At 38.0% G+C, this 144,179-nt stretch overlaps 3 protein-coding genes and 1 long non-coding RNA gene across 9 annotated transcripts; 2 read left to right on the top strand and 2 right to left on the bottom strand.

Moving 5' to 3' along the window:
* Positions 1 to 35,121: 35,121 nt before the first annotated feature.
* On the bottom strand, positions 35,122 to 90,591 carry CEMIP2 (cell migration inducing hyaluronidase 2). Of its 3 annotated transcripts, none has more exons than XM_068666220.1 (25): positions 90,475 to 90,591; positions 85,449 to 85,577; positions 73,168 to 73,504; positions 68,154 to 68,294; positions 66,799 to 67,360; positions 63,849 to 64,018; positions 62,375 to 62,563; positions 59,311 to 59,480; positions 56,609 to 56,818; positions 56,020 to 56,225; positions 55,380 to 55,449; positions 52,641 to 52,769; positions 50,928 to 51,016; positions 48,168 to 48,299; positions 47,612 to 47,647; positions 46,743 to 46,898; positions 44,305 to 44,482; positions 43,620 to 43,835; positions 42,624 to 42,832; positions 41,899 to 42,084; positions 40,395 to 40,614; positions 39,666 to 39,764; positions 38,395 to 38,543; positions 37,548 to 37,654; positions 35,122 to 36,900 (listed from the first exon to the last, which is right to left on the bottom strand). In XM_068666220.1, exons 3-25 carry the CDS (start codon positions 73,490 to 73,492, stop codon positions 36,704 to 36,706), a joined length of 4,146 nt encoding a protein of 1,381 aa, XP_068522321.1. In that variant the 5' UTR covers positions 73,493 to 73,504; positions 85,449 to 85,577; positions 90,475 to 90,591; the 3' UTR covers positions 35,122 to 36,703. The 3 variants fall into 3 exon arrangements, with proteins under 3 accessions (XP_068522321.1, XP_068522320.1, XP_068522319.1); XM_068666219.1 differs by lacking the exon at positions 90,475 to 90,591 and adding an exon at positions 85,206 to 85,271 and having other exon boundaries at positions 85,449 to 85,569; XM_068666218.1 differs by lacking the exons at positions 85,449 to 85,577; positions 90,475 to 90,591 and adding an exon at positions 84,531 to 84,700.
* LOC137847756 (uncharacterized) lies at positions 84,824 to 86,402 on the top strand. Its single transcript, XR_011091060.1, has 2 exons — positions 84,824 to 84,994; positions 85,362 to 86,402. It is a non-coding gene; the product is annotated as an uncharacterized lncRNA (long non-coding RNA).
* Positions 90,592 to 106,001: 15,410 nt separating the features above from the next.
* ABHD17B (abhydrolase domain containing 17B, depalmitoylase) lies at positions 106,002 to 123,222 on the bottom strand. 4 transcript variants are annotated; one of them, XM_068666809.1, is made up of 5 exons: positions 122,933 to 123,222; positions 121,843 to 121,915; positions 117,057 to 117,531; positions 108,430 to 108,609; positions 106,002 to 107,555 (listed from the first exon to the last, which is right to left on the bottom strand). In XM_068666809.1, exons 3-5 carry the CDS (start codon positions 117,521 to 117,523, stop codon positions 107,336 to 107,338), a joined length of 867 nt encoding a protein of 288 aa, XP_068522910.1. In that variant the 5' UTR covers positions 117,524 to 117,531; positions 121,843 to 121,915; positions 122,933 to 123,222; the 3' UTR covers positions 106,002 to 107,335. The 4 variants fall into 4 exon arrangements, with proteins under 4 accessions (XP_068522910.1, XP_068522908.1, XP_068522907.1 ...); XM_068666807.1 differs by lacking the exon at positions 121,843 to 121,915 and adding an exon at positions 119,495 to 119,699; XM_068666806.1 differs by lacking the exon at positions 121,843 to 121,915 and having other exon boundaries at positions 122,933 to 123,221.
* A 176-nt stretch (positions 123,223 to 123,398) lies between these two features.
* CZH9orf85 (chromosome Z C9orf85 homolog) lies at positions 123,399 to 138,150 on the top strand. Its single transcript, XM_068667019.1, has 4 exons — positions 123,399 to 123,557; positions 132,485 to 132,591; positions 135,582 to 135,695; positions 136,469 to 138,150. The coding sequence occupies exons 1-4, from the start codon at positions 123,456 to 123,458 to the stop codon at positions 136,641 to 136,643; spliced, it is 498 nt and encodes a 165-aa protein (XP_068523120.1). The 5' UTR covers positions 123,399 to 123,455; the 3' UTR covers positions 136,644 to 138,150.
* The last annotated feature ends 6,029 nt before the right edge of the window (positions 138,151 to 144,179 follow it).

Genomic DNA, 144,179 nt, shown 5'->3' with positions numbered 1-144,179 from the left:
GGGGGCTGAGAAGATGCTGTTTTCTAATATCCTGAGGGTCACGGGCTACCAGACAAAGCACCCCTACAGACTGAGCTCTGCTTTCAAGAATTGCTTATTGCTGTCAAAAGCAACATGCTCATCAGATCATTTCACCTCTTTGTAAGCAGACCAAGGAGATTTAAGAAAATTCAAGTCACCTTTAGCAGAAGGAAAACAAAATCACATTGTATTACTGAAGCTTGTCTCAATGCAACTTTGCACAAGGCTCAGAAAATTGAACAACTTATTAGAGAAGTAAAAAATAATACCATGACCAGAAACAAACATAAGGAGGAGATATTTTTATTTTAATCATATGTGATTTTATTTAATTTTAGTTTATCAAATATGGAAATGTTTATTTTGGCCTAAAAGTCTTCTAGAGAATGGGAAGCTACAAGAACCTCAGATTTTGTTTATAGGCCTGACTGTAATATTCAACTAGAAGTTCTTCTATTTCAGTTTCTTTAGCATTTGCCTCTGTTACAAAAATTATATGGCAGACGATATATAGACATATTTTTGCAAGATCTTTGACTGTTCAGAGCATGCTGGTGAATGCTGCTTTCTTTTGTAACAGTAGTTGAGCTCTAGCAAGGAGAAGGATAATGCTATCAGTTCACAGGGTCACCTGTTACATGAAAAAGTCATATTCAGGTGCTTTCTCTGTTCCAGAGGACCTAAGATTTTTCTACCATCTCAAAGCAGAGTTCCCTGGCAGCTTGAGTCAGAAGTCATGTTGGACTTCTGAAAGACACCCCATTGCTGCAGGGAGACCGGGTGTCCTAGAAAACATCCATATATTAATGGTTGTTATAGTACTTAAGCACCACAGATATTATGAATCCCAGACTAACAGATCTTGGAAAAAGAACCAGAATTCTCTCCTTGCAGGAGAAAGCCCCATAGCCCACTCACAAGGTAAGATTTGTTCTTGCAAACTTCCCTGGTCCCATTCGACCACTACATTTTCTGATGCCAGTCCAAGTAGAGATGTAAGGCTCTCAGCAACTTTCAGCCATCCTTTGCAGGTAGGTGCATACATACACCTACCACTGGTCTGCACCAGAATGGACATTGGCAGTATCTGTTTGTACCCATGTGGATTTCCAAGTGTGGACCTCCACAGCAAAGAAAGGACCAGTCCTTTCCATTTCTAAGGAAATTCTAGCCACTATTACACAAAGTGAGACCCAAGTACAACTTTCTGCACCTGTAAGTTAGCCTTAGTTGTTGTTGGTGGTGGTGGTAGTGTTTTGTTTTGTTTTTCCTTTTATAAAACAGGATATCCATACTAGATCCATTCAAGAGTTTCTTCCAGAGCATGTGCACCTACTGCAGTCTTGGTTACAATATTCGAACATTTGGAGGCTGTAATGACTGTTTCTTTTAATGTTTAAGAATGTTAAATTCATTATTTGTTTATTTGTAGAAACTTCTTACAGTAAAACGTATAAAATTCTAAATCATATTGAACAGGAAAAGGAAAAAAGGAAAGAAATATATTATCTTTCTTTCTATGAGTCTTGATCCTCCTCATCTCACTCATCTTATTTGCTTCCAATGAAGGTTTTGACAGCTAAGGTAACGTGGATAAAACAGCAGGTGTGAGTCAGACCTTTCTCCAGATTTTATCCTGGAGAGAAGAACAACTGCTATCTAGTTTATTTTAAAACAAAAGACAGGAGGATTGGTGAGAAAAACTGAATAATTTTTCATTGAAATGTAAAGCTACAGTACAAACTTAAAAGCTTAGAATACTCCTACCACTTTAAATATATTTAAAATTAATGAATGGTAAGAATTTAATTCTTTGGTCAAAGCATATGCTCTTTATAACTTATAGTCTTCTACATTTTGGCAACAAAAGATAATTAATTTTATTATTTCTGATGTTATTTTCTTCCTGTTATACAGAAATATCTGGTGTTTCAAAATTTTGGGAACATGCTACTATTTAATAGCAATAGTTTTCACTTGTGTAAAATATGTACTACAGTGAAAAAATTGAAAACATTTTAAGGTTTTTAAATGGTTGTGTTTGCCCTTCATTTTTACTATTATTATTATTATTGCCACTATTATCGTGGGCTGACTTAAATTGCCTGTTTTGTACCATTAAGGATATAATAATAATGAGCAGCATTATTATTAGCACTGCATTGTGGCCACTGAAATTTAATATGGAAGAAAGTGACATGGCACCTCCAGAAACAAAGAATCATAGATCTCTATTAGCTGCTCTTTGTATCTAAATTATAACATCATAATGGAATAAATACTCACTCTTGTGTAGAATTCAAAATGATTTTTTTTCCTGAGTGGGTGGTTCCTTCTTTGAAAGCAACAGGACAACCTCACCTGTACATCAGAAGCCATGCTAAAATCTTTTCCTGATGCTGTCTTAATAGTGACATGCAATAGCAGAATAACATAACAGAGGTAACACATAATGATATGTAAAATGTCTCCCTCCATACTTTTGTTTTGTTTTGTTTAATAACAGTAAAATTCATGATACTTTTCTTTGTGAAGACTTTGCTATTATTTTCATGTTTGCTGTGATGAGCACAGACAGTTTGGACTGAGCAAGACAAGAGACATACAGAAATATATTACAAGCTTCTTTGCACTATCATCTTCATAAACCTATGCTGTTTTTGTGTTGTACAATATAGCTTAAAACTCTGTTTGATGTATACATTGCACACATGCATTCAAGTCTACTACACTTTCTCTTGAGAATTTCACCAGCTAAAAACCTTTGAGTCACCACAGTAAAGAGTGCAAAAGCTTTAAACAATATTATTAGATACTCAACTACAGTCAGAAGCTTTTGATTGACTGAGAAACAGCCATAGACAGGTTGAGAGTTTATGACGTAAATATAAGGACTAGACCAATTAAGAAAAACTTATAAAGGGTTCTACTACTGGGCATCTGATCAGGAGGCCTGTTGATGAGGCCTTCTTCCTTCAGTTACAAGAAGCATCACATTCGCATGCTCTCATCCTGATGGAGGACTTCAACCACTCAGATGTCTGCTGGAAAAGCTACACAGCAGGCTGTAAACAATACAGAAGACTTTTGGACTGCATCAAGAATAAGCTCCTGGACTGGGTATTAGACAAATCAACCTGAGGTGTAACAGTACTGGACCTGGCTTTCACCAATACAGTTGAACTCATTAAAGAGGTGAAGGTTGGAGGGAGTCTTAGTTGGCAGCTCTTTAAGGATACTTATCTCAGTACACAAGAGCTCTCTATCCCCATGTACAAGAAAGCAAGCAGGAAAGGCTGAAAACTAGGATGGCCAAGCAGACTTGTTGGTCAAACTGAGGCACCAGAAGGAAATGCACAGGCAGAGGAAGCAGGGACATGTGGTCTAGAAAGAGTACAGGGATGCTGTTCAGATGTGCAGGGATGGCATCAGGAACGCAGATGGAACTGAGCTTGGCAAGGGATGCAAAGAAAAGCAAGAAGGGATTATATAGGCACATTGGCCAGAAAAGACAGGCCAAAGAGAGAGTACCCCTACTGATAAATAAGAAGGGATAAACAGACATGGAGAAGGCTGAGGTACTCAATAACATCTTTGGGTCAATCTTCACTGCCTGTCAGGCTTCCTATGTCTCTCATTTGCCTGAACCTGTAGTTGAGGGATGGGAGAGCAAAGTCCCTCCCACTGTAAGTAAAGAGAAAGTTCAATGCCACCTGATGAAACTAAGAGACACACGTTTATGGGCCCTGATGACTGTGGTGGTTTTACCATGCTGGGCAGCTAAACACCACAACAGCTCTCTCACTCCCCCTCCTTAGATGAGGAGGGGAAGAAGTAAAGCAAAGAACAACTCACAGGTTGAGAAAGGATAATTTAGTTGGATAGGTATAAAAGCTGGAGAGGTATAGATTTGAAGAGTGGACAATTCAGTGGATAAGTAATTGGCTTGAAGGTTACTCCCAGACAGGGTTGGTCAATGGCTCTATATCCAGGTGGAGGACAGTGACGAGTGGTATCCTTCAAGGGTCTGTACAAGGGACCCATACTGTTTAATGTTTTTATCAGTGGATAAAAACATAAACAGTGGAATTGAGTGCATGTTCAGCAAGGTTGCAGATGACACCAAGGTAATTGGTATCATTGATACAACAGAAGGAATGGACACCATCCAAAGGGACCTGGACAAACCTAAAAAGTGGGCCATATGAACCTAATGTAGCTCAACAAGTCCAAGTGCAAGGTGCTGCACCTGGGACAGGGAAATCCCCCAGACAGGAGTACAGACTAGGAGAAGAACTCATTGAGAGCAGCACTGCAGTGAAGGACTAGGACATAAAAAGTGGTGGACAAAAAATTTGACATGAGCCAGCAGGGCATGCTTTCAGTCCCGAAAGTCAACTGCATTCTGGGCTGCATCAACAAAAGGATGGCCAGCAGGTCAAGGGAGGTGATTGTGCCCCTCTGCTCTGACCCTGTGAGGCCCCACCTGGAGTGCTGTGTCCAGTTCTGGGGCCCCCAGCACAGGATGGATGTGGGGCTGTTAGAGTGGGTCCAGGCCACAAAGACGATCAAAGGGCTGGAACACCTCTCCTATGAAGACAGGCTGGGAGAGCTGGGGCTTTTCAGCCTGGAGTAAAGAAGGCTCAGGGGAAACCTCATTGTGGCCTTTCAGTAATTAAAGGGGACTTACAAAAAAGATCGAGAGCAACATTTATTTGAGCAGATAATGATCATGGGGGAATGGTTTTAAGAAATTAAGTGGAAATTCTTTACTATGAGTGTAGTGAGGCACTGAAACATGTTGTCCAGAGAGGCTGAGGCTACAGATCCCTAGACGTGTTCAAGGCCAGGTTGGATGGGTTTTTGAGCAACATGATCTAGCGGTAGGTGTCCTTGTCCATAGCAGTGGGGTTGGAACTGAATGATCTTTAAGGTTCATTCCAACCCAAACCATTCTATGAGTCTATGATTCTATGATTTAAAGCAAACATATTCAGACTTGTTTAGTTTTATATTTCCAAAATCATATATTAGTCTTGGATCTACAAACACACATTTTTGCTTAATTCCCATGTTCTCAAAGAATCAACTATCATAATTGCATAACTAATATATGTGTAACTAGGATGAATAACTGACCTTCATTGACTCCAAAAGAACAAGTTTGTTTTTCTTGTCATAGCTTGTACAATTGCTGTCAATAACAAGTAGCTTTGAAGATGGTTTGCTAGATTTTTTTTTTTATTTATTTTAAACATTGTAGAAATTGAAATGGATCATCTCACCTGAAGTAAGAGTTTGAAAGTAAAATACTATTATTATTATTATTATTATTATTGTTTAGTTACCAGCCACCCAATGATTTTTATTGATTCCATAATAGTGATATTTTTTTTCCACAGAAGCAAAAAAAAACCAATAAGGTCAAATAGAAAAAGTTAGCATGACGAGCTGAAAGTCTTTTACATTACATTAAATCCTTTTCTTAAAACAATAGATCTGAGAGACATCTGAGACCAGTTGCTATAGTAATACAGTTTGAGAAAGCCCTGTGTTGATGTTGTGCATATGGGGTAGAAATGCAGAGAGGAAATGAGCCAGTTTGTTTTTCCATGCACAGAAGAGCCAGCCTGCACAACTGTAATAAATGAGCAAAAAATGTCACAGATTGGTAGCCAGTTGGATGTGGGTGGAGGGGGAGGTGAGTAGAGAAGAAACAGGTCAGATCTACACAACAAAGTTGGAGGAGGGTGTAAATAATGTCTATATATATTGTAATTATCTCATCACCTAACAGGGAAAATATCAATAAGATAAGTGGTGGTTTACATCTGTAATTGGACCAAGCCTCTTGCTTTCTCCACTCACCTCCTCAGCCCAGCATTAACCTGACTATCGAGTTCAAAGCTTCCACAGCCAAACTTCACTAGCTGCAGAGAGTGTTTTGGTTTGTTTGAGACAATAAGCTGGCATGCAGTAAAAAGTTTTCTTAGTTCCTGTGAATATATTTTTTTCCCCTTCTGTCTATTTCCCCCACTCAGAGTTTTAATACTTTCAAAGGTTCAATTTGTTGCTCTTACTGGCCAACAAACATTGCCACTGGCACCTCTCTTACTATGAGGGAAAGAAAAAAAAGTGAAAAGTATGCAATGACATTGCAATGACATTAAGGGTCTCTTCCTGTACTGCTAAGGACTTCTGTTTGATGCAGTAGGTCCTCAAATTTGCTTTGGTCACACTGTAAACTTCTCATCTTTAACTGCTCCCACACAATATCATTCATGCAAGCTGTGACTATGCAGACTCACACTTTTTAAAAACTCCTACTGAAGTGAAGCTCAGGAAAACAGGACAGGTGGAGCTGCAAGAAAAATTGGTGTTCAAAACAATGAATACTAATATCTAATGATTATTGATATATAATAATATTAGATATTGATATATAATGATATTAGATATTAGTATTGCTCTTATAACCTAAGAAGACATAATAAATTGAGAAAGAAAAATAGTTTCCTAATACAATCTCTTGTTTAATTACAAGGCTGATTGTAAAAGAAAACTCATTTAAAAGTGCAGGGGAAAAAAGGAGAGAAACTAACAATCTGCACCTTGGAGAAGAAACTTCATGTAGGACTGGGGAGCATAGACTCCACAGAGAATTCAGACCCATGTCCAAGTCCGTTGGAGGAACTCAGATAAGCAAAATATTTGTAGGAGCCTATGTGGTTTTCCAAAATATTTGAATTTATTTTAAGTTAATAAGTGCATTTGATGTTTGTGTTTCAGCCTGAAGATGCATACCCCATGCATCTTTATGTGCCTGAAGAATTAACTTTAAACCAACAACACTTGCAAGATTTTGGCTTACAAAAGGAGTTCTAATATAGGAAGTTCCTATGGTATCAGTACTGGCCCTGTGGACTGAACTCTTGGGAAATTACTCTTGATCTGCTGTAGTTTATGGTATAGTAGATAAAAGCAGTCAACACGGGCTGTGAAGTGTCCCAGAAGTGAAACCCTGGACTGGGAAGAAGACGATAGTTTTTGCTGTTTTGGTTTCTAGCCATTGATGGGAGATCACTACTTAGTTTTATTTGGCTAGTCAGCTCCATTGAAGGCTCAGCTGCCTACTGGCTAAGACTGTTTTCTTCTCTCTCTTTTCTTCTCATGTTCCACACTTTTTAGCAACAGTTGGCTGCCTAAATGATGTTAGTCTGGTCTCTTGTGTCATGGAGACACTTTCGTGTTCACCCATTAGAAAAGAGGCTGACAGGAAGACCACATATCTTTGACCTTGCTTCATCAGTTCAGAGGCACCACTGTGGATTGTCATAAGAGGCAGCTCTGAAGTGGGCTGCAACATTCAGGACGTAAAAGAAAAGATCAAATAGGTATAACAGCTTTATGGATTAGATTTTAAAAAGCTTAAAAGCAATAGTTTGTTTGGTTTTAGATCTGGTTTAGAATCACTGTTTCAAGTTACATCACAGTTTAACAAAAGTGACTTGATTATGCTTCCTGCTACAAGCTGTACAGATAAACAAGTCAGTAAGAAGAGGGAAATCAATTATGTAAACCCTTGTTCAGGGCTAAGGCTGCTACATAGAAATGTCTTTAGCTTCTTGTCTGTGTGTGCAACATTGTTTTAGCAATACAAATAACTGTAACTGAGAATTATTTTAATAGTTTTATTGTCTGTTCCTTAGACCAGTGCTACTAAACTCAATCTGTTTCCATCATATAATGCCAATGATAAGTTAAGAAATGAATAGAGCATGAAGAATTAATTGCCAGGGCTTCTCAGAAGCAGCTATGTAAAGATTACCAAACGATAATGAAACGGAGATAATCTTTTTATGCAAAATTATGGACACTCATTTTATTTGGAAAAGAATAGTCATTCAAGTGAGAATGAGATACAGGCCATACTTACACAGGCTACAGGGGAATAGATCTATCACTAGACCTAGGCTTCCCATATCAAAGATGCTACTTAAATGAGTCTAGATGTGTTGGGTATCTAGCAGTCCCCAGGCTCATTCTAAACTTATTTGTATTTCTGCACACCCCAGCTTTAGGATAATTTAAAGAAATAACATCATTTTAGAAGAAGTTTTGAGCTCAGTATATGGAAAATAAGGAAAATGCAAGTGGATTTATATAAACAATTTTTTGGACTGTTCATTTTTTTGTCCAATACCAACCCCTAAGGAACAAATAGGGTGAGATTTGAAAGCAGCGCTTACTGTTAAGTAACCCGTACATCCCAATAGCTCTAAATAGATACAAAAATATGTAGTCACCCCTTCACTCACATAATGTATATAAATTAGCAATCAGTTGGCGACTGCTAATGGAGAAAATAGTTTAGCATCTCAAATCCCACCAGAAGTTCATCTTTTGACTCTTTGAGGGAAAAAAGGTATCAAAAAAGAGAAGGACCAATGAAATAACCAGGAAGTTCTTACTAGCAAGAAGACTTCAGCCACCCCCTACCCCCCCAGTAGTGAATACAAATGAATGTTACTTAAGTATTATGTGTAGACAGGAAACAATCTTCCTGCCTGTTGTGATCTTTCAAGACTTTCAAAAAATTCTGTCCCAAATTCATACAAGACATTGATTTCTGGTTGTTATCAGAATGGCTTAACAATTGCCCTGAATGTTTTGTCTAGATTTCAGGTCAATTTATATAATTATTTGATATTTTCAAGATGAAATATTTTCTCAGTTCTTGTCAATAGGGTTGTACCAGTCTCAGAACTCTTTATTTGAAGTATTCTCTCAATGCCAAGGAATTTCTTTAAGCCAACATGTTCAGAAATGTTTCATCTTTGACCACTAATATTTCCTAACAAACTGTTGATAAACTCTCAGACATCTCCAAATCACAGCCTGAAGAGCACAAGCTGTGAATTTTATTTGTAAGTATTCCAAGGATATAAGGGTATGAAATAAACATTGAAAAACAGATCAAGAAAACCTTTGAGTATTTCACAGCATTAGTGATTCACTAGGACAATGTAGGAGGTCTGGATCATCACGTCTTTAAGGGGTATCAGCACTGTTAACCAATCTGATTTCCTACAGATAATGCCTACAGATAATGAAGTAAGCAGTGCAAGTAGATCTGTAGTAACAATGAAATGTTTCAGTTGACAGCTGTTTCTGTAGTACTTTCTTTTACTTTATTTAATTGGTTTAATTATCTTGATTAGGAAAAAAAAGAGAGAGAGAGAGAACACCACCACCACCAACAACAAAAACATTCACTCAGGTTTCTTTGCAGATCCCAGATCTTCCTTCTTTATTTACCCAAAATAAACCCAGTAACTTTTTTATGATGTTGGAAGGATCCCTGGTCCCTGTAACTCCCATCTTCACTTGTTGTTTGCCAGATATTTTTTGTTCAACGTAGTCTGTGGTGTGTGCCTTTGGATATGGACTAAAAATCTTCTGATGGTAGTAAAGTTTAATTCTGTGCCATACCTCTTGTTTCTAATGCACTTTGCAGTCTGTCTGTCTCATTTCATGTGCCCACACACAAACACAGAGCATCAGCCATCTCTGGTGGGAGGGTGACAGCCACACAAGCCAACTGGTAGCTCGCCAATGTGCTTCACAGAAGAAGGAAAATGGAATGTTGGCCAAGGACACCACATCAAACCTTCCTCTTCCACACTGTGCCATGGGATTTTCATTATCCACAAGGGGTCTTTAGTTTGTGATTATTAAAGACTAGGAGCATGCCAAGAACATGAGTTAGCTGAGAGAAGGGCAATGTAAGCTCATCAAGGGTCTGGACTAACAGTCTTCTGAAAGAGCAACAAGGCAAATATGTGGAACATAAAATCCTTTACTTTTGGCCTTGATGTACAATCTAAGAGGAACAAAGATACAGTGAAGCCACCACCAAAGTGTACAGGAGATAGGCAGCTTTACAGCTTATCTGAGGGTGTTTAAGCAGCAGGTTCCCCATGCCCCAGAATTCAAAATCTGCTTCAAAAAACTAACTTTGAAACAACCACAGATAGGACCAATATATGCAACCAACTCTAACGTGCCTCAGGACTGGATTTCATGATTCTGCACGGCTGACATTAAGCAGCTGGCCTATACTGTATGCTAGCATGCTGTGAGTGTTCCCAGCAGAGGGTCTGGTCCTCCATGGTAACGCTCCTCAGGGAGCTCTGGAAATGTTTTAATTATTAAAATGAATAATTCCTACCAACACATTTAATTGGAAAATATTACATGTTTAAATGTGCACTAATGGAAGAGTTCTGAAAATCTAACAATATAATCGAGTATGCTGTTTGAAGTGAATTCTAGCAATATTTTTTCAGCCAATAACACCATGCATTATTTATCCTATCTCCTTTTAATCCTATCTGATAGTTTGTATGAAGGAGGAATCACTGGAACCTCAGAGATAAAATGCAAATATGTGAATCACCCCCTGCAAGCTTTAACTGCCACCCTTACCTCATCCGCTTTCCTTGTTTCCTGACCCCTAGTTTCCAAGGAAATGGCTCAATGAATTTATTGTTGTGGTATAAACTAATCCCCTTGTTTCTTTCTCAGCATCAGGAAGACTGCAGGCTGACCAATTACAGGAACACTTGTTACCCAGATGTGTTACCACATTCTGACAGAGACTGGGCACATCTGAAGGCAAGAAAAGGCCAGTGAGGGAGCCACAGGCTAGTGGCAGTAACAGAGTGAGAGGGCTTTGTGACGCAAACATAAACCAGCCAGAGAAAGCAAGTATAGGTGTGAACAGAGATACCCAAAGGGGTCAGAAAACCCACCAGGGAGGAATCATAGGTGCTCACCACATGTTGAAGCAGTGTTATAGAAAATCCTATTTTTAGCTGACACGTCTCTTTCAGATTAAGTGGCAAATAGAGTTTTGCAATTGGAGGTGTCTAAACAAGTGAAGTTACATACAGTCTTGGGAAAGGGGGGCAGATGAAGGATTTATGCCTCCGGATTAAGTTCTGCCAAGGTTAAAGAACATAGTGAGCATTTTCAATGGGAGAGAATAACTGGACAAATAACAGCCTTGTGAAGTGATTGCGCTGGCAGGGTTTTCTTAATCTTGTCTAAAGAGATTATACTAATACCATGCTTTCTATTGCTTTGTACATTTTTTTTTCATCCCCAGAGGAAAAATGTGTTACCTTCTGGATATCTGGACAGTGGAAAAATCAAGAAACTGCCTTCTTCTGAAAACTATAACCTTTCCCACGAAGTCTAGTGGAAACATGAAGTAGGAAAGGAGCATTCAAGAGAGTTTTTGTAAGATACAAGGTCAACAGAAGAGGAAAAGTCAAAGGATATTTTGAAAAATAATATTTTTGCATTGAAAATGACCTTTATTATTTTAACTAATGCTGAGCAGAACATGTAGGTGACAATGTAAACCCATTTTTTTCTGACTGCTTTCTTAAATAAGTGACCACGATCTTTTTTGAGCACTTTCTTCTCATGTCAAAATGGACCACTAGTTTGCTACATAGTTCTGCATTAATACAACCGTGTTGTGGAGATTTCCTTATATATACCAAATATAATGCTTGTCAGCTTTGATTTTCTGTCATTTTTTTTCTCTCCGTACATATTTATTTGCTACAGGAACAACTTGAGAGTAACAAGTTTTCCCATAAAAATTTCACACTTCTGGATTTTAAAAAGAGAAGTTTTGTAGCTTTCTTCTCTGCCCAGAAGATCAGAGTATAGTGTAGCAAGCTGGGATAGGAGCCAGCAAACCTTCATGTGCCCCAGACATGTGCCTATTTGGGAGTTTAATATTCCTTGGTATCACACTGTTCACAATGATTACTCCACTATACTGAATAGATGAAATTCAAGTATGCCCAGAGCTCTGATATTAGCACAAGTACATATGTTCCCTCAAAACTCATTCTGCTGTTAGTAGAGTATCTTGTCCACAAAAATAATTCCTATTAAAAGCTTGCTTTGATTATATACTTTCTGCCTAACTTCTTTATTTAACATTTAAGCGTGTTGTATTTATTTTTTAAGCACATTAAACACATTTAAGCAATTGCTTGTGTTTCAGAACCTCTTGTGACTATTTGTGTTTAGTCAAACATCAAAATTCACCTCTCTGAAAGGAGTCTTAATTCTATTTACACAAGAATGTATTTAAAATTTCTGACCCATAGGTGTGATTTGCAGCTCTGAGTAATTTAAAAATTATAACCAATTATACGCCTACTCTCAACACTTAAAAAAAAATAAATAAATAAATAAAAAGGAAAAGAAAAGAAGAAAATAAGAACATGAGGAAAAAGAAGGGGAAAAGGGAAAAGGAAAAGAGAAAAGGGAAAAAGGGAAAGGGAAGAGGGAAAAGGGAAAAAGAGGAAAAGGAAAAGGGGAAAAAGAGAAAGGGAAAAAGGAAAAGAGGGAAAAAGGGAAAAGGGAAAATGGAAAGGAAAAAGAGTAAAGCAAAGATATTTGCCAGCTAAGGAATATAAGCAGCATTTTAAAAAATTGGCTCCTGTTTGAAAAGAGCAAATTGTCTACAAATAATTCATGTTTGCAGGCTCATGGACAGAACAGAAACTTGAGGCGCAGTTAACAACCACAATGACTTCAGGACTCATTTGGTTGCTGGAAACAACACATAGGTTAAGAGAAGTACTAAAATAAGTAGTTTGTTGCTTATTCACATCATAGTTTCCTGTCCACATGGTGAACTGTCTTGATTATTCTGGAAAAACAAGTTTTCCTTCAGGCATACAGAACAAGGCAAGGGTTTTGGTCTATGCTTGTTAGTCTTGGAGTTCTTTAAGACATGTTTCACTTATTCCACCATAAATCAGGGTCCTGAGGTTCATCTGATGTAGCACAAGACTGAGAGTCATGCATTGCAGCCCTGTCACAACTGAATTGGGTCAAACTTTTTTTAGGAAACTTCAAATCCAACAGAACTTTTCACATGACTGTGACTGGTCTAGGAACACTCACAAATGTTAAAAGAGACAAAAGAAATGTAAGATTAGACTAACACAGTCATTTGATGCTGCATAAAGTGTTATTTTATACAGAAAGTGTTTCTTATAAGTTAAATGTTAAAGAGATATTTGATAATTTCAACTATTACTGAAAATAATGAAGACAAGTTTTGATGTTACAGGTTAAACAAATAACTACATTTCATTTAAGACAGTTTTCAGATGTGGATTAGGCCCTTTTTCTGCCCTTGTATTACTTTTGTATTGTCTTTAATATTAAATCCCTGTTTCTAACAGACAAAACTATCTAAAACATTAAAACTGGTATGTTGTTCATATATATAATGAAAAACAAATAGCAAAACCACTGTCACATGAGACAACAACAAATAAATTATCCATCAACAAAGCAGAAATTAATTTAATTGTGATGAACACCTTCCTCTCTTATCTTTTTTCTGAAAGTCATTAAGTCTTGCAGGAGAGGTCTGGCTGGACTTTGAGCTGAAAGATACCATCTGCTGACATCTACAGCCTGATGGAAAAGGTAACTATCAAATAACCAAGTTGAAATTCATCTTATTTCCAAATATAAAATTATTACATTAACTCCAGCTGTGCAGTCAAAGTAACCACAGTAACAAATGTGGCTCAGTGTTCACATAAGAATCTCAGTTGTACACAAGAAAGGCTTCCCCAGACTCTTAAAAGAGGAAAAAGAGGAAGTGACAATAGAACAGGCTTTTACAGGAAAAATAAATAAATAAAATAAAATAAAATAATAAAATAAAATAAAATAAAATAAAATAAAATAAAATAAAATAAAATAAAATAAAATAAAATAAAATAAAATAAAATAAAATAAAATAAAATAGCTGAGCAGAGCCCTGAGTTGCAACTGAGTTTTGGAGAGGTTCAAAATCAAACATGAGTTATCCTCATTTTTAATATTGCATGAATACAAGCAGCAGATTGTTTTTTTTTTTGTTTGTTTGTTTTTGTTTCTTTGTTTGTTCAAATTTTATTTTTTTTTAAGTAACAGAGTTTCATAAAAAGACCCACTAGTCTTCCTGGTTGCAATGGTGTTGGTGATATTGACAGAAGTGTGAGAAGAATTTATGAGTTTTTTTCTTACACTAAGTTTGCATCCCAGGTTAGTGGTTTAATTTCTCAAGCTCAAAGGAAATCATATCACTATTCATCACATTTCCCCATCCCTGAGTTCCCTGGCTTCAAGTTGCCAGGCCACTTCAGCATGCCATCTTACAATCTTTGCCTAGGATTCACCCTTAACTGGGAAGGAAATGTCTCTCTATCCTACCCTGAACACCTTGAGATTAGAAGAAGAGAAAATCATAGAATCATAGTGTGTAACAGATATTCTGAAACATCAGGGCTTTATTACGATTTTAAAAAACAACATCGTTTTCTTGACATTCAGCTGTTTTGCCTGCCCTGCAGGTGGAAATCTGGGGAATGCTGGTAATTTTGAGTCAGCTTTAAGTTTTGCCAATTTTCTTATCTACCCAACCAACAAAATCTTAGCATTTGCATTAAACTGCAAGTTCTCCTTGTGAAAAACAAATAAATAAATAAATAATGTATATAGGCATAAGGCAAAAAAAAAAGTGGTGTTTTTTTTTGTTTGTTTGTTTGGTTGGTTGTTTTTTCTGACATCCACAGGAGAAACTGGTAGATTGAATAAATGTAGAGTGCTTCTTCCACACACAGCCTTACACTTACTTTTCCTCAACACTGGCTTGCACCTGTGTTAGATTCAGTGAAAACTCCAGGCAGCTACCCTGCCCCTCCCTTTCCTTAAGGCTAGTGAAAATATTCCAGCTGAGATTTACTTTAAAGGTGTGTCCTTTTTCATAAAAAGTTGCAGAAATCTTAGGCAAACAGAAGAACAGCAGGCAGGAGGAATTCTTCAGCTAGCCAATGTTCCATATTTTATTTTCCAACAGAGTATCTTAACAATCACCCATTGCGTTGGAAAGCCACATGATGATAATATAAATTCACTGATGCAAGCCAAAGAACTACAAACCTTTCTAAATCAACATAAACATATCCCCAAAGCTGTGTGTAGACCCGCCGACATGCATTGCCTCTGTTTTCCTGGGAGCCTTGCCCAAGGCTGGTTGTGCTCAGATCCACGGGTGAGTGTGAAAGATCACAGAAGAGCTGGGGTTCATGGCTGCACAGTACTAACCACCCTCTGCAGCCAGAGTCTTCTTCCTTAGCTAATGTCAACTGAACCATTTCTCCAAAGATACTTTCACACTGGCATATGGAAAGGGAATTCCATCTGTACATGTTGTGTGGATACACAACACAGAGTTTATGGTGGATTCTTCAGAAACTGCTAATCCTGTTCTCAGAGATATTCTGGTCTGTGAATTTCTATCATTGCAGAAGGACTTCTCTGGAGACACAACCATGTGTGCTGCTGACAAGCACCCAGGGCTTTGGGATTCAGAAGTCCAGCCTTGGGTCTGTGATAAACCTAAATTCATGCTGTACTGAGAAAGTCATTGTACGCTTTTCTGCTTCCACATCTTGATCAGTTAAGTGGAGGAGTTAACAAAGGTGGCTATATATATTTATGGATATTAATAATTAGTTATTCAGGCAAAGAATATTAAATATGGGGTGTGATTTGTATGTCCTAAATATTGTTTTGTTTGGTATATTTGTAAACATGCAGCACAGAGTACCCATATTATAAAAACTAAACCACTCAATGCACTTCAACTTCATTTCATGTGCTTAAGTATTTTTATGAAAGTGCTCTTACAGCACATCCTGTTCCCTATGGAAATAAGAGAGCTAAACCAATTATCTATATAACATGCATAGCCATCATTTGCATTCTGTATCCCACTTTCTTCTTTAAACTCTACTTCCCTATCACAAAAGGTTGTCTGAACAATAGCTGTTTTGATATTATCAGAGAAAGTAAGCAAATAAGCAATCAAATTAGGTAATAAAAAGGATCAACATGGTAGTTTTGTAGATGACCCATAACACAACACATTTTTCAGAAAAAAGAGACTGAAAATATTTGGTGTCTTGAGCTGGATTCATAAAAAAAATGGTTGATTCCTTTTTATATTGGGTATTACATCTTGTATGAAAGGAATCCAGGAATTATAATTTTAATTCATTTTTTAAAATGCAGGATTTTCTTGAGACAGGTCTGAATTTTGCTAAAGCTAATACTTTTCCTAAAGACAGAGCTTTCTTAAATTCTCCATGCTTTCAGACAGAGAAGAGATGTAAAAAACTAAGATTACACTAAGAACTCTACTGCTGTCACCTTGTGTTACTAGAGGAACATTTTTTTTTTTCCAGAACTAACATGGGAGTATCGTTTCTTCATAAAATCCTTTTGAATCCTCCAAACGAAATGTGTATGTTAAAAGATTAAAAACAAAATTTCTAGTGTCAGCCAGGAAAACTTATCTGGGTTGCTCTCTCATTTAACCCTGGGGAGTTAAATTCTGTTATCACTTGTGAACCGAACCAGACCTTTGAATCATGCTTTTTTTTTTTTTTTTTACCCCCATAATGAATTAAATAAAATACCACAGATAGGCAACATGAGTCACCCTCAACAATTCATTTTTATTCCTTATTTTTTAAATAAGAAATTAATTTTCAAGGCACTTCTCAAGTCAGCTGGCCACAATGGAATGAAAGCAGCCTGTACAAAGATTTAAGATAAATAAACAATGTCAGGTGAAATGTGTTTTATTGGCACTCACTTAGAGACTTCTTTATCCAGACCTTCGTAAAGTAACACTTTCTACAGACTGTTGTTCAGTAGCAAGAGAATGCTGCTGTACATGGCTGAGACAAGCAGGGATGCTGTCCCAACCCACCACCACCATGCAGAATGGCTGATACTAGGTGGGGGGCATCCCTCAGGAAATGCCAGAGTGAAGATGCCTTTTTGTTTTTCTCTTCTCAAGGCAATGGTCAGAGAGGATATTTTACTGCCATAATATTAATGAATTATTTTTTTCATTTACACTTCAAATTAATATGTAGTGACAGAACAACCTAATGCAATAATTAACAAATTAAACTGCTGCTCAGTCTAGGCAAACATTTAATAAGAGAATGAGTTCTATATTTATGAGCATCTGAAAAATAATTCTGTATACTAACTGCAGGTATTTACCTGTTCCTGTATAAACTGCTTTTGTGTGTTTTTAAGAACCTGCCCTTCCATTGTAGAAATATTTTGTGGCCATGGAAGACATGGAAAAGACAAGTTTCTGGTCGAGCAAATGGCATCTGATTCACTCTGCATATGTGGTAATAAAGTTTATTGAGATTATTTTTGTGTATTTAACAGTGTGTCAGAATTTGTGGCCTTAATTAGTTCCATGCTATATTTCTGTTTCATCTTTAATAATCAAAATCTTATAATAAAATATCATGATGAGAGAGCAACTGTGTCATGTCCATGCTAGGCATATAAATATTTACACCATTTTGTTTATATTTGTGGATTCTTCTTATTAAATGATTGAAGAGGAATGAGGTCTAATTACAGTTTGAAAATGGTATGGCCTTCAGCTTCAGTGGAGCCTAGTAACAGCCTAGAGGATGCTTTTGGCACTGTAGTTAATGTTTAATGAAACCCAAAAAAGAGAAAAATAGATGGTGCTGATGAAAATACAGGTGTTCTGCATCAAAAATCTTTTGACAGAAGAGGACAAACAGTTGTATTGGCAACAGGAATCCACCACAGAATATTCTGTGTAAAAATACTGTAAATCTGGAAGTGTTTTATTGCACAGAAACATATCTGACATTTCTCCTAAGGTGTTTCTATTTTGTACACTATTTATTTTCAAACTACCCCTACCCCCCTTTTTGCCTCAGTAACCCTAGATCTTTTCGCGTGCCATTCCTAAAATGACTTAGGACGGCTAATGTAACATCAAAAGAGAGCTAAAAATGTTGGAGCGATGACAGTTGCTAGGTGTGCCAGATGGAAAGGTCAGACTAGTAAGCTCAACCAAACATCTCAAGCCACTCAGAAAACTAGCCATCACTAGAAGGTGTGAGCAAAGTGACCAGAGGCAAGTGGTACATCATGAAGAGAAGGATTTTGTGTGAGCACACTGTGCCAGAAAGGTCTCCATTTCTCTAGAGGAGACACATTGTAGACATGGAGGGTCTGGGGCTGTGTCCCCATGCAAGGGCAGGCAGGATGGGAGCAGGGTCCAGCTCAGCAGGGACACAGACCAGGAGTGATGTCCAGGAAGACCACTGATGGTTCCTTCTCTAGCTAGGAGAAAGAGTGCAAGAGCTGAACCAAATGGAGAAATAAGAAAATGTAGTATCAGGTGGGGACAGAATGATGAGCAGATAGAAAAGTCCCCCATGAAGGTGCCAAATAGGAAAGATTATCTGCTTCAGACCTAAAGTGAGCTAGCTCATAGCTTGAGACAAAGGAAGAGCAAAATGGCTAGCAATAGAAGTCAAATTATAGTAAAATAATAATAACAGTAATAATAATAATAATAACAAAAACAATAATAATATTAATAAACACGATTAAATTAAAAATAAAAATGAAAACAACAACAACAACAACACAGAGAGACTAGAAAAACGCTATTTAAAACCATTGTAGCCTGGACAGAATTTAGCACATAGCAAAACACAGGGGGCGCTGTTTGCCAAAGTACAAATGAAACTACATACTTGTTCAAAGAGCACCTCTGCAAGAAGGGACCTTTCATTCCATGGGTAACCAGAGCTTTTCTAGAGGAGAGCAAGCAGCTTTTCACTCTCACATTGTCTCAGGTAGGGCTGTGCTCTCCTTCCAACAGTATACACCAATCTCTCCAAGCTTTGCTTTACTCACTGACTTAGACTACCAAGGCTACACCATTTTTGCTGTTTACTTTCTTTGATATTTTCAGGAAACATAACCTTTTTGTGTATGAGGAAGCTATCATCAGTGCATTACAGTGAAATTAAAATGAGAGTGGATGCTAATTGTAAAATAGTGCATGCAGTTTTCTGAATTGAATGAAATTTCTTCTAGAGATAGAAAAACGAACCAAACTACATGAATAAATTTATTGATTGAGGAATGGACTGCTAATACAATTCTGATTTCATGTTTAGACTTCAACTCTATATTATGCACTTGAGGTTTGGGTCCACTTAAGAGTTAATTATACCTATAAACTCCACTTTATGATTTTCATTCAGAGGAATGTTCTAAAAGTCATGTGAGAGATAACAATTCTTGCCATTTATAACCTGTTTAAAAATAAATTTGCAAAATTTGAATTCCATCCTTGCATATCTGCTCATACTCTTTATGCTGAGGCAAAGTTTTAAACCCAGTTTAATGTTAGGCCAATGGGACCATGAATATGCTGCACTACTGTCTTCACACATCTCAAACCATATTATGAAATCTTTTTAAATGAGACTGAGCCAGAAGACTGAGTTAAGCTGTATAGTTTAAGTGTTCTGCAATATAAACATGTTCATATTATCCACAATAAAGGCTCAATAATTTCAGTAAAAGGAGCCAAGTTCTCAAAGGGTTTCCATAGCTGCACCTGCAATATTTTAAGACATATGTTTGTACTTGGGGTAAAAAGCCTGAACAGTCAGACATATATGTGTCTGTGTGTGTGTGAAAGTATACTTTCATTTACATAAAAACAGCAGGTTGTTATACTCCCACCAAGAAAATTAAAGTGAACATTTCAAAATTTAAACCAGAATTATTCCTTTTATTATTAAATAGCAGAGGGTTTTACTAGTATGAATAAGAGCACTGGAGAATTTGCGTACTGACATCTATGTGGTACTGGGACATCCATAATTACAGAAACTGGGAGGCTGTGGGAGGGGAGCAGAGAGGTCTCTGGTCCAACATTCTGCTCAGCCAGACGTGTTTCCTGCAGCTTCACAGGTGGAGATACCATAAACTGCCCACACAGCTTGTCCCCAGACCACCATCATGGAAAGAAGGATTTCCCTAATATATGACAATAATTTCTCCCACCGGGCCATTAAATGATTGTGGAGAGCTCTAATAACTCTCCTTATCCTTCACTTCTTAAAGCTGAGAAGACTTCAGTGGGGTCTAGTAGCATAGAAACAGGACTGGAGATCTCTCTTATTCTAAATTTTTCTGTCTTTCTAACATGATAATATGACCTTGGAAAAAGCTAAAAGTCCCAAAGTCAGGCATGAACTTCTCCTGTGGAAACCTTCTGCACCAGTTGCCATCTGCATGGCAACCCCATCACAACCCCACATGCAACTTTTTACCATCTATGTGAGTATGACCTTTATCAACCAAAAGATAATTTATTTTTTCATAACTAAGATAGTGATGAAAGACATGCATCTCCACTAATATTTTTGCACTTAATATCAAATGTTCTTTCTTACAAGAGTCTGGCATGCACCATTACAGAACATCTTGAAGTTCATTAGCTAGTGTTTTTTTTAAAGTCTGATTTAAAAATGTGTGATATGCCAACATAAAGGAAAAATATAGTGCCAAAACAGGCTTCAGAATGGAGGAAAAGGTTTACAGAGAGTACAGTTTTATTTATTGAATGTAATGAGGAGACAGAAGAGCCAAATATGACCAGAGAAAGCCATAGTGAAAGGCAGAAAGGAAAATCTCTATTTTCAGTGAAGCACTTGAAAAGCCATATAATGTCCTTGTTCCTTCATCACTAAAGCACTCTAAGAGGTAGACAGGAACACAAAGAAGGGAGTAAAATAGCTGTACTTGTGGTCCCTGGTAGGACAGAGAGCAGAAGCATTACCATAAGACTGACCTGTTAAATCTAGCCATGGGTAGGAACAGCCCAGAATGTCATTTAATTAGATAACATGTGAGTCTGACAGCCTTCTGATGGGTGCGGCTTACTTTGTCTTAAAAACCTTGATTCTTTTCCCAGGTTCAGGACTGCTAGGCATGTTGCACAAATACAGTACATATATTAATTCTTAACAATTTTAATTGAACCCTCTAATAATACCACTCCTGACAGCAGTTCTCAGCAGTGGGAGAAATCTGCTGTGCAAAAAGTGTTGAGACGTATTCACATGTATGCAGATGTGCTGGCAGGTTATGTAGCTGATGGATGGCATGCATCAGCTGTAATGGCCGGAGCTTCTTACAGGCAAAAAATAAACAAAAGAGGAGACATCTGTCTCAGACAGACATAAACAAAAGTGATGGGTGTGTCCTCAGAATAACATCCCCCAGGGTACAGTTGATCCCCCTCAAAGTACATGCCTATATTAACACCACAGTTTTCCATCAGGACCTGCGTGAAGTCGCCGCAAGTTGTGTCACTCTAGGCTGCTGTTACTGGTGACAGAAGCACACACTGCTGGGGCCAGGTACTGCATGCCTGGCGGTCTGTGCAGCTTTGTGTGGGCACAGTACTGAGTCTCATCAGATCTGCGACCGCAGGGCTGGGAAAGGGGGGGAGTGGAAGGGCGAATCTCATGCCAGCAGCAGTTGCTTCCCATGAGAACCTGCGTTAACAGCACAGGGGTGGGCACATGCAAAGCCATGCGATCAGCAGCACAGGCACAGCAGTGTGGGAACAACAAAAGAAAAATACCCTGGCAGAAGCCCTGGGAAACACTGCCCCACAGCCTCAGTGAAAGTGGCTGGAGCTGTGAGAAGAAAGCAGCCGTGAGCTGGCAGGTAAGCAGCCCGTAGCATTGCAAAACCCATGGCAGTGTGCAGCAAAGTAGCATCAGTGTTAGAGGGAAGGGGAGTTGGTTATGGCATAAAAACCCACATCTGTCTCTTTCTGGCACACAGGGAACTCAGTGAGGACCAAAGGGTCCTGAGCCCATAAACTGCTTCTGGCTTGAGCCTCATCGTTTTTCTGTTTTAATTCAAATATCACAGCAGTGGTTTCCTTTGTTCCATCAGATTAGATTATCTGATTAGCAGAATGTCAGTACATAGGGACTACAGATACCACTCCACAGTAATGCTATCCACAGCCTGCAATCCTGGACTCTTATTTGTAGGCTGTGTTAAGCATCTAATGTACCTTGCTGTACAAGTCTGTTCTGGGTCTAGGTCATTTCTGGAAAAAAAAAAAGGAGAAAGGAACAACAACAAAAACAAAAGATAAATACTGTGGACACAACAATCAAAAAAAAAAAAAAAAAAAAGACAGAGGAAAGAAGGAAAAATGATTTGCTGTGTATATCCCCCAGAACAGAACCATGAAACCATGATAAGAAAAATTAATTAATTCCATGATCTAACATAAACAGGGAAAGCTGAATAGTGACATGCATGGCTAACCTGAATAGCTGGAAGCTATTTGGTGAGAAAATAAAACTTGCTTCAAAACATTTCCCCCCCAAATCTCCGTCGTACTTACTTGAAGCCAAGGTATGTGTGACAGAAAAAAAAAATAAAATAAAAGATAAATAAATAAATAAATAAATAATTCAAGAGAGGCAGTTAATCAATATCAGGGACACATGATAAATGAGAGTTGAACTGATCAGAGAAAAGTTTCCTGCATCAACACAGAGATGAAATCAGGGATACCAAAGGTTTCATGTTTGGCAGCTAGTTTCATGAATCTGATGATACTTCAATCTGAGAAAATGAGGCCCCAAAAGAGCAGGTGCAGTTCATGCTGCATGCAAGCACTGAAAGCCAAAGTTACAACCAGTATCCTGCAGCCTTGAAAGGAAAGCAGAGAGACTGAGAGAAAGATAAGGGGTGCTGGATCCTGCCAGGAGTGGGTCTGGTCAGTACTTATCACACTACAGCGGGATAAGGTAATAAAAAGTAGCCCAAAAAGTAAAAAGGTTAAAATGTACTGGGGGCTTTCAGGGATCAGATTTATGAGTGCTAAGCAAAGGTGTAGGAGGGCCAAAAGTATTCTTAGAATAGAATTTATATCACAAGACACACAGGCATATGATGGACTAAGTATTTGTGTCTTTGGAAATCTACCAAACTGCATCAATTTTTGCTCTGTCTTGTGGGCAGTATCTTAGTATTTGAATAGTACATCTTGTCTGCAGAAAAGAACACATTTTAAAATGTTTATATAGTAATGACTACCTGTCTGACAGTTCTCTCCTGGTTAAAGCAACCATCAAAATTGCTGCTGCAACAAATAGATATCCAGTAGTTGAAAAGCAAAAATATAGAATTTGCAAATTGAGAAGTTACAAAGCAACGCATGCCAAAAAAATGTCCTTCTCATATGAAGGTTTCTTTGAAAATGCTGTCGCTTTTCAGGTTCTGGTAGTGCTAAACACATGAATTTGCCTGGAGATCTCCAGGCCACCAGCATTGCAGGGCAGCAAAGCTAGGTCTTGAGGTAAACATGGTCTGCTGCTCTTGGCTCTAGACTATGTTTGAGAGCATTTATAATACAGTGTTGCCTGCTGGGTTAAACATGTGCTTAGATTGTGAAGTAATGGGTTTGAAGGACGTACTTTTGTAAGCAGCTGCTGTCAAGCTGACTCAAGATTTTTCTCTCCTTACTGTGCCACTCTTTTCAGGTCAAAGTTTCCAGGACTCAGCATGGAGAAGTCTCTTATTTTTAAACAGAGTCTGTGTTCAACAAATTTTCATATAGCTTTGACTGTCTTGTGTCCTATTAAGAGAGGCAAGCCTCCACTCAGAGCACTGTCACATGAAATTGCAATGTCCAGGGTCTGTAAATATTTGCTAGTGCCTCAGCATTAAGAAAACAGGTATGCAATCTTCAGCTGTCTCCTTTTATGTTACACAATGCAATATATGTGTTGTTATCCAGGGGGTTTCTAATAGCCAGACTCAGTGTGTACACACAGCAGCAGATGCTACAATAATCTGTTATGGAAAATATGAGTGTGCTAACCAAAAATCTGCAAATCTGTATTAAAGACAGGAAGAAGGAGAAGAGAGAGATGAGAAAGAAATCAAGAATTGGTAGATTTGTTCACAGATTACAAAGAGGAACCGCAGGTGGTGCAAGTGTTAGGGGAATTGCCTTCACAGCTATCAAACCTGACTCATGCACAAGCGATTACAAAATAAATAATGACAACCACCCAACAGCATCCTTTTGCCATTTTTTAAGGCAACATCCAGCCATGATCTCAATGTGCAATCTTTGCAAAGGGAAGCTCATCAAACCCTGAAGGACTCACTTAATAAGGACTGACGGATTAAATGAATTAGTGTATCCAGAGGCAGCCAAGTAATTAGCACAATTGATAGGGCTGCTGCTGCTGCTGTGGGAGGAGCAGCCTGGTGGCCGGTTGTGCAGGCTGGTTTTGGAAGGACCTTATTGCCCATGAGCCCAGGGCAGTAGGATGTCTCCCCAGGCACCAGGGGAAGGTGCCTGGATGTTGAGCCGCCCCATTGTGAGCTGCCTGCTGCCACCGCCAGCCCTTCTTGCCTCTGTGGGGGCCCCCACAGAGCCACCACCATATTTGGGACCCTGACACCACCTCCTGGACCCCAACACTGCCCCTGGGACCCTGTCACTTTCCCTGGGACCCCAGCACCGCCTTGCCCTCATCTCCGCTCCCATGGCTCTGATTTGTGACTTGCCTGCAAGAAGTGTGAGGTGATGATCTTTTACATGACCAAAATGCTGTTTGCACTGGCAGAATGAAATGCTAAGCCATTTAAATCTTCCTTAAAAAGTTAGACATCTAACCTTATTTTGCATGCCTCCCTTTTTATACAGACCTGTGGGTGGCAAAGAAGCCAAAATCCGATAGGTATGATTTCTTTGCATTTTTTCACAGGGCAAAAGCAATTAAAAGACTAAGTGTGAGCTATATTGAACATGTTAGTTGTACAGAGGTGAGACTTAGGAACCAGCACTGACCACAGACTCACAGCAGAACATGACAGAGGCTTTCAAGCATCACTGAAAGCCAAGAAGCAATGCTAGGGTCAAGATGGTTATGAATTTGATTTTGACATCCTGGCCCTGCTGGCCACAGAAGATATTGATGGGGGCAAGAGAGGGCTTTGCCAGGGCCATGAAGCCACATGGCGAAACCTGTCAATCTTCTGAAAGCAACAAGGATCAAAGCAAGAACAGAATTGAAAAAGATAATATTCTCACACCGTCACAGAGTACCCATCCCTGTTTGCATCAGCTGTCGTGTTCATCAAAATCAAAGACATAGAAAAGGTCAGGGAAACAGAACGGTTGCAACTCTTCCTGTGGGTATGGTGGGTGGCACAGTAACAATAATTATCTAGAGGTCACTGCTATGTGGCTTGTGGTTTTTATGTGCAGGTAGACCAGCTATTTAAGGCACCATGAAAAAAATACTTGCCTGTTTAGAGGAATCCTATTCACAACAGCTAGTAGGACAGCCTGTCAACTAGGTGGTGGGTAATCTTGCCATAAATTTTTGACTATAAACAGTACATAGCTATTGTTATTGTCAGGTATTTTACATGTCCATGGGGCTGGAAATAACTGTTGTATTAGTTGTTTCCAGCACTGGCATCAGATGCCTGTAAACCGCAACGAGCCTCACACTCCCAGAAGCATCACAACCAACACCAGCTGGTCAGATATATGGAACAGGTCTCAGGTACCTCAAATTAAAAATAATAGGCATAGAGCATTATAGCACCCCTTGGTAATCATTTTATGGTCCTGCGGCCTAATGCACACGTAAGTGGTGCCCATGTTGCTGCTTTGTAACAACAGCATATTTAATCCCAGAAAGGAAGGGAAAGGAGAGGGTCATTCTTGGAAGACAGACTGGTTTTCTTCAGAGATACCTGCAGCTATCAAAAACAAGTGAAGATATCTTAAATAAGCTTTCTTAACTGCAAAGCTCCAAGTAACCATTTTACTGGCTTCTGAGTTATGCATGATCCCTGAGGAATACAAATACCTCCTTTGGATAAAATGGCAGCTGAGAGGTTTGAAAATAATCCACTCAGTACGGAAAAAGGATGGTGTTAGTAGCCTACATTATTATCTTTTCTGTATCCTTACCTCACTTTTTTTTGTTGTTGTTGTTTTTCATTATTAATAGCTACCTCTATACACAGATACACCTGGGAGAATTAATGATTTATCCTTTAGGGAATAATACAAGCAATTTAAGCTGCTTCACACGCAATGTCTCTTTCTACCCTTTGACTGTCACATTCCAAGTAGGAGCTGAATGAGTGGAATTAACACAGGGCAGCTAGCAACAGCAGCTCTGCTTCCCACTGTGACAGGAGCTGCTCAGCTCACATCAGCTGGCAGAGGTGCCTGACCTGGCCACTGGCCAGACTTGTGGTGGTCAGTGTACCTTCAGGGCTAGAGACACTTCCAGCAGCTGTCCTGCCAGCACTATAGATACCCCCTCTTCTCAAATGGAAGCCAAAAGGAAGCCAAGCCTGGCTGAGGCTCACTGCATGGGCTCGGCTCCTGGTGGACAGTGAGGACGGGACACCCGTCTGTCCAGGCCTTCTTCAGGTTTAATTGCAGTAGAAATGGGTTCGATGCTTTTGCCCTGTGTGGGTGTTGAGGCACAAAGCAGCAGGTTGTGTTTTCAGTGGTTTGCATGCATCACTGAGGTCTGGAAGTTTTGAAGAGGGTTTTGTGTTATTTTCTGACAGAGCAGCTGCTGTAAAGTTTTTGTTAAAACGCCTGCACCAGGGATTGTACTGCAGAAAATTACATTACCCAGAGGAAAAGAGCCTGAGACTCTATTTAGCAATTTTTCCCCTATTAGAAAAGGAAGGAGATGCTGCTTTTTGTATTTTTTTTTTTTTTTTAGAAGTATTAATTCCATGAAGTGTTTTTTCTTATTGGCATCCAGTCACTTAGCCATGATGATGAAGTAGTGATTAAAATGGAGAATAAGTCATTCCTGCATATATAAACCTGTGGCTTGTAGACAGATGCTCAGGGAAAATGGTATACTTTTTTTTCCATCCTCAAGTGGCCCAATTAACAGATAGAGTTCTCAGTAAGGTCACAGTGCCCTCTACTGAAATATAAAGTCCCAAGTGAAAAAAAAATAAACGACTTCAGAAAAGAAAAAAAAAAAAAAAAGTAACAATAATATTATATATATGTGTGTGTGTATTAAATACATATATATTTTTAAATGTAATTTGGGGTCTTAGGCCTTCCCTTTACCGTAATTACAGTAATTTAGTTGGGAACCATTTTGATGCCAACCTTGTTGTTCTGCTATGTAAATTGTGAATCATTGCTCTCAATAAAAACCTCAGAAAGCATTGCTCACATTACTGATGCAGACATTAATGGTGGAAATAAGGAAATGTGTTTTTCTTTTACAGATATAGTAAAGAAACTGTAAACAGGTGGCAGTCTTTCAAAATAGGCAATAGAAGTTATGAAAACTTGATTTTTATCTGTTTTCTCTATATCTGTGGTGTGTTAAGGTTTAACTTTGTCTTTGCATTGGCAGAAGAATGGTTAATAATACGAATCATTTTGCTGACTGCCTTTTTTCTTAATGGGTGTGGGAAACCACAATGACTAAGAAGAGGAGAGAGAAGAACATCTAATGGATGTTTAGGACTGAACTGCTGTTGACTAATGAACTTTAGATATTTGACATCTGGAGAAAAACTAGTCTGGGAGGAAGAATACTGGAGCAGGCGAGGAAGAAAGAGCTCACGTGACAGAGATGCGAACACTTCCTTCTGATGTGCAGTGCCAGGAAACGCATGGGGCCTTAGACCCTATGCAGTATGTAGAGACATAGGCATTGATTTAGGAATAAACCACCCTGCAGGCAGAGGCCAAGGGTCAGCTACAACTCAATTACTACTGCAATTATCATTTGGCACAAAATATCCCAGCGCATTTACTGTCCTATGTTTCTATCTGTACTTTTCAGGCTGGCATTGAGAGACTAAAGCTGTCTCCATTACCACGCAGATATGTTATTTAGAGTCCACAAACTAATAGCTGCTGCTCTGGTGGAAGCATAACTTAAATATATATATATATGTATTTATATAATAATAATAATAATAATTTAAAAAAGAGTTCTGCTTCCCAATCAAGTTCAGTCTCTCCTAGTCTCCAATACATTGTTGCCATAGCTTATCTAGGAGGCAGGAGCTTCTGAGGTTTTGCTGTTGTGTTTTTAATTACTGTGTAAAATGGCAGGAGAGAGATGGCAGAGCTATCTGAAAATGCCTTTGCTGGTTGATTAAATGACAGTTCTCAACTGTTCTGAGAAACACTATGGCTTAGCTTCTGATTTTATTCCATAGCTCCAGGTTTTTGTTTGAAGATGGACATATGTTGGAGATTTTCAGTGGAGAACATCTGGAACAATACTCAAGACAGAGTAGGAGCTAAGAAACAAGAAAAATCTCTTCTTCTTAAATTCCTGTTGTCTCTTCTAATCCTTTCTTTTTTTCTCCAGTGCTCCCACCCAAGATACTCTTTTCATCTGTGTGCACAACAACCCACGCTTTACATTTCTTTATGCAAAGCTAGGCAGATAGCTCCAACTAAGTTCACCCAGAGGTTATTCTAATTCCCTCCAACAGGATTTCAATTTAGAGGCTCACATTAACCCGTTAATTAAAGTGACCCCCTTTTTATTATAGCAACTTCACCTTAATCAGTTAAAGTGATGGCAAGACGTTCTTTGTTGCTTTGCCCGGCAGGGAGACCTTTTCAAGAGGCTGCAGTATCTGCTGGAAAGGTGCCAAGCAGTAAAGCAATACGAGATCCCTGCCTCTCTGTGTCCCAGCACACTGGAGTTGCAAACACCGTGGCAGTGCTGGCTCCTCCCAGGCTGGATTCTTTCACTCTCTGCTGCAGGTTTTAGCCCAAGCTCACAAAAAAAAAAAAAAAAAAAAAAAAAAAAAAAAAAAAAATCTTTTTGATAATGAGCACAAACCTGACATACCATGTGGAAATTAATGTTCTGAAAGGGCTCAAGAAAAGTTATGTTTCAGGAAGCTGAACTCCAAAATGCTCCACTTCAAAAAGATTTGGCTACAGACTCTCTTACTTCTGAGCTTTTCAGCCATGTCTTTTTCTCACTGACTCCTGGTTTGCAGGTGTGACACCTCTGCTTTGCCTGTGGGTGCTAGTGAATGTGACCTCTCTGTGTGATATGAGCTTGCAGGCTTTTTCTACATCTGTTGATAGGGCTTGCAAAATCAGTAAGGGTAGGTTTTGGTTTTGCACATCATAGCACTTCTTGCTTCATGAACTGGAGGTACAAAAATGTAACTTCCTTCAATTGAAACACTCTATAGCCGCATGCTAATCTTTTCTTGAACAATTTCCTTAATAAGATAACTTCCCTTTTCTGATAATTTCTGAAGGAAATTTATTTTGATAACAAATATATTCAGCTGCCTGCATTTGTTTTTCCATAGCTGGTACTTTTTGATCTGAGTATCTGTTAGGATGAGAACATGCATTGCTCAGAGGTGACAGCCATGTTGAAAGCTGGAGTAATTGCTTCTCTGCAGCTCTGCAATAAATTATGCTGCGGCACGACAGAGGAAGGAAATCAGTAGCCTCAGTACTAGTTTTGTTTGCTCTGCCACTGCCTTGGCCTAATACACTCTGTTCCCTGTCTCCTTTTACGGAAGAGCTGTTTCCTGCATGGGAACCCACTCCTGTTTGTGACATACTTTGTCTGAAAAAGAAAAATCACACCAGTACTTATAGATATTTCTTTCTTAAATCTGTCCTCTTTTATGATGAGACGGCTCTTTCTACATGGTCTGTGATCCCTGCACATACTTTGGTACAGCCTCTATATACCATAGGATGTGGGTACCTCATTCCTAACACATGATGTATGTACATGTGGACTACATTTTTTCTCCTGAAGAAAAAAAAAAAAAAAAAGCTGTACAATTGTATCCATACCAGTTTATCCACCAAATGAATAAGCCAGCAAATATATCAATGATAGGAAAGATACAGGCGAATCTGCAAAAGAAGCGGTGAACATTCACAAAACCCACACCCTTCATTATCCCCTGTTACACTGGAAGAGAGAGAGTGGGTTTTTTTTGTTTGTTTGTTTGTTTTGTCTGGAAAATCTCGATGTTTCTTTTGCATGTAAACTGGTTCATTGCTTTTATAAAGGGAATGATGAAATACAATAATTTGGTTTGCCAGAAGTAGAAGTCAAAGCCAAAGTTAACAGACCACAAAGAGAAAAGCAGAATTAAACACTCACTGAAGGTATGTATTGCTAAATTAATTCTGCTAAAGTCTCAAGAAAAACAAAACAAAAAACCCACCTGGTAGACATATTCAAACACTACTTAAGCTCATGTAGGTGATTAAGGTTAAATATTTATAGAATTATAAGTCTAAAAACATGTGGATATGTCAATCTTGTAGTGACTTTCTTCAGAGCCCAAGGATTTGCTTGTACATATGTTATCGTGTCTCTGACTAATGAGAAATATCATTTCACTTCAAATTTTTAGTTTGAAGGTATATTCTAGCAAACAGCAGGTCACTGATCTGACCAAATTCAATATTTCTTGACAGCATTTCTAAGATTTCTTAATGTTTACAATCAACACTCAAAGTGTTTGAGTGTCCTTTAGGTGTCTGGTCAGAATTTGGTTAATGATAGATACAGATTCACCTCTTGGTTTTAGTTATTATGGGTTCCACCTGTGAGAGGGAATACATGATTTCGACTCAAGTTTACAACACATTGCAGTCTATAATAGAGCATCTGCTTCCCTATTAAGCTCTGCACTGAGACTTCTGTCCTGGGACTCTCTAACAACAACATTCCTTAACAACTTCAGTATAGGTTCCTGACAATTTGTGATGTCATTTACTTTTTCATAGATCCTGAACATCAGGCAAATAAAGAAACCATTTGCACACACAAACACAGTATTTTTGCAGCTCTAAGATCTATTTTTGGAAATGCATTTAATAATTATTTACAGATTCACATGTTATGCTAATATAGAAACTTTGCATTTGACTGAAGATCCTATTTTCCTCCTTGCATAAGCAGTAACTGCTGGGTATATGCTTGTTAGTGTGAACCTAATTTGACTTTTTAGAAACTGGCTTGTATGCCACTATTAACAATGATGTCATGGAGTCTGTGTAGAACTGCCCTAGGGGAAAAAATAAGAGTACACAATGACTTAAGTGTGAAGTAATGAAACTGAAATATAATTAAAAATGAAAAATATACACCAAAAATCAGATAATTATTCCTATGAAGAGTGGATATGAACATTTTTAAGTTTCATATCGGTACTTGTAATAGTAAATAATATACTGAACCAAAAAGCATTTAAGCAGGCTTATTCAACACAATACCTACAGAAGAACCTAAGTGCACCCGGACTTCCATTTCTGTTTGATACTCAGCAAGTAGCACCATACACAAAAACAGCAGTGGAGATCAACATTTTTACGGAAGATTATGCCTCAGTTTGACATGAGGAGTGTCAACCTGAAGCTTGTTTGCAAAAGCAATTTCCATGCATCTGTCCAAAGTCAAACATGTTGCTAAACAGCAAAATTGAAAGAAAAGTTTATTTTGAATAACGGTTCTGTTAAAAAGAATAAGATTTCACTTTGAAACTCAAGTGAGGCTGGATAGACTAAAAGGGTAGGAAAACAGGACAGGTATGAACTGCTGCCCAAGATGCTTTGGAAACAGAACTATTGGAGAAAAATAATGAATGATTACTTAGAAAAATCAACAGATGGAAAAACATTGGAAATATCAAAAATGGAATTTTTTAAAGGAATAAGATAATTAACCAGAGCAGCATCCCAAGCATAATGGCCTGAAAGGGAAGGAATAAGGAGAACCCTGTAGAAGATTTACAGTAGACTATTAAAAAGAACATTAAAAGCAGACATGTGCAGTGTGTACTATTCAGTGACATTCATCATAGAATCATTTCTCAGAAATAGAAATAATGAGACCACAAAAACTGTGTTGTCTGCTATTACTGAAAACATGTGCCACAGTCATCAGTTGCATCAGAGATGGAAGAAAGTTATTAGGTCATAGTTCACAGCCTGCAGATCGAGTACAACTATCTTCTGCGGAAGAACCTCATAGATAGTAAGAAGATGACATCACTGCCTGAGACCAATCTCTGAAAGCTACTGATTTATAATATTATAAAACATATACAGAGATAATCCTAGTTTATCCATTTAAAATATTACTGGAAATATGGCACAAGTGAGAGTTATATTTCTGTTTCTGGCTCAGCATTATTACTTGTAAACTTCCAAACACAAAAATAATCCTGAAATATCACTACATTTTTATGTTCCATTTAGAATAAATCATATATGAAGATATATGTGTTCTAAGAACAGTTCGTCAAGAAAAAAAAATAGAAAAAAAATAGGAAAAAAAGATCTGACTAAGGTAACTTCTACTAGTACACCACATGTGATAACCATGAACATTTCAAGAAAACTGTGAGCCTCTCTCTGAATCTTTTGAGCATGGGCTGAGGGAAGTACACAAGAACAGACAGGATATCATACCAAAAAAGGCTAGGCAGATCTTGGGAGTTTCCCAGATTACTCTATCTCTATACTCTATTTTATTTAAAGAGCAACTTTTTCAGAATTTCCTCACAAAATCTTCACAATAAATAAATAATAATAATAATAAATAAGTAAATAGGTATACAGGAGAGGGACTTCTATGAATTTTCAGTCTCATCATTCCCAGTCATGTAAGTCAACTTCCACACAACCTTTTTTTTCCTTTTTTTTCTTTTTTTAGGAAGTTATAATTGCTATGGAAAACTGTAGTACTCCCAGGCCAGATAATTATAAACCTTTTAAATTTTTTCAAACCAAAGATAGCCTTACATATTTTAACACTGTGTACTGTTTTATGTTTAACCAACAAAAAAAAAAAAAAAAAAAAAAAAAAAGACAACAGTAAAGAAGAACCTGCGAACCTGCTTGTGAAGAAGCACCAGAACCTTCCCAATGCATATGACCAGAGGAGGTGAAAAAGTAATTACTAGAAAAAGCTCATATGTATGCAATTTTGAAGTTAGACAATTACTGCTTCTCTTTGCACTTGTTACATGTTTGGACACTGGAATACATACGTTAAAGCTTCACGTCAAACAATATAGCTGTGACACGCATTTGATACACATCACAGCAGGGACACATCACTGTCACTGACCACTGTATATGATCCAGTCATCATCAAACTTGGTGGACTGAGCTCTTCAGCCAGAGCTGTATGACTGTCTTCAGATGTACCTCTATCCTACATAATGTGAAAAGTTGAGTGGAAGTAGAGGAAATCACCTAATAAGGTTTGCTCCAAACAGGAAAACTTGTCCTGACTCAGAAGTTATTTGGAACCACAGCTGCCACTTCACTCCTACGATATGCAGAACTAAGTTGACCTTTTCCTAACGCCCAAGTCCTTGACATCATTCCAATGCTTTAGGATCTACAGCCCTTCATGTGGTGGCCAGAGGGAATGTTTTACTGATAGCATACTTACTCGGATCCCTTCTCCAAGTTTATTTTTATGGTTGATGTTGTTTGTTTCTGTTTGTTTTTGAAACCTTAGAACAATTACAAGATAAAATGCAGAAAATAGCCTGCAGAGCAAGAACATGCATCTTAAGATTTAACACATTAAGTTTGAGCTTTAAACTATCCTTCCTTTCAAGGACTGGTGATTTTTTATTTATTTATTTATTTTACTGCATAAAGATACCATTTTAGTAAGGAATAGCAATATTCAAAAGGAATTCAATCCCTATACAAATCTTTAGCCTGGAGAAGCGATTCCAATGCCTTTAGACCAAGTCCGAGGCAAAGTTGCCTAATTCTCTATGACTTTCAGGCATGAGATGAAAATAGTGCAGCTCAGTCCTTGCAGGTTGTGGTAACTGGTACATTCGGAAAATAGAAGACATTGGTAATTTTGACTGTATAATGCTTCAGCACTGCCCAACCAGCCACTTCTGGAGACAGCCTAGTCCAATACATGGCTCAAAGTAAGGTCCGTCACAGCTGTTCTTCTACACATGAAGACTCCACAGCTTCTCTGGCAATTCCTATCAGTGGTTGACCACGCTTCACAATAAATGTTTTTTGTTTTTTTTTTCTTTTGTTTATATGGAATTTCCTGTACATCCATATTTGCCCGTTGCCTCATCTTGTCACTGGGCACCATAAGAAGAGCCTGAGCCTGGCTCCATCTTTTCTCCCTCAACAGCTAATTATACACATGGTGAAGATGCCCCTCAGCCTTCCCTCCTCCTGTAGGCTAGCATGGGTAACAACACTGCAGTGTGTTATTCAGTTCAGAGGATCTACTCTGAAAAGACTACACAAAGCAGATGAGACAGACTTTAAGCCCACAAACTTTGGAGACAGGCAAATAGGTTCAGTCACCACTAGCAGCTCCTTTCTGAGTATTCCCAACTACTCTCTAAATGAAGGATAGAAACACAGAAACCACACGTTCTGTCAGTGTTTGCCATAAAACAGTTCACAGCGCTCACACAATGCACATTACATAACATTACTCGATACAAGAACAGAAGAGACCCAGGATTTTAATGTCTTGTCAGATGTAAAAATTTATTTATGCTACTTATCAAATGTTTTAAATTACACAAAAGCTGACACTTCAACTTCAGGTCCAATTGTCCATCAATATGCTTTACATTGGAATAGCCTCAACATTTCCAAGTATAATTTTTACAAGATGTTTTAGAACAGCAGAATCTCATAAATAATGGCCAACTTCACAAGCCTGAAGGTCACTGTCTGATCAGTATATCTTTGCTGAGCATTATCCGCAGATCAGAACAGTGGAAGTCTTAAGACCATTGTAATCCCCAAACACTACCACTACTGCACTCAGAGCACATAAATCATGTTGTCCTGCATTAGTAATACCAACCATTATAGCTAGTCTTAAAAATTTACCACATATATCCCTAACAAAACATTTTTTAAAAAACATTTTTTTTAAAACAGTATGACAGAACCATGCATCAAAACAACTGTGAAATACATAATCGTTCATTTGGCTTGGTTTTACAATAAAAACAAAAATCAGTCATCTGTTTGTTAACTTCATCTCTTGTGTTGTGCTCCTTTCGCCTCCACTCTTACTTAGAAAAAAAAAAAAAAAAAAGATTAGACCAGGCAGTTTAATTGTAGCACTGAGGTAGCATATTTTAATTGAACAGAATAATAGGTGTGTTACAGTGCCTGCTCTCCATTAAAGCACACAACACACACACACAAAAAGAAAATCCCCAGTTGTTTTTCAACTTCTTTGGAAAAGACAAGTGAAGAGTTAATTTCCAACATCTATCCCATTATAAATTCAAAGCACAAAGTATCTCTGGATGGTAGATACATTATACCAGGTAGAATGAATGAGAACACATATGATGAGAAAGAATTATGTCAGTTTTATTAGAACTATAGTAACATTTCAGCTCCACAGCACATATTGTTCCCTATTATGAAATGCATCTTTTTGAAATTAAATTTCAAAGACTAGGATCCTGAAAATGGGCATCTGTGTCTCAGTTCTTCTAAATGATTTTCAGACCCTCTGCAGAAAGGGTCCGATAATTGCAACAAAACCAAAAGAGATCAAACAGACCTAATACAAAATCAATAGGATTTATAAAAATGATTACATTAAAAAAATCAAAGTTAAGGGAAAACATATTGCATGACTGAATGAACTGAGAACACTTTCCACTCACTCAAAATTTAGAGTTGGAATAGCCTTAGAAATCATGTCAGGAGTAGAAGCATAGCTTCAGAACAAACCATGAGTAACAAAATTTCTCAGCTTTGTCCTTCTGGTTAAAAGCTTTAAAAGAAAAAGCTGAAATCACACTGTACCCAGCCTTAATAGCCAGATGATCTGATGAAGTAACTCTTAACAGACTCCTGTACATGTTGGGGTGAATAGTTAGCAGTGATCCCAAAGAATGGTAATCATTTTCTGCTCTCTGTCATGCTTCTACATACACATAGCCTTGTTAAACTCTGTTGCACAGTACACAATCCCCACCCAGCCCCAGGCTGGATCTCCGAATCCCCCCCCTCCACCTTTTGAATAGCAAATCAAAAATTTTACTGCAGTTAAGACTCAAATTCAGCTGCATGCATAAGAGGAATTGTTTTTGTTTTTTTAAACATTTTGGAAAGCAATTTGAGAATGTAGCTGAGCTTACTGATAAATAAACTCTCAGGAAAACATGTATACAGTAGAGGGAAAATGCAAATAAACTAAGTTATAATGACCAATTCAAGCTGTTTAGGGAGACAAACATTAATCTTTCAAGTAATCCAAGATGCATTCCCAACACCTGCTATCAAAAGTTTAAGGCTTTTATGAACACCCTCTTAAATACAAAAGGAGTATTAAACATAAGAAACCTGTTTACAGTAAATACAAACATCTGAAAAATCTCTGAAACCTGTTTATACAAATACTAATAAATTCTTTCATATTTTGTACAACTAGAAGGTGCACAGACTGGCATTCAAGCGGTCAATGCTGGCAAATGTCTGTCAGACAATAACATGATTTACTTGGATAACAATATAGTTTAAAATGCCATAAATTAAAAATAAGTTAGTTCACATTTTCTTCCTCAGTTTTTATGTACATCTTAGTCTTTAATGAGCTCTTGTAGCCTTCTTCAGCAGCTCGAGGTCTTTCCGTCGGCTCTTGATTGCTCTGGCACAGCCATACTCTTCCAGTTGCAAAGGGATATACTTCTCTATTTGAACTAGCCCATGCCCAGCAGGACCGGTAAACAGCTTAATCCAGGATGGCTTAAAGGTGCCTCTGAAACCCAGAAAGGCCAAGCTTCCTGTGACAAAAACAGCTCAGTGTTACAAAAACAGCTCAAGCGCAACACATATCCGGACAGGAGGGGAACAACACTCTCCTCCAAAATCCTCCCCTTGCCAATTACTCAGTATATTAAACCAGCCTCAGCATCACAAGCACCTAACAGGGAAAGATTATTGTAATTTTTTTTTAATTGTTGTTCAGTATTATTTTTATAAAATATCAGTATCTATGATACTGCTCTCTCACAGAGGACTTGTGTCACAGCTCTGAAGGGATGAGAGCTGCCCCATGGTGTTTGTAGAAAGTATCATCCCTCAAAATACCAACAGCTTTTCATCTTTACCTTCACATTTTGTTACAACAGAAAATACTAGACTAGCACAAGGGATTGTTTAAAAATAGAATGCAATTCTCCCACGTTTGCTGTGAGAGACAAAATAAAGGCTTTGGGGGAGAAAAAAAAAAAAAAAAAAAAAAGGCTGCAGCTTTCCCTGTCATACAGGTACAAAGAACAGTCACTTTCCTGCTTGCAATAAACTTTGCACAGTGCCCTCTGGGCAATGAGAGGTGACTTCTGCCCCCATGAGAAACCCATTAGGGAAACAAACGTAGACCAAGGAGATGCTACTTAGTGCCAAAGAAACATGCAAAGATTTCACCAACCGTTGCTCTGAAGATAAGGTGGTTTAGCTGTCCCCAGGGACATTAAGACTTCTGATAAGTTATTAGGAATTTCTACATCGCCTCTTGTGCTCAGTAGAACTATAGACCTGCATCAGAAACAGTACAGAGACAGCAGTGGTTATAACCATAAAAGTTTTTCCACGTACTTTATAGCTAGCTGGCCTTACAGTCTACTTGCTTGAGAGTTCTCATGGCAAGGCTGTACATAGAAATAGACAAAATTCTCTGAAAGGTAGTACCTATAAAAACATCCACTAGGAAAAAATAAATAAATATATATATATATATAAAACTCATATATTTAACTCAAAATCCTTTAAATAACAATTTCCAATTATTTTTTTTTTATGAAAAAAAGTGAAGCTATCAACCCCAAACTGAAATATTAGAAACTAGATTTTTTTTTTCCTGACACTAGCTTTTTATAGGTTTGTTTTTTTTAAAATGCTAAATAATTTTCACCCTGGATAGGGAGAAAACTCATTCCCAACTAGTTTGATATCTTATCATACAATTTGTGTCAGTAGTGATAAGCAACCTTATTAAAACAGAAGTTCTTCCTGTTTTAAGCAAAGAGGTGTTACAACATGATGTTTACTTTCTTTTTGAACTGGAAGACAGGCAACACTGGGAAATCTAAAGAGCTTCTTCGTTTTCTCAGTTGAATTTGTCTGTTAAATTACTCCTGTATTTCTCCTTTTTCCTCAGCTTTGATACATGTTTTGTTCACTTTCAGCATTACTATGTAACTATCATCAGTTAAATCCTTGCTAGAGAGAACTACATCTTGCAGAACATATCAGAAGTAAATGCTCATCACACGTACCTTTGTGGAATTCCAGATTTTAAATATCCACCTACATGCTTAATGTCCGCTCCAGAAAATAATTTATTTCCTGACACTGTGCCAACACAAGCATCAACTACAACAATAAGTACACCATTATCCTTGAAGGAAAACGTAGTGTCATTAACCTGAATGGGAGAAGAGACAGGAGAGAAAAAATGTTTTTCTTAAATTTACTATAAGTTCATCAGCTGTTATACTGCAGCGTTAACCTACATCAGGTTTAGCCACAACCGTGTTCTAAATAGAAATGCTCTCCTCCCACTAGCAGTTCTCCATTTTTCCCCCACAAGGGAAAATTTTCAGCGGGACTTCTGAAATTGTATGGAAACCAGTTTTTACATGGAGATCAGTCAAATTTCAAGTGATTTACTACCTGCTTCAGGAAGGTACCATTCAGATACCAAACCATCCACACTTACTAGCAGTAGTGCAGTTAACTAGTCTCAGTGTCTGCATGGTTTTAGTGGTCTGTCCTTCCGTGCTGCATTCTTACTGCTCTGGATATAGCGAACACATTCCTGTACAAGTCTGCAGCTGATAGGATTGTACTACTCGTGACATTCAGCTATCTAAAGAACTCAAGAATTCCACTGTTTCAACCAAGCTAGTGCACTGATGTTGCAGAATTTCAGTCACAAATAAATTTAAAGCTTTGTGGTGTAAGCCTATCTACAAACACTATCTTCAATCACATGCAAGTTTCCTTCAGCATCTGAACAGAAAAATCAAAGTGGGTATTTTATACAATTCGACATTACTAGGTATACCAGGACTATATCAGAACAAATACCAAAATATTCAAAATGTTAATTACTAAGGAATTCATAGGAGTTTAGCAAAACTACTTAAGGACTTGAATGTCTCATCCTATTAAACTACCAATATGTCAAGAATAAATTTGACAATGAGGATTTAACTAACACTTGGTTTTTTTTTGTTTGTTTGTTTGTTTTTTCTAGAAGTGCCAACAATAAATGTATAGCCATCCAGGTTTCTGCATGAATCTGAGCATTTAAAGTTTTTTACTACCAGTACAATTTCTCTACTGCTGCAAAGGATTTGAATACACAAAGGAGGACCTTGTAGCTTCCTTTTCTAAGGTTAAAACACAAGTTTTCTGATTGTTTTCCAGACCATGAACCAACATTTTTTATTCAGGTGAAGAAAAATGAGCTCAGCATTATGCAAGGCTGAACTGTTGTAATAAAAGCTGCTACAGAGAAAGAAAGAAAGAAAAAAATACTCACAGAAATAAATGCTTGCTGACCTCTACTTAAATCTTTTTTACCAGATGAATTAATCTGCACAAGGAGGTAGTTTTTGTGAGGATCACTGGTGAATACCATCTAGATATCAAACAAAACACTTCGATTACCCATATGCATATGTCATCAACACTTTATCATGATATGCATTTTGCAAGACAGCTCATGCTCCAAAGCAGTGTGACAGTATTTGTGTTAATACTAATGCTTACAAATACTGTGTTAATACTAATGCTTACAAATACTGTGTTATACAAATAGTGTAATTTATTTTATTCTTTACTTTCAGTATTTTTTCTCAGCTTGCACAGAGAAAATGGATAATGCAATTTTCACATTTTTGCTAATAAGCAAAATCCCCTCAAAAAGAGAAGGTTGGCAAATGGTATGCCTTGAACTTCAGGTCTCTACAGCAAAGCTTTCCTACATGGGAGCACAGATGATACAGTAGCTCAAGATATCAGATCTGCCCATGCCATGGAGACCCTTCTCTGAAGCACACAGAGCAAAACACAATTAAGCTGCAGCATTTTTCAAACAGCAAAAATTGAAAACTCCATGCTACAGAGTCTCCCTGCCTTCTAGTGTACAGTAGATAAACAATGTGACCACTGCAAATTCTGTGCTGAAAAACTGAAACTCTGCTTTAACATGAATAGAACATAACACCAACTATATGGACAATGCAAGTTTTTGCCTATTTTATTTTACCTGAGTTGTGCCACACTTTGTACACGGTACAGTAGTTTTTACTGGCATCTGCTTTATGACAGTTGGTCCTTGGTAGTACTTTGGGTAAGCTTTTGCCATGCAGTTACTGACTCCTTTTGCTGGATCTTTGGTCACAATTTTGATCCTTTCACATCCCTGAGATGAGCAATAACTGTGACCATCCCTATTGTATTTGGCTTGAAGAAATAAAAACAGTAACCTACACAAAAAAAAGGTAGGGGAGAGGGAAGAATATAGAAAAATTACTGGAAAGATTTATGTTAAATCTTAGCAGCTATATTTCATGGTTTTGAGAAGCAGAAAAACTACAGTATTTACTTCTGTACCATTGTTCAAACTTTTTCAAAATATTTTGAAAATATTACTAGAATAGAATAGTAGACTAGAATATTATTTTGAAAAGCTCACTAGAGTTAAGAAGTCCCCACAGACATATGTGAAATCCCCAGCAATTAAAAGAGATATTACTATGGATGTGTATGTTCTGAAAAGAACATACCTGAAAAGAACATACCTGAAAAGAACATTCCTCAAAGTAGAGTCTTTCAGGAAACAAAATCAAAAGACAAACAAAAAACAGAACAGAAAACAACCTATAGAGCATAAATGTTTTCCTTGATCATTGATGTTTACAGATACCACTGGTAATTGTTTGGATATTCATCTTTATCCACCAGAAATGGATAATATAATTAGACTGTTGCATGCTGTGAATGTCTAGAAATGCAATTTAGTGTAGCAGTCATAAATGCTACCACTGCAAAGAAACTGTTAATTCTTTTATATATTTAACTGTTATCACTGTAGCTGGAAGCATACGTGTCTTTCAAAAAAGCTACATTCATCTGCCCATTTACCATAGATAATGGAACAAAGTCTTGTATTAATCATTTGCTTATATATTAAGGATAAAAAATTTCAAACACACAAATGGTGTATGTAGGACTTATTTTGGAAAATGTTGACCATATCCTTAAGCCTGTCAGAAGGATCTCAGTACATTCCTGACAGAAATAATTTCAAAAGAGACTAGGAATTTTAAATACTATTCACAAAGCTGTAATGAGATTTCCAGAAATACATATTTTTCAAAACATTCTTGGAACAGAAAACGTCTCAGAAGTTGAGCAAGAACATATGAATTTTCTTTAAAGACTTAGAAGTTACTTGCTGCAAGATACTTTTCTGCAGCCCCATTGATACCATGTTTTCTGCTGATGTGGGATAGGAAGTATCTGTGGAATTATGGTGCTCTTGGGAAAGTACTCCAGTGACAGCCATCTCTATTTTGGAGATAATCCAGTGACAGCCATCTCTATTTTGGAGATTCAAAGTCACAATGTATTCTTTAAAAGAAGCTTTGTGTTCCTTTCTAAAAGCTTTTCTCTAATATAGGTGTCTCAACTAGTTGCTATCACTGATGTCAAACTGATCACTTCCAACATTAAGCATATTCCACTAGGGTCAAGTTATAAGGTGTTACCCAGTACTGTTGTCAAAATAAAACTTCTTGTCTGATCGATTCTTTTCAAGCTCCACAATTGAAGATACTGGCACATAGCGCTCTATCTTGCTTGACAAAGCAGATGACTTCCTTTGAAAGGTTTCCAATACTATAATAAAATCTGTATTTGGTTGGTAACAAAGACCAACACGAATCCAGTCATTCCTGAAACAAAATAAATATGTAATTCACCACAGGAGCAGTTCACACCACTATGTGCAGCATGTAGATCACTCAAAAAAACAAGTAACAAGAACACAAAAAGCTCCTAGACCCCCAACCAGAACATCTTTCTTCCCTCCTCTACTTAAAGTGTTCCACTGAAATATTATAGTGACTTGGAAACCTGTAGGAAATATTTGATTTTATTATTTAAACATTTAATTACTTTATCTGACATCAAGAGCAAGTATCCCTAACTATTCAGCTTCAGTTCTGCTGAACTTCACTATCTGATATATTTTCTCCTCCAAAGGATTTTCCTTAAAGACACCATATTGGGTGTATTTTTAACTTTAGGCGCAGGTCTATTGCTTAATCTCCCGATTTTAATACTTTAATATTTGTAACACAAAAAAAAAAAAAAAAAAAAAAAATCAAGATCCAGTCTGACTGATAGTTACAAACTCTCATCATGCTAATTCTGCAGGACATTTCTTAATTGTTGCCTTATGGTTCAATGATATTAAAGAATGGAAACATACTTGTTGAAATTGATGAGATACAGGTAAGTGACATTTGGAGCTTTTCCATTCCAATGTATTGTGTAGCCCTTTTGGAGCATCACTACTGGCTGGTATTGCTGAAAGACAGCTCTTTGATTAATACCTCTAAGAACCATGGGATTGGATGGGTACTCATCTCGTACAATAGTCATGGAAAGATTCTGTCCATTCCATGTTTGGACATAGACCTATATCATATTAAAGAGAAGGAAAAAAAAGAGGAAAGGTTTGGATGCATTTTTTTTAATCAGTACAAGAAGAAATTAAATAAAATAGCAAAATCTGTATATTATTGCAGCAGAACTCCTGCACTGTGAGGTTCTGAGCTATGCAATAAGCAAATATTTCTCAAAAGAAATATTTATTTTCCCCCAGAAGAGCCTTATTTGAAAAAAATATACTGAGGATTTTTACAGACTTTAACAAAAAAAAAGAAAAAAAAAAGAAAAAAAGGGGAAAAAAAAGTAGAGAACAACAACAGCAGCAACAAAAATAAACAGTATTTTTGTAGTACTACAGTACTTGGTCAAACTCATATAGAACAGGAACCAGACCTGTTCTTTATGTTCAGGAGGTGGTATTTAAGATCTTCATTAAAAAAGAAACAATGAAAAATAATCAGCAAACCACAGGAATCTCCAGCAGAAGAAAACACCTCCAATACAAAGATATTTTAATAGATAGGACTTCAACAAGGAACTCTTGGCATGCATACTCACAACATATGCATTTGCTTTTACCCTGCAACATCTAATATTGTACTCTCAGTTTACATGCTGAAGGGAACATGGTATACAAAACTAGCCAAAAATTGTAATGTGCTTTTTTTTTTTTTTTTAACTTAAAAGAATTTTAAAGATTTTTCTTTTCTTTAAACCCAAAGATGAGGAATTTGCACTTCTTACACCTCACGTCTCCCTAACAGCTTGTGCATAGTGTAGATTTGTCTCAAACAGAAGCCAGAGTAATACTAGCCTGTGCATAGGTCCCACTGCAAATCACTCCATTCCATTCCGTATTATTAATGCACTTGGGGTGTTGAATCAGGTAGTTATCCATTCTGCCCACATAGGTATCCTTGTAACCAGTCACTGAACCATCTACATCATGGAATATTGAGTTCTTGTCACCATCCAGATCTCCTTCTTCAAACCAGGGACCAGGTTTTCCAAAAAAGGCTTTTAAAGAAACCTGGTAAAAAGAATTAAAATATATTTTTCCTTTTTCCCAGGTGAAGCACAGATTAACACTTACATGCTTGCAAAAACACAGGAATTTGACAAAGTTGATTAAGTTTTCAGTCAAGAGCAATGCAATTTTAGTAGGCTGAGGCCATCTCTTGCTTCTGAACTGTGTTAGTAGTTACAACTGAAAATTCATTACTAAAGATACACCAGACCTTACAAAACTTATTTTCAGCTTCACCATTAGCTATAAAAGAGATCATTAATGCAAACCATCCTACATATTCCTTGGTATTACATTTTTTGTCTGGGAGACAAAAGACACATTGGATGACCACCAATCAAGAGATACTCTGGAGTAGGAATATAAGGAAGAGTTGGACATCTTTTCCACATGTTGGATGTTTATTTTAAATACAGCAAGAAGAAAATATAATCCATCTAAAAAAAGTAAAAGAAAATTTGTATAAACTTACATTTGGACCAAACTTCACAAGAGATATGTTGTTTTTTGGTGTCATCTGCCAAGGGTTTTTCATCAAGAAACCAATTGCACTGGTAAACCTGTCTGGAGTTGGCACAAAGTTTTTGAATGTGCACTTGCTAAGGTGAATGGGTCCATCATAAATTTGAAAACCTCGAATTGGAAATGTCCTGTTAATAAAAATAAATATTTACAGCATCCTCTAACAAAACCATGACAAGCCTTTTTACTCATTCACAAGAACCAAGAATGCAACATTAATATAATGACCTGCAGGTTATATCCCGGTAAAGGAAATCTTTCTGCATTTATCTAATGAGCCTAGAATTCCCATGCCCTTTTGAATTTTCCTGTTAGAAGAGAACAGCTATTGTTGTCCATTTGCAAATGTACTCTCTCCCCAGTGTGGGAAACAAAGCAGCATTATATCATCATCTCTTTAGTCAATCATGATAACTGGAATGAGTGCCTGAATACTGGAGGAAAGAAAATATCACTCCTGTCTTTAAGCAGGGCAAGGAGGAAGATCCAGGGAACTACAAGCTGGTCAGCCTCACCTCCATCCCTGGGTGAGTGATGGAGGAACTAATCCTAGATACCATTTCCAGGCATGTGAAGAACAAAGTGACCATGAGTGGTCACAATGCATTAACCAAGGGAAAGGCATGTTTGACCAACTTGAAAGCCTACTACAATGAAGTAACAGGTTTGGTAAATGGGTGGGGAGGAAGGGAGTTGGGCAGTGGATACAGTCTACCCACATTTCTGAAAGACTGTTAACACTCTTCCATAAAATCACCACAGAGAAGGTGACGAAGAATTGGCTGGATGTACAGACAGTAAGGAGAACTGAAAACCACCTGAACAGCTGGGCCCAGAGGGTGGCAATCAGTAGAACCAAGTCTAGTTGGAGACCAGTAACCAGTGGTGTACCCCAGGAGTTAATACTGGGTCCAGTACTGTTTTACATTTTCATTAATGATCTAGATGACAGGAGTAGAGTGCCTCAGCCAGTCTGCAGGCTGGGAGACTGTTGCTCATACTCTGGAGGATTATATTGCCATTCAGAGAGACCTCAGCAGACTGAAGAAATGGCTTGACAGGAACCACATGAAGTTCAACAATAGCAACAGTGAAGTACTGCACCTGGAGTACAGTACTACAGTACTGCACTTGGTTGTAGTACTACAGTACTACAACCCCATGCACCACTGCACTCTGCTTTGCTGAAGAGGCCCAGGGGATTCTAATGGACACCAGGCTGAACACGAGCCACAAATGTGCCATTGCAGCAAAGAAGGTTAATGGTGCATTAGGCAAAATGTTGCCAGCATGCTGAGGGAGGTGATTCTTCCCCTCTATTCAGCATTGGTAAGGCCACACCTGGAGTACTAGGTCAAGATCTGGGCTCAGTACAAGGGAGACATCTCAGAGGCACTGGACAAGGAAGGGCCAAAAAGATGATGAAGGGACTGGAGCACCACCCCCTGTAAGGAAAGACTCAGATGGCTCTGATTGTTTAGTTTAGAGGAGACAAGAGTCATGGCAGGACCTCACTCATGTCTACAAACAACTGAAAGGAGGGTAAAAGATGGAGCCAGGTTCTTTTTGTTGGTGCCTAGTGACAGGACAAGGGACAGTGGGAACAAACTGAAACACAGGAGATTCCTTCTGAACATCAGGAAGCATTTCTTTACTGTGTAGGTGACTGAGCACTGGCACAGGTTGTCCAGAGAGGCTGTGGAGTCTGCCTTTTTGGAGATCTTCAAAAGCTGTCTAGACATTGTCCTGGACAACCTGCTGTATATGGCTCTGCTTGAGCAAGGTGGTTGAACCAGATGACCTCCAGAGCTCCCTTCACCATTTTGTAAGCCTGCCCAGCTACAACAAACTATCTGAAGTATCACTACCACATTCAGCTGTTTGCTTTCAATGGCTAAATGACACAAAAACAGGATGCCTGGGATCTAGTTCTCTTGTCTTTCACGTTCTGCAATAAGGACAGGACCTGGCACCATTTTTAACAAGCATTCCAGCAAGCCATAGAGAGAAGGAAAGGATCACTGTCACACATTTGTATTTGTTATGGATAGACTGTAGTCAGTAGTTCCAAGTTGAGCCTAGAATTCCCTTTACCTGAAAACTTTCTCTCTTCCAGGCCCAAATATTCACACATTAATGATGATAAACTAAGGTTTTATTAAAGCAGAATAATTTAAATTGCTAAGGAAAATTAATCTGCAGCAGCAGAAAATGAAAACTGCCCGAGGAAAAAAGGTAAGACAACTGTCATTCAAAGTATTCAAAACAAAAGGGGAGTATCACCTTCAATAGTGTCTTCATGCCCTGCATTTCAAGTAAGAAGGGTGTTTATAACTGATACAAACAACACTTCTGGTATATTGTTTCCTTCACTCATGACATACTTACCGATTTCGAGGCAGAGTGCGTCCCTTATTGTCTATTCCTCCAGACCCTGTATATTTATTTTGACCACCATGAAACCCATAGTTCTTGCTCTCCCCTATGAACAGAGACTCAGATACCTCTTGGCTGGCACCTTCATCATTTGGGAAGCTCCCATCACTATCAAAGCAACATCAGAGATAAGAGATAGTCTTTTAGCCAAGACTTTCCAGCAGATGAAAACACAAAGGCATACTCCTACTTTTGTAATAGTCTTCATAAAGCAAAGCAGTCTATACCTTATTTGTAATACATAGAGCAATACATTTAACCATTAATGGTATTACAGTCTACTACAGTTTGAAAGTCTAAAAACACCTGTACAGAGCTGAGCATTACATTTTCTGTCTCTCTTCGCAGCACTCTGTTACAGCCCATTTCCACAACTCTGGAAACAGCTTGTCACAACCGAAATGGCAGCAGTTTCGGCTTTTTACCCAAGGTACTTGATTCCCTTTCATTAAAATGAGACTCTGTTCACTCTAACACTCATCGCTTCTTTTCCTTTACTCATCTTGAATTTTTCAGGAGGAAAAAAAATAAAGTAAAAAATCAAAACAGCCTAGGGCATCATACCACACCAAAAAGACCTAAATAAACATAACCCTCTTGATGAGGAGTGGTGTAAAGCACACAGATTGAAAAAAGTGCAAAGTTTGGCAGCTGTGTCAATTTACAGCTTTAATAACATCTTCCATACCACTGGAAATGGGCACCAAACTGAAACTCTATCCTTATGAAAGTATACCCATTACCTTTAATTGATTTATCTATGTTACTTTTCTCAACTTTTAAGAAAGAAAACACAGAAGAGATGAAGCTTAAGTACTCACCTAGCAAATGTCAAACCAATTCCATTGTCCGCAAACCTAAAAGAAAGTTCATAAAATCAAGCTTCAGTTACATCTTCTGAACTATCCTACAACAAAATGCTGTAAGAACACATCCTGCTAGGTACTGAAGAAAGCCTGAGTTTTTGCATTTTAGAATTTAGAGAACACCAATACTTACAAATAATTCTTCTAAAAATGCTGATTAAAAACAAAACAAAACCAAAACAAATTTCTATATATTTTAAGTAGAAACCTGAAAGCCTCAGAGAAACCACAGGCATATCAGTATAAATGTATGGTTTCAATCAACTTTTAGACTTCTGTTATAGATATAGTTTCATTTTTCCATTAAGATAGGTTCTCATCTAATCATGTAAAACCTTGCTTCTTTTAAAGCAGTGGATTGTTGTGATTGTTGTGAAAGCACTGGAAGATATCAAGCAGTTCCCAGATAAAAGCGTCAATCTTCTATCATAACCCTGCAGTACGATTTCATAAAAACAGCTTCAGAGGAAACTTCTTAACAACATGCAGCTGTTTGCTTCTGGATACATACCCAGAGTTTTGAATAAGGATATCTCCTCCCCTGACCCAGGCCCCATGATCATTGTTTTTGAAAGAGATTAATCTGTCAATCAGGGCAGCAACTCGGGGTTTTTCAGGGTCTGCATCTTGATGAGGTCGAAACCTGTGACAGATAAAAACCCAAACACTCAATATAAAAATACTGTTTGTTTTATACAGGTCAAATATGTTGAACTGAGAAACCTTGAAAGACAAACCCCCACTTTTATCTGACAGGTAAAATCAACTCAGCTCCATGCTAGGACTGACAGAAGCCAAAACCATGTGCATCTGTAGCTATCCATATCCAGAAAAGCCTCTTTGGTGTGCCATGAAGAGGGAACATAAAACTTTTTTTTCCCCCCCAATAACTTTCACAGGCTTTTGCTCAATATTGCCAAGTTTTTCACACTGCATCTCGTGTATTCCACTGCCTTTTCTCTCTGCCCTCCCTAAAGTATCCTCTCCCACTTCTGTTGCAGCACTAATGTGAGAATTTAATGAAGGGAATTAAAGTTCCTTGAGGGATACGCATGGTGGCTGTGCACTAGACAGAAAAGGCTGGAGGTCTGTCTAAATGTTCATTATTTATGATAGAATATTTCAGTTGGAAGGGACCTTCAAAGATCATCTAGACCATCTGCCTGATCTCTTCAGGGCTAACTATAAGTTAGAGCATATTAACAGTAGCATTGTCCTAATGCTTCTTGAACACTGACAGGCGTGGGACATTAACTACTTCTCTGGGAAGCCTGTACCACCCTCACAGTAAATAAATTTTTCCTAAGATCCAATCTGAATGTCCCCTGGTGCAGCTTTCTACCATTCCCAGGCATCCTGTCATCAGTGGCCAGGAGCAAAGACCTGTCTCTCCACTTCCCCTTCTCAGAAGCTGCAGAGAGCAATAAGGTCACCTCTTGATCTCTTCTCTAGACTGGACAACTCAAGTGTCCTCATAAGACATACCTTCCAGACCTCTTACCAGTTGTGTTGCCCTTCTCTGATTCTTTCAAGGACCTTAACATTGTTTTTATACTGTAGAGCCCAGAAGAGCACGCAACACTCAAGGTAAGGCTGCACCGATACTGAATATAGTGGGAGAATCATCCTTCTTGCATGATGGCTATACTGTGTTTAACACACACCCCATTGAAGTGTGCACTCCTTGCTGCCAGGGCACACTGTTGGCTCATGTTGAGTCCACTGTCAAGCAGCACTCCAGATTTTTTGCTGAGCTGCTCTCCTACCACTCATCTCCTTGTCTAATTTGAGCATACATGAGATAATTTTTCTATTTTAATGTGGATACTCTGTATTGTAATCAAGATGGCCTCATATGGTAATTTATAGCCAGTATCAATTTTAGCCAATAGAAAGAAACAGCCTTATTAAAGACTCATGGAAGCTGTCAGAAAATAAGCACAGAATATCACATGAGATGTAACATGTTAAAATATATATGTATCTTTATAAGAATGCAGTTTGAGCAAATACATGCCCTTTACCATAGTCACCTTCTACCCTAGTTTCTGGAGTTGGCTTTTGGAAGTTTTGGTGTAGGGTTTTTTTGGTATTTTTCTTTTTGGAGGGCAAAGGAGAAAGGGAGAAGGGGTGAATTTTGTTTTGTTTTGTTTTTCTGACAGCATCGAGCTGCTAAATTAACACTGTAACTCCTCCAGTTTGTCACATGATTAGTGGTCTAATACAGTTACAGGGAGCCTCATAAATTCTTTGGCTATTGTGAAAGATGAACCACATCTTAAACTCAATTTTTTGCATCCCCTCTTGATGACCTGTCAACCCGCTACAGGCTCTGACATGGCATGTCACTTCCCTTAAATTCTTCTTGACTACCTGTTCAGACCAACAGTAATCCAAGGGTATTACATGGGATTTCACTTACAACTTAACAACTAAACTTAACCACCTCTTAGTTGGCAAGGCAGCAAGCATCAAGTACCACCAAACTCTGGAACTTTCCTCTTTGAATCTGCAATTATCACTTAATTATCCCCATCCTAAACAAAGCTCTGTCAGAAATAAAGATAATCTTATGAACTATGTTTTCAGTCTTAATGCTTTTTTATCATAATAAAATGCTGATGGATACTGTTATCCAATATTTTCCTGTTCATTTGATATATGACCACTTACCCAGGCTATTTTATTTGAAGCACAGGACAAGACCAACCATAGGATAACCTAAATCTTTCTCTCCACTATTTTCTCTTACTTAGTATAATCAACCATATAGTCTTTAGCTTAAAATCTCAACAAATAACCTTCAGTAAAACTATACCACTGAATGACAATCTCTAAGTCTAGAAGGCACGGCAGAAAGCATTCAGCAGTAGGAAAGGCAAATAGATGTATTACTTACCACTAGTATGCCTTTTTCTAAAAATTATTTAGAACTAAGCCATAAATCTGAAGCAGATTTTAAAACAAGGCTTTACTTTTAATAGCAATTCCAGAACATATGTTAAGCATGTCAGCAGAGCGTGGTTAAACCTACAAGTTCTAAGGGGCTAAAAACTACCTTTGCCAAGGTCTTAGAAAGAAAAGCCAACTCTTTAAGGTACAACATGTTTTGTTGCTCCCAAACAGACACACAGATGAGGAAAAAAAAACAACAAAAAAAAACACATATGAACTTATTGCTCATTTATTATAGCGTTTTTCCTCATGTGAATGTACAAACAATCTCAGAACTTTACCATTTTTCACTCACTTGGAAGACAATATCCTTTACCTTGCATTGTTGTCCAAACAAAGATATTCTCTGGGATCATCAGCGCTAGCATTAGTTGTTTTAACACCCTTATCAATGAACAAACCAGCCTTAAAAAAAAAAAAAAAAAAAGGGGGGGAAATTTCATACTGGACAACACTAAAGAGACAGTAAACATTAGAGTTCTAAAACTTAAAAGTTACATTTCATTCAATACACTTTACTACAGACTCTTAGATCTTTCAGCTTGGACTTAACTGGCATATTGTCTAAGGGAAAAAGCACTGTCTACCTATGCAAATTTTGAAAAGTAATTGAAAATCCCAAGAAAAGAACCTCCTGGGGTTAAAAAAAAAAAAAAAAAGTGACAGAAAATTGTTAAAGTTCATTTCATTTTTTTTTTTCACATCAGACTATTTGAAGTTTTACACTTACTTCCAGATGCTGTTCTGGAAAATTTGGAAGCCAATCTTGTAGTGAATACAAAATATTCTCACGAATGCCACTAATGGAAAAAAAAATGCTGCTGTGCAAAAATGCTTTGTATTTTAGTTTAAAACTCAACTATCTTCACCACTAAAGCTGTTTTTTGCCCAGGCATCAACTTGAAACTCAATAATCCAGTATGAAATAATTTACTTGAGAAAGTAAAAAAGAAAAAGGAAACATTTGTGTTGCTTAACCTGAATTACATATAGAAGTAGCAGCAGCCACCTTGATCTGTGATCCAAATTACCACTAGAATTACATGAGTAGATCCTCAGATCTGCTCCTGGAGTCAACTCTGTTGACATGGAATTTCAGCACACAAACTGCTATCTATGTTTAAAGATAGTGAACCACATAGCTGAAACGCTTCTCTTTACATTTTTGTATTCAGTATTTTTCAATTCCAGTCTGAATAAGAGCCCTAAAGTTCCAGACACACTCTTTACATAACCGCTATGAAGCAATGCATCACTTCTTACTATTCTGATTGTACACTTATCAAGCAAAATCAGTTTCATTAGGTTAAATCAGTCAAACTAATAGACCTATATTGATACTTCCTCCCCAGCTATACAGATATGTAGAAAGCTAATAAAAATATACATGGCATTTTCTACGGACAGCAACTAAATTCCAAGATTCCAAAAGTATCAGTTTAAGGATTTCAGCTAACTTCGCTTAGCAGAATGTAGAATCAAGTCCCATTAGTAAACAGATACTGAATGACCGTATCTGGACTGAGAACTCTATAACAAAGGGGTGCTGCTGGGCTCCTGATGGCAACAGGAAGCTTAACCTCTGTTCAGAAACTGCAGACACCTGAGTTACTGCACATTAGAGTCTCAGGAAAGCAAGTCTCAGGCATTCCACAAATTGATGAGATGAATCACAGCTATAATAAGCCTCAGTATTTCAAGGATCAGCTTTCTCCACAGCAAGGCCATCAATAACAGAGTAGCATATGAAATGCTACTTGGGAGAAAAAATATATATGTTTCTCTCACACTATTAATTGATTTTAGTTGTATGTACCTCAAGAGGACATTAAACACAGTAAACGCTTCAGATAAGGCAAGAATCTATGGACATGATGATTACACACTCCTCTGCAATACCTACATAGAATCATGTGGTTCTAACACTGCATGAATCCATCATCACTTAGCCACCTCAAAATTTAAGCAAACAACTCCCGGTATAAAATATGTACAAATTAAGAACTGTTTTTGTGAGACAGTACATTACCTTAAAATTAGAATGAACCCTGTTGTTATAGAAGATTCCTAGTGGTGTGAGCTCTGACTTGGTTTCAATGGCTAAACTATGAGAGTCTCCTGTAGCAATCCTGTGGAACAAATACCATATTCCAGCATCCTGCAAATAAGGAGTGAATGACATAAGCTATGAGACTGATACTACTAAATGTAAACAAATCAGAACTTACAAATCACAAATTAAGTGTATGTTAAGAAGAACTTGGATTTTTAATGAAGCAAATAAGAACATACTCCAAACTGCTCACAATATAACATACTTATCAAAATAAAGTCTCCAAACTACTGTCCAGTGAAAAAGTAGAAGTTTGCAGATAAGGCTATATTCTAGTGAAGAACATGCATTAAAAGTGCTTGCTTCACCGTGAAATCATTTAATACCACCACACCTTTAAGGTTCTGTAATATTTCAAGCCATTAAGTGTCTCTTTCTCCTCCTCCCCATCATCTCTGTATTTCAATTTATTTCTACAGATACTTGATTTTCTTTTATTTGTAAATCATACTATATACAGTAAAATACTCAAAAGCACTCCCCTCCTCCTTACTGATGCAGTCTGACTAAGGTTTATTTATCTCTGCACACATCAGAATTTAATGACAGCCAAAAAGAACCACAAGAGATTTCAGGAAAAGGGAATAAAGTACATCAAGAAGCCTGGCCAATTCAGAGCACTGTGCCAATAACATGCAGTAATAATTTCAGCATCTGTTCGTTTTCTCCACTTATTCAACTTCCCAGCTCTTCAAGAAGCTGGATTTATCTTCTAAAGGAAATTCTGTGGGCCTCCTTTCCTAACCACATCTGAGTCCACAAGGGGTGGCATAACAAAAGCACCTGCAGAGCAGATACAAACAAATACAAAAATTTTTGCTTCCTTCTCTGTGCCCTTATTAAAAGAAAAAAAAAATCATAAGGAGCATTAAAGGGTTAAACAGCAGTAAAAGAAATACTGCAGACTATGTGCTCTGTATCATGAAAAATAGTCTTTACTCTCCTGTTCAGGAAACATGGATAAAGCCAATTCATTTTGGCTTAAAAGATTTCATACACTTCACTCTGAGAATATACTCATTTTCCAAACAGCCCTGGAAATTCTGCTTCTGAGTAACATATTCCCATCTGTAATGACGACACATTTTGACATTTCTGGTGATTAACAATTCCAAAGCAAATGTGGATGTTCCATTAATAAAATACCAAAATCTTACTTCACATATAATTAAGTACAGTTCTGCACTTGGCAGAATCAAACAAGTTTTATCCAAAACACATCTTCATGCTCAAAAGAAAAAGTTAAATAAATGTAAAAGCTCCTTAAGCACTTACAAGTATTCAGAAAATAATAAGAGCTGTTTTTTTCCCTCTCCCATAGCTCGAACTAAAGAACCATTACTGCTGATACACCCTTACAGTAGACTTCATTGTATATCAAAGGAGTTGGAGAAGGCAATGGAATGATTTATTTGCTCATGAATTGGTATAGTTTATACCAGAAAAAGCTCTACACTGCAGTGTTTATATCAAGACAGTTGAAGTAATTTGTTTCTGAAACATAAGCTATAGCCCTCATACCAATATGATTTTATACATACAAAAGAATATATATTAAAATGGCAAAACTTCATAACCTATAAAAATGCTCTCTGAGGATGCACAGTATAACAGAAGAAAGTAAAATTCACTGGGATACAGAGGCAGAAAAAGATCTTGGAAGGTTTAAGCATCAGGTCAAGCAACATGTTTCGTTTAACTTAACCTGCAATGCTAAAAACAGGCAAAGGAATGTTATCTAAAGTAGACAAAATGGAAAGACACTGTGCTATGAAAAGAAAAACTGGTTTGGTTCAGTAAAGTATGGCCAGGTCCTTCGTAGTGGTAGGCAGTCAACCACAACAAAAATGATGATTTAAAAAAAAGCATAATAATTTTATATTTTTCTATATTACAGATATTACAAATTAAAGATTTTGATTTTTGCCTTATTAACAATTTGTTACATATTCTACACCTAAGAATACACTAACATACTCATATTCTACTTCCAGCATCAGACTTTCCTTTTTGTATTGCCACTGATCTATTCAGAAAAATCAACTCAGAAACACTGTCTCAGCATCTGATCTGATTTAAAAGTAGAATAGATTCGAGCCCCTACTCCACAACCTGCATCCAGTAGTTCAGCTTCACTTTTCAAGTGGCTGAACTGAAAAAGGTCTGCAAACATCTAAGGTTCACAATAAGTAAAAACATATCAGCAATCACTGCTCAGAAAGAAGTAACTAAACACAAAGCCAATGAAAGTTTTTTGTTTGTTTGTTTTTTTACACTTCCTTATACAATCAACTATTTTTCATTCCAATGACTAAAAGGAATAAAAACACAATTTTTCAGAGCAGTCAAACAGTAAACTCATGTTAGAAATTACAGAAAATACAAAAGCCTTAGTGTTAATATCTAATTCTTTGAAAAAAAAGCGGTATATTTTTACATTTACATACTGGCCCCACTGACAGATCTATTAAATTACGAAGAGGAGTAGATCTAATCCACCCTTTGACAAAAACTACACTTGTAATGGCAATATGCTGCCAAACATATAACATATTCACGCATTAAAAAAATATGCATTTAAACATTGGAAATATTACTTGTTTTGTGAGTAAGTGTCACAAATAGTTTGTGTGGAACTACATTCATATGCCTCACCTGTGAACCTGCTGCTGCATTACTTATCAGATGATTGTTGGGATGAGAAATCCAGAATGTTGAAACTGCCCTGAAATATTATTCAGAAACAAGTTAGAATGGAAAAAATCTCTAGTCCCTACAGAAATACCTCTGATGTAATCACTACAAGGGTGAAAAAGGGCTAAACTGATTTCTGAAGTCACATACACAAAACATACACACAAAAAACACACACCCTCAAAAATTCTTTTTTGTTTTACTTAAATGCAAAATGTCAGTTCATGAAATGATAGTTCAGACACTCAGTGCAATTATAAACTGTTTTAATAAGCTTCTTCAAAAGATAATTGCTACACAGAAAAAACTTGGTGACAACTTAAGGATGTTGGTGCCTTACCACAGAAATAAGGATGCATCCTTAAAATCTACTGAACAAGTATTTCAAGGAACAACAAATCTCTTTACAAAACAACTTGTGTTTTCTCTTTAATAAAAGACTTTCTTTTTTAACAGCATGATCATGTGGATTACTTTTATGGTAGGTGTCTGTATTCACTAGATGATACAAAACAATTGTTTCATCTGTATAATGTCAGGAGATCATCAGTTTAACTACTGCAGCTGGTTTGGTTTTACTTTTTCATCATGAAATACTCACATGCAGTCTGTGGCTGGTACTGGGACATAGCTTCCATACACTTTGTCCCTGATGCCAACACACATGCTGCTGTTTCTGTCCGTAGGAAGAATAGTGCCTGGTTTCGTGACTAGTCCAAGGTTGTGGAAGAGAGTATTCCTCTGCTCAATGCCATCCTCTATGAAGAAACAGTGACCCAGTGTGTCATAGCCAATGGTGTCCTTTATCTGCAGAAACACAAGTTCATTATGTCAGTAGCAATAGCATTTACTGAGATTTCTTTGACAAGTGCCATTTAGTTTTTACTATCTTGGCACAGCTGCAGAGTGAAGCTTCACTATCAGTGGTTCAGATGATTCAAACATGGAGTTTTGTTTATCCCTTACAAACACACTACTATGTTTGGAGAGCTTAGCTGCCTGCAAGAATCTGAAAAAACAGAAGGGCAAGCTCTGTTAAAGTAAGTTACTTAAAAATAAGCACTTGTTTATTTATTCATTGAAATAAACACATTGCTGAGAATTAAATTTGATGGGATGGGAATATTTTTGCTCTAAATGTCCTTTTAAACATTTATTTCAACACTTTATTTTATTTTCCTGGCACCTACCAGCAAGCCATTAGTTGCATGGATAGTGACACATCTGGAGAAACAGTGATGAATGGAAAGACCTTCGATGTATGTCTTAAAACTATAACCTCCTTTTTCATCCACATCCCCACAAAGGTGAAAGTGAACAGGGTAACTTCCTATCTGCTGCTGTCCCATTTGCTTCAATTCCACGTAGGAGAGATGAACAGATGTAAAATTCTTCAAAATCTAGAAAGATGAGAAGTCCAGAATGAGTAACCAACTACTTGGTTTCTAACCATTAAAGTTAATAAATCATCTATATCAGATGTACAGAAGTCAGATATACAATCATCATAAGCCAACACTATGAAGGCTAGGACAGCCGTTACTACCTTGTTCTATATCCTGCCTTACAAAACAATATCATTTGTAAACAAGAATAAAAGCTGTATCTCCATGTGGCTAAAATGGAGCAGATTTCACCAGACACTATATCATCACACTTCACTTTTTGTTCTTTAGCAGTAGGCAAGTTAAATATTCTTTCTGTACAACCACATACCATCCAAGTAAAGAGAAGTCACTCTGTCCTGCCTATGCTGAAGCTGTACCTGTGTCATCCATCTGGGATGGAGTTTAGTAAAATTACATAATAATAAAGGGTCAAAGGAACCTCCTGAGAAAACTGCTCTGATTGCCAGCTCAACACAGGACCAACTTTAACATGGCTGCTCAGCACATTGACCAAACAATACCTCCAACTACAGAGATGCTCGTATGATAGCAACTGTTTTCCCCTTTTTATTTACCTGTTATCTACCTAGCACTTGCCCTGTTGCAACTTGGTCCCCATGTCTCTTGCCCTACCAGTGCATGCCTCCAAGAAGTCTTCTGGCACATTCTCTGAACCCTCCCTGGGTCCCTGAAAAACACATCCAGATCCTTCCTCTACACCTTCCCCACACTGAGTAAGCCCTATACTCTCAGCTCTTCCTCAGGCACACCACCTTCAATAGACACACTCCAGTGAAGAATCAGCATCTTTGCAATGAGGAACCAAAAACAGGTTAAAGCTACGCAACTTTACCGTAACAGTATGTAATATACAGTACAGAAATACCAAACACCAGAGACATTATAATGGGGCTGTAAAAGTCACAGGGAAAAGCAAAAGTATTTTCTTCCACCTACCCTGACCTGAAAAATAGAAACCAAGGGCAGCAGATGAACTATGAGGTGCTAAAATGTAAGGAGCTGAATGGGAGTAAGGGAGCTTTTTTTGTTATTCCATTAACCTACCATTACTGGCTATTTAACCAAAATAATATAGTTTTCATGTGCACAGTTTTGTCCTCAAGCAAAATAAGTAAAACACTGATAGACCATTTAGCGTGTCTTGGTCTTCTGTTTTCTTCAATTAAACCACTAAGGTTTGTGTGCTTAAAATACTAAAGGATGACTGAAAACAGGCATTCCTGAGTTCTCACTCTCAGCACTTAAAAACACTAATGCAGAGGAAATACAAGTGAGTGCCTCTCCTTGCTATCACTGAGCCTCCTTCGTGCACTATCCAGGCAACCAGCTGAATTCCCAGGCTGATCAAACCCCCTGAGGCAATTAACATTTGCTAACACCCAGGCTCCCTCCTCTTTAGCATGTATGATTAACATAAGGCAAAATTGCTTTTAGTGCTGAAGTCTAGGTTTGGCAACAGACACTGTTCCCAGTCTCCTGGGAACAGTTTAACAACTTTGATGACTCAAAATGTTTGTTTTCTGCTCTATCTGCGAGAGGCATCTGAGGGGCCTTGCTGTACTCGCTCAGTTGTGGTAATCAAGGTCACGCTTTGCAAGATTCACAGCTTGTCATTTATCTTCTTTCCTTACATTATCTCAAACACAAAAGAACACTGAGCCCATCAATTTCTCTTCCACCAAACAAAAGCTGACACACAGTAGGGAATAGGCGCGTTTTCTTTCCCACCATTATGTCCACCACTATAAAACTGAAGTCTGCATCCAAACATTTTGGAAAAGGAGGCTTACACTGTGACCAACACATAATAAGTTTGTATTTAAAATGCAAGGCCTCAAACTTCTCCAGCATCACTGAAGAGCTGACATATTGCTGCTCAATCTTTTTGCTGAAAACTAAAATGAATATGAGTTTCAATATTAGTTTCTGCAATACTGCTTTTACTCCACTTTCTTTAGGTTTATGGTGATATAAGAAATTAGCATCAGTTTGCTTTATATAACCTTAGTACATTCAGTTAAAATGAATAAATAAAAATCCACCATGGCCCAACTCAGTCGCTTTCCTCTCTGTGACTCTCTACTGTCTGATTTTGGACACTTCCAGGACATGAGGCAGATCTAATGTGCTCATCACTTGGGCAGGAAGAAAGGCAGGGAAAAAAGGGAAGACAAAGAAAGGAAGATCAAGCTTTATAATGGTACAGGCTGAACATGCAGATACACCACTTTTAAGGTTTAATCACTGCCACACAACGCTGCAATATATGGTGGATTCTTCCACAATTCATTGATATAATTTGCTCCAATGCTGCAGACAAAGTCTTGGTGAGCTAATTTGGTGAAAGTGGAGACCAAAGTCTTTTCTACACCAAGCTGGTGTATGAATTTATGTTTAATTTTCAAAGCCCGCCAAGTTTAACATCCTTTTGTCTTCAATATACCTTTAGATGACAGAAAGCTACTTAAAAATGTTTTTCAAACCTTGATATGTCCACCAAATGTATCATAATTGAAAAACTGACACTCTTTTTCACGATAGCAGGTTTTTTCAGTCTCTCCCTTGATTAAGATGTTCCTCGTAAGAACTCCAACTTCTGCCCTCATGTCCACTCCATCAATAACTTCTCCTACATGGGGAAACTGAGGTTTTTCTGTCAAAAAAAAAAAAAGAGTAAGTGTTGTCATTGATCAAACACAAAGCTAATAAGCTAATTTGTAAGTAAACTAATTGTACCCCTAAAAACATGCTACTTTAACACGATACCTTAAACTTATTGTTCTACTACCTTTCTTAGGTTAACATGCAAAAAAAGAATTTGACAGATGACAAACGTTAATCTAGCAAACATCAAACTCCTCCTTCCAGACCATGCTCAATTCATTGCTAACTGCACACCTTGCAGAACAGGATATCAAATATGCTTTTGTATGTTTAGTGCCAAAACAAGTTGTCTTAAATATTTTTCACATTAGTAAAATAACTAAACCTAAAACAAACCCCACATTTTATTTGTAGGTGCATCTTAAGTTTAATCTAATAGTTTTTGAACAGAATGGATTAAAATGGAAAAGAATTTTTTTAAAAACCTTGAGTACAATGCATTAGAAAGGCTTTGATGAAACAAACAAATGCAGATTTGCTTTAAAAGAAAAAAGCAGTAGCTGCCTAACCTGCTCCAAAAATATATATATACATACATGCACACACATATATATACGCACACACAGTACTCATCATCTTCAAAAACAAATACTATTATGTTTCCCAGCTATGTTTGCTTTTCCCCAAAATAGCTATTCTGAGAACAAACTAAAATTAAGAAAACAAAATTTGTATTTTTACAGCAAACTTCCAAAGAAACAATCAGTTTATTTTCTTATACAAACTGCAAAAATGATCTGTAAACTTAAATATATATATTGTTTTTCCCTAATTTTTCACTCCTCTTCCTCAAAACTTACAGAAGGATATAAACTAAACTGGTAATGACCAGTATGTGAAGCAGACCTACACCAGTATTGCTTTTGTTCCTGCTGTTTAAAGGCAATAGAGGTCTGTAAATGGGATTGCACTCCTATAACTTGAAGACCTGCCTATTGTTTGTTGTATTCCCTTATGTTTAACTATCACGTATATATCAAGTGAGGAGGGAGCATCTGGGCTTCCTATAAAACAATACTTTTCTTTCTACTACAAAAGGGGCAATACAAGAAAATTTTAGGCAATTAATTCTTCAGCATGTCAAATTTGTTGTTCCACTGAAATTAATTCTCTGCAGAGTAAAACGTATAGGATGTTGTTTGTTAAAAACAGAACAACTTTCCTGTGACAATGGAAATTTCATATTGGGGGGGGGGAGGGGAAGAAACAGAGATTGAACAGTTAATCTCCTTTAGCATCTTTTAAAGATCTATATACAAATCCAATAGCATTTATTTGCAAAAAAGAAAAAAAAATATTGTATTTTATGACATACTGCAAATCCTGTAAATCTGGTTTTGTTTGCTTGTTTTTAGAAGAAAAAGATATATATGTATTTCATATATATATAAAATATATAATATATATATTATATATATAATTTTATATAATAAATTGTTTTATTTAATTGTAATATTTATAATATTACTTATATATATAATATATATAATATATATATGTAATATATATATTTAATAGATGCTTTTTCTCTTTAGAAAGGAAAGAGTTTGCACATACTCTATTCAGTGGCAACAAAAAACTTTAAACTTCATACTGCAGCCTTCAAGTAGCTTGAACCTTAAAACACTGAGTTAAATAATGCATATGGAGTATGCAAAGAAACTTAAGAACAAAAACCAGGAAATGTCACGTACAATGGCACTCAGTTCTGCAGCTCCATTCACCCTGGTATTCTCTGATATATAATAAGGAAAAAGCTTAGATATCTAAGTTCACCTTATCTGGGACTTCACAATGCAGGAAAACATATCATAGCCAAACCAGTGAATGCTGTGGGATCCAAACAATACTGCAAAGCCAAAATACAAATTTGTCTTTCCCAGCCAAATAGGGAAACAGGAAAGTTTGAGGGCGTACAAAGAAAACTTCTGAGAAACTAGAAAGAGGAGATAAGAGTTGTTTGAAGAAGAGGAAGTCGCACAGTACAGAGCTGAATGGGACAAAACCAGATCTTGAAGAGCACCAATCAGCTGCTACAAAAGGCAAGAGCTGAGCTGCAAACCAATCCTACAGCCCACCAGAAAACAAGAAGAGAAAAACTCAAGATTGAGGGACTGTCAGAGAAGGAGGGCGTTGGCACAGAGGGGGCACAGAGTGGTAGAAGAAAAACACAGATGTCTGCAGAGTAAAGGAGTCAATCCCACGGGAGGCTCTCATGAAGTCAAACAGAGTGAGTCAGATAATAAAATAGGAAGCAGTCAACAACATGCATAACCATTCTGAGTGCATCACACCCAAAGGAAAAACAGATTGCAACTAGTTAGGGATATCCTGTGTAAGCAGATGCTTGGAAGTGCCATTTGTTTCATAACCGTTTTACTGATGGGGGTGGAGAGGGAACTGATAAAAAAAATATTGCCACTTTCTTCTTTTTCCTTGTGCAATCTTTGAATAACAGAAAGAAAAATTAATAATAAAACTCCAGAAGATGGGAAGGGCAGTAAAAGCAACAGTAATTGTAACAACTACAGCAGCCATTCTGCCTCATAGGGAGAGAACTAGTGAGAAAAAACAGAAAGGAGTCAAGAAAGAAGAACAAGCATAAGCCAATCCTGGAAGAAAAGTATAGCATTCAATAAGCCTGGGAAGAAAGGTGGAAAAAAAAATAGTATGGGGTAAGCTTTAGAAGTCAGAGGCAGATCTGGCATTTTACAGAGCAATTTTACAGTAAGGGCAAGTATACACTCCTGTACGTAGCAAACAAGCAACACTGAGAGATAACAGGGTGCTGTTTACTGCTCTCACTGAAAGGTCTCATCTAGGGCGTACTCCTATTAATAGCTATTTCAAACAAGATTCTTCATATGGTGACCATTTTCATACCTTTGACTTTGACCTGATGCTTGGTACACTCTGGGCAAGGAAGGAGGGTGAACTCCTCTGTCTGATACATTGAATAGTCTGTGCTTGCAACCACAATCCGGTCTCCAGGCTCCCAACTACTAACATCATCCAGAAGATTCAATATCACTCCATCTATGGGTTCTACCTGGAAGCCGGAAATCGGGACCCCTAGTATTTAAAAAATACAAAAGTAAAAATAAAATAAGGATTATAAAGATTATATTCACCTTTATATGAAAATATCTCCAAAAAAACAGTAAGAAGTGCATGAGATTTCACAAACTTCTGTACCCTCTAAGCACAGTTCTGTTCTGAAACACGTTAGTGAGATGTGCTATTACAGCCTGCTTGTTTGACGAATCTCCAATAAAACAAAAGGTAGAGATGGAAATAACATTGACTGTAATTACCTATGAAATTAAAAGAAAAAAACACTAATACATCAAATATATCATGTAGCAAAAATTTGTAGGTCCAGAAAGTTCTACTTGTCCCAAGTGATATTTTTCTGCTGTGTAAAACTTAATACATACAACCAAAGACTTGGAAAAGGAAATCTTTTCTTTCTAAGAACAGCTAATAAAACAGTTTGGCAGGCTAAATTACACAAGCATTTCATTGCCTTTAAATTCAGCCACTCTCACTGTATTTAACATCCTCCTATTTTATTTAATTTTCTATTTAATGAGTAGGAAGAATGGAATCAGTGTCTGGTTTAGTCATTGACTCCAAGCCTACAGTACCAGCAAGTCAACGGTACATTTTTGTGGAGACTTTTTTTTTTTTTAATTTGAGTTAAGAGAGTTTCATAGGGCCTTAATGAACAGTGAAGGGGTAACATCAAATAGCTCAATTACTTAACAAATCAGTACCTGCCTACCTAAAAAATTCTTCTGAGGCAAATGTAATATTGATAGTAACTCTACAAGCAGAAAAAGACTGCCCATAAAACCATAAAAGCAGAACTCATGATACAGAGCTCTCAAATACAAAAAAAAAAGAAAAGTTGCCTTTGATGGGAGAACCAAAGTTCAGCATCAAATAACAACTTAAGACTGTAACAGGAATAAAATATTTCTTTTGGCTCCTACTCAGTTTCTTTTTAGCCTCATAACCAATGTCTCAGGAAGCTTAGATTAAAAATATACATGACTGAAAGAAGAAAAGATAACTGAACAACAACAAAGAATCTGTTTCAACATATTGATAAGAACACTTATGTTGTTCACATACTCTATATATTTAGATCAAAATCGTGATTGGGAAAATAAGTTGGACTGAAAAAGAACTGCATCCTTGTACTTCATCCAATAGTCTGGCCACATGGATAGCAAAAATGAAAACTAACAGCAGCATTCAGAGATTTAAACTGCAACAAACAGTTTAAACAGAAAAAGTATATACAGTATCTACTTTTTCCCTACCCACAGGGTTTCTCAAAATGCTTTCCTACCATCATTCCATTCACTGTAAGCTCTCACAACAAACTTCTGACCATCCACCGTGAAAAATTCTTTCTGAGCAAGAGCTTTCCCACCGGTGCTGTGATTTTCATAGTCTCGCACTGATTCATTACAGGAAGAATTCCCACCGCCTATCACACCAACAAAAGCCCAGGCTTGCCTGCAAAAAATAAAATTATGTGTTTAAATATAATTGCCATTACATTCTTCACAAACAGGCACAGGATAAGACAAGGAGCGTAGAGGTTACCCGTTTGCCTGACGTCTGAAGTTCATTTTAGAATGTAATTTCAAAATACAGAAGAAAATAGGCATACATCGCTGGAAAGGTGCATAGTTCAAAATGACTGGATGTTCTATAAATGAATCGGCAAATATGACTGCTCTTAATTGAGAAGACATTCTGATACATTTTTGGTACAACATCTAACAACGTATGTTTTTTTTTTTTTTTATTAATTTAAAAAGAACACTGCTAGCAACGAGTGCCAGAAATGATGCAGTATTCTGCTCATAAGCATGCTTACGGGAGCACAGGAAGATGACGAGCCGGTGCTGACGCTTGTGGCACGGCATGCTCCCAGTATGGGGATGCGGTCAGCACGCAGCGTCTGTGCAGAGAAGGCGAAGAGCCCCAGGAGACGGAGTTTGCATCAGGATGGACACTGCCAGCAGCAGCTGATGATGATCAGTGCTCCTGACAGGCAATACTTCTTGAGTCTTTCAAGACACTCAGACACAAAAAATAGAAGTACTGGATACCATTGCACAACGTTCACACGAGGAATCACTGGTGCTTCCGAAGGCCAAGTACAAGAGCTTTGGCCTCTTCCCCCTGACTAGTCCTTCCCTCAGCTGGACACTTATCTTGGCTGAGTGCCTGTGGGGAGCAGGAAACTGTCCTGGATGTATTTCCACTTCCTATAGCTCTGCTCAATGAATCCAAGTTTTTGGAAATGAAAAACAAACCACACACTACAGAAAGCTGCCACCAAGTTTAAAAAAACAAAAAGAATATTTGTTGTCCTTTACTGCTCTGTAATGCTGTAATTATGTGATGAGGAAGTAATCATCTAGTAAAAGGCTGAACAAAATTGCATCATTAAGGTTGAATCATTCACCCCAAATGAAAACAGTAACAGCTAGCTGGACTGCAGTCCAGTGATACTGATTGATTCAAAGACACGTATCAAAACCACCTTCAATCCAGTTGCTTTTGTTTCAGTCTCTTCTTAATGATTGTGTTTAAAAGGCCAAACAAAACTGTTCAGCGTTAATCTGCTCACAGCATAGTATATACCTGGTCAGCTTTTCAGGAGCACCAACAAACAAGATGTGTGTTTCACACAACAACAATTAAGCTAAATATCAGGTATTTTAAAACATATTAATCTGCATGGGGAGACAGAAGCAGACAAGGATGCAATGGACTGTCCACCTCCATAGTGAAATCCCTTCCACCAGTTTTAACAAACCAACCCTGCTTTTAACCTCAGTGAGCACTCAGAATTGAATTTTTCACTCGTCTTCTACAGCAGAAGGGATAAGAAAAGTTTACGTGCTTACAGAGTCTCTTATCGACCAGTGAAAATAGACAGGAACCAGTTCAGCATGGAAGGAATAAAAGGTGCTTCCTATACCCAGCTGCGGTTTAAAGAATATCCTCACTTTGGTCCTACTGGCATGGAGGCTACCAGTGGCAATGAACACAAGAAACCATCAGCTCCTCGTCAGATGGAGGCTGGCTGCACAGGGCCCTCACCAACCACCGCATGGCCTTCACCTTGCAAGAAGACAGTAGTTACTACAGGACACACAGGTCTCAGCACCTCTGATGAAACTGTTTCAGGGGCAGACTCACATGAATTCTCCAGAGGACCCCGTAACTAGACACTTACGCAGGGGCTGCCACAAACATGACCCTGGAGGGAAGCAAGGTCAGAACATGCCATCCTGACTCACGTTCCAGCCCAGCTCTGCCAAAGCAAAGGGTGGGGAGCAACTGGAGCCCAGATGTCAGGGAATAGCATGGGTAAGAACTGAACAGAAAAAAAAAAAAGCAACTGATTTCCTGGAAAACACACAAAAAAATAAAACCAGGTTATATGAAGCCATTTTAACAGTATGTGAAGACTGTCAGTTTTTTGTTGTTTGTTTGTTGTTGTTTTTTTTTTTTTTAATGTGAAGAGTGTCAGGTTTTTAACAGTCAGTAAAAAAGCATTTGGTGTCCCTTCAACACTTACTGCTAACCCTGCACAATACAAAGGTAGGGTCAGAACATGCAGGAGGTCATTTGCAACAACTAAATGAACAGTGCAGAAGTTTAACCTCTCTGCTGCACAGTAGCATTTACTAAATCTCTTCTACCGACCCACTGTTTCATCTGCAAGCAACTGAAAAAAAACATTCAAAAGATACAAACACAACTGACAAGTATGCTTCAGCCATAAAATATTTTTACAAATCAATTCCCCTGCAGCATCAGCAAAAGGATAACGTACTTTCATTTCACCAATCTGTAGGGATGAGTAAAATGTTGTTTGAAATAGAAGATTAGCACCCCTTCTCTGTATCCAGTTTATCGTTTGGCATTCCTTCCTCCCCCAAACAGAAAACAATTTCTATGTTGTTACAACTGTGTGCGTGAATGGGTAAAAAAACAAACAAACAAACAACTTTGCTGTACCCACTTTTAGTTTCTGTAGAGAACAGTGAAAGTGCAATTATGAATAAGTAATGAAATTAATCGCAGATACCTGTAACTAGATGTCTCTACACTATTAAAACATCACATACTGTAGTAGTAGTGCTATTCTTCTTCTACAAAGAATTGTCGGTATTGTACAAGCAGATATTGTCCAAGTTTAACAAAACTACCCAAAGAAGGCAAAATCTGTATATCATATTTACTCAACACAAAAGAGAGAATTAATTATTTACCTGTAACTCAATCCTCTGACAAACTTGCTTCCCAGAAGATTTTGAATAGTTATTCTAGTTTCCTCCAGTAGGTTTTTAGCAGCTGAATCTCCTACAGCAATAGCAATAATGCGACCAGGACTTCTATTTTTCAGTAAATTCTGGAGCTTCAAGCTTTCTTCTGAAAAATCATGAGTATCAAATTTCAACACTTCCAAAACACTCGCTGTATCCTGATCGATCACTCTCACATTTAGTCCTCGGGAAAAATTCTTTTTAAATGAATAATGACCACAGGCCAGCCCTGAGAAATTCACAGACTTTGACAGAAGAGTCCATGATAACTTCTGGTGCCCATGCAATTCCAACGTTCCTTCAGGACCCACACCAATAAATTTTTTGCCAAATTCTGGCACATCAGCATCTTCGTTTGACTTCCCATACAAAATAATAGTTGCTTTGGATTTATAGCGGCATTTCTCTGCTCCAACATGAAGCATTCCACCATCCTTTATCAGGATAAAACGAGTTCTCAAAGTAATATTTTTAGAACCTTCCTTATCATCACCAAAAACAAGTAACCCTAAAGAAAAAAAAAATAAAATATGTGAGTCAAAGCAATATTAAGATAGACTCAAAGAATCAAGATCACAAGAAGAGCAACAAAAAGATAAGAGATTTGTTTTCCACACCCAGAACATACTATGTTCACCATAAGAAGACAATCAGATCCCATGCCTAGAAAGCTAATGGACAAGTTTTTTTTTTTGTTTGTTTTTGTTTTTTTTACTGTTTTACAGAAAACCATGTCACTGCTCCAATTACAGACTTCATAGTGTTCATTTATCTTTTTAACATTTGGTATTTCTGGCCTAAAAAGTAAAAGCAAAGGAACAGGTCAATACCAAAATTCCAATGTAATTTTCCACTAATCACAAAAGTAAAAGCCATGCAGGCTAACAGATTTGGGATTGTTCAACCTGGGGAAGAAAAGACTCTGGGGAGACTTTCCAATACCTAAAGGGAGCCTACAAGAAAAATTGAGAGCATCCTTCTATGTCAGTAGGTGTAGTGAGAGGACAAGGGGGAATGGCTTTAAACTGAAAGGGGAGATTTAGGTTAGATAGAAGGAAGAAACTCTTTATTCTCAGGGTGGTGAGGCACTGGCACACGTCGCCCAGAGAAGCTGTGGTTGCCCCATCCATGGAGGTGTTCAAGGCCAGGTTGGATGGGGCTTTGGGCAACAAAATATAGCAGAAGGTGTCCCTGCCTGTTAAAGGAGGGTTGGAATTAGATGATCTTTAAAGTCCCTTCCAACTCAAACCATTCTATGATTCTATGAATTGAAGCATGTTTTTCATCTTTTGATTTCATACCTCCATCCTGTATGACTATAGAATGTACTGTAGCATCTGAGTTCAGACGAAACAAATCCCCCTTTTTGATAATAACTCTCTTTTCAGGATCTTTTCCAGGGTTCCAGTTTGTAAGACGAGGATTCTGATCAGGACAATTTTCTGCAATATGAAGTGAAATATATTATTCGTTTATTTTTAAATAAGCATCACCAACAGGACTACAGCAATCAGGGCTGCATGAAGATGAATACTAAATAAGGCAGAGTCAGGCACCTACAAAGGATTCCCACCTCCTTCTGTGTTCACAGTACTGCAGCTACTAGTTCTAATGTTTAAATTCACACAGCCAAAAAGATACCTGAATCAGGACTAAGTTTCCAAAGATGAAAACTCATCATGTACCAAAATTAAATCACTGAAGACCACAAGTAGACTGAACTGTCAACATATACTGTACTTTCAAGCCCCCCTATAGGCATCTAGTTTTTGTTATTATTTGTTTAAGGGTTGGTTTGGCTTTTTTTTTTTTTTTTTTTTTTTTTTTTTTGAGATTTTCTACATCATCTACAGTAGATGAGGAGAGGTCAGTGGCAAGCAACTCCACAGCAGTTGCCCTGAGCCCAGGTTATCCTAAGCCAGCTACATGAAATACTAACATGGTGGTAAGGTATCTAAATATCTCACCTCCCTCAAGGTCATAGAAACCTGTGCGAGAAAGGCCAATCCATCCCCTCTTGCTTTTGAGCATTCCAATCACTTCTTCCAGTATAGGTTTGCAGATACGGGAAAAAGGTGGACAGGACGACCATAATATATTTAGGATTACGCTTCACTGGTTAGAGCAGTGTCCAGGAAGCAAAGCATCTGGATCCAAACTCATGGTTTGTGCTTCTAAGATACCTTAAACACTAGTCTCTGAACCACGCTATGGAAGTGATACATGCAATCCTCCTCAAAACTCAGTTAAAGATTTGGTACTACTGAGGCAGTAACACCATATTATAAGGCCAGAGAAGGAGAAGCAGCAGACAGAAGTGAAAGGGTTGTGTGATTTCAGATGACCTTACAGCAATGTGGTACTTAAAACACACCCATTTTTAGAATATTGAGCAGCTGATTAATGCAGGAGCCTAGAGGAACTATGAAAACAGAAACTGAAAGTATGTCTTGAATTTTTGATTTTCTTATAAAAAACACAGACTACAAACATTTTTATTGAGAAAAAAAAAAAAAACACAACCTAAAAGATGTCAGAATAAACACATTAGAAGCCCAACTGAAAGTAACAGCCTTTTCATATCTTATCTTCTGGAAAAAAAATGCCCTATGCTCTGACATTCTGTGGGCAAAAAGCTACCTGCAATTTTTCCGTAAGACAAAGAAAGAGAAGCCTACCCACAGATTTAACACAAGCCATCCTTAGTTCTGCTGACAAAATTGTTTTCCTTCACTGTTATGCTCCACATTTCAAATCCTTTCCAACTCAGGAAACCCACAGAAACCAAGATTTGCCTGCCAGTGGGAAAAAATTAGCAGAACTGCACAAAGCCAAAAGGCATCTAAGTAGCAATATAAAAATAAAAACAAAAGAAAATTTTGGGGGGAAGAAAATAGCATTTTAAAAAATTAAATTAAACATGAGGGAAAGCCAAAAAGCAAACACTGCTATCTGCAAGACTGCTGAGCAGTCACTGACAAAATGCAGTTCTATTGCCTGACTCATGTACAGTCACCGAGCCCCTTTCCCCAGACACTACACACAGAGTCTCTGTGAAGAAACACACATTTCCTGGCTAGTAGCAAAGGGCAGTGTGAGGAAACCATGAGTCAGCAACCCGGTAATTTCTACATGGTGTGATTCATGGAGGAAAAAGATGTAATAACTGCACAAGTTTTTCTGTTGAGTTTTAAAGAATAGGTACAGCACAACAAGTACAAAACCACACCAAACCAAACACAACAACCCCACTGAATCTACTGTACATTATGTTTGAGCAAGGAAGCCATTGGAATCAGAAATACGCACTCCTGTAACATGATCATGCTTCTGAAGCACGGTGGATCAACTTTTGGCAGGCAAATCAGATGTGCTCAGCAGAAGTATTTTGAAATTCTTCCTTAGTAATTGCAGCAGGGTGCAGGGAAACATCAAATATTTAGTACTTCACCATATGTTACCTTCAAAATTACTGATTGGATTTTACAGACCACAGTCATTGCCTCAACAGTTAAGGTTAAATAGAAACAGAAGCATAAACCAGAAAATGTTAGGTAGTTATAGCCCTGCCAAATTTAACCACTCATGCTGAAAATTTTTCAAGTCAGGCCTCTGCTTCAGTGCATATTTGTAAAAATGGGTCAGCTGTCCATACGGTTTAGTTGCTTCTAGTAAGGTGATGGTGGTGGGGAAGTGATATTTTTGCATGTGGTGTGGAAAAAAAAGAAAAAGAAAACACACACACACACACACCACCCTGCCAAAAAAATAAAATTCTAGAACCTTCCATGTGTTGGAGAAAGGATATGAAATTTGGCAGGAGAAAAGGCAGGAAACAGTTCTCAAAATGTAGTTAAATAGTTGCTTTCTACCTGCTTAGCCACCGAGTCTGGAGTTTTTAAGGCCTCTGGGAAAAAATTATCAGTGTTATATTATGCTCAGCAGAAGTTTATCACAGTTTGGCAGCTAAATTTTCTGAGGATCCTGTTTACCCTGGGCAAGCTCCAGCAGAGAACTGCAAAGGCCAAAGAGAACTTTTCCCTGACAACCTCCCCTGCTTGTCTTCCTGACCCTGTAGCAAAAGCCCCTGGAAATGAGGAAGGAAATTGCATTTCCAGCACTGTACGTGATCTCCAGTGCTAAGGACTCTAGAAAAAAGGATGATGACAGGAAGATAAAAGCAAGGAGGAAAAAGAAAACCAGCTGATGGGCAGGAACAGAAATGCAGACAAGCATCATTTTCCCTGTGGGGAAGGTATGCCGGAGGTTTAGGATTTACACACAATTACTACTAAGTCTCACGTTCCCTTCACTGCCTTTTAAACAGCCATTAAAAGCACTGATGATATAGATTTCCAATTAGCCCTCTGCAAGAGCACACCTAGCTGGAATTGCAGTGGCTGGCTTAAGTACCACATGTGCGAGGATGGAGCAGAGGGTATTAACATTTCAACCTGTCAAGAATCCTTGGGGAGCTGCTGCAGCAACACTGCCACAAAATTAAAATTTCAGTCAGCCAGATTTTCCTTTGTGCCCTCATGGAGTTTCTCTTGTGTGAGGGCTTCCAATAGATTTTACATGTGCATGATTTTTCTTGTAAAAGGTAATGGAGGGAAACTTCTGAAAGACACAGTTCAACAGTCAATATTGAAAGCTGGCTGGACTTTCATAGAGGAGCAATGGGACATTGAAGGAAAGCGATTACATCCTTTGATTGTTCCTTAACTTCCATGTAAGTCACTACAGCAGACAAAGATAAAAAAGGTCTACTGCAGCATCCTCAGTGTCTTTGGTGATCCATAAACTAACTACATGTTGACCACACATGCAGTATAATAAAATCTACAAAACCTAGTGCCTCTAGAATGAACTACTACAGAGGAAAAAACAATATTACTTATTAAAATCTTAATACTCCAAGAACATTTCCATTCTAAAAGTGGCAAACCCATCTCCTTCACATTACTAACTTTTAAAGCGTGAGAAGACTATTATTTTACATAGTCCATGCAGTACAGCCTCATCTCTACTAAAACAACCATTAAAACCTATAGCTTTTAGTTAAATGTTTTAGAGTCTTGGTATCAAAGTGGAAAGGCTTTCCTTGTTTGTTTTGGGGTGTGTTTTTACTACTATCGTTGTTGTTACTGCTGTTTTTCCCCTCAAGTACTTCTTAGAATCAACATGCTAGATCACCCTTCAGCTTTGTCTTCACCTTGAAGAACTAGAGTCCTTACTGCATGTCTCTATGCCCATATTACCAATGATTTAGTTTACAATATAGTAGTCATTTTCTATTTACTACTTCTTTAGTGTTTGTTCTCTGCTGTTTTCCTTCATAATTATTAGGAAAACTCAGCAACTTCACCCAAGAGATCTCTGCAACCCACCATGAACTGTGCCCCAGTTAAGATGAATGAATCCATTTTACACTGTCACCTAAAATCTTCAATGGATTATTCAATTTGTTCAGCACGTGCTGCATTGTCTCTAGAAACAGAAACTTCTAGATTACTGCTCCAAAAGCCACCATGGAGTCTAAGCTTGTAGTGTTACAATAGGTACCAGCTTCAATTCCAAAAATCATTCTGAAAGCTTGCAGAAACCCAATTTCTTCCTTAGGTAAACAAAACAGAGCCCATGCTCCAAAAGATACTACAAACCTTTACTAACTGGGTCTCATAATAAGCATTTGGCCAGAGGGCTCTCTAATGACTAACAGTTAATTGCTCCACCTCTTTGTGCTTTATAAACAGTCACATTTCAGAGGTTTTCCAAATTCCATTAAAGTTGCCCAGTTTTCTAAGACAAATTGAAATAATCATGGCTAAGTGGTCAAAGGACTCCCTGCTCAATTTGTTTACAAATAAAACAAATAAATTGCTGGTATAAATTCCTAGACTTTCAAATGTTTTACCTGAATGCTCCTTTCTACCTTCCCTAGTCACTGCTTACACAGACAGTATTTCATTTTGCCTGTACTTTGTGAACAGGCAACTTCTATGTACACATGATAATCACACATGTAATGCAGATACAATATTCTCACTTCTTACCCCCTCACCAGTCATCTTTATTTACTGCTATGCCTTTTTTCTTCATGTAAATAAATAGTTCACAGTAAAAACATAGAAAGTGACACTGATAATAGCAAAAAGAACCAAACCTCCGAACACAGCTTCCTTCCACATTAAAATTACAGTAAGCATCCTATTTTTGCACTGAACTTTTAACACTACTTCCGATGCAGAATTATTGCAGTATGTTCTCAGGGACCTTAACGTCTAGTATGATTTTGTTCATGTAAGAACTTACCATCTGGAGCATATTTTGAAGCTATTCCCAAAAAAATTCCCAGTGCAAGAAAAAGTGACAAGCTAGAAATGGCAAAGCAAATGAGAGTGTTTTTATGTTTGTTGGCTCCTGCCTGGGGGTGGTTCTGTCCAGATGGTAAGGATGCAAACGTCGCCCGGGCTTCTTGTCTTGCAGAGGTAAATTCGGCTGAAGCGTGGCTCTGTGAAGGTGGTGGGGGTCGAAGAGGGGCAATTCTCCCCGGGACATACCCAGCAGACCTGTGACTGCTCCCATTCTGAGGCCGAAGGAAAGCAGGGGAACTCCCCCTGACATCAGTGTCTTGCATGTTACAAAGTCACTGCAAAAGGCACACACAGAGAAAACAAAATAAAAGATAAGAGACAGGCTTTCAGAATACAGAGTACAGTACATTAAACAAACAAACAAAAAAAGCAATTCTAAGACACATGCCTCCCCCTTAATGTAACTATTTCTATAGTATCATTCACACTGTTGATACTAGTCATTTGCCACGTTGTAACAGTTTGCAACAATAGCAAATGCCTCCAACACAAACTGGAAAGAATCTGGTATGGGAACACTACAGCACAAACCACTTCTGTTAGGTATTTTCACAGAGGGTTTTCACAGTTGACTTGCATTGTGTGATTAAGAAACAAGCTGAACAATGAGAAAGCTAGCAACCCCTTCTTCCCCACAGTTATGCGAAAAATGCCTAATGTATTTCTTCTGCATGCAGAAACCCGACAAGCTCCTCATTGTTTTCCTTTGTGGAAAAGAAGCTGAAGAAGACATGCCTTCATTCCGCACTGGAAGCAGCAAGAAGCATTTAAATTGAATACATAAAAACAATTTTATTTATATTCATGCTGATGTGACTTAGTCAACACTTTTTTTTTATCCAAGGAATGTGAATCCTGCAAACTTAACCCGCTTGCAGCAGGATGCAATTGCTAGTGAAGGTACATCAGGAACGATCCTGTAAGGAAAGTCTTGTTCCACAAACCTCAGGGTTTGTCTCATTGCTGAGATGTTTGGGTTTGGACACAAATCCTGGAAACAACACGGCTGCTCCAGATTTCTGTACCTACCACCAAGAACTGAGCACTACTTTTATTTCAGTTACTCATGTTATTTCTATCTTTTCCTGAAGCAGCCAGAGAGAAAATCCACTAAAAATATTTTTCCCTGACCCACTCTAGCCGATGGTTCTAAACCACTGCACTTTTCTGTGCCTTAAGAGATCCCAAACTGCATTCAACTGGTTTCTTAAGCCTTCTGGTTAACTGTGCTGTATGGTAAGGAGTATTCACAAAGCTGGCACTTTTATTATTTTTTTTATTATTAACATTTCTAAGGGTTAATGGATTTTTTGAGAAAGCTGCTCAAGTTTCAGTTAACTGAAACCTAACCTTCTAAACCAAATGCTGAAGGGGTTTTGAGCATAAGCCACATGCATTAAATCACAAAATGAATTATGAAAATAAAAACAAAAATAATAATGAAAACAAAAACTACCAAATGCATAAAGATCCTCTTTCTCTTCCATTAACAAAAGGAAGTCTAAGCTATGCTCTGAAGTGCCAGGCACACTGGTGAAGAAGAAATACGACAACTGTAATCTTGTTCTGAGACATAGCAAAGGAGTCTTTTGTCTGACATGCTGAAAAATCTGATACTCCACTGTTTCAAGGCAAGAGAGTTGGTACTATTGAGCAGACTGGATTACCCTTTCATGGGAGACAATGCACCTCCAGATGTATGCAAAACAACGATAAAGGCACTGAAACATTAACTGGAGTAGCCATCCCAGAGAGCAAAAATTACGCCAAATCCTCCAGCAGTGTTTCTTGCACCTGTTTGCTGCAGTAAATTGATTTTCACCATTCTCTTCTTTGAGAAACTGTTTCCCATACCCAATCCTCTGCTCTCAAAATTCATTGCCCACTGCTTTATGACCATTGTGGAACAGCCTTCCCTCACCACATGCTTTTAAACTCAACTAGACATCTTTCAACAGTAAAATCTCAATCATTTCTGTGTTTTACAAGTAGTGTTAACAGCTTAGTACAGAACAAGATTTTCAACTAGTTCAAAGGCAGCATTTACGTCTAACCAAAACAAATGCCGAACCATCTTTTTGTTAAAAATAAAGAAGATTCTGGCCAAAGTTTTCAGAAATGGTGTTTATGTACCTCACCAACAAACTGACTATACAGTGTTCATTACAATGTCAAACATATATAGTTAACAGCTCTTTTAATTGCTCAGTTATGCTGACTAAATCCAGAACACTTATGCAAAGCTTTACTTTTACAACATAATTTTACCACAATTCTGTCTACTACAGCCTATTTAGACTGCTACCACTCTAAAGAAAAAAAAGTCACTCATTGCAACACACTGAAAACATTTGTGTTATATTTCAAACATATTTTGTCTTACATGTTACAAAGCATTCAGCTGTATTTGCAACCCCCATTTTCCAAGCTGTAAAAATTTTCTAACTACTCCATTCAAGTGGTAACACTGGTCACCCCCAAGGATGGGTGGAAAATAGACAGCAAAGACACTTTTTTCCCCATTACAAAATAAAAATAATGAAAACAGCCATAATGAGATATTTAGCACAACCAAAAGTTTTACCATATAATGTTCCATTACAAGAGGAGTAACCATTTCAACACTTCCTTCCCTCTTCTTGTGTCATTTGAAGTTCTCTAGCTGAATTTTATCCTGCAGAGCAGCTACTGACTTTTCTTTTAAATTAAGACACACTGATAACCTGATTCAAATTGCTGGCTTATTTCCACTGTGGAAGTTTTCAGATAGCATCACACAAATGCAAGTGAAGTAGACAGCTATACAGTCAGTAGTGCCCTAAAGAGGGAGGCTATTTGGTTGTACAGATACAGTTTGATTAAAATGCAGGAGCTGTGGGAAAGAAAAAAACAAAGTTTGAACTATTTAAAAGCACATTTTCTTTAAAGTCCCCAATCACCTGAGTTTTTCTACATAGCACTTTTTCTTTCTTCACCTACAACTAAGGTTTTCCATTTCCCTTTGACCCATGTCTCTGTGATGCTCCTTTTAAAAACGGAAAAAAAAAAAAAAAAAAAAAAAAAAAAGGTTGGGATCAAAGGAGCCCCCATGCAATCAAAGATACCAAAGCACACTGGCCTATCTCCAGGACCTCCCAGTCCCACAGAAGCACAAATCCTCACAAGGAGCTCCATGATTTAGGCATCTCCCCTTGATAGCACAGCCTTGTACAAGAAAGCTACCACTTTTACAATCCTATGGTGGTGAGTTGTGTCACTTCCATGACATGGAATTTTGTTTTGCAGCTTGCTACAGTGATTTCATTAAAAGTTAATTTTTTTACACAATACACGGCTGGTTGTACAGAATGTGATCTGCACAAAGCTGCTGTTGGCCATGCCATTCAGGTGGGCTGCTGTTTTAGCATTTTCAAACTTCTTAGACTTTAGAGTACCACTACACAGTATCGTCAAATCCATTTTTCACCACAGCTTTTACTCGGGGACATAAGTATGTGCTTCCAGTTAACTAATCCCAGTGAAACTTCAAATATGCTGATTCAGCTGAAAGATGACAGCCGCTTCAGCCCACCATGTTCTCATTACCACCTCTGTGCTAGGAAGCTAGACACATTCGCATGCCATCCTTCTGCAAGACCAACAATACTCCACACAACCCAGGATTCTGCTCATGCACCCCTTCCCACTACATCAGCAAGCAAATATTTCTTGTATTCATCAGGCCAGCCAATCTAGCTTAAACCACTCTTAAAGAATACAAAGCAAAACCATTTTATTTTGCACAGAAGCTCAACAGAAGCAGCAATTACCTGCACGCTTGTTTCTATCAACAGCGCACCTGAGCTGTGCTGCCAGCAAACCCCAAAGTGCCACCAAGCAGGCTGCAACATCTCTGGTCTCCTCACATGTTCTTTCACCCCTTTCAACTTGTGCCACTACTATATACCTAAATGAACCTACATTATCCCATACTGGCAAAAAATAGAAATGTATTCACTGTACAAATCACAGGATAACATCTGACACTCTTGAAGCCAGAAGAGAGTGGTGTGCTTATCTGTTACTCAGGAGGGGGCTGGTTTCCTGAATAGGAACTGGATTATTCTACACCTTTCACAAGACAGTTCAAAACATCATCTGAAACCACCCAAAAAGTGTGAAATACACCTAGACATTTCACACATTTGTTGTGAAATGCGTAGCATAGCAACACATATCAGATGTGCTATAAAACTCCTTCACCATTGCATCTTCTCAAAACTTTGTAAGTAAGCAAGCTTACTTCTACATAGTGGAAAGAAATTAATGCTTCCTTTCAAGTATATTTTAGGGGTGCATAGTTCACAGGTCATAAGTATTCTTAAATAGAAAAGAAGCTAGAAGAAACCCCAAACTTTTGTTGCTCTTGGCTACCAAACACTAGCAGTTGCATGCTGACCTATTAACACAGCACTTAATCTCAGAGTATTTAATTGTCATTAAGAAAAAGACCAGGAAAGGGTGGGAGAAATCCACACACATCAAGAATAGTATTTCCCTTTGTAACAAAGTGCCACATTGGTCACTGCTGCCTTCTTGGCAAAGGGGCTTTTCTGGTGTGAAGTGCTCGAGAGGGGCAAGAAGTCTGTATAGCTACTCTACTGAGTAGCTATAATTCCTGAACAGAACGTGGTATAAACTACTGAAGTACAATGAGCACGGCCTTCACAAGCTTCCAGGTTGGCCATTAACTGCTAGGGATACCAATTTCAGGAAAATGTTTCAAATGACTCAGAAGTCCCCAGCTCAACAAATCTTAAGCTGTCCCTTAAGAAAAAAGAACCCCAATAGGCACATGGGGGCATCCACATGCTCTGCCCTGTTGGTTCACATTTTATTCCACTGCCTTGTTTTGAAATTATGCCTATTCATTGTTATAACAGGCAGAATGTTTATAGGAAACTACTTTTCCATCACAAAGTGCAAAAGCTGGAAGGAATATTTGCACAGTAAAACTAACAGAGTTAGGTAGCTGTGGGAAATCACGATGTTTGCAAAATCCCAACTAAATAAACTGCAAAAGCAGTAGATGACTTCATATACTACTTGCTGCACACCGCCACTGAGTCTTCTCCCTTGCCCACCAGTTTCAGAAGAAAATCAGAGGAATAAAAGCAATGGCAAATGAGAAACAAATACAAATATATTACATGGTAATAATTATAAAAAACTTTGTCCAAAATGAATCACATTGACCCAGCTTTTCTGAATTCACTACGTAGTGACTTAATTGTACTGCTTTTTTTGTTTCTTTGTTTGGTGCATTTTCTGCGTGTCAAACAAACAAACAAAAAAAAAAACAACACAAGATCAGATTGGTGCACAAGCACTAATCAAGCTGAGGAACACATTTTCAAAAATGAAGTCTTTCTAAAGTATCATGGATCAAGACACAGAAGTACAAGCATGAATAATATCTATAGTGTAAGCCAAGGTCCATATATAAAAGCCATCTTTAATACTTGCTCTAATAAAATCTTTTGAGCATACAAGTCCTCTGGTTCAGATGCAGAAGTGAATTTCAAAGTGGTATACAAGTAGGAGACAGTTATATATGTTTCTGGTGATATGCAAAACAACTCATATCCATGGATTAGAAAGGATGTTGGGGCAGAAGAAGGGGATGGTAGAGAAGCTTGGTTCCCAAGGGAAGGAGACAGGTAATTTGTAGTCTGTGAAATATGCGTTTGACTGTGGGAATTAATATGAAATTATGGCATGTCAGCTGAAACCACTCTCATGTTTATGGCTTACAACATAGACGAGAGCCATGAATTTAGTTCCTGGCTTCTTCTGAAGGTGTTTGGTATACCACCCTTAAGGTTGAGGGCTGAAAAATCAGAGGTGAAGTGTCTTTTTTTTTTTTTTAACCTCTACAAGAAGCATTTCCTCTCTCCAGTGATAATTGGGCACACTTTTGTCTCTTAGCTGTTTTTGTGAATGAGCTCTGCATTAGTCACTTGGTTTCTCTCACATAATTGCCAGGAGAGCACTTGACACAGCAGATGAAACATCAGCTTTCTGAAAAGTTAGATATACAAAGATCAGGGATCCTCATGGTTTTGAGACTGCAGGGATACCTCTGCCTTCTCTGATTCCTGGATACCAAACACTCTCCCATAAGCACTCACCTGTTCCTAACAGATGTCAAGACACAGTTATTTTTGGTTTGCTATAATACATTTGTAACATCTTTAGATCTTGCCTTTTGAGATAAGAAAACAATAGCCAGAAGCTGTGGCACTGAAATGGTGGTCCATATAGTTAAAACTATGCCATAACACTTTCAGCAACTTCAATTTTGTTCCCTTTGCTTCTGTTTGACATGGTTAATCTTTATAAATTATTTACACATTAGGGAACTCGGTTCTGTTTTCTATTCATTGTTTAGACAATAGAATGTTTGGGTGGAGGAAATTTTTCAGAAACCATTTTTTAAATTTGTATCCAAGTGAATCTACCAATGTCTCTACTACAAAGGATCCCACTCGGTGCACCAGGAAACTTCACACCTGCTGAAACAGACTACACAAAGGGAATCATTTTTACTGTGTTTCTCATTCTCTGAAAGGAAAGCTTTAATAATTTGCACAAGGATCAAAAGTGAAGACTCGCATTTTAATCATGCATCTGTCATTAGCTTGCTGCATGAGTCACAGCTCATTTAGGCCCCAAGCCTGTAACATGAGGAAAAACGGTCACAGGGACATTGTGAGGCTTAGTTTACAGAACACTTTGGTCCCTCAGAGCTCAGCAATGCATCGCAGTACAAGCCTACTTCTAAGCAAATAAATAGCTCCATGTAAGTCAACAGCATCCATGTGAAAGTAACTGATTCACAGCATTCACCTGAAGATGATGGTAGGGGAAAAAAAGGGGGGGGGGGGGGGGGGGGGAGAAAAAAAAACACTACTACTTATCATATTGATGATAAGAAGCTGTATTTGCAAATATTTGCAAGATATCTTTTTACCTGGAAGAACACAGATCCAATCAAATCCACTACATCTTAGGGCTTCAGAAAAAAAATAATCCATGTAATAGTAATATGCTTTCAGAGAAGTGAGGTCCAGCTCTGGCACTACCACGAATAACTGATACAGCTTTTTAAATAGGTTTTTGGCCTTCCAGAGGAGGAGGGCCAAATATCTAGTTTCTTCCAGTCCAGTATTATGGCTGAAAAGCCCTTAAAAAAACATTATAAATAAATATGACAGCACAGAATGTAGAAGGCAATTCTCTTCCACAACAGCATACACATTTCTTTCTTTCTCCTCCTTGTTCTTTGTACTTACATGTACATGTATGCTGGTTTCCTTTTCTGCTAAAGCTCCAAGGTCTGTGCATCAGCTACAAAGTAGACAATGCTGGTTGAGAAGTTGCCATCCATAGGATGCATTGGTGTAGCTGCACACCCACATTCTTTCAGAGTTGCCTTGAATTTCCATGAGCCAAGGAGTTTATATTAAGAGATGATTTTAAGCTAAGAATTCCAAATTGCATCCACTGAGCAAGCAGATCTGACATAAGCACCTCTTAGCTGTTTGATCCCCAAAGGATCATTCATCCTGTAAAAAGATCACTAAGAGGCTGCATAACAGAGGTCCATGCAGTCAGCAGCAGCACAGAGAATACAAGTGACTTCATAAGTATTCTAAGGTGGGTGGAGAGGGGGAGGGAAGCAGACAAGAGGTTTTTGAACCTGAATCAGTACTGGATGTTTTGGACTTTAAGAATTTATATAGTTTCAGGAAGCAACAGAATTACAGATGAGAAGCCAGTCAAGGACTGTTACACCAAGAATAGCTTAGGAAGTCCTCGAGATGCAAGTTGATACTACTGCTTCCAGCCTCCAACATTATGCAATATCTTTACCAGACATCTATTACTCACCACTGTCAGACATCAGGTAATTGTCTGGATGGACACTTTTTCTGCCATGATAGGGCCATTCTACTACTACGCTTTAAAATCTCATTTAACCATCCTGTGCTCCTACTTCTCCAAAAATCACCTCTTGCTCTAAGGGCAAAAAAAACCCGTAACTCAACCACTGTAATTGTCCATTGATATCAAAAGCACAACATATAACTACCTGATGTCCTAAATTAACGTGTCATACTGCTACATGGCAGCTGAAGCATGGGAACAGCTTAAATACTGCTACAGGATCAGTGGCCTCCAGCAGAAGGGCGGGGCAAATACCAGATAAATATGTGACATCCCAAAACTTCACAACTAACAGTCTTGCTCCTGGTACAGGCTGAAACGGGTTTTCACAGCCAAATTAATGCATGGTAACCTGAATACATCTGGGTGCCAGCTTTTTAAGGTATCACAGGAGTCACGCAAATGCATGAGCTGGGAGCCTGGTGAATAACGTACAGTAATTTAAATTACCTGACGTAAAGCTTTTGTGAGGAACAATTTTAGAGAAGAAAAACATTCTCTATCACTTCCCATCTGTAAGAATCACAAGCAGAAATGGGATGTCAAATGGGTTGTGTCAGAACAGAAGCAAGTCTCCAAAATGCAAAACAAAGACTTCTAAGCCACCATTAAGTATGCACTCTGCTGAGCTGCGCTCATATTTGGGATTACTGTGGTAAATTCCTTTCTAGAGAACTGCAAGAACTTTGCACCCAGCAGCCAAGCTTTGCAATGTGCTGCTAGGTACAGCTAGTCATTTCACATGACTACTCTACCTTTTATTTTTTTTCAGTCTCATGTGCCAAAAAAAGATAGATGAGCTACTAGTATGTTCTCTTGTTAAAGGATTTCACAACAAAGGAAGAAAATCAGATACAGGTCTTAAAGCATGCATTCTCTAACGCCTTCAGTATTTCCTCTCCATATTGGCAAATTCAGCACTTTTTCTCCCTCACATCTTTCTTCAAGGTATATAGTTCTCTACTCCCTCTTTATTTCCTTTCCCAGTATTGCTGTTCCAGGAAAATACTTCTGTGGATTTCTGAATCCACATCTACAAACAATTCATTCCCATTTGTCTTGCCAAAAACATCTCCACTAAATCAACACTGAAATCCTTTTTTGTAAAAATGAGCTCAGAATAGCTTAGAATCAGAATGACTTAGAATCAAGTCTAAGCATGACTTGATTCGAAACAAGAAACTGTAATTTATATGTTACAGATTTTAATCTTGTTTTGATGTACATTTCAGACAATTTCAAAGAATTGCCTTGCCAATGCAGAGGATGAACTTTGCTAGTGTGCTTCCGACACACAGGTTTTGGCTATGCAGACACAGAGACTGGCCAGTTGATAAGGCTCTCTCTGACTGCTGCCAACAGTTTTTGGGTCACAGATGGGAGCAGGCAGGAGCTGAGGAGCAGGAGACCCCCAGCAGAGCTCCGGGGTATGGCTCTTCATGCCCATCATCTCCCGTGCGAGGCCAAACAATGCAGAGGCCCAGAGTAGTGGCAAGGCAAGGCCCAGCATTTCCCATCTTCCACAGGTACATCTGGCTGCGCTGAGCCACTGAACAACATCCTCAACATTCCCAGTGCCCGTCCTTCCTCCCTCATCTAGAAGAAAAACAACATTGCTTCAACACCAAGGAGAGGCACTGACTTCTAGTCCAAATTTTCTTCGGTATGTGGACATCCTTCATGGTAAGGATGTTATGACCAAGAGTCTAAATCAGATTGGCCCCATATTTTTTTCTTCAAGCTGCTAGGATTAGCAGATCTCAATCTGCCTCACCTATTTTTATAATCACACCTTAAAGGAAAAAATAACCTTCTTGTTCCTCTGCCCCGTGACCTGGTTTGTCAACCGGAAAGAAGTGTGATATGTGCCACCAAATGGTAACTGTTCCAGTCATGGGACCAGTTACAGCTGAGAAACCTCTGGAGGATATAACAGGACCTGATTTAAAAAAAGAATACATTTTTCCTACATTGGGGTCACCAACATCTCCTGTTTAGTGTGTCCACCCTCCAACAATTAACCTGTTCATCAGACTTACTGATGAGAGCTTCCCACCAACCCTAGCCACTGTTAGAGTAATGACATTCCTAATTAAAATAAACCTTATAGTCTGCCACCTACAAAATACCTACCTCTAGCAGCACTCACCACATCTAACCTTCAGATCAAACACTAGGTTTCAGAAGGCACTTTGGCAACCTTGCTTTATCAAGGACCTCACAACAACCTTCTGTTTTCTGTTTCGTTGTAGTTGCTTCCCTCTTTCTCACTCTCCCCTTTCTTTTTTTTCCTCCTCCTCCTTTTTCCTTCATGAATCCCATTCATAGCTGGGGGTACTGCCTGTGCTTTACACAAAACTTACTCTTCTGGGCACTTTGCCCACAACACGCTCTCTGCTGGATGCTGAACTAGCAGGGAGAGGGCAAGAAAAACAAGCTAAATATTGCTCCCAACAAGCTCGACCTGGCAGAAGACTTCACGTTGCCAGAGGCAGCGTGCAGGATCCCTGCAGACAAAGCAGCCACACGCTCTGTACGAACAAAGATGATCCTCTCCTGCTCCTCCCTGCTGCTATCCACGGGCCGTTTCACACCAGTAACGTAGGCACCACACTCACAAATCTTTTGCCCTGCTGCATCAAAACCGGACTGATGCTACCCCAAAATTTCAAGTGCCATTTTACCCACCTCAATGAATTGTCTTTGTAGCTCGGGACGCTATTTCATTGTTTTAACTGCTAAGGGATATAAAGTCTCTAAGGTTTTAAAGAGACTCTGCACCACCACTTCAGCCTTCAAAACATAAGCGAGGACGGCATCTCCGACACACAGCCCCGACCAAGCCGTGATGTAGCACAATTGTCACCGCACGCTCGCTTTCATTAGGAGGGCTGAGAGATGCGGCCCCCATTGTTGTTGCGGGGTGGGTTTTTTGTTTCTCCTTCCCCTCTCCCCCACAGCCTTCGGGCAACGAGCCGGCCGGGCAGCCCCTAACCCACGGGGGGGCACACGACCCCTGCCCTGCCGCTGGCCGGAGGGGGAGCGGCGCGGGTCCCCGCACCACCTGCCGCCCTGCCCACACCTGCCGCCGGCCGCACGGCCCCGGCACGGGGGGCACCGGGGCCGAGCCGAGCCGAGCCGTGCCGCTCCCTTTCCCTCCCCTTCCTCCTTTTCCCTTCCCTTCCCTCCCCGCTGCCGGGAACAAAAGAGGCCGGTGCGGGGCGGCCGCCGGGCAGCGCGGCGCTCTCCCCACGCTCCCTCTCCCCAGCCCAGGTGCCGGTGCCGGTGCCGGTGCCTCCCCCCGGCTCTCACCTGGGCCCGTCGCGTCGCGGCGGCGCGCTCAGGGCGGCGGCATGGCGCTCCCCGCCCCGGACACGGCGGGCGAGCGGCCGCACGGCTGCTCGGCACCCCCCGCGGCTCCCCGCCCCGGCTGCCGCCCTTACGCAACTGGCAGCGGCCGCCGACGGCGCAACCCCCCCGGGGGAGACGCTTCCCGGCCCCGAAAGGAGGCGGCTGCGCCCCTCCGCCGCCTCCTCCTCCTCCTCCTCCTCCGTCCCGTCCCGTCCCGCCCCCGTCCCACCGCACCGCCCCGGCACGGGGAGGAGCGGGGCCGAGCCGCCCGCCCCTCGCCCCGCCCGGCGCCGCGGGGGTGCCCTCGGGTTGGGGGGCTCGGCGCCGCGACCCCCGGGCCGGCAGCGAGGCGGTGGGGAGGGTGTGGGAGGGGAGAGAGGTGCAGCGGGGTGCCCGAGCCCCCAAAACGCGGTGCAAAGGCGCAGGTGCTGTGTGTGTGGGGGGGGAGGGTCGTAGTGGTGGTGGGGGTCTCTGCCGGGTGTGAGCAGCGCCAGCGAGGGGAGGCACAAACCCGCAGCAAGGGAGGGCGGCGAGAAGCAGGCGGGTACCGGCTGGTTATCGTTCCGTTCAGGCTTAGGGAAGATAGAGAATAAAGTTATTCACGCGTTTGGGCTTAAAGAAAATAAAGGTACTTACGTGAGCCGGTGCCCGGACAGCCTCCGACCTGATAAAAGAGCTGGCTGGAAAATCTGGCTCTGGTTTCTGCATGTATACATAAACCTACATAAATATATGGTCTGATTTGGACTACTATCAAATCAAATCAAACCCCCAAATATTCTCGATTTTAAGGAACCGGTGCCCGCAGCTGTTCCCTAGCATAGCACATCATCGGTCTGATGTAGAAACGTGGAGGAACTGAGGAGCTCCAGCACTTACCTTCGCTGGAGACCCGGAGCTCCAGGGCAGCCGCCCAGGTTGCTGGCTTTGATGTAGATCTGACAACGGGCTGCTCTTAAGTTTGGGACCTCCCACCGTTTCCAGTGCACTGAGGTTGGGCCAAACTCGCTACAAATCGGAAAGAAAAAAAAAAAAAAAAAGGAAAAAGAAAAGAAAAAAAAAAAAAAAGCCCTGATCAGATTCAAAATGCTTTGAATGAAACGGTTCTGGAAATACAGCCAACATTTTCCAACTTAATTATTTCCTTGGGAAAATTCCAGACAGCTGGGAACCAAGTGATAACTCATGCATATTCCTATAAACGCTGCCCTGTAACTTCTCTTCTAGCCATTTCTTCTTTGTTTACCGCTGAGCGCAGCCGGCCCGTGTTCGCGTGCAGCCCGAGGAGACATCTAGTGACTGAACCCTCAAACTGCAAATCCAATCAGCCCGAAACCTTGGAGGTCGCCCTCTTTTCGGGGCCGAGAGGCGAAGGCTCCAGGACACCGTCCAGTGGCCACCATCCTCAGTGGGTGGTGGAGGCCGATTTCAGGCCGACCCCTTCGTGACCGAGGTCTGAAGCAGTGCTGGACAGATTTGTCGGCAGAGGCGCGGGACGGGCTGGGGCAATTCCTAACTTGCAGTAAACCACGGCGAAGGAAGCCCTTGGGTATAAGGGCTTATAAGGCGTTTTCATCTCCCTTTGATCGTGCCTTTGTCTTCTTCAGCTTAACTTTTTTTTTAATGCCCGGGAGCACAATCCTTTTAACACGTGCGACTGTAAATCTTTGCCTCATTTCAACAAATGCACACACAATCTGAGTATTTGCCAGTGACTTTAGTTTTGAAGACCAAGCCAAACTGACGGCAGCTAATCTTTGTTTAACGTGAAGTTCAAATATTTCAGCTGGAAAGCAAATGTCCATCTTAAAATAAAACAAAACAAAATCTGCACTGCACTGGACATCCATTTTACACATGTGCTACTGTGCTTGCCCATGAAACACACATCCTCAATTATTAATTCAGTTGTCTCTTTGGACAGACAATTGTGTTCATACACAGTGAAACTGTAGCAAATTAATAGTTGGTGTACTCTTTTTACTGAATGGACTTTTTTTTGTTATATTTTTTTTTTTTATCATGTGTCTGACATCCTGAAAACCACTTTTACATCAAAACCCTCCTTCAGTTATCTTTCTTCATATATTCCTGAACTATTCCTTGAGAATGCCAAATGAAACAGAATGTTCATGCAATTTAATTTGTGGAAATCTCATGAAATATTTAGAGTTAAGCTTTCTTTCCCTTTGAGAAATTATTTTCACTTAACATATTACTCCCACAGAAAATGTATGTAAAGATGATTTTGCCAGATGGATAGGTTTTCTGGTCCCATTAAATAATAGAACTAGCCTCTTAAAATGTGTTATTCTTAACTGTTTTTTTTTTTAAACAATGCTTTTTTTTTTTTTTTTTTTTTTTTCCTCCCATTCACACACAGCACTGCTTATCCATTGGAAAGATATGGGTCTAAGACCAGAAAGAAGCATTTACTTCTAAAACATTTCTTCAGACTGCTGATCAACATTCCCAGTTTGAGATGCACAAAGATCTCGTTTCAGAGATATATGGGTAGATGTTTGTTGGTACTGTATGGGGGCAAAAAGTAGAAACACTTCTACGTAGATGAAGTAGTCCGAAGCTAAATACATTGTTATATATACATGTATTTTAAATGTCACACACACACATGCCTCTCATTAATCTGACTCAAATCACAAATACCTGCCAACTGTGAAAACAGCAGATCAGTTACAGAACGGAATTATCACCCAGAAGCTACAATTTCCAAATGTGATGGTTACATGTGGACGTAACAGTAACTTAAACCCCTAAGTATGTGGAAGGTCGGACTGCAAGATTACCTGACTGTTTGAAATCTCGATATCAAACCCAAATGGTGCACTGAAGCATTGCATCTACATCTGGCACGACTTCTTCCCTCACACTTCTTTGGGTTTAAGCAGACAAATCCTTGTGCTTGATGTATATCACAAACCTCAAAAGCAGCAAAAGACAGATTTGAAAGAGAACACTGATGTGGTGACCATGGTCTGATGATTTCAAAATTAGTAAGAAGGAAGCCACCTTTTGTATTTCTAATCAAAAGTAAGTGCGTCCAGTTACTATTCAAGATCAGGGCCTAACTCTGAATTCCTATCCAGGTCCTTGTGATTCAGAAAATTTTGCTTTTGTTGGTGTATTGCAGATAAGAGAGCAAACATACATATTTCTTTCCTTGTTTCTTTGCCTTTTCTGGCATTCATCCCGGGTACTCTGTGGTAATACCTTTTCCATATAGTAGCTGTGTTTTAAATTATCATACTAAACACATGTATTTTTAATTACCTCTCTGGGAGTTTAACATACTGTGTGGCAAAGAAAAGTGAGATTCCTGAAATAAAACAAAGGCTGCCTGGGCTGAAGAGGTTTGCTGTTGGTAAACTCCTGCTCCTACATTGAAACACGGTGCTTCAACTAAAACTAGCAGCAGTTAACAAGATGTAATGACAGCTTAAAGTAGAAGCATTTAAATTGCACACTAGAGGAATGCTTAGATCTGTAACCAGGTTTTAGGACAGAGTAGTTTCAGTGTGTCTTCTTGTGTCATAGTGTATTACAACTCCTCTCCGACATTTGCACCTTGAAGTCTTCCCCTGCCCACTGAACGACTGTGCCTTTTTTGTTAATTCATGTCAGAACAAAGCCACTTAGCACTCAAGTTTCTTTTTGCAGGTCTATGAGAAAGTATGAAGAAAGTCACTGGAGACTTCATTTACTACTACTGAAATCAGTAGCACTAAACACAGACAGCAAAAGCCTGTGTTATGTGGCAAACATAACAAGACTGCAGACTGCTCTGGGTTCTTCAAGGATTTCACAGACCTCCTTAAAGCTTCCCCTAATCAATCCACTAAGTTCTATCAGAGCCCATCTATTCATTCTCCCTCTTCACTTCAGATGTTACCAGCAATTTTACATCAGAGAAACACATTGGAATTTCAAGATTCTGGGTCATATAGAGATTAGAAAGTGTTGAAAGCCAAAAAGAAAAAGTGAGGGTTTTTTTTTTTTTTTTGGTCTTTTAAATGTTATTCTCTGTAAGCAGACACTGACAGTGAACCAGCAAAATCATTTCAAAACTCCTGTTAATGAAGGGAGCGCAGGCTGCAGTGAAGGTTAAAGGACGATTTGTGAACTAGGATTTTCAAAGAAAGGTTGAATATAACTATGAGGACCAAATGAGAATAGGCTGAGTAGACAGACATATATAGCAGAAAAACATAGAGGCAAAGTGAGGGAAGTTGAGGGGAGGCGAGGCGAGGCGAGGCGAGGCGAAGGAAGGGAAGGGAGATAAGGATGTATTTTGTCTTCCATAATTCTGTAAAGTACAGTTTGGAAAATACACAATGCAAACTCATATAGCATTAATTTTTAATATTGTCTCAGTAAAAGTCACAATTCTCACCAAAGCTATCCATATGCTGAGTCGTCTCACACCAAGAAATAATTATAATATTTTTTTTCCACTGTGTTTGGATTTTAGTTCAATGTGACTTAAAACATTTAAACTGATTGTCTTCTGTATTTAAATATTTTTCCATGGGAAGGCTTTTCTTTGAAGGAGTCCACCTTCCAAGTCAGTTCAATATTTATTTCAATGTGATTGGTGTTGATATGTAACACCAAAAATACTAGGAAACTGCAGTAGTAAAGTTGGCTTACATTTACTGGAAACTGATTGTTAAATGATCTACTGGTAACCCTAAGGGCAATTGGGTCCTATCTGCCTGTTTGGTCAAGAAACAGAAACAAAATATAACCAGAAAAACTACTAGTCTAGTCAGTCCCAGAAGAGTCTGGTCGGGAGTGCTATGCTCCTAAACCAAAAGCTGAAGCCTACAGATCTTTACATATCTATTAGACTTTTTTTGATAAATTATGGATTGTGAGCTCTTATATAATCATAATCCATAAAGCAGACTAAAAATCATTAAATGTATTATCTCCTACAAGTTGCCTGCCAGAATTTAGTGAGACTATTTGGAATATCTATGACTGTGTTTCATCTCATGCACTTAACATTATCACTTTATGGCATTTCTACATTCATAATTAGTATTAATAATGCAGAACATGCATATTATTTCTGTGCCATAAATATATGTCCTGAGGTTTTTTTTGGTCTAATTTGTGTTTAGCAGACAACACTTTTAGTTAACGCACTGAGAAATTTACAAAAAGAAGAGCAGAACACAAAACATAGATTTCTATTCTTCACTCACATTGGCAGATATATTCAATATAGCAGACACACACACACATACACACAAACACACAAATGTTTTGTCTTAATCTTGGAGAAAGAAGGAAAGTCTGGCTTCCACTGCTGAGAAATGTATTATAAATGATTTGCATTTATATTTAAGAATTACATATCTGATTGAAGGCACAGGATAAATATTTACAAGTAGAAATGCTCAGGAACATCACATAACTAAAAAACATTCATAAATACTTCCAGAAAAATAAAAAATAAAAAAAAAATAAAAAAAAAAAAGCTATAACACTTCTAATGCATTCCCAAACTCAAGTGTAAAAGCTGTATTTGCAGGTAATCCATTTCATTCAAGAAGAGACATATGCAAGTAAGATACTTTTTGTATCTTTGAAAAAATAACAATTAAATTGCAACCTTACAACACCAAGGGAAGATACATTTTCATGGCATAAAACAGGGTTGAAAACAAAGCTTCCATCATGCAGTGCAAAACTGATCGCTTGTACAATATAATTTTCTATTGCAAATCTTTGTGCACAGCTTTGGGCTCTAAACTCCAATATGCATTCAGACCATAGTCCTCAAAATGATACTCTTTTTATTAAAAAAAAAAAGTCTCTAAAACCACATGAAAACACACTTGAAGCACTTTTGAAGCACATACTGTAGAATAATGCTTACCTTGTATTGTATCAATGCAATCATATGCCTACGTAAAACTGGAGGGGTTTGTTTCCAGTAAATTTTCAGTTTTCTGTCAACACAGTATGTCACCAAATGGCTGACTGAACCTTTTTTCCTTTTGGGAAAGAACAAATACGAAGGCTAATTACTGTTACAGGAAAAGTTATCTGTTGGGTTCCCTGCATGGGATATCATCCTGACCTTTTTTTTTTTTTTTTTTTTTTTTTTTTACAAAAACAGGAATTGAAGTGTCTCATATGAATGACAGCCAAATGTAAAAACAAGAAATATTTGACCATCAGAAACGAGTCCTTTGATTCTCCGAGGTGCATTTGCAGTGCTGCAAAACACAGTTCATTTAAAACAACAGAGAATTTGGGTTGACATACTCAGTAATTCTAAAACACATGCCTCTTCTTTTAAGTCAGCCTCTAAAACAAGAATGTGAAATGCAATGACTGACTTCAGTGAGGTTTATTCAAATAAATAAATAAATAAATTTGGACTATCTGTCTGTTCAGTGAGCAGAGGTTTCTTTAGCACAGCAGCTTGTACCAACAGTAGCTAGTGACAAGAGATGGTAAGAATATAAGAAAAAGTTAACTAATCATACATCAACACTTCATTGTCTAGTCGCCCATCTCCCAGTGATTGGAGGCTCTGGATCACCTCTGATACACTTTCATTTTCCAGCCATTAAAAAGAAAAAGAAAGCCATGTTGCTTTCTGAATTCACATAAGTTCCTAGCACCCACAATGCCTCATGACAAGTTGTTCTACAGCATAACTACTTCTTGTGAGAAATACTTCTTCTTGCTAGGTTTGGAGCTTTCATGTACTTGTTTCATTTGATACTCCAGAGTTCTTACACTGAAAAATAGTCATTCCTTCTCCATGCCACTCATACATGTTCTCCCCTATTCATTTATTTTCCACTCTAAATACATAAACAAAGTATGTTTCCTCGTTCCTTACATGGAAACTGTTTAATATCTCATCATCCTTAGAGTGCATTATCATTCTTTTTCCAATTTGATACATTATTTGTTTTTAAGGTAATAGAACCAGAATTGCAATAGGCTCCACAATATGGGCACCCTGTATATAAAAATCTAATTTTTTATTCTCCTCTTCTGCACAAATGAACTCTTAAGTCTTTTTTCTTCTAATCACCACTGATGTCTGCTTAGTAATATTAATTGTAATGTGAAGACCTTACATTCCTGAACAGCAGCTTTCTAGAGCCTGTAACTGTGCACATAAATTTTACTTAGGACTTCCCAACAACTGGTAAATACCACAACCAGATCTGTAACTTTTTAAGAAGACTAAGAAACTCATCAGATTAATTGCATGTTCGTGTTCTGAGTCATGTAGGAAATAAAGCAAGATAACTTAAACTTTGGTTTTATTTTGCAGCTGCAAAGCAGTTAAGTGGCTTCATCCAGTAGCTCAGTACAGGCAGCAGCAGCAGCTGAAAAACTCTGCCATTTCATGATCACCTTTTATTTCCTGTGATCATATGCACTTTGGAGGACTAGGAACTACACTGCGGCTCAAACATTTTCAGTGCCACCTAACTTTTAGAAATGTTTTTTCAATAAGGTTTATGAGTGCTGAAAGGGAAAGCTGAAAGGTCACTTACAAACTCATCCTCTAGAGAGCTCCAAAAACTCAGATTACTGAGATATACACATTCATGAACAGCTTCATATCAAGGAACAATGAAAAACTGATGAGCTTCACAACACACCAGGAAAAAAAAAAAAAAAAAAAAAGTGTAAGAAGCAGAACTTCACTTGCCTGTTGTCTTCTCAATTGCTGCCATTTAATGTTAAGGTAAATAATTAGGGGGGGAAAAATAAAGGAAAAATGCTTGAAAAAGTACAAGTTATTCACAAGGCAAGACATGTTCTCAGTGTAAGCATGCCATTCTTTGCACTCTGAAGGTTAGACAACACTAAATCAGGCAAGTTCTTTTCTGCTGACCATTTATTTTTGCATCTATTTCTTTTGCTACCAACCTACTATGTCTCTCCTGCTTTTGGTTCCATTCCCTTCCCCCGCTGCTTGTTGTACTGCAACAGAAGTACATTTGCTAAGCAAGCCAGATGTACATGTTGGACTGATACCAACGTTTTATATTTAACTTCTACCTCCACAAAATTTAATGGAGTAAGCTGCATGGAGCAAGAGGACAAAAATGAACAAACCAACAAATAAAACTACAAAAACCCCACACCCAACAGCTGCAAACATACTGCATGTTTATACACAATGCATCCCAAACTCAGACAGCAAAGATTTTTTAGAAAATGACTTCAATTGAAACTTCGGGCTGAACATGCAGATAACAGCATGTATGTGTCATGTCAATTTTCTTCCTGTCTGAATTAGACAGACTGGAGACATTATGAAGATGAAAAAGGTAGCCATGACTTAAGCCAAGCACAGGGAAAAGAATGCTAATTGGGGTAAAACAAACAAACAAACAAACAAAACAGCACTACACACAACCAAGTCTTCCAAGTCTTAAAATGATCTGAGCTAATGTCTGCACAGCAACAGATACTGAGAACAGAAAGGGTCCTGCTGGCTTCGCATATCACATAGACTGTCTGCAGGACCAGTTTGCCCACTGTTTTCCAGTACGCATGGTGTTCTGTAGCATACATTTATATTGTTTATACATGTAAGGAATCACAGATGGTGAACCTTTCTCTGTGCTGAGCAACAAAATGATCAGACCTTCCCATGGTCTCAGACTAACTCTACAGTGAGGCCTGAGCAACATACCAGCTTCCTGCTGGCCCCTGCTGCAGAGACAATTTCATGCAGGCCTTGGACTAACCTTCCTCCTGGAAGTGAACCAGAGCCGTGCTTTAATCCTAAAGAATGAAAAACAAAGGAGTCAAGAAATGAGCTTGGTAAACAAAACAAACGTAAACGGGTGTGATGAGAACTACTTTGTAAAAAGGAGGTGCTCTTCAGCAGGCTTGGTCAGAACAAGAAGCTGTCTGAGACTGGGTAAAATTTGAGCCCTCTCCTTGAAGTGCACCGTGGCTGGAATATAAACCCTTAGAGATTCACAGTCCAGCCAACAGAAAAAGGCAAAGAGTGAAATACTATTGTTTCACAATGCTGTGGATGCTTTTAGGTCAAATGTCTTTCCTATGCACAAATAATTGCTTATTCCACAACTACAGAGATCATCAGCAAGTTTGTTCTTTTAGTTCATCTCACTTATCTAAAGTTTAAAACTTTTGATGTTGTTTCAACTCATATGCTTTTCAGGGCATAACCCGCCCCCCTCCCACGACCCAAATCCTACATGTACATAGTTTAGCAACTTCATCTTTGTGGTGTGATTGATTAAGTATGAAAATCATAAAAACAAAATTAGGAGAAACAGCGTAGGGACTATTTTTAATTAAAAATTGATATATATAAGTAAACACTTTGTTGCCTTTTTTTTTTTAAAACTAATTTTATTCTGTGTACTCTCCAAGGTCACTTTAATTGAAAGAATGTAGAGAAGAAGCATTTTCCCTGTTTATATTGCATTTTTGGTATTAGATTATGTCCGCTGAGCTTCACAATTTTTATTGTATGTCACAAGTAACCAGGGAGAGACAACACTTCTTCAGAATCTGAGAAATGTATCTATAAATCATAGATTGATTGAAGGACAGGCATTACAGAAACCATTTTCACTTTAGAAACATTCTCCTCAAAGCAACGTAACGAATTAAAATGAGATAATGGGCACAAGTGTTTTTACATGCTGTTATTTCAGAATATCATTAAAATTTAAGCAGTACTATTTGATCTATTTGTCTTGTATAGTAAATACTCAGTAACATGCTGCTACATACAAAAAGCCTAAAAGATTGTTCAGTAATAATTTTTTTTTTTTGGGGGGGGGGGGGGGGGGGGGAAATGTATGCCTCATTAGACTTCCAAATTTAAGCTTTTATTTATTACCTTCTCCCTTCCAATCTTTCTCTGTCCTGTGTCCCTCCCTTCTTGTTCCCCCAAAACTTTTCCCAGTCCCCAAAGGGATCCTATTTTATTTGATGTATTTACAATGCCTTGTGAAGTACTATACAAATATATTCAGGCTGTCTTAATATCTGCCTTGGAAGGCCTGCAGCTCTACAATTAAGTTTCTCAATACAGACTGCATATCAGCTTAATGACAGAGATTGCTGACTGGTACAACAAAAGGCCTGAGATGTAAATGGCTCCTGTATGTCTCATTGGTGCTAATCCTGGAGATCATTAATCACATCTTAAAGGGAAATATTAGTGATTACTCCTGATTGGTTCCAGCAGGGGAAGGGGGGTAATAAATAAATACATAAATAAATAAATAAATAATATGGCTGACATTTGGCTATCACTATTTGAAAGTACCATATTCCAACCCAGAATTGGAGTGGAGCAGTACCTTGTGATCTGGAATTGTTTGCCTGGAGAATATGGCTGCCTTCTCCCTTCAACAGGATTTCACTTCCACCTTGATATACATGTCCCTTGCACTCACCAAATTTTCCACTGTTTCCTCAATGAGAAAAAAAAAAAAAAAAACAAAAACTACCTGAAACTTCACAGGAAGCCCATTTCTTTCTTTGGACTACTTCTGAGTTACAAACTGAATTACAGATGTATTTAAGGTCTGAACAGTACTGTCATGTGAAGGCCATTATTATTTCAGGGCCAAGTAATAAAAGGACCCTGGGAAAAAAAAAAAAAAAAAAAAAAAAGGACAATGAAGGGGGTTTGCATAGGAATTGTAAGGAACAGCAGAGCTTAGGAGAAAGTTCTTCATGGCTTAAGGCTCTTAATATTTAGATAATGCTAGAATAGAAAAACATCTCAGTATGGACCTGGTAAATTTAAAGCACGAGAGGACTACATTTAACGTTTGATTAACACTTCGTGATATGTTTGATACTTCAGTTGTAGTACTGAAATCTCTTCTAGATTACAAATATCCTAAAGTCAGAGAAGTCTCGGGATCACTGAGGCCAAAGCTGTGATCTTCGCTGCCGTGTAACCTAATACAGCAGTTACAACCTCAGGCACCCATCCTTAACCTCCAGACCCATAGAATGCAGAATCTCAGAAATGGTTGTGCAAGCAGGAACACATAAAGAGAAGTGCAAACTCAAGTGCATCTACTGGTGGAGTCAACTTCCATGCCTCTTTCATCAGCTTGAAGTTTCATTGTTTGCCTTTAAGACTCTAGACTCTCTGTTCTCTCCAGAACACTATAGTTACACCAGAATCTATTCTTTAGTTTTTCAAATAAGTATTTTTAGTGTGTGTTGCAGCTGGTGCTTAACAATATAACTTGAACATCCTTTGAAAGTTCAAAACCCAAGAGGTAAATCAGAAGTACTAGATTTGGAATAGTTTGTCTTGAGGGAGAGGGATAAACTCAGGACTTTTTGTGGTTCAACATATGTTTTTGATATACCGGATAGGGTTGGGCTTGAATTCACTAGCTCTTCCTTGTTGAAAAGGCCTATAAACATCCTCAGGGAAACAGATCTCTTATAAAACTTTACAGAATGCATTCTGTTGGAACTAAATTCCAGACATTATCTACACTCAGCTCTATAGAAAACATTTTTAAAAAAAGTCTAATTGATAGTATCATTTCTATTTCACAATACAGCATTGTCTTCCTATCAATCTGCTTGCATCCTCTCACAAACAGTATAATCATTAAAGACTACTTAAAAGGTAGCAGATAGCTAACAGGATACAGACACTTTTATCTTTGAGTTGACTTCAACTGCTTCTCCAGCATTTGAAAAGAATGATGGATTTGTGTTTATAAAGTGACTTAAAAACAAAGTGCAGAGGAATTGCTTGATGCCAGCATGGGGAAGCATACTGAAGATTGGCAATTTTCTTGTTCCAATACTATGAAAACCACTGTCTGTCTTGTAACAGTTACTGAGTTCATATTCTCAGCAGAAGGGTCAAGCTCAGGAAGGTTTAACACAAATTTTGGGATTTACCAGTTCTGGTCCTCAAGTCATTAAAAGGGACAGTCAATATTGCTGATGAACGCTGTCCAGAAAACATGCAAAATGAAAAGGAAGTCAGGAAAAGGAAGAAAAGAAAAAAAAAAGACAGCCACACTGACCTAGGAGTACATACTTGAAACATAAGAATAAATTCATCTAAAGAGAGTAGTATCATTTGCCAATTTTCCTGCTAGCATAGATAGATGATCACATATTCCTACAGCATTCAAAGCCAGAGCCTTCCCATTGAACAGTATCAGCTAGACTATCTGTAATAAAGTTTTTTCATCCTAGCATGTTTAATGTATTAATATCTAGCAAGTAGGGCATATGTCAGCAACGGGCATAACCAAAATTAGAATGCTTTTAACTGTAATCTCATCTAAAAATAACTTTAATAAATTCATTGTTTTAGCATGTTTGTACCTCACTGTCAATGTTTGCTGTTCATTAGTGCACAGAATTGCTGCTTCTAGGCATAATAAAATGTATATCAGTAAAAAAATATATGTAAACATTATTAAACAGAAATGAAGAAGTTTTATTTAAACAATTCTCTGTCTGCTTACAGCTGTTACCTACCCATAACCTTTGTTATATGAATTTCTACAGGAAAGCACATGGAAAGATAACATAACGAAGGCAGGTGTTTTCAGACATACACTTCTCAAGAAAACACAGTATGATTTACCATTGAAGGTTTGAATTTCCCATGAATATGTTACATTAAACACATCAGAAATTTAAAATACAACACATGTAAACAAAGTTACCCTTGAAGCAGTTAATCTTATCTGGGCAACTGGAGCTTGACTGCAGGTCTGGTTCAAAGGGCTTACAAAACCCACTTTGATTTACAGCTCCTACTTTGTGAAGACTCTTCTAAGAATATAAAAGACCCAAAACAGATTAAAATTCTCAATGTCTTCAGAAAATACTTTCAGGTCTAATTAGTTGTAGCAAGACTGGAAGCTTCAAAATCATGGCAACTGCCTTCAGAACGGTTTGTCTATGTTTTTGGAAAACTGTAATTTTGGTCCTTTTAGCTAATAAAAACAAAATAAGAACCTAGAAAATTCAAATATGGTCAGACTGAATGACCACATTATTTGTTTTTCTATTGTACTAAATAGCTATATTAGGATCAGTTCCTGTGCAGGACTGCAAACACCCAGATTCCATTGCCATGAAGCACCAAGACAGCTCTGTACCTTGTGATATCACCAAGGCCACCAGAAATGTCAACAATAACTTTGCAGGGACCTCATTATAGAGCTTAAAACATTTTGTTACAGTGCTCTCCAATGGTGTCCAAAGTAGTGGGGGAAGAGGTACATGCACGCTAGGGGGTGTGCAAGACAGTTCACTGTGGTATAGGAAGAATATGTTTTTGTACCACTAATAAATAAAACTAAATTTGAAATTGTGCATACACCATCTTCATTAGTCTTTTTAACTTGTGTATATTTTTATAATGTACATAACATTCTAGTACAGCTGTGCATTTACGTAATTCATAAATTAATAGATACATGTATCAGGGGTGCCTGCTCAAAATGAAATGTTTTAGAGGTGCATGATCCAAGATGCTGGGAGACCACTGGTCTACTCATAGTACAGTAATGGTAACAATGAAAAAAAAAAAAAAGGAGGACTTGCTGTCATTAAAACTTTTTTTTTTTTTTTTTTTTAAATCAGAATCAAGTACTCTCCCAAGGACATGTGACAATGCACAAGAACTGAGGGAAAAAAAGTAGTAAATCTGTAGTGTTTATTCCCCTCCTCTCTTTTCTGACACTTTTTATTTTTCTATTTTCCTACTTCATCTCTGTTTACAGTTATATCTGGCACTTTTCTGTCCTGTACATTTTCCCTCCTATTTGGACTAGTTCAATCTAAAAAAACATTTTATAAAACCAGAGCTCATACGTCCTTTTGTCTTTTTATTTCCTTTTTATCATTTTGTCTAGTTCTGCCACACTTCTCCGTATTCCCAACATCTCCCCTTTTTCTGTCTCATTCCCCTCTTTTCTTTCCCCTCCTTTTTTTCCCCTGTCCTTTTTTCCCCTCCTTTACCTAACTGCAAGCCCCCTTTATCTTACTTGCAGAGCCATCGTTGGGCCTTCCCATTGTCCATTTCCCTCAACCTTAACCTTTTTTCTTTTCCCCGCTGGGACCTTGCATTTTCCACATCCTCTCTTTCCTGTTATTTTCTTTTCCCATGACAGGAGGGAAGAGAAATACTTGGGAGTAGAGACATGCCTTTGTGGTGTTCTGTTTCCTCTAGCCTTCCGGCTACCCTTTCTCTTGGCAGCAAGCCTTTTCCAGCCAGAGTAGCAATAGCTGACCACACGCTGCAGCAAGTCCCTTCCTGCCTGAGGTCCTCTGCACCACCAAAATATGCAATGCAGCGTGCCACCAGTGAAGCCTTATCCACTCCTGGCAGCAGGCTGAGAGGTTTCTGGGAGGATGCCCTGGCTCATGAAGCACTGAGACCAGCATGGCAACAGGCAAAGAGGACGAAGCAGGCAAAAAGAGGGAGCAAGTAACAATATGTGGTGAGAAACCAGGTATGTGCCTGTGAGCTTCAGCTGAAGAACAAGACAATTCAAAGAAAGGCTTTCTATACTCACAGGTGGCAATTACATGCCAGGACGTATTATTTCAATTATAGTGTTACAGCAGGATTCATAACAATTAGCAGTCTGGCAACATGCAACTTAGTGGTCAAAAGTCACAGCATCTTGAAATCTGAAGTTATTCATGTAGTTGCTTCACCACTGCTGCCATTTTCAAAAAGACGTTACTCTAGGTGTTTCCACATACAAAATGTCATAAGAAATTATCAGCTATAATGCAATGTAAGCAATAAAATATTGATGTAGATACTGAGGGAAAGATATATATATATACACATATACTTCTTAGAATAAATCTTAGAATAAATAAAGTTAAAATAAAGGGTTACTATATGAACTATATTTACACACACCTTTGGCTAAAAGATATCAAAACGCTACAGTATACACCAGATAACTTCACTATAGAATTAAAGATGAATATTTAAATTCATACTCAAAATATATGTAGACACATGGCTTTACTGCTTTAAAAAAGTGTTAAAAAAAATCTAAGACTTTTTTGAAGATAACCATTTCCTTTTTTGACGTTTCCTTCCTTTTTTTTTTTTTTCTGAATTATTATACTGTAGAAACAGTATCAGCATTCTGTGTTACTTATTTTTCCTAATAACAACTAAAAATAAGTAAAAATGTCTATAGAAGTATTAATCCATATACACAATCGGTACTAAATGCTATAATTTATAAAGTTTGGCTCTTCTCTATCAGTTTATTTGAAAGTATGTGGCCACATATTCAATAATGCAGTTTCTTTTTACAGTTCCCCTTACTGCTTCTCATACAGAACACAGCAGAGAATAACTACAGTGATTAAGGAGGCAGAGCACTTGTCTTACAAATAAAAATGGAGAGAAAGCTGCTGGCAGGCAGTAAGATGGCTAAGATGATGGCAGAGTTGTTTACTAAATCCTGCAAACTAGAAATGAAGGACACTGAAACTTGTAAAACAAGGATTTAAACAGAGAAAATAAAGTAGTGTTATTTTTTATTATTGTTATTATTTTACTGTACAGTGAGCATTGAAATTCTTGGATTTGTTTTCACAGAACAACAGCAGCAACAACTTTAAAAGGGGCATAAACATTCACAGACAAAACATAAGTAGATATTAAAAGACGCAAGTTTGAATGTACCCTTTATCATTTCTTGTTCGATAATTTAAGAAGGTCTGCATGGCCTGCCTTCCTAAATAACATCTGTGACTATCACTATTGGAGACAGAATACTGGGACAGATGGACAACCGAACTGACTCACTACTGCATTTCTTATATTTTTAGAGAACTTACTGCAAGGAAGCATTTACAGTATATTAGCTGCTACTCTGCATTTTCAGACCCACACAGAAGCATGATACAATTAAAGGAAAGAAGGATGAGCAATCCTGCATTTATGGTAGGTAAGATCACAGGGTATTGCAGAACAACCAACAAAAGTAATCAATACATTTGTTTAAGGTAAAACATATATTATGCACCCATATCCTGACGCTTTACATGCAGTCTATATAGTGCAAGAAGTTGCAATAATATAAAACTAAAGACCCCTGTGTTTCATGGAAGCCCAGCAGGGTGGATCAGCTCCCATCATCATAACTAAAATTGTTTCTTTAGTTAGATCTACATACTATATAACAGGGAAAACAAAACAAAAACAACTCTTTGAAACATAAAAGAAAAGCACAGAAAAGAAGTGCAGACTGTTAAATCATTTACTGTGAATAAGAATCAAATCCTTGGCTGCCATAAACATTCATGACTGACTCCAGTAAAACTGTACATATATAACACATATTTCTAACTTAGATTCTTCTATGAACTGACATTAACTTATGGAAACATGTAATTTACTTATATTTTATCAAACACTTAAATAAACACACTGCACCTTGTAGTCTGTACATGCACTATATGCTGAAGTGGTTCCTGGTTACTACTTATTCCAATTATTTAGCCTACAGTTGAATTACAGTTCAGTAATGGTTACAGTTCAGATAGAAGAACAAAAGTACTATTAAACACATACATTCTCATAGATGGCCACATCCTCACAAAGAACACACAGAAAAAGAAGACGACTCAGCCCAGAAGTTGTTGATCACTGACGAAGCAATAATAGGAAACAAGTCTGCATTTGGTTCATTTATGTAGTTGTAAAAAAAAGGGAGTTCATACAACAACATAAAATGAATTAATATGAGTTTTTAAAATTTTATTCTTCATCTATCCTTCTGTTCTGATTCCAAGTTCTGTGTTACGTCATTAAAGTGGCCACAAAATCTCTGACAGGTAGCAGCTTTTATTCAAACTTGTTGCTAACTAAATATGTTACCACAACACAAGAAGAAATCTAGTAAGAAAACCATGCAATACTCTGCCTTCCTCTGTACAGCATGATACAAGAGAGTTGTCCATATACCATATAAAGGAGTAAACTGTATATTTAGCACTACCCACGTGCTGCCTTGTGTAGCAGAACGTTCTGAAAAACACAATGCCTCTTGTCAGCACTTGCTCAATTTTTTTCCTGGAAGTGCTTCTAATAAATGAAAACATGCCCATTAACAAAACATAATAGCATCGTCTGGGAGGCCATTTCAGACCGGCGACCTCAGCAGACAGCAGCACGGATCCTATTCTGAACAGTGCAGCATCTACCAAATGGGCCACAGGAACTCAATCAAGAACTGGGGCTAACTCTGGAGCACTGCATGTGCCTCCAAATCAGTAATCTGAAAAAGCTTCTGGTGGTGTGCATCCACATTCTTTTGCTCTCTCTGGGATGGCTTACAACTTCTTCACATTTAAAGCATATTTGGATTGTATGATCTTCAAAAGCAGATGACTTGCCCAACCAAGAAAAATGCTTTAAAAAGAGAGCTGAGAAAGACTTGTATTACTGTTGCATGCCTTTGAGGTACCACAAGAGTTATTAACCAAATCATATTCATCTTTTTATTTGTAATAAAATTTTAATACTGTTACAGCTTAAAACTCATTTGGATCACTGGCATAGCTTTTTCAGAACAGTATAGTAAATCCACCATTTACCTGACTCCAGATGAAAGCTTAGGGCAAAAATGTTTGTGGCTTCATGGTTTTGGAAGAAAAAAAAAAAGATTCAACATTGTTCCCAACAAGAGAGGCTGATTCCACACTCATATGAATATGACCTATGCTCTTGTAGGACAAAGGGCACTGCAACCTACCTAACATAATATGCACAGCTTCCAGCACTATAGGAAGACAAACTGATGATCAGATTCTTAATAATCTCTTCAGTATCTTCTCTTCTGTGCTGATGGTTAAAAAACTTGTACTTTCAGTTCTAGCATAGTCCTTTTTGTGTGTCTGTGTATGCATATGCATACATATATTTACATGTGCATACATAGACACCTGCTTTATATTGGTTGATATTAAGGAACTTGAAATTGTAGTCTGAAAGTCAAAGATAAAATATTCAATTCTAAATAGCTCACAGTAGTCTTACAACTCCCACTGCTTTCAGTAAGCAAGAAACATTTGGAAATGGGACGCTGTAAAAATCACATAACCATTTGTATGATACCTAATTTACCAACCACAAAACCTCTTCTAGCCAGCAAAATCTTTTTGATGTTTTCTAATTATTTTGAAATAGAGTATTAGGTTAAAATACCATACTAACACCTCTAGAGAAAACCTGATGCTGAATACGTTTTAAGGTTGACGCCTTTCTCCCTGGAAAGAAATAAATTTTTACACTATGTGAATTTTTACACCATCCATTTTTTAAAGCATTTTCACTGGCAATTTATCAGACATATTTTAGAATTTTACATCCTTCAACAGAAAGAAAGAGCAAAAGATCTTACCTGAAAACTGAAGACAAAAAATAGAGTGGATAATTTATCATAATCTTACAATGGTATTTCTTCAGAGGGAAACACTGTTTCTTTACAATTAATATTGTCTCAATGCAAACCTGTTCTACATGTCAAGAAGTCCTTTCATGCTGGAATGTCACTCTGATGCTATGTCAGCTCAATAGGTCTTCAGGATAACTTTTGATGAAGTGTCAAATATTCAAACTATTTAAATGAAGAGCAAGCCTGATTCAGCTGGTAGCTCAAAGTTGCATGTGTTTTTTTCTCACCTCCAGTGAGAACACAAATTTTTCACTTGCATCTTACAAACACTATTCAAGTGGATTAAACCAAACTTTACTAACCAATTTTATTTAAAAAAACACTATCCCTGTTTGGGCTTATCTACTGCTTGCTAAACACAAAGGTCATAAGGGAACAGTTGTGGCAGCAATATTCCCACCTGTGAGAAGGTCCAGGACCTCTTTCAAAGGCAAAGACATTTGCCTTTTTCAGGATTGCCTGTTTATACTTTTCAACCTTCCTTTAGCGGTAGAGTAGCAATACAAGCTCTGATAACACTATCAATAGTACAAATTCTGGTATTAGAATCAGTCCCAACAGCAGCATATCAACCAGCAGCATATCAATCTCAGGATAAAAAAAATACAGGGGCACTTCCTGTAGCAGTCTTCGATGCTTTTCTGCTGCTGAAAGTTGAAACATCATAAGTGGGAGGCTGTCAATAAACATAATTCCTATCATCCTTATCATTCGAGTCTCTGATTCTGAGCTGGTGTACAGTGATGTACAAATATGAATAGTGCCAATTATCTAAAGGATTTCCATACCATACTTCACAAAATCACAGCACAACTGAGGCTGAAAGATCTTGAGATTACCTAGTCCAACCCACATAGCTCAGAGAAGGGCCAACTTCAGCAGGTTGCCCTGAGCTGTGTTCCATAAACTGAGCTGAGAGTATCCCTAAAGATGGAAACTCCGCATCTTCTACTCGCAGCACTCCAGATGTCTCACCCCACACCCAGTAGAGAGGAAGGTTCACCTCTCTAAAACTGCTGGCAAGTCTCCTCCTAATGCAGCCCAGAGTGCTGATGGCCTTCTTTGCTGTGATAGTGCATTGCTGGCTCATAGTCAGCTTGTCCACCCCAAAGTCCTCCTCTGAAGAACTGCTTTCAAGGAGATCAGCCCCCTAGTTATGCAGGTTGCATTTTCCTCCTCTGATTCTCAAACACTACTTACCTTACTTCTTAATTAGTTTTGTCACTTTACCTTCCACTACCAATGCATACCACACGCTGAAAAAAAAATGTAGTTCTGTAGTGAGGTACTGAGTAGCTAGCTCTGTAGCACAATAACATTCAATTAAAAGAGCCCAATTTTTCATGTTCTTAAAAAAGGTAAATTAACTTGGAAATCCATTAGTAAGAGTAGCTAACGGAACATATACTTAGAGCACTTTGCTGCCACATGAGAACAGTAAACAGAAGTGAGATCATGGCGTTATTTATTTCTTAAAATCTGTGGCTGGGAGTGAGATAGCGTAGGCTCAAAACATGCCCCAAAAGACCACACCTTTAGTGAGTAATCATAGTTTATAGAAATAGAGTTTTTTTAAAAGGTGATTTGCCAGGTTTACAGAACTAAGAAGAATTTACTGTCAAATATTTGGCTAAACAAATAAAAAAAAGAATAAGACTACATGGTTCACAATGCTCTTTTCATTTTCCGTAAAATAAAGACATTGTGCTATTAATGAATGCTGAATCAACTCTTATGTACCATGAGACAATTGCTTTTATAACAAAACAACAGCTTATTGTCAATCTTACCAAAATGATGGTTTAAAGGCAAGACAACTGCCATGTCAACTGTTTTCCTCCAAGCTGCAACAGCTCAGAGTTGCTTTACATCAGTCACATGTTTGTTGTCATAATATAACTGTCAACACAAGCTAGGCTGTGCATAAAAGCTATTTTAATTCCTTCAGTAAACAACTTATCTGAAAAATATAGGTGTAAAATACAAATTGGAACAAACTGGCAGTAATTAACAATGCATAAGTGGTCCCAAAGAGACCAGAATCTTTACTCACCACTGTAATCTGGCACAGCTGCATCTACTGAAGACAACACAGTGCTAGTCAGGCCTTTTGTTCAGCCTCAACAAAACAGAAACAAGAGCAGCAAAGTGGCTAGGCCACCTATTCTGTCCTTTCAATTAGAGAGTGCCATAATATTTCTCAGCAGTCAGATCTTGTGATGACACTTGATCATTTGCCTGCAATCTGTAGTACTACCAGCCACTCTGTATCAGTATTCAGAGTTCTCCAATCTTTATTTGTATGTATTTCTGAAAGAAGCTCTGAAGACTTCAAGCATTCAAACACTTAAGGGAAAGTATTTCGATCTAAATCACAGATAGTGTCTAAAAGGCAGTAAGAAAATAAAATCAACTGTATATAAAGTATGATGTAATAGAACTGATTTACATAACTATTTAAGAGCATTTCCAACTCAATATTGGATTGGGGTGAAAATCTACTCTAATGTATTTGAGTACTAGTTTGAAGTTCAGAACATACTGATTCCTATTTGACCAGAAAGGCAAACAAAAAATAGCCGAGAACAAGCTTAAATTTGTTTATATTCAAGACAGCACAAGAGAAGACACTGGAGATTTCAAAATTAAACTTAAATTCATTATAGAATAATGAATATGAAGAAATCTGAAGCAAGAAAGCTGTATGTTGAGCAGCCGACAGCAGAAAATAAGATAATGCACAGGAGTAGGAAGGTGATCAGAACAGTAGATGATGATAAAAGAAATGTGCCAATATTATTAACAGTGGATTACTGTTTTACTTCTCAGATTTCTTGGAGTAAAGTGGAGATACTTATTTTATCACCAGCAACTATTGCTATTTCTTAAAAAAAAAAAAAAAAAAAAAAAAAAAGAAATGAAGAACAGCAAGTGTGTGGAATATTGTTTACTGTTAATCAACATAATCGAACCAAAGTTTTCACAATACTTAATGCTACATTTAATTATACAATAGTCTCAGTCACAAAACAAGTAGAACAATTAAACTACATAAGGCCTTAAAATTAGAAGCACAGTGTGTATCGTCAGAATATTACTTTGTTTACAAATAGGCTACATGGCATTATTTTTTCATAGTTTTATTCAAGCAAAATGCATTCAAGGGAAAGGCAACTTACAGTTTATTTTATTATGAATTAATAGAAAAATGTCAACATTCTCTTCTTGTCCCTCCTCCCATCCTGTCCAGGACCAATTAGTAAGATTTCCATACAATACCCAAACCAAAAAAAATTTTACACTAAACATCCAAAAGTAAGTCTGAACAGACTATTCCAAAGTTGCAAATTATTTATTACAAAGTTGGATAAACTTCCAGGTTCTTTCTATTGAAATATTGCATCTCTAACGAATCAGTGTTTAAAACTACATTGCCCACAAAGCTTTCTAGGTTCTAAAAGCCTTAATGGTTTCAAAGTAGTACTTAGTGGCCTCAGTAGAAATTATGTGAATGACATTTATGTTGTTACAATGGTAACTTGTGATATTATTTTGGCAAGATTAGGACTGCTGAGAAGACACATGGACAAATTTGTCCTTTTCAGGTTAAAAAAAAGCAAAGAAAACAAAAAAAAAACAACAACTAAAATTTAACTAACCACAAAAGATATGAAATATATGCAAAAAGATTTTGATCTCTTTCAGAAATATATGCAAAGAGATTTTGATCCCCTCCCTCCATAATATGGCACAGGTTATTTCCAGTGACTGCTTGTTCTTATTACTTACATGAGTAATTGCTCAAATTTCATGGCTATTGCATTTTTACAAGACAACTGCTTAGAAGTCTGGTTTTTAATTTACACCTGTGCAATAGAGTAAGTCACAGTACGTTTTGAGATGTTTAAAAAGTATTTATAAACTTGTTTTTAATATGCTAAAGCATTTGGCAACACTTTTACAGCACTTGATTTTATATAATTAAAATTTCATACAGTACTCCTTGAGATTTTTTTGTACATCTGAAAAGAAAAACCACACACAAAGTAATATGAACTGCCAAGCTTGACTGTATGATCGTGTAATTCCAGTTTATAATACTGGCATTAAAACCTTCATTAATTATGTTGACAAATCATTACCTGTGCATTTAATGAAGGCAACCAACATGATTTGAAAACACAACCTTCAGGTTTTATGTTATATATGTATCAAGGCGTGCAGTTCTGCAGTGAAATTAAAAAGCATGTAAATATACAAAGAAAATTACAAGTTCACCAGTTCCTGTGACACAAACTGTTTTAATCTTTCAAGGTACTGTCCATAGAGCTCCACATCGTTATGGCCCGCTCCTTCTACCCACAGTGGTTCTACAGGTCTCTGGCAACGTTCAAATAATGCTAGGCCATGTGAAAAGTCAATTACTTCATCTTCAGTCCCATGGATAATTAACACAGGAGACGTTATTTTAGAAATTTTGTCAATGCTGTAAGAAAAAGATTATATCTATGAACATAATCAGTTTTATTAAATTTTCAAGGACCAGAGACTCATATTCACTTTTTTAATTACACATTGTAGTTTTGACTATTTAATGTTAAAGCTTTTTAAATTATCAGAAAATTAAAACTTATCAACATCCTGGAATACTTACATTAGCCCATGTAAAACTATACAGGAAGGAAAAATACTTGTGAAAACTATTATGATTGAAGAACAGAGTAATCCATCTGAAAGTGGTATTCACTGATTTTTAACATCAGTAAAAGGTAGTCATTGAACTGATGAAAATACCACTTCAGAATTTTTCAATAAAAAGCATGCTTGCCAGAACAGAAAGAATTTTGGCTTCTAATGTTTAAATATGTGGGGAAAAAGTCTCAAGTTAAATGTTCAAAATTCAAGGTATTCCTTGAGCCAAGTATACCAGTCCATAATGGTCAACTAATGGCACAGTTCTGAAATAAATGACAGGAATTTTCTTCAGTTAAGGTCTACTTATTTTTTCCTGTATTTACTAATTTTTGAAATACATGCAAAAGACTTTAGAGTAAGATTAACAACTCACTAGAAGAGAACTGCTTGTTAGTATTAGTGGTATTAGGAGTTACATACACAGGAAAACTAATCACTTCTTTTACAGATACCCACTGCAATGATTGGAGATGAGAAAAACCTAGAAGACAAAGTTCTAGAAACACCTTCAAATCAAACATTTCTTATTATTGTTATTCACTCTGATTATTATTTTTTAAGCCTTTGAAAGAAAATTCTGAGAATGACATAATACCTGTTTCCCTAGTATAAAACTTCTGTAATAGAAAAAAACACATGCAGAAAAAAAAAATCTAACTACTTACTTTGGGAATGCATCAAAGCAATATGTCTTCTTTGTATCAGGAAAAGCTACTCGCATTCCTGAAGTCAGTGGAGAATGAAGAATTACAGCAGCACTTTCATACCTAGCAGCAAGATCCACAGATGGTACTGTTCCTATACTTTGACCATATATAATCACATTTTCAGGGCGGATTCCGTACCTAAAAGACCAAAAGTATTAACAAAAATGGCATATAGAACGAAATAGCTAAGAACAATTACACAAATAAGCAAACAAACCATTGCTGTACACTACTTTCCTAAAAAGGATGAAACAGGTGCTGGTAGAAGAACAAGGAAGTACATTTTCAAACATTTCTGACCTTAAAAGACTTACTTTGCATTTAAAGCATATTTTTCGCCTTATGAATGCAGTTGGAAATTGTATGCTAGCTGAGTACCTTTATTGCTAGCTCCAGTCAAGCTACAACAGAAAACTGATTACAGCCATATTTGCTCTATATCTTCAAGTAGATGACAGTCAAACCTGCAAAGTTGTGTTGGGCTTTATCTGCTAAAAACTGCAAGCTAGTAAGAGTACTCAGCAATTTCATAGGAAATACATGCCCATACAGACAACGGCCAAAATATTATACATTCTCTGAAACAGCTGAGATACTTTTCTCATCACAGTTTGACAGGCAGGTTAGCCAAAGGAAATACCTAAGCTAACTCACAATTAATACAATTCAACAAGCACTACAAAGTTAAAGTCAGGCTCTCCTCCTAGTAAGATGAAAACCTTTACTTCTTCTGTAACTGAGGTTGACCAAAGAGTTGTACAACATCTAGTTAGCACCCACTCAAGTCATTAAAACATTTTTATGCACCAGGATACGAAGATGGTTTGATTGCCAAGTAACACCATGGTACTGGAATGGTCTATAAGCAGATGGTTGTGCTGGCAAGGATAGCATCCCAGGCAGAAATGAACTATTTACACATTGATACATAACAGCAAAGTCCTTTTAGTACAGATGCAGACTGGAGAAGAGTGTCTATCTAGATACCTTTGTTTGAATTTACTTAGGAAGAGATACTGAACTGCATTCAAAAAATGTAAAATAATCAAACATTGTTCTCACATATTATCAGAAGCCTGTTCAGCTGATTTACACTAGTCTAACAACATTATGGAATAGCATACAATAAGTTATCTGCCAACTGACAAAATTCCTAAAAGGACTGACAACCTGTTGTTTTCAGTTGAAGTTAAGGAAGGTGCAACCATTACCTCGTCTACAATATATGTATGCATCTTTTCTGCAAAAGCCAGGAGAGCTGTATCAGACAAGAAGACATACCTACAGAATTCTCAAACTGGTTTACTTGCACCCAGAAGAGAGAAAAATTGAAGTAAAGAAAAAATTCCAATATTTTATAAATATGGACGTCTGGATAGTAACTATGCAGTACTACATAAAAAAGGTCTACAAGTCTCAAACCCAAGAATATTAGAGAAAAAAGATGTTTCTCACACGTACCAAAATATTCAAATTACCAAGAAAAAAAATCTGTTAGTACTTTTCAATAAGCCAGAAAAAAAGCTCTGTATGTTACATCTGCAATACAGTCTGTTATGTATTACTACAGGCGGTAACACACTGACTTATAAACAGATAATCTAGAAAGATCAAGAAAAACAAAATTATATCTAAGCAACAATGTAAAAATCATTAGCACCCCAAAACTCATTAGGCACTCCACTAGCTTTCTAAGTTAAGGCTAAAACCCTCTCTACTCACAACTTAAAATTAAATAAATAAAAGAAGAGTTAGTGTTCTGCAAGAACAAAACATAAAAATTGTAAAAGTATCATCACAAACATCCATTGACTCAACCTATACTATGACTACTTAATTTGCTGATTACCCTAGGAACTCTTTCTAGGGAACACTGCTAATGATTAAGAGTTCTAAAACACTAAGACTCAATCATCAGTCTGACATCAACAGCAAACCATCTGCTCAAAAAAGTTCTTGGAGCACACTAAATATTCAGTCTGATTAATGAAGACTTTCTTAAAATTCCAACACACGCTACAAAACAATGAATTAATGCTTTGAAACCTAAACAAGATGCAGCTCTCACTATTTCTTTATCTCTTCTGACACACCTGGGAACTGTTACAACAGCTCTAATTCATCACATTTGTGCACTCTGAAAATACAGTATTTCATACTGTATTTCAGTTCATACAATCAGAACTCAAATACATCATTAGTATGTATGCAATCACGCATCACAGCATTAGTATGACATTGAGTGTGTGATGACAGTTCTCAAAAATCCCTGTAAGTGATCACACATTTCCTCAAATATCAAATTTTAGAATATGCAGACCACTGCACAGAATTTTAAAGCAAAACGTAAAAGTACATTTTGAAGAATATGTTCTCCAATGTCTTTATTCTTCCCTCTATTTTTACCTAACCTTAGGCTGAAGGATATGGATCCAAATAGTATCTACAAGAAGTAATCCGTGAATAGGTTTACTTTAATGTAAACACAATAAATGCTTTCTCCACCACAGCCAGACTGCCTTCAGAGCATCCCTCAGAAACTATTTGTTTCACAGTCCGGAAACAAAGCCAGTGAAACCTATCATGGTGGAGGTAGTTCAAAGCTTTCAGACTTATGAATATTCCGAACGTAAATATAAATAAATAAATACATAATAAAAATAATATGACAAATAATATAAATAATAAAAATTGCAATGATACATATATTCAAAATAATCATATTTTGAATATAAACTTATTTTTGATTACTAATTTAAATATATATATATATATTTTTTACTATTTACTAATTTTACTATTCCTAATTCAATAATTCTGTGATTACTATGAATTATGAATTGAAAGCTTTGCCTGGTTTCCCAAACTAGGAAATGTCAGATGAAGAAAAAGTGACAGTAGTGCTTCTCTTACACAGTGCCTAACAATTACCATTCATCCTTAGGAAGGGCAAAGCAATAGGCTGTAAACACCTGTTCAGGTGCCAAGAGCTCAAAGACATGCTGTGAAAGCTGTTGGCATCTTTGGAAGATTTTACATTGGTCAGATTAATAGTGACTCAAATCAATAACACTACTGATTGTTCACGTAGTCCTAGAAAAATTCTGCCAGAACAGTCAGACCTTCAGTGTTTTGCTGTTGGCAGTGATATGGGGATTTGTAGCCATGATCACCTGAATGGTCCTTGGAACAAAAACCTGAAAGTAGCTGTGCCCAGATGCACATTCTCAGAGAAAGCAGTATTCGTCAGGGACAATTTACTCTGGACTGAATCTGGCATAGAATTTAGACATTTTCAGCAGTTTAAAGGCTGCCTATAACATTTTTCTCGTTCCCACAGTAAGTGAAATTTCAATTCTTTTCAACATCTGATTCATCCTTTCTTTATGTTTACGCACCTAAGGGTTCCCTGCATGGAAAACATGTAAATACTGCTCTTCAAGTTAATGTAGAATGTAAAAGTAAACATACCTCTGCTGACAAAAGCTTGCTAGCATTCACACAGAGTCTAAGTACTCAAACTTCTGTGCACTCACCACATTAAAGGTACAGGTTAATGTCACTACTAAACTAAGATACTGCCAAAGAGGACAGTACCATTTTCCTATTTGTATCTTCAGCCATGTAGTGTGCCCACTACTGGGCTTCACCAGCTGATTTAGGAAACAATCCCTGAGTAGAGGACAGCTACTTTTTGGCTCCTTTGTGCCAACTGTATTTAGGGTCAGACATGAAGTGATATGACACAGGAGGGGCAGAAGGAAGAATGCCACCATAACTGCACCATCACACCACTCCCAAGTACTAGCACCCAAGCTAACACAGGGCCACTGATAAAGCCTGCGATTTCTCCTGGGAGCCTACATATGCTGATCAGATATTGATGGGGTCTTGTAATAGAGGCAACTCTGAACATTCCTTCCTGATCTTTTCACCTTCTGGCAGGGAAAGAAGAACTAGTGTTCTTCTGTTGTACTAAACTGCACACAAATATTTCTTTTTCCTCCTTTGTGACTACCTTCACAATATGCCGTAGCAGAAACTCCTTTTCCATTTCCTTTACATTTTTGTCTCCGTAAATAAGACCTTTTCTACATCTTAAGCAACAAGCCATATTACACTTACTATTTTCCTTTTTATTGAATATAAATATTACCATTACATGCGAACAGTAAAAGTCACATCTGGCTGTAGTGATTTTTTGTATGTGTATTTATTTGTGTGTGTGTGTGTTTTTGTTATTAGTTTGTTTTGGTTTTGTTTTTAAGACTTTAGTTGCCTTTAACAATCCAAACCCAGCTGAAATTACCATAGTATGGTTTGTGGGCCCTTAGAGTGACTGCCATTTTTCATCTGATACATCTGATGGAGACAGAAAGCAGTTTATCTTATTACCTCAAACTATTTATCTAGATAAACAAACTGTTTATCTGGAAGACTTGCTCCCTTTACAATATAAAATAAGGTGTCACTACAATCTCCCTTAAAAGGGTAGATCTACGATAGTATCTCTCAGATTCATACTACTAGAGAGGTGCAATAGATGCTCTTAAGAAGCTACTGTTGTGAAGCTATTGCAACACACAGTTTTAACCAACTAACAGCAGTGCTTGGGGCACAGGGAATAAAGAGGAACATCCTGAGGGAGTTTTAAATGCACATTTCAGAACCTTTTGTCATCATTCATATAACACATGAAATTACAGCTGCAAATTGTAGAACATGAAGGATAAACATCTTCCACACCTTTAACTATCACATGAATTTCATTCATGGCCTGGAATGTTGCTTATAGTTCTTCCTCAACTCAGGTGCACCCTTCTGTGTATACAACATGCAACATTGTCAGAAAGAAGAAGGTATGTTTTAAGAGGGGCACATCCACTAACCATGCATGTAGTAATCAACAAGCCACAAATCCTTTGCCTCTTCCATGATGGTTTGGACTTTCTTAAACCTTACAATGCTGCTAGTACATTTGTTTTATTGGCAAGATTTCTTTTCACAATAAGTTAAGGCTACATTTCCCTACCAATTTAAATAAAAACTCAATCTCTCTCCAAATATTTAAAGTTTAGGCACCAGAAAGCAATACCCCATCTCCTAGCATAAAAGAAAGCTACTTTTGAATGAACAATGTAATCTGTGAACTCTTAAAAAAACACTTTTCAGCCAACATCAAAATAGACTAAAATTATGTTCATACTGTAGATGTTCTGTCACTGACACATCAGCCTGACAGTGAGATCCTGCAGTTTTTCAAACATTGTGCAGCCCATGGTAAGCAACAATGCCAAGGCTGCTTGGCTTCTCAAAGTTAAATCTGGTCATGAGACTACTCTGGCAACTCTTCAGATTTCTGAATGAGCGCCACTTGCCCTGCATTTGCCTGAGGCTCGTTAAACCTTTCCACCCTTCCTACAGTGTCATCAAAGGCCTTCAGAGTCCAGGGCAGCAGAAAATAGGCGTATCCCAGAATGACTACTGGAATTTCAACACTTTGTAGCTATGACAGTCAGAAAAAGAATGTCCTCACTTGCAGCTTTTACATAGTGCCATGCATATGAATATGTAACAGCGTGCATCTTTCCCAAACACGATGCCAATGAATCACCTTGCCATCTTCCACAGTCAGCAGTCACAGGTATAGTCACTTACATCTACTGAGTCCTATTAAAATACTAAAAGCAGGTAAGGAATAAGGACAATTCAGAATCTGCATCTACTGTTTTCCTCTTCAGATATGGTACCAAAATAGCTCTCTTTATTCACCTACAAGAACGATAATGTTGACATTCCCTTACAGCAACCACTTTTAAGAAAATGATTTTGTGGTAATCTCAGTATCACCCTGAATATTACTTCACAGACCATTTCCAGCTTATGTCCAATCACCACAGGAAAGTTGTGCCAATTTGCAGGAAGGACAATCAGGATTGTTATTCCAAGATATAACTTAACACTAACGTGTCTCTACCACAAGCATCTGCATTAACTGTAGAAATGACAGCCACGTGAACATTTCAATAAGCCCAGAAACACCTTTCAATACTGGGTTCTGGGACCCCATTTCTCAAAAAAGGTAACAGAGGGAGCTGTGGGTGGCTGTGATCAACCTCCAGCAGACACAAATTCTTCATTCCATTTTTTGTCATACCACATGATCTATGAGACACTGTTTTTAAGTCCAGGATCCCTTCCTCTCTCTTTCTATCAACATGACTTTCAAAGGAATTACAGCTATACTTACATCTATCTGACAAACAATCCATAGAGTAATTTGTTTTTAAAGAACATGAACTTTATAAAACATTAAAGACGGTGCCAGTGCAACGCTGACAAAACCGGCTACACTAGAAAAGTAAATCAATGCTGCAGCAAACGCTCAAAGGTCTCTGGTCCAGATATTTATCAAGTATTTTAGTGCAGCTGAGCACCATCTCAGGGCTTAAAAGAATACCATGGAAAGGTAACCATCCTCTATGAGACAGTATGTCCAGAGTCGTGTGCTGAACTTTGCCCTGTTCCATTCAAATACAAAAGCAAGACCAGGACTGCCAGTTGGAAAGTTGTTGAAAGCAGCTCAGTGGAAACAAGTAATACCAACCACTTTTTAATGAATGGAAATTAGCTAGACCAACCCAAGCTTTAAAAACCCTACATTATTTCTACAGGGGGGTTAGTACAAGAAGTTTAGACATAGAAAAAAAAAACAAAACACACAGGCAGCAAATAAGCTTGAGGTGAGGTCATTTCCAAATAGCAGGTGGAAAAGCAAATAGAACATGTATGTAGAGACATATGGCTCAACAGCCTCAATGGCTGTTCAGCAAAGGATGTATTCAGATGGGATATTATTATGAACCTTAATTTTATTTGGTTAGAGAAGATATAAGTTAAGGATGGAGGGAAGAATTCAACTTGCTATCACAATTCATCTTAGGTTTTCATGAAGAAATTATTAGGGGATGAAGTGGTGAGAATGCAGATGGAGATGATCATTCCGAATTAGAAAAAAAAGACCTTAGAAACTTCAAAGCAAATGATTAAGTTTCATCATCTAGGTCTCCATTCTTCCAATATGCTTGAACAATTCAGACCTTCTTCAGCATTGTCCACAGACCACATTATATTTTGGTCATTGCTACTGGGTATTTCATCAAGTGGCTGTCTTCCAGATCACCCATCAACTACAGAACAGTCACTAGAGCACCTGTTGCAGCTCTTGGCTTACCAAGCAGATGTCTAGTTAAGTCTCAACATTCCTCTATAATAAAAAGAAATGCCAAAAAGAAATATGATAAGACAATACAGATGTTTTAGAATACAAGGCTGAATAGCCATCCTATCCGTTTGTACATGTATGAGGCTCATGGTAAGCGTTCCTTCTTTAATCTATGAATGAAATACACTTCTTTAACAGGACAAATAACATTAAAATTACCTTTCATAACGTAAAAGAAATGCAAGAGAAAATAACTACTTAGAACTCTGAAAAAGGATAAAACCCTCCAAAATAATAGGGAAACAGTTATTATTAAATTGAGTTTTAAATTCACCACGACAACTACCAATTCACAGGATTTACAGAATCTACACTTGCCTAATTTATATCCCTGATATTTTATTATTAAACAGCATAGTCAGGTTATGATGATTGAACTATAATAGGCTGCACTATATTGAATTCAGTTTTTCCACAGCTCTCTGGTGTATTATATACACAATATAATGGGATTCTTTTTGGTGAACATTACAAAGTATTTTCACATATATTTTTGTCACTTGGGTACTCATAACACAGTAAGAGTTTTGCTTTAAACTGAACAAACCATGATTAGAAAATGCTCTCAAATTTAAGCAGCAGACATTCAGTGCTGCACATACTTTATACCTGGGACTCCTAACTATAATCAGAGAATACATCCACAGTATTTTGTCTTACTACTTCCCCCCCCCCCCCCAAAACCAGAGGCATAAAACAGAAACTTTGGAAACAACATCCTTCTAGCTCAGATTTTTTTTTTCTTGAACTTATTTGAGCTAACAGCACTGATGAACTTCTTGTTTTTTTTTTTTTGTTCCCACTATAAAGGTATTTATGCAGATCAATTACAAACTCTCTCAGACATCATATTTTGCTAGGGTAGCTTAATATCTTTTGGAAAGGCTGTAGCTGCTAGTCTGAATTCTGAAACAAATGGGGTCTGAACACTATGAAGACCTTTAAGTATCAGAAAAAAAAATTTGCATATTCTATCACCCACGTCATACCAGTGGCTCTGTTACTGGGAAGATTATTATAGGTTTTTCTTCTCTAAGATTTCCAGCTAAGGAGATCCCAAGCTATGATAATAAATGCTATCTTCTTATTATTCAAGTAAGGCTGAATGATATCTTATTAAATTTCATCCCACTTCACTCTCTGTAGTATCATCAGCACCATACACCAATCCTGCTCAATACTGGCAAAGACTTTGGTATAAGACGCCACCAATCAGCTTTGATATAAATACATTAAGGCAGATTAAGTACAACCATTTAGAAAGAGTGCTAGAAAATAAACATGGCAACTAGTGTCTTACCTTGTCCTAAGAGCCACCCAAGCAGCATCAATGTCAGCATACAGATTCTTCTCTGTTGGCTTCCCAGAACTTGCACCATATCCAGAATAATCATATGAAAATATGTTGCAATTAATCCGTGAACCCAGTCCTATATAAAAGCTGCTCATCTGACCTAAGTCAACAGCATTTCCATGAGAGAAGAGCAAAGTATACTTGGCGTTAGGCGAGCAACGCACAAACATACAGGCAATCCTGTTACCCTTACTCGTTCTAGTCATGAAACACTCAATGGCATCTTTTTCTCTTGAAGAATATTGCCAGTCTGCTCGCTCTGAGAGATGCAAAGTCCAGCGACTACCACTTTCATCACACATCAGTGTGTACGTGGGATCAGGAGGTAAGAATGCCAGTTTGGAGGCGATTTTCCCTGGGCATGGCGGACAACAGAAGAGGCAACACAGTTCACTAAAGGAAAGATTATTCATCTTCTAGTCTGAAACAGGAAGAGAGAATTGTATCAGTTTCTAGTTATAATCCTGTATAAAAAGAAAAAAATAATGGAAAATGTAAACTTAACCTCTCACGAAAATAACACATAATTTTAGTGGAAACATTTAAACACAGCACAGATTTAAATATGTAAGCAAATTTCTACACAATAGCTTATTTGATAATATTAGCTAGTTTAGGATGAGCATATTATTAAAGAAGAATGATAACTCTAAACTCCAGCCAGATATTAAAGCTAAGATATGACTACCCAAGGCAAGAACATGCATGAGTTTTAGATTTTCTTTTGAGGAAATGAAGTCCCTCACCTTCAGGCAGTAACAGAAGATTTCATCCCCTTGACAAATATATGTTAGAAAGAGCAATTAAAATACATTGCAGTGTTTGCAGGATACTAAGACCATGCAGGTCTCTATAGCCAAGAATTGCTACCACATTGTCCAAATACTGGGAATACACTGTCATGATGAGTTATGGGCTCCTGCAGGCGGTATCAGCAGTAGAAAAGGTGTGTGAAGGCCAAAACTTCAGGAGGCAAAATTAGATGCTTCTACCTGCATAGTAAGCACTCAGACTTTCAGTCCACTAAAATCCAGCCTAGCTCTGTGCTGGCTGACACCAATGTTTCCACACTGTTCAAATAAATTTTTGGCTTAGTTTTCCCTTCTTGCACATTTTTGTGATTTGGAATTGGGATTATATTATCCACCTGAATGATACAACTGCTTTTATTCTATGCTTTAGCAAAAACATTTTAAACCAAATGCTCTAACATGGATACTTGGCAAATCTACATAGTCTATACTAACAATTTAAAGCACTGATTAACTGAGTAGGAAGGGGAGAGGAGGGAGGTTGAAAAAGACCAAAAAAGTAAACACACAGACCTAAAGCAAGGTAGTTAAAGACACAGCTGCTCTGAAAAACAAGCACTGAGATAACAACAGGGAGAAGGAAGAGGAAAAGAATCCTTGGTTGTGACAGTACTTTTTCCTCAGAGGTAAGAGGGGTGATGTAATCTGCCTGTAACCATGCTGGACACCAGCACACCTACGATAAGTATTTACTTTCCTAGCGTGAAGGCATCTGATGTTTCATATGAACTTGAAAAGAAAAACAAAAACTTTTGCATCCCAACTCTACCACATCTCATGCTCAGTTCCTACGAGGTCATGCAAACAGGAACACTCTTACAGTTTCATGTACCAGTTTCAACTGCTAGATCCAAACATAAAAACAGGAACAACAACAACAAAAATTAGCTTTTGATGTCCACGTTCCTACACAGTTTCAGAAATACTTGTGGAAACCAAAAATAAAATAAAATCTCTTTCTGCTAACTACAGTATCTGGCAATATTAAAATCACATTTCAAAGTTTGTTCTCTGACTTCTATACAAGCATAGTCTTCATGCCTGTATGTTTCTCTTTTGCAAAGCTTCACAGAGCACTACTGTAAGAACTTTTCAATATAGATCACTGAGCAATTAGCCTTATTTTGGATGCGTCTATTCCATTTGGTATAGACTGACTGTATACTGCTGCATAAATGCCACATAAATATACTTTTATAGTAGTAAGCAAGCACAGCAATACAGTCTAATATGCAACACGAGCATTCTTGGAATGCTATTGCCCTTTGTATGGCATAAAAAAGTTTATTTGCCAGAACTGGTACAGTCAAGTGCTTTCACTCCCAGTCTCTAGTTTTCTGCAAAACGGAGGGAAATCAGATTTAGACATGGGTGACCAACACTACCAGTTTAGAGGAGACAGCAGAAAGGGGCCACTGCCTCCCATAAAAAGGCAGATTTTCTCTCAAGTAACAAATCCTGAGTAAATGACTTGCCAGCTAAAGAAACAACAGCCTCATGTATTTATGCAATCTGCAAGAGTAGTCACTCAAACTTGTAATAGCTCATCTGTTCCCTTTCAAGTGAGATTACCTGGACATTAATTTCAATCTGCAAGACAGGACAAGTGGAAGAGATCTACTGAAGAGGTCCAGGGATTCGCAAAAGGCTTAGATCGTCTTATGCAAAAGAGCAGCCCCAAAGTTTGTTCCTGCTTTATGTCTGTTACAGCTGTAAGCACCAAGGGAGACACTTTTTTCACCTCTAATCAGAAAGTTCATGTCCACATGAGAACATGCTGTAGAGAAACAAGTTAGAGAAACTGCTGTAACACCTCAACAGGATTTTTTTTCCAAGTACCATCCATAGTCCAGTATTTAATTACACTTCTATTTCTATCAAAAACTATTGATTGAGTAAATTTTCCCATCTTTTCAGAGAAGCTGAAGGCCAAAGCTAGAAAATACAGTTTAAGTGAAAAAAAAAAAAAAAAAAAAAAGGCCTTTTGTGCCCAGGACAGTTGATCTTGGAGGTCTTTTCCAACCTAAAGAATTATAATTCTATTCTAGCATAAAATAACAGACATAAAATTTCTTACTAGCTTCCCGATCGACTTGTCAGAAAGAATTAAAACAGGCATTTACATTATTTATAACTATAAACAGCCCAGCAACACTACAAATATGATTTCACTCAGAAAATATTTGCTATTTGTCACAGTCATTTCAAGAGACTGGAAGCTGGCCTGTGGAATTCACATTACTGCAGTAACTGCAGTTAATCAGCTGAGGTGGTACTGTGCCCCAAGATAGCTTAAATGTGCTAAAAATGGGCTGCAGCCACATATGGCAAATGACTTATACTGAACAATATGGCTTAAGTATTACTTCTCTCCTGTACTAGACAGCAGTGTAGACTTCACGTAACAACCATTTAATCCAATGGGAACTATCTTTACTGAAACTAGAGATTCTTATTCCCAAGTTATTTTCCACCTAAGCCATGGCTAGCAACAACCTTTTCTTTAAAAGAACTACTTGCTGTTTTTCTCCACTTTGAAGACCTAAAAAGCAGGAGATCCCTAGCATCACTAGCCGAACAAATCTGTCACAAAACACCTACTGAACTTCCTCAGGAGGATACCTTCAGCTAAATGCAAACAATGTTTTCATTATACTGGAACTGGTTTGTCATTCATTGTATTCACATGAGTGTGTTCTTAACGTCCGGATCTGGAATGGAACCAGGATGTGAGAGAGTCCCCAGGGTGCATAGTGTAATTCTGATATCATTGTTTAGAAGTACAACTGAATCAGCATTTCAGCCTAGTAGTTATGCACAAGATGTCATAATTTCACTTCAATTAGAACAGGCACTGTCTTTTCTCAAAAGGTATACCGCTGAGATACTTCAGGGAAGGGATTAAACCTAAAGTTTGGAGGTTTTTTTCTTTTTTTTAATTGAAAGGCTGGGAAAACACATAACATGATTTTCTAGTGACTTACCCAACCAGAAATTAAGATACAATTTTAAAAAGTCATAAGTAAATCATTAATTAGCATTGCTTGGTAAAAGCAGTTCAGATTTCCCACTTGGGGTTCAAGAGTCTTATTAATAGACATATAGTTCAGTCTAAAATGTCTATTTTAAGTGTAAACTAAAATTTATGGAATGTGAACAAAGTATCATAAGTGAAACCGATTAAAAATCAGTCTAATAACAAACAGGCTTGACGTATGCTTTATCTGCACTGTTACTAAAACTGGGGCAAAAACAACGCCCACCACAAATTACCTCAAGCATACAGTTCCACAAATACAGATGAGTAATTTTAATGGGGCTCTAAGATACTTAGTGAAGAGCTAGGTTATAATCTAACACCTTTTAAGCTTGTATGATGTAAAACTCTGCCCTTATTACAGTAGAATCTCCAAAGCAAAGATCAACACATCCTAACAACATAACAATTTCACCTTCTGTTTGTTATTTCAGTAATAGAGATGTCAGTGCTGCTCTTCAAATGCAGTCCCTTATAAGATTACTAACAACAAAAAGAATATAGTATGAGAAATGTATATACCCTTCAGAACCGTACAGAATTTTGTTTTACTTTACATAAGTAGGAAAAAAAAATGAGTGGGAAAAAAAAACAAAACAAAACTGTAATGCATTAACTTTTACTATTGCTTTAAGACAAAGAAACAAAGGTAACTCAAGCGGCATCAACCACCCTTTATGAGACAGCATTTAAAAGAAAGAGATCATTTTATCAAATTTATCTAACTCTCTCATGAATAAAAAAGTAACATACAAAATGGCAAATTTAAAACTGCCTACAGGCAGTAGTTTTAATCCATTCTTCAGCAATTAACCTTATGATTAAGGCTGACAGCAGACGGGGGAAAATTCATCCAACGTGAAAGAACACCTCAAATACTTATATTTATATTGTGATTCCTAGGATAACACAGACATAGTTCTTTCCTATAAGCAATTATTCCTGTCCTCCTCCCTCTGCAAATCATAACAACAGAGTGACTTCTATTATTCACATCTCTAAGTACTTCACTACATATTAGTAGCTTAGCCTTGAAAGCCCAACCCTTGCAAACACTTATCTAGAAATCTTGTATTTACATTAAATATAAATTATTCCAATCATGTATTTAAATTAAATTACTTATTTCATAAGAACTATTCAAAAGAACAAAGTCAAACTCGTAAATACTGCTGCCAGTTTGTAAATCTTAGTGTTGTTCTAACTGTCTAACAGGCAAGATATTCATGTTGTGGGGTTTTGTTTTTATAAATAATAATTTTTCATTATACACCGCTGAAATAAGAAACTTTAATGTAGTTTCCCCTCGCATGTTCACTGAGCACAATGCAGCAAGATCCTGAGGTCAAACCGCTACTGAAACTCTAATATTTGTTTCAACATCTGCATTGTGTTGTCATGGTACAGAAGGGCAGGAATACTAGGTTATCTGCTGAAGAAACAAAGTATTTAGTGTAAAGTAAGTAAGTATCCGAGTAAGTACTAAGTAAAACGATTAAAGTCATAGAATTATTAGGAGAGTAGGCGCGGTGGGTCCGGAAAAGAGCACAGAGGAAGTCTATCCAGTAATAGGAAGAAAGAAACACCACAAACACACGGAGGTAGCGCTTTAAGCTTCCAAATACACCTCGGAGCAAATTACAACCTGTACACAATCGGGGCAGGCTGACAGCACCAAGGCTTGGCTCTGGAGCCGCCTGGCTTCGAAGGCTGAAAGGACGCAGACCCAGCAGCTGCGGCGCTCCCGCAGGGGCGGCAGCCCAGACGCTTTCTGCCTCTCTCCCGCTGCGCACCTCAAGTGCCCGTGCTCGGGGCGAGCGGCGGGACCGGGGCGCGTTACATAACGCCGCGGCGCTGCCCTCACACCGCCGCCGAGCCGGTGCTGGGCGGGTTGGGGGTGGGCAGCACCGAGCCCCCCCCTCCACCCCCAGCCCCGCCGCGCCGCGCCTCAGCCCCGACCCCCCTCAGCCTACCTGCGGCGGGCCCTCAGCCCTCAGCCCCCGTCCGGCGGCCCCCAACCGCCGCCGCCGGGAGGAGGAGGAGGAGGAGGAGGAGGAGGAGGAGGAGGAGGAGGAGGGGGGGGGGGGGGGGGCGTCGGTTGGTGCCGGGTAACGGCTCGGCGGCTGGCTCAACCGTCACAACCGTCAGCGGCGCGGTGCCGGCGGAGGCCCCTGCCCCGGTGGCGGCGCGGCCTAAGGGAGCGGCGCCGCCGTCGCCCCGCCGAGCGCCTGCACCACGGAGGGGGCGGCGGGAGGGGGAGGGGGCGGGGCCGGCCGCGCCGACAGCCAATGGGAGCGCCGCCCGCCGCGCGGCCCCCCGCCGCCGCCGCCCCGCCCGCGCGGGGGTGGGCGGGGAGCGCGGGGCGGGCGGCGAATCACGGAGGGCGAGCGGGTGGAACAGACAGGAGGGCTGGCCAATGGGAAGGGCCGTAGGGGGTGAGGGGGGGACGGGAGGAGGAGGAGGAGGAGGAGCGGTTCCGGGTCGGTTGCCGTGGGGATGAGCTCGCAGCGGGGCAACGCGGTGCGCAGGCGGCCGCAGCGCCACCAGAACACCTGGGCCTTCAGCAACCGCCGGCACGACGCCAGCAGCCGCCGCAAGGTCGGGCAGCGCGGGGGGGGCGGGCACACAACCGGGCCGGGCCCGCAACCGGGCCGGGCCGCGCCGCCGGGCTCCCTGAGGAGGCCCCGAGGGAGGCCCCGGGCCCTGAGGAGGCTCCCGGCAGCCCCGCGGCCTGGGCCCGCCCTCGGCTGAGGCGCTCCGAGAGGCGGCTCCGAGGCCTCGTTGCCTTCGCGTCGCTTTCGTTGCTTCCTGACGCGTCCCCTTACATCGCTTCGGTGGGTTTCGCACCGAGAGCATCGTTACGTTGTAGTTTTGTTTTTGTAAGTAAGGACTGGGATGCGCTGCCCTCGGAGGCGATTCCAACCGCACGTGGGATGAGTGCTCTGCGGGAGCGCTGTCACTGCTGTGCCCGTGTCTCCTGAGGGAACCTGGCCAGGCGGTCAGGCAGGGGGAGAAACCAGTAAGTCAGAGTAATGGCACCAGAGAGAGACGTGTGTGTTGGTGGCTTTTTTTAGACCTTTTTTTTTTTTTTTTTTTTCTTTTAGGTGATTGTAGAACTGGTTCTGCAAGTTGAACAGGCTGCTTTCCTGGTGCTCCAAGTGGCACCGGTATTATTCATTGTTTGAGTCACTGTACAATCCCTGATAGTATAGATAAGTGTATTTTGCTGTCTGCGACACCCCCCATCCCCAAATATCCTAGAGAGCTGTTCTGTCAGAATCTATGAAGACAAACTGAGTTCTGACATCAGTTTCATAACTCAATCATCTTAATACACAGATTAGTGTTTTTTATTTTATTTTAATTTTTCCCAATATTTGATATCACACAGAAGTCGCTATACAGTACCACGCACTTAAGCAGACACATTACAACACACACACATGCATCGTTTGAACATAGCTTTCCCTTCTGTACACGCCTCTTGGAGACTGCTAAATACAGGAAAGAAGATTCTTGAAGAAAGTGCTTCCTATTACAGTGTGCTGAATAATTTATTTTTCTTTTGGTGTACTTTAATATATAATTCAAAATTCTGGCCTCTACTGGTGAGGGGTCAACAGAAGCCATTGCAGTGATGACTAGGCCTGATTCTGCTGTTTAAGAACTTGGAAGAGTTGGACTAGCAAAGTTTAAGTGGTGATTGGTGTCATAGTATAGATACAGAATGTGCCTAATGATGACACTGAGCGTTGTTTCTCTGTCTCATCACTTCTATGTATTTGTGTAGCCCGGAGTGATCAGGTGTACCACAGGTACACAAGCTATGATGAGGCAAAGGAACAAATAGTGGAAGTTTGATCAGAAGGGCTGGTGTGGGACTGGGACATTCCTCCTTTCTAGCTCTTATTGGCTGAATAAATTTGAATACTTAGGGTTGCTGAAAGAGGGTGGATCACCTGCAAATCACTAATATTTCTGGGGGGCGAGGGGGTCTAGTGTTGGCCCATCCTTGACTATTGTTTTACACTGTCCAACTTAATAGCATCTAGAGAGGCTGGAGAGTGTTGTTTAGCTTAAAAATTTATATCCTTCTACATTTGTACAATGCTTTAGCAATGTTGAGTATCAAGTACAGTCACTTCAGGTTGTACTGTGGGTGGAGTTGAGGAAGTTATTTGCAGTGTTATTGCTGCTCCCCAGTGAAGGAGTTGCTGCAGAGGAAATTGATCTATTAATCTTTCGACTTTTCCTTGCTGGTAGTTATTATCCAGGTTATTTTTGGTTTTGGTTGTTTGGATGTGTTGTTTTTTTTTTTTTTTTTTTTTTTTTTTAATGGTTTTGAGCTTTCTGTCTGACATTGACCTTGGCACCCATTTTCTAATCTTAAAGACTGTAGTTCAGATTATTTGCAGAACATACTGAAAGATCCATTTATGTTTCCTCTCATGATCAGGCTCTACAGCAGCATTACTCTGGGATAGCCCAGTTGAGATGAAGCAACACACACTGCCTCTCTACTACGTTTCGTTAGATGCCTACAGCAGCACTGGGAAAGCTTGCTAGGATGAACTGAAAGGAAGAGCCAGACAGAGTAAGACACACAGTGTTGTTAATTATTGAAACAGGGAATTTGTTTATGGGTGATTGCTTCATGTAGTATATTCTGGTACAGCTGTTTGTGACACTGAGCTGAGGAATATACATTATGTTGTATGAATATACATTTTATATAAAGTATATTGCATAAGTCAATATGGAAACTGGAAATGAAGGTAGTTCTAGAGATGAAAGCAAATAGCATTCAACAGGAGCATTTAGAAGTCCATTGTAATAAGACGGTAAACCACAAAGTGATTCATATTTACACCCAAATGACTGATCTGTTTCTCCATTTCTTCCTCTCATTAAATAAACCCCAGATGATAATCCAGATTTTCCTAAATTTCAGACGTTATTAACTCTGAACCTCAGCTTTACCATAATGCTGATGTCAGCTACTTCTTCAGCTAGCTACGCTGATAAATAATCTGTTTTAATGGAGACACTGGTCAAGACTGTGGGAAGGCACAGGGAAGAGAGCAGGCTTAAATGCTGAGTCAGTGAATGTGACTTAAAGCTCAGAAGGGAAGATATAGGTAAACTGGTAGCCAATTGGAATTGGCAGGTAACTGTACTGGAGTTTGGATAGTTTGAGTTCTTAACACAAGGGCATCTTGAAGTCTAAAGTCTGCTCTCTAGCCACCCCTCCTATACTGAGTTTGAGAGTGAATTCACGCCTAGCTTTAGCCTTTCAAGTAGGCAGATGAAGGGCAAACAGAACATATATTTTGGACTAAGTCTTTAGTGAAAACATGAGCACGTGTATGCGCAAACATACATACATTAATTTCTTTATGGGGGTTGAATGTCAGTCCTTCCAATTATGCACACTCTTATACATCCTAAGATCTGTAGGAGAATCGAATTGTTGTAAGCTACAACACTGATGTGGGAAAAGCTAAAGGTCCATCTGGAGCTGGGTTTAAAGAAAGGTTTTGGTTTCCTGTGTTCTAAAGGCCACGATGCAATATGTGAGCAAGTGAAGTTCTCTGGAGTATTTGGTTTCAGTCTGAGAAGTGTGTGGTATAGCCCTGAGACACTGACATTTTATATCACAGAGTTTCAGGTTTGTTAGTTAGCGCTGTTTTTTTTAACTGCTTTGTAGTCATACACTAGAGTTTGTATAGAGTTTTGTTTTTTTGAGAAGTGTAGTTATTCAGAAATGCTGCCTTCAGCCTTGTTCATTGAAGTAGTATCATCTGTGCTTCCGACAAGGAAGTTTGTGGGTAGCGTTGACTTTGTGTTCATTTACAGCAGAATAAACCACTCGTGTGCTTGGTGGTAGAAGTCTGCTGTCAATACAGTAAATCAAAATACACATGCACGCACACGTAATTAGTAACTTCCAAACAGACAGCAAGGCTTCTTTGAAACTTCATTATTACATCTTCCTTGTGATTGCTTTAATGCTAGCATAAGCTAGGGATTATTTTGTATGCCAAGTTAGTAGGTGTAGGTGCATGTGTTTACTTTAATACATTCTGAACTGCTTTTGGCAGGTTGTTAAATGATTTAATATTGGGTTACTTAAGCATAGAGAGGATGCTGTTTTATTGATGCAGTTGACCTGACTGTGTGTATATAATATATATGCACATGGAATATTTTGTGACTATATACTTTAAAATGTTTATATAAGTCTGCACTGCATACTTGCCATTTCTTAGGATAATAGATAGCAATACTGTAAACACTGGATGAGTTGCCCTTGTTCCTGGAGGAAGTATGGCAAAGGGAAAAGGAAAGAGGTATCGAATAAAACAGAAATGAGAGTAAAACATGTCGAGAAACTGCTGTATTAGAAAAAGAATCTAGTCTATTAGAGTAGTTTTCACACCAAGAAAAACATTCCAGGCCATAAGCATTACCACGTATTTGTGCATGATAGCTAAATACCTGGGTGAAAACTGGATTAAAGAAAAAAAAAAAAAGATTGAAAAGATTGAACAGAATAATGAAGTTGGCAATCCTTGTTTGGGTCTTTGTGGAGGTTGTGTTATGTTGGTCTTGGTTTTTGTTTGTTTATTTTAAAGGAAAGCAAGCTATTAAATGGGTGAAGGGAAGGATAAATATGTGAAAGATTAAAGTATTTAAAATGCATACTAAGGCAAATATTATTAGGAAAAATAAGCAGCAGAGAAATTTATTTAACTAATAATTGCTCCATTCTGACTGGGAAGTGAGATTGCAGGAAAGTTTCACTTCCTGTTTTTTAGGAGAACTTATTCTTACATGTTTTTCAGTGAATTAAAAAAAATGAAAAAAAGAATCATCCAAATATTTAATTATGGACAACTCTCTTGTTTTTTCAAGCCTGCTTTGTTTTTGAAAGTGAAATACTTTTGTTTTGTCAAAGGAAACGGTGAATTTAGCATAGAAAACCACAGTGAATTATACTTGAGTTTGTTTTTGTGATATTAACATTTTAAAATGGGGTACTGTTTCCGAGCAAGGTAAACTTAGAAGACAAACACAATCATAGAATATCCCAAGTTGGAAGGGACCCACAGGGATCATTGGGTCCAGCTCCTGGCTCCACACAGGACCACCCAAAAAACAGACCCATGTACCTGAGAGCATAGCTCATAGCCTGTGAACACTGCCCTGGGTAACCTGTTCCAGTACCCAACCACCCTCTCAGTGAAGAAAGTTTTCCTAACATCCAGCTGAGGTTAAATCAGGGTAAAACCAAGTAAATCTGCCTTATTGCTTGCTTTTACATCAATCCATCCATCTTTATTAACTTTCTAAATCAGACATATGGTAGAGGAGGATGGTAGAATCGTAGTCTCTCTCATATTTGGATATGCTGAGCCACCCATACCTGAAGTGCCAACTCTGAGCTAAAAAATGTATGAAATTGCTAAAAGGGGGGGAGGGAAGGAAGAGACTGTACTGTATGGGTTCCTATTAGGAGGAACTTAAAATTTAAAAGCTGTTGTCTTCATTCCAGTTGTTCCTTTCTGAGCAGATACCATGTTGTTTCCTCAAGGTCCTTTGTAAGATCTGTGGTCTTACAGGTGACTGTGAAGTCCAGGTATCTTTATGCCTGAATGAGGACTTAAATTATACATAAATATGATCTTTGTAGCTACACTCTATTTTGTTGTCCTGTTCTTTTACTAGTAATACCATAGCATTTATGGCATGCTTCTATTACAAATGAACATGTGAGATTTAATAAGGTATTTTATTAAACATGCTTAATACTGTTTTCTGTCAAAATTCCTTCTTCCTGGAAAATATTTTAAATAACTGGAATTACCTGTGTTGTATACTCAGACATTCTATTTTATGCTCAGAAGAGCTGGCTTTTACTGCTGTGACATTTTTTCTTTCACTCTGTTTTTCCCTGAGTCTGGATTTTAGGTAATATTCTTTGTATTTGTTACTTACTTTAAAACTTATTAAAAGAATTCTTTTTATCTGCTACCCTTGTTAATTTTGAAGAAGGACTGCTAGCAGTGTGACTGAGAGCTCTAATACAAAGCAGTATGTATTTGCAAAATTAGTGGGGGGTAGGAAGGTTTGGGAACTGCTGTTCCTTTTGCTACTGATCTGAAAAATTAACTGAATTTTGAGTTTCTTTTTTTTTTCTTCGGTCTTATCTTTAGTCTCATTTCTGCTCTTTGATTAAATTTCTTCTTTGAGTCATGCACAAAAGTGGTATGTGAGATGGTGGCACAGCATCAAAAAGCAGGAGCAACCTTGCATACTTCCCGTAACAGTGTCTCTGTAATGGCTGATAAGCACCCCTATCTGTATATGTGGAATTAATTTGGCCTTTTAGCTCTCCTGGCTTGGTGTATTTACCGTTGTGCCGTGACTCAAAAATCTGCCAGTGCACAAGCCACCTTCATTCTCATAGCACTGCCCTCGTTACTTAAATTACATTTTTCTGCATATCCTCTAGGGAGTCTCCAGTTTCATTGCCTCCCTCACTGAAGCTTTTTTTAGTCAAGCTAGCTTGATTTAAAAATGGTATCTACCACCTGAAAATATGATTGTATTTTAGTGACTTAGTGTGATACATAAAACTTAAGACTTGGTACCACTGAATTTCTTTCTCTTCCTGGCTTTTGAGTCTAAACTGATAGCTGACAGAGTTTTGGATAATGTCCGTAATCCTTGGCTTTGCACTGAATAGTGAAAGTGTGACTGATTAAACCAGAACAGTTGAAACATGGCAGAGTAGAAACAACTTAACTGCACAGACCAGCTCTGATAGAGATTGATTGACTTTATGTAGATAATATGCTTGTCACTGTGAAACTGAATTACTTCACTTTCTTTTAGAGCCTCTTGTGTGTTACTGATGTTTTATTAAAGCCCTTTTTCAGTGGTGAAACAAGGTGTTAAGGACTATAGAGCGAGAACTAGTCTTTGGGATGAGGACATCAGTTAAGACTTGGGACTTTGTTCTTCAAAGTAAAGGTGAAGATCCAGTCACATAACCTCTGTGCACGTGACTGGTCTCTTGGCCTTGCTGTAAGGTGCTATGTTCAAGCAAAGACCTGTTCTATGAGTAATAGGAATTACTCATAATCACTTTCAGAATTTGGCATGACCTGAATTTTACCTTTATAAAAAATATAGTTAAAAATCAGTGACTGTGAGACTGTTGTATATTCAGGAGCCACACAACAAGTGTCTCTGGGGAAAAAGCAGCTCTGGTAATAACGTGTCTACCTATTTTCCTGTTCCATAACAAATGTTCAGTCGAATTTGTGGTAGGCTGACAGTTTTACAAACTGAATTTCCTTCAAATGAGAGGTGAAAGTAATTCTAATCTTACTCTTCTGCATTGTTTATGCCACAATCAGTTGGGAGCGTTGCCTCTGGAATTCCAAGTGTGTTACACATCACGGAGCCAGTACCTGCATCATGCAGTACCAGGGCTCCCGTCCCCAGCCCCAATGGCATGATGGATTATTGGAAACTACGTGGGTATCAGCAAGGAATCTAACTCCCCTTTGAAAGACAAACAGCTGTCTTCAGCGTGAGTGACTGTAGTCTTTTGAAGTTTTTTGGGCTCTGCCTTAAAAATACTAAAAATAGTTGATCACAGTAAAGCACGCTTGTGAATACAAATTACAGTGTGTGTGTCTTTCTCCCCTCCTGCATTACTAATTAATGCAAATTAGGAGAGTTGGAAGGAGAACTGGGAAGTTCAGGCTAATTTGCAGGTTGTTAGAAACTTACTAAGGCTATGCTACTTCAAATCTTAGAGCAGGTGAAGCACTGAAAAGAAGGCTTATCTTCACATTGCCTGAATTTTTAAAGGATGGGCACAGTCAGTGCTGACAGCAGGTTGAACTGCCAGCTTTTTAACAGGTGCCCACTGAGGTCTTAACACTGATTTTCTTCTCTCAGAAAGTTACCATGTTAGCCAAATCGTTGTGTTTCCTGACAAATTTCATTGATAATACATTGCTGAATACAGAGCTTTCTGTATTCAAGCATTTTGCAGAAACTGTGAGTGGTTTTTGTTGTTGTTGTTTTTTTGTTTTTTTGTTTGTTTTGGTTCTTCTGTTTGTTTTAAACATAGTAAGTCAATATTGAATCATTTGGAAAAAATAAAAAATCCTGCCTTTTACCTGAACCAGACAAGGAGTACCACAGCTTCAGGTAACTACAACATGGGAAAACTCATACTTTGTTTTTAAGTTGAAGTTTAGTGAAAATGGAAACATTGGAAAGCAAGTCCCGTAGCAGTGTCTCGCTCATAAGTAGTATTTCCTTCGCCACATACCCTTTGAGGAATGGAGTAAGATACCGTGTGTTTAAAACTAGGCTTATTCTTTGATTTAATGTATTGAAGACTTCTGTGGATTAGTGAGAAGCTCTTGTCAGTCGTGAAAACAGGAAATTACTTCGGAAACTATTGTATGCATAGATGAACTTACAAACTTATTTCTAAAAGGATAATGTAAAATCTGATCCCAGCCAATGTAGGATCTACATTGTCCATCCCAATGGACTTTGGGGTATTTTAAGCAATAAATATGTTTTAGACCATTGTTACCATCTCACAATTTTTTTGTACAGATGTCATTTTTAAGCTCTCTTAAAATAGGCATTATATATATATCTGTATTTATGGAGAAATTACTGTTTTTATAGTTCTAAATGTGCACACAACCATAGAATAATTGTAATTACTGCTGGCACTTTTGGTTAGAGAAGAAATAAGTGTGGTTTTCTACTGTTTCCAATCTCAAAATAATTTTTCTTGTGCAAATCATACTGGCCAGCTCACGGTTTGTATTGTCCAGCAAACTATTGAGCACTATCTTGGAAATATACTGTAGCTTAAGTGACTGTTTTGAGGATTTTTATCTTAGATACTTGAGAGCAAAAATGTATTACTTTATAAGGGAATCTTGTGACAAAAGAAACATGGGAGTGGTTTGACAGTAAGTAATATGTCAATTCTATTTTATTCTGCTCTGGAAAAAAAATATCTTAGGCTACTCTCTTCAAATGTGTAGTATAACAGTAGCTTGAGCAATAATAAACTAAATGTTAAGTCTTTTGAACTGTCTTCTTTAAATAAAGAAATAAAGAAAGCATATTTCAGGGCTCAGGTTTACTCAATCTTGTTTAGTAGTACCTCTGTAGATGGAATAACAACAAGAAAATGATAATATATTGTAAACAATATAAGAACATATATAATGCTATTAACTATATTAATATTATTATAGTAATAACAGGCTGCCCTAAAGTAGAAGATGACCTCACCACTCTGTCTGCTGAAGAAAATTACTAGTAGTAAATTATTAAATGCTTATATTAATATCAAATAATTTTCTAAATATATTATGAATCACACAGTGGGTGGAAATGTTTTCTGAGCAAAATTATACTAATAAAAGTAGAAAACCTTCTCTTATTTTATCTTTTTTTTTTTTTTTTTTTAGAAAATAAATGCTAAGCTTCATGATGGAGTATGTCAGCATTGTAAAGATATTTTGGAGTGGCGGGTAAAATTTAACAAGTACAAACTGCTATCAAAACCTAAAAAATGGTGAGTTAAGATTTTTTATGTTAACCATTGATAGTATAATTTGTGAATTTTTTGGAAATTAGTCTGGTTTTGGAAACCTGTAGGTGGTAACTGCTGTTATGTTACATTCTTCAGTCTGGAGTCTGCAACAGTAATAAAAATGCGGTGTTAATTTTCAATTTCATTAATCTTTTTATCTTAAACTTTAGAAAAGAAAATGCAGTCAAAGAATAACTGCTTCCCTCCTCTCTGTTAGAGTATTTGAATAATCTAAGTGGTTACTTTGGACCTGTAAATATCCAAAAATGTATCAGTATGTCCTCCCAATGGAAGAGTCAAACCAGAACCAGTTATAACTTGATTTTCTAAGGCCTTGTAGCAATTCAGTAAGTATTGGAGGAATCTGTACACCTCTGTCTTTTTTTTTTTTTTTTTTTTCTGTTCACAGAGACCATCTGGCAGAGAAATCATGAGAGAAGAAAGCTTTATTAATTTTTGACATATTAAACAAAACTGATTGGCAATTCTGCTCTCAGTGTTACAAAACATAACATTCATACAAAATGTTTTCAGTATTTGTATTTCTTTACCTCTTAGTGTGTTCTCTTCATATATGAAACTATAATCCTACATATGAAATGCTTAGCATTGCATGCAAACAGAACTGTATTGAGTGGTTTTGGATAAGAACATAACAAAGGTGTTAAATACCTTAAAATAGTTTATAGTTTTGTGATAAGCTAATCTTCTGAGATGGGTACTCTGCTTCCTTATACCTGCTCATCTACAGATGTCCTTATGTCAGTGACTCCAGACACAGCCAATATCTCAACAATGAGACATGGAACTCAAGGAAACTGCATCTGGGATGCAGTGCACAACATAACCAGATTTGTCACACTTGTTCCTTCTGCATGTGTGTGGTATTGTGTTACATACTTTCGAAATACATGCTCCTGAACCACTTGAAAATGTTCTGTAAGCACATGTGCAGTTCCTTGAATGAATATATACTTCATTTTGGTTTTCATGAGATTGAAAAGGAAGGAAGGAATGTCTGTTCATACTATATCTATCACTTGTGAGATGTTTTACTTTCTAATATGAAAATATATGCAATAAATATTTCAGTTTTAGTAAACGATTTCACCCTTTTATGTTAACAAAAAAATTCTGATTAGGCAGCAGTCTCTCTAGTTCTCAAAGTAAGCATACTGGGTTGTATGCACTATTGACGAGGTTGGGAATTTTTGTAACTCTTTCTCAAATAACTACATAGACTGCGTTAAAAAGTAATGAGCTGGAGCTGGTTATTTTACCTCTTCTCTACTCAGCCCCAAAGGAAAAAAAAGCAGGCAAAAACATATGTAAATCAGGGAAGCATGGGAAATAAAATAAAAAAGGTGGCATGGTGGTACAGTTGCTTCTGACAAAATATGTGATGTTTTCCATCATATTTTTGAACAAGTAAGCTAGATTTCATATCTTTCTAACTCTACAGACTGTGATTTCTATCCTTGCCTACAGCAGTTGGATACCATGCTTTCTGAGTGGGCCAGTGTTCTGAAAGAATTTCAACGGGTGAAACATCTAGATAAAGTAAAACAGTACAAGCATAAGAAATTCATTATTTCACAATGAGAAACTGAATTCTGTACACCACAGAGGATGGAAACAGAGGACTTTCGTGCACCTTAATTTTATTTTTGTGCACCTTAATATTTTAACTCTTTAAAATTAAGATTTTTATTACATCTACAACTTAGTCCAGGTAATTAAGTAGCACAGATTAATTTTTGTTTTGTTTTATAAAAAAAAAAAAAAAGTCTGTCCGGCTTGAATTGATAATGTCCCTGTTTGGTGAGACATGGCTGAGAAGAACTGTAGATATTAACAGTATTGCAGCTGAACATAGAAGAAGTTTAAAAATATAATAATAATAAAACAACTAAGTAGGTATTTTCAGTGACGTCTGACTGCAGGTTTTTTCCTTGGAGGAGAGGGAAGACTAGGCAGTTCAGACTCTGCTTTTGTCAAGTGTATCCTACAACAATTCTTGTGAATTTATAGTTTCTTAAGGAATTGTGTATTGTAATAATGAAAGTTCAGCAAAGCCTTGATGCAAACAGTAAGAAAAACTTGATGCTGCTTAGGAATGGGATTTGAGAAATGAAGTAAAAATTCTGTCTCACTAGATGCTAGCTAGTGCATCTTTCCTTACAAGGTGTGCAAAAACACTTGATGTTTGCCTTTGGCCTGCTTTAGCCATGTCTGCAAATAAACTGTTCAGAACTGTGTGCTAGAGCTTTCCTGACAGCCTTTGAGTGCCTGAGGAACCAAGAAATGGTGACTTTTAGGACAGCTGCATAACAAGGGTTCTGTTCACTAAAAATGCAAGGCTTAAGAAATGTTAGATGTTTGTTAAGCCATAGTGTTTCAGAAGTTAAGTTACAGAGTTTAACCATATCTTAAAAAAGAGTAGCTAAAAACATCCACAGAATTATGAATGTTTTGTTCAGAATAGAGTTCCATGCAGACTAGTGTTTGTAGAAAGCAAAGTGCAGCACAGACTTTGTTTATATTCTGAGAAGTTCAAGAGGAAGATGTATTGTTTGGATTGAAATGTTTTAATTGTAAAAGTCCACTCACCTTTTTACACTATATTCTTATTTTTATTTTTATTTTTTTATCAGTAAGCCAGGTGAATTAATTTATGCAGCTTTAAAAGCAAAACAACCTACTGAACTGAATGGAAATATTTATTTTGTCACTTTAAATATAAAAATTCTTACTTTCATGTTTTTTCTTCTAGTTTTAGCAAAACTTTCTGAAAAAGTTAAAGGAGAGGAAAAAAGGCAATGATCTTGATAATGATGCTTGTTGAAAAAACAGATGTTTCATATGAAACTGGCCTTTAACAGTGCTTCTTTTGAAGGTTGTGTCTTTGAACACAGAATGTTTAATAAGTGTACACAAATATTTTTTTAATCATGTTTTCTTTCTCTTCACAGTGTGAAGTGCCTCCAGAAGGCTGTAAAAGATCCTTACCATATTATTTGTCGACCATGTGCTTGTAAGCTGGAAATTTGTGCCAAATGTGGAAAGGAAGAAGAGATTGTAATTCCGTAAGTAGCTCATAGATTATACAGTTTCTGCACTGCACTTCATTCTTCCTCTTTATTAAAAGCTTGTTTGGAAACTGCCAAGAAGCTGTTGTACTTTATGCCATATTCTGAATAATCATGACAGGAATCAGTAGGAGTCATCAGCTTCATTTTCTTTTGCTGAAACCAGGATGGAATGCTTATTGATGTTAGTAGGGCTGGGCCAAATAATTCTTACTTGGATAAGACACTTGATTTTAATACCAAAGGATAAATGGCATCTCTTCTTTAGGAACAAAGTACTTCAAAATGGATTTAAGTATAGAGCACCATAAAATATGTGTGAGACAATTTACTGTTTGCATTTTGTGTGTCATTTGATGTTTCAGTTACCAGTGAACAAAAATAAACTAAAGAAGGACAGATACTGAGTACAGTTACTGCAATGTGTTTAGCGGGCTTCTTTATTATTATTATTCTTTTACTAGCACAGTCTCTTTTCTGAACATTCTATATTAATTTGCTAGCATGTGACAACTGGCCAGCAGTTGATTATTTAGTCAGACAATTTACGTATGAATACATATCTCTATATATTCTTTTTTATTCATAGACTCTTTTCCTTTACTGTCTTTTCTATTCAACATGAAAGTAATTTGTGGTTATTTTCCCTCCACCTCCCTTCTTCTCCATCCCCTTCCATCCCAGGTAGAATACTCAGTGCTCTACCCTCTTCTTGTTTAAGAGAGAAATTCCAAGAGTAGCTGGTGATAACTTATTCTTGATTTCTGCAGGATTGATAAAGGACAAGACAGATCTGAGAGTAAGAATACTGAAAATGGCCAAGAGAGTGGATCAGAGGATGAACCTGATTTTGACACAAACTTCAGTAGTACAGACAATGAAGAAGATGCTGATGTGCTTGAAGAAAGATTAAAAAATATGAATTTTAAAAGGACAGAGGTCTAAAAAGTTGAGTTTCTGTAAGATACAGTATGCAATCAAATGTGATAGACTGTGTTTGCCTTAAACTTCTGCTCTGACAACTTGACCTGACATGTAAGGTCTTCACATATAAATGCTGGTACAGTGTATTTTGACAGTTGCTGGGGGAGTTGTACAAATAAATATTTTCTTGTATTAAAGACAGAATTTCTTGTGAAATGACTCAGAATGTGAATATTTTAAGTACAGTTATTTTTTCTTATATGTAACAACTTCCTCTCGTGAACAAACCCTCGGTATGATTGTTCTAAATTCAGTATTAAATGCCTGGTGCATTGCCATTTAGAAGGCTACATGGATGTTTGTAGTACGAATAAAGAGCACTGTCATAAAAAGGAAAAGCTAAGCAATTTTAATATATTTCTAAGGGAAGAACTTTAATTTTTGGTCAATAAGTTTCCAGACAGGGTCATTACCCTAGAACATACCAAGTGGCCGTTACTTTTACACCTGCTATTTCTTTTCTGTGGAAAGAAAAGAGTGCCTAAATGCCATCACTAGGTGTGCATTACATATTTGTGATCTTATTACCAATGTTTGGAAACGAAAAAAGCTCAAGACTTTTTGGAGTTTCTCATACAAGTTTCACACTTTCTCTTCTTTGGAATGTAGGTCTAAGTAGTTTGCTCCGATACAAAAACACTCGGGTGTCATGTAGTGATTCTGGTATAGAACTACATTTACCTCTTTACTACAGGTGTTTTAACATTATGCAGCAAGGTATTGTATTACAGTCTTCCCGGTTTTCAGTTCTTTCTAGGGGTTATTTCAATGTAGACTAAGCTCTAAGGACTTAACTGAAATTAACTTTTACTGCATTCAGGGTGATTTAATTTCTTCTTTATTATCTGCTTCATCTATAAATAAAGCAGAAGAAATACTTCCTGGTGATTACATGGTCTGACCTATGAACAGATGACGATATACTATGGAGTTTTTACTGACCACGTAACAGCTATCCAGCTTATTTGGTGTTCTGTCTGCTTTGCAGGCATAACAAAAATTTGATTCCCAAACTGGCCTCTTCAAATGAGTTGTGAGGGACTTGGACTCTAGAGTGAGTTTTTGTTGGTGGTGGTTTTCCTCCCCATCAAATGAGGGAAATCCTTAAATCTGTTTCTTTTGGGTGGAGATAGCCACCCCGTGGCTGCTGTACTTACCCTTAACTGAGAAGAAAATCTACTTACCAAGACTTACAAAGATGTGGAGAGCTAAGACATACAACAGTCAGTATCCTAGAGTCTGTTCGGGTTGAAATGACAGTATTTAGTATTGGCATTGGTACACAACAGCAAAATTCTTGTAATTGGTTGTGAAGCATAGAGCTCGTACTGTTTATTAATAACTGCTTATATGCTCGTTGCTACAGATAAGATCTTAAGCATAAGCCTTTTCTTATCTTGCAATTAGGTTTGTCTTTCGTGTTTATATTCTTCAATGACACATTAAAACATCCCATTTACCTTTTCTATACTGTTTGTAAGTTTGTATATTGATATCTAAAGTATACTTTTCAAATTATCTCTAAGGTCTAGTAATCTTCATGTGTGTTTTTTTTCTTGTTCTGCTTTTTTTTTTTTTTTAATTGCTGTTCCTTTTCTGTGCTGTCCTTCTGCTTTTGTAGAATTTGATTATCTAAGATTAATTTTTCTGTTCCATGTGCATTTTTTGCATAGGTAGATTTTTGCAAAGTATTTTGTGATAACCATGAACAGTAAACTATTGAAAAACATGGTCTTTTCAATTCCTGTGATGCATCATGACTTTTATGGCTCCTTACTGAGACAAAGTCTAAAGTTTACTAAGTATTTCAGTGGTATTCTATGCCTGTCCTTCTGGAGTTGTTTATTACATAGTTGTCTGCAGTCTTAAAGGACTAGGGCTTATAACTGAAATTGCCCATCTCCTTCGTTCCTCACTCACTCTATAAATATCCTGTTATATGTTGTATAAGCTAAACAAATAGCTTAGTGATCAAACACAGATTCTTTCACTCAATTTAAGCTGATTAATCACCTTAACATTTTTATAAAGGTGATGGCTTGGCCTGGAAGAGTCAGGTAGCAAAGGAAGTAGTAAGGTATGCTTAGAAGAGACTGGAAACTGGCCTTGAGGTCACATTACATTGACAGATACATCCTCTCACCAGGACAGCAATGACGTCTGACTTTATGTGACACTGTCTGTTGTCCTGCCAGCTGACGTTGGTAAAGTTAGAGTAAACATGGAATATCCCAAACACGCTGCAAATGACTGCTGGTGGTGGGTTGTAGTTAATAAGTAATCCGGAGGCAGTTTCAGAGGGACTAGTTGAAGCCACGGGTTTCATAAAAAGTGAACGTGGCTTTTGAAAGTGATATACGTAGAGGAAACGTTCTTCCTTCCACATGGAAAAAAATGGTAATGGTCTAGCCCTTTGTCCAAACGTGAAAGGAAATCCTGAAATGATAGGAAAACGTGTTGTGTAGCTGGCAATAGCTGTATGGGAAAGTAAGGGGAAGGGCTGCCTTGTCAAAGTGGTGACCTGACCTGCCAGTGCTGGGGAAGAGTAATGCACCCAGATGAACAACAAAACCCACGGAAGTTAGAACACATCTGAAATTAACATCTTTGCGTGACGTAAATAATCCCCTGCTCAGAGTTGACTGGGGCAGTTGATACTACAGATGTTGAAACCGAGATGTTGTGACTGAGCACAGCTACGGTGGTGGCTGTCTCTGAAGACAGGCCTTGATTTTGGCAAGAGTTCTGTCTTTGGTTTCACCTGTGCTTAAAACATGCGCTGCTAGAAATGATTGCTGCAACTAAAACCACATACAATAGTGGTTGTGAGCTCACAGAACTCCAAACTAGAGTTTGTGTGCATTTGCTATGACAGGAATAAAGAAGTGTCTTTTACTGAAGACACGTCTAGCAGGGGAATAAAAGGAAGAATCTTAGCTTTTTTTTTTTTTTGTTAGAACATCTTTGGAATATCACTGATTATTTTTATAAGACTTAAGTAACAGTTCTGAATTTCATTTTTTTACTTTTATTTTTTTGGTGAAACAACTAACTGAACAGGATTTTCTAGGGGCAGAACCTCCTTTAAGTACTGACCTTTGATAAAATATTTTAATGAGAAAATCAAAGGAAAGATCAAAAGTCACAAGAGATTTCTGAAACAATCTTTGGGGTAGATACACAACAGAAATAATATTTAGATTAAAAAAAATAGATTTTATATTTTGAAAGATTTCTACCTCTTCTTTTACAAAAAAAAAAAAAAAAAGTAATCTTTGAAAGATGGGAAATAACATCACCATTGGTGCAGTATACTGAGATGTAGTTTAAGTGATCTGATGACTGGGGGATCTCAGGATTTTAACTGAACCTTGTGGGTGCTTACCTAATGCATTACTGAAGAAGAGAACGATGAATGTTAATAATTAGTAATCTGACAAATAAAGGAAATGCAGTGATGCTGCTGACACAGTTGGATTCCTGTTAACTGATTGTGCTTATGAGTGTTATCAATTCTCATTTAGTGTGACTTAACGCTGACAGTAATTAATTAGATAATGGACTGTCAGCCTGTCTAAGTAATGCATGCAAGATGATTCTCACTTCACAAGAGGAAATGCTTATCGTAGGCTTGAGCTGTCAGAACTTGTCATTGTTGACTTCATCAGGTTTTGGGAAAACAAAATTTCCATATATAAGGATTTCTTAGGACAATCTGAATTCATTGCAGCATAAGAGTCCAGTATGGACACAGTGCTGCTTCCTATCACAATTCCCTAACAATCTTCCTTGTCAAAGTTTGCAGGTATCTCAGATACATACTATATTCAAATCTTTTAAAGTATAAAGTGATGCAAAAATCATTGCCAATGATTTACTTTTAGCTGTGCGTGGGGCTGGGCTGTTCCTTTCTCGTCTTGGCTGCTGACTAATCTGTATTCCTCTGGAGTATATAATACCAGCCTCTGTAGGCTTATAGGACTACTGGTTAATTAAGAAAAGGATGGGTAGTTTTCTCCCTATAATGGGCATGTACTTGTATGCCGAGATGCAAATCATAGCATTAGCAAGGAAAATAGAGGAAAAAAGTAGCAGGTAGTCAAATATGAGCCACCTAGCAACCCTCTAGCCTTTCAATTATATGTCTTCTTTGTTCAGGAGTTCTCACAAATAAATGGACTCTGGTAGAAAATGCAAAGCTACCTCTGCTTACAGGAAGCATCTGGCTGACTTACACAGCTAATGAGGAGGTATTTGTAAGTAGCATGAGGAGACATTCTTAATAATGAGACGTTTAGGGAGCTGGTCATGCACACTGTCAGCATCTGTTTCACTTCATTCCTCTGCCTGCCTTTTATTTGAAAGCTATTAAGAGCAAAAAGCTATGTATGAAAAAGAAAGTACATGTTCTGCATACAGAACTGCTGTATATGTTCTGCTCTCATCAGATAGAGCGAGTATGGACGTATGGGTCTTGCCCTCAAAACAGTTGAAAACACTGCAGTATTTGAAGTGAGGTTGATCTGTCCAGGGACTGATAATGTGTTCGCAGACAAACCACCTGTAGTAGGCTAGAAATGAAATACTATGAAAAACCATATTTCAGGTTCCATATTTTGTTGCTGGAACTTCTAAAACAGTTAGGATGATAGGTGTTTGTTTGTTTGTTCGCTTTTTTTTTTTTATATATATATTTTTGTTTGTTTGTTTGTTTGTTCCTACAGAAGTCAGTGAGAAAACTACTGTTCGTAAGTTGAACTCAAAATTCAGTTATTGATAAAAAGCTTGTATTTTAAGACTTGAAAAGAGGGACTGAAGACCATATCCAGCACATTAGAATTTGACCTGAATTTCAGATACATAGCATCTGTACTTTCATTTACCTTTGGCATGGATCTAGAAACCCAAGTTAGAAGGGTCTTGTATAGTCACATAACTAAAAGTGCTTTAAAAGAAGTACCAAATTGTTTTATTATTTATTTATATATTTTTACAACTGCAACACAGGCCATGTTTTTGTACAAAAGCATATTAACCTATATGGGTTATGTATGCTGTGAATAGTAGCACTCACTTTAAGCCTCTCTTTTTAGGACAGATTGCATTTCTGAGACTCCAGTTCATCACACCTATGTTTCTATCCTTTGGCTTGCTCTTTCCTAAATACTATGTGAACAAGTGTGGCATAATGTATGAAAAGAGTCCATGAAGAGTAGATACAGTTTACATGTTAATGTACATAGCAATAGTGAAACTTCTAGCATTTATTAAAGCAATAACTGCAAGCTACAAGATAGTTTGAATTGCTTTTTCTCATAAATCTTATGAGTCTCCTGACTATTTTTCCTTTATCCCACAGTCTGGTTCTGCACTGTGGAAGTTGCTAGGTTGAGTGACATCTGATACAGCCTTTGACTGAGAATAACAATGCATTTACTCCAGATTACTCACAGTAACAGCAACAGAGTTGATGCTAGAACCATAAAGCAAACTGCTTCCTTCAAAATACTGATACTTGTGAGATGTATGTGAAGTGAAATGAAGTCACAGGTCTTGCAAAGGAAATAAAAGGACTTACAATGCTCTGTGTGATAGTAGAGAAATGCAGAATAACCCTAAACCTTTCATTTCCCAGGAAAAATAAACCCCATAAAAGAAGACAAAATCTGTTCTTTCACCAACAGCAGACTTACTCTTACTTACATGACAAATTTTTTTTAAGTCTTTCTCTGGGAATAACAAATATCTCATGCTCAAAGGTTAATAACTCTTCAGCAGTGGCTCAGTCTTCCTTACAATCTAGTGATGAATCCTCCCAGAATGGAACAAGCTTGTACATGCATTATTTGGAGAAACGACACAATATATCCTTTATGTTATAAAACTGTAACCCTATGCCCTGAAAAGACCAAACCAATGAGGAATTTGGCATAAATATCTAGAATTATCAAGACCTCATACCATAATGCCAAAATGTTCCTCCTTTGGGAAAATGTAACAGGAATGATTAAGTCATCTCAAAGTTATGCAGTGAATAGGAACTTGGAGATACTCTTTTTAATGTGTTTCAGGGAAAAATAAAAATAAAATCTTACACTCTACAGTCTTTATATTAGCTTGGGTTGCATTTGGGTATAATTAGTAGTGACATTATGATCTCTCAACAGCAAGACAATTACGTATTGGATTGCCACATTCAGCTAGCTGATCCATTTGCATACTCATTCCTCGCTTTTCTCTAAGGTCTGTGGAAGCCAAACAACAGTGATGGCTGTCTACGTACGTTACTTCAGAAAATCCCATTAGCAGCAGACTGGCCGTGACTCAAAAAGGGCTGCAGTGCTCACCCAGACTATTTCAGAAATGTGTCCTGTTGGGCATTCTTGTCTCCTGCCACTCCAAGCATGCAGCAGCCCAGACCTCTCTCTTCTATAGAGGTTAGAATTAAAAGTGTGTATTGTTCCCCCTCTGAGTGGGGAAGTTTGGCTTGCCATTAATGAGAATGCAGTGTGTGGATCAAAAGAAAGGATAATGTATATGCCTCTAACCTTTAAATGGAGAAAAGGGTCTCCATCAAAAATCTGAGGATGTCAGGCAGGGTGCCCAAGCCAGGTCTGTCCAAGAGCCATTTAGAGGCCAGAGAGAGAGAGAGAGAGAGAGAGAGGACACTAACTGAAATATGCACAGCATCAAGCTTGTGAGTATGGAAAAAAACAGAGGTTCACACAGCCTGCAACTGCCTCTCTTCAGCTTCAAAGACTCCAGCTGTCATTGTAATGTGCATGGAAATTAATCTAAATAACAAACCTACCTCTTTAGCATAATTAGTCTGACAACAAGTTAGTGTTTATTGCCCCCTAGCATGCTTAATGAGATTTGCAAGCAGGCTACAAGGAATGAAATACCTTGTCGCTCTGAATTCTTTATTTTAGGTGAAAATAAAAGCACATTTGTAATGGACAGAAACTATTCTGTAATGTAGCTGTTCTCCTGGGGTTTAAGTGGAAATTACCTAGCGGTAATAATTCAGATTAAGAATCCAGTTCCTGAAGTTGGAGCTATGAATTTACAGTGACAAAATATAGAATTATCGCTGTAATTTGATGCCTTTTTTTTTTTTTTCATTACTTTCCCCTTTCCTCCTCTCTCCCCTGCCCACATTGAAGCTATCATTAATGTTATTTACACTATTGAGCAAAGTTCTGTTGATCTGTCGTGTTTGCTTCATAAACAATCCCACTAAGCCATGTTATTTTCCAGCTGGGATTGTCTTGTCCCTTCCTAAAGGTAAGTTGTGTGACACAAGAGCTTGATTTACTGATTTTTAATAGACAATATTGTTGGTTAAAAATATCTTTCCTAATGAATTTAGCATCAAGTTACCAGGCCTTTCTCTTGCTTTCACATTTCTTTCTTGAGGAATCATAGAATCACAGAATGGGGCTGAAATCCACCCTCAGGGATGGGGCATCCACAGCTTCTCTGGGCAACCTGCCC

Source organism: Anas acuta, chromosome Z (assembly GCF_963932015.1).
Source record: "Anas acuta chromosome Z, bAnaAcu1.1, whole genome shotgun sequence".
Classification (NCBI taxonomy): domain Eukaryota; kingdom Metazoa; phylum Chordata; class Aves; order Anseriformes; family Anatidae; genus Anas; species Anas acuta.
This window is presented reverse-complemented; position numbering and strand designations above follow the sequence as displayed.

Bases quoted from the DNA above. Each gene is read 5' to 3' on its own strand.
- CEMIP2 (XM_068666220.1), bottom strand. From the start codon at position 73,492: ATGCAAGACACTGATGTCAGGGGGAGTTCCCCTGCTTTCCTTCGGCCT. The intron at 39,765-40,394 runs GTAAAATAAAAT...TTTGATATCTAG, and splicing joins CAAAGTGTGGCACAACTCAG to ATGGTATTCACCAGTGATCC. The intron at 37,655-38,394 runs GTACGTGTGATG...TTTCTGATGCAG, and splicing joins AAATCTGGAATTCCACAAAG to GTCTATAGTTCTACTGAGCA.
- ABHD17B (XM_068666809.1), bottom strand. From the start codon at position 117,523: ATGAATAATCTTTCCTTTAGTGAACTGTGTTGCCTCTTCTGTTGTCCG. The intron at 108,610-117,056 runs GTAAGACACTAG...TTGGTCTTTTAG, and splicing joins TGGGTGGCTCTTAGGACAAG to GTACGGAATCCGCCCTGAAA. The intron at 107,556-108,429 runs GTAAGTAGTTAG...TTTTTCTTACAG, and splicing joins TGCTTTGATGCATTCCCAAA to CATTGACAAAATTTCTAAAA.
- CZH9orf85 (XM_068667019.1), top strand. From the start codon at position 123,456: ATGAGCTCGCAGCGGGGCAACGCGGTGCGCAGGCGGCCGCAGCGCCAC. The intron at 123,558-132,484 runs GTCGGGCAGCGC...TTTTTTTTTTAG, and splicing joins ACGCCAGCAGCCGCCGCAAG to AAAATAAATGCTAAGCTTCA. The intron at 135,696-136,468 runs GTAAGTAGCTCA...TGATTTCTGCAG, and splicing joins GAAGAAGAGATTGTAATTCC to GATTGATAAAGGACAAGACA.